General features: G+C 40.2%; 2 protein-coding genes across 2 annotated transcripts; both read left to right on the top strand.

Moving 5' to 3' along the window:
* Positions 1 to 15,532: 15,532 nt before the first annotated feature.
* HSD17B11 (hydroxysteroid 17-beta dehydrogenase 11) lies at positions 15,533 to 64,801 on the top strand. The gene is made up of 7 exons (XM_054683830.2): positions 15,533 to 16,847; positions 25,594 to 25,701; positions 33,023 to 33,154; positions 35,033 to 35,139; positions 50,110 to 50,247; positions 60,809 to 60,925; positions 64,045 to 64,801. Exons 1-7 carry the CDS (start codon positions 16,638 to 16,640, stop codon positions 64,133 to 64,135), a joined length of 903 nt encoding a protein of 300 aa, XP_054539805.1. The 5' UTR covers positions 15,533 to 16,637; the 3' UTR covers positions 64,136 to 64,801.
* Positions 64,802 to 78,227: 13,426 nt separating this feature from the next.
* On the top strand, positions 78,228 to 97,114 carry HSD17B13 (hydroxysteroid 17-beta dehydrogenase 13). Its single transcript, XM_526627.7, has 7 exons — positions 78,228 to 78,526; positions 82,725 to 82,832; positions 83,938 to 84,069; positions 85,560 to 85,666; positions 87,182 to 87,319; positions 90,541 to 90,657; positions 95,596 to 97,114. The coding sequence occupies exons 1-7, from the start codon at positions 78,317 to 78,319 to the stop codon at positions 95,684 to 95,686; spliced, it is 903 nt and encodes a 300-aa protein (XP_526627.1). The 5' UTR covers positions 78,228 to 78,316; the 3' UTR covers positions 95,687 to 97,114.
* The last annotated feature ends 36,504 nt before the right edge of the window (positions 97,115 to 133,618 follow it).

The following is a 133,618-nucleotide window of genomic DNA, read 5'->3' as shown; positions in this document are numbered from 1 at the left end:
ATGGGCGAGAAGATGAATTAGCTACAAAACTTACTGCTCCTGTAGTTGCAACATTAAAATCTGGAGCAATTGGTGATGCTATACAAAATTCTATTCAAAAGGCTAGAGTGGAGGCAGATCTTGAAGCATGGCAATTTCCCATAACTATAATCCAGCAGGAAGGACAGAATATAGCTAATTGGACCACCTTTCCTTTTAAGCTGATAAAGGAATTCAAGCAAGCCATTAGTCAATGTGGGCGAAACTCTCCTTTTGTGCAAACTTTATTAAAAAATGTTTCTCTCAATAATATGTTAATACCGTATGATTGGAAAACTTTAACAAAATCTGTTCTCACTTCATCTCAGTACTTGCAGTTTAAAACCTGGTGGGCTGATGAAGCTCAAACTCAGGCAAGGGAAAATACACAAGCACGACCACCTGTGCCTGTTTCCTTTGAACAGTTAATGGGAGTTGGACCTGATTGGGGTTGATTAGAAAATCAAGCAGTAATGGAGGATGTTGCCATTGTTCAGCTGCGCTCTGTGTGCTTACAGGCATGGGAAAGGATAAATGTTACAGGGGAAAAATATCCTTCTTTCAGTTCTGTCCAACAAAGACCTAAAGAATCATCTATTAATTTTATTGCTTGGCTCCAAGAGGCTGTGTATAAAGCCATAACTGATAAAACAGCTCAAGATGTTGTAATACAGCTTCTTGCATACGACAATGCTAATGCAGAGTGTTAAACTGCTGTTAGACCCCTGAGAGGGAAGCCTCATTTAGCTGAATATATTAAGGCTTGCGATGGCATTGGAGGTAACTTACATAAGGCTACTCTTTTAGCTCAGGCTATGGCTGGATTACGAGTCAGAAAGAATATGCCCCATTTCTCAGGCTCTTGCTCTAATTGTGGGCAATTTAGACACATAAAAAAGGAATGTAGAAAAGGAAATCAAAAGGCAAGAGCTACCAACAGAAAAGTACTTGTGTATGCCCCCGTTGTGAAAAAAGCCATCACTAGGCAAGTCAGTGTCATTCTAAAATTAGCAAAGATTGACAACCTCTCTTGAGAAACAGGAAGAGGGACCTGCCTCGCATCCCTCAACAAACCGAGGCATATCCGGCACAGCCACTGCCCTTACAAATGTACAATTGTCCCCCCACCACAGCAGGTGGTGCTGTTGTAGACCTCTGAAGCAAAATTCCCATCTCCTTACTTCCTGGGGAGCCACCAAAAAAGGTCCCTACAGGAGTTAGGGGACCCTTACCCGCAGGAACAGTTGGTCTATTACTTGGAAAGTCTAGTCTAAATTTGAAAGGTGTCACTATGCACATGGGAATAATTGATTCTGATTATACCAGAGAAATTCAATTAGTTATTAGTTCCTCGACTCTATGGTCTGCTTCCCCAGGAGAAAGAATTGCTCAGTTGTTGCTGTTACCTTACATAAAACTAGGAAGCAGCACAATGAAGACAACAGGAGGCTTTGGTAGAACTAATCCAACAGGAAATGCTGTATATTGGGTTAATCAAGTGTCTGACAAAAGACCTATTTGCACAGTAACTATTCAGGGAAAAGATTTTGAAGGACTAGTAGATACTGGAGCTGATGTCTCTATTATTGCTATAAATCAGTGGCCCCGGGACTGGCCTAAGCAAAAGGCATTCATTGGTATTTTTGGAGTAGGAGCTTCCTCGGAAGTTTTTCAAAGTTCCTTTATTTTGCCACATCAAGGGCCAAATGGTCTGGAAGGGACAACTCAGCCTATCATTACACCTATTCCTCTCAACTTATGGGGTAGAGACTTATTGCAATAATGGGATGCTGAAATATCTATTCCTATGGATCAATATAGCAGTAACAGTAGACAAATGATGATAAATATGGTATATTGCCCAGGAAAATGACTAGGAAAAGATAAAAATAGTCAATCAGAACCTTTAGAATTAAAAGCACAAACGGATTGGACCAGATTGGGGTGTCATTTTTAGAAGCGGCCATTGTTGAGCCTCCGGCTCCCATTCCTCTCGTTTGGCTAACTGCCAAACTGGTTTGGGTGGACCAATGGCTGCTGAAACAGGAAAAACTGGAGGCTTTAAAAGAGCTGGTACAGGAACAATTGCAAAAGGTTCATATAGAACCTACTTTCTGCCCTTGGAATTCTCCTGTATTTGTCATTAAGAAAAAATCAGGGAAATGCAGAATGTTAACAGATTTAAGGGCTGTTAATGCTGTAATTCAACCCATGGGTGCACTACAACTAGGGTTACCCTCCATAACAATGATCGCAAAATACTGGCCTCTCATAGTGATAGATCTAAAAGATTGCTTCTTTTACCATTCCTTTAGCTGCCCAAGATTATGAAAAATTTACTTTTACTATTTCCGCCATAAATAATAAAAGAACCAGTGGACAGATACCATTGGAAAGTACTACCACAAGGCATGCTAAATAGCTTGACTATCTGCCAAACTTATGTCAGGAAAGCTATTAAGCCAGAACAGTTTAAAAAATGTTGTATCATCCATTACATGGATGATATTTTGTGGGCAGCTGAAACTAGGGAAGAATTGATGTTGTGCTACAAACAGTTAGAAAAGGCTGTAAATGCTTCAGTGTTGATTATAGCCCCCAGTAAAATCAAAACTTCTACTCCCTTTCAATATCTAGGAATGAAGGTAGAACAAAGTCCTATTAAGCCTCAAAAGGTTCAAATTCAAAGAGATAATTTAGAAACCTTAAATGATTTCCAAAAATTATTAGGAGACATTAATTGTATTTGTCCAACTTTAGGCATTCCTACCTATGCTATGTCTCACCTCTTTTCTACTTCACGAGGTGATTCTGACCTTAACAGGAAATGCTCCTCGTCCAAACAGGCATTGGAGGAACTTCAATTAATTGAGGAAAAAATTCAGCAAGCACAAGTAGAACGGATTAATCCAATGCAACCATTAAAGTTTTTAGTTTTTCCTATGAAGCATTCACCTACAGGAGTTATAGTTCAACAGGATGATCTGGTTGAATGGCTTTTTCTGCCTCACCATACAACCAAAATGTTCACTCTGTACTTGGATCAAATTGCTGTGCTAGCAGGACAAGCAAAGCTGCGCACAACAAAGCTAATGTGATATGATCAAATCAGATTATAGTTCTGTTAACTAAACAACAAATTCAACAAGCCTATGTTAATTCCCAAGAATGGCAAGTTAATTTGGCAGGTTTTGTTGGCATTCTTGATAATCATTATCCAAAATCTAAGATATTTCAGTTTCTAAAATTAATATCCCGGATATTGCCTTCTATTACTCAAAAAGCCCCTACTAAAAGGGCCCTTACTGTTTTTACTGATGGATCTAGTAATGGAAAAGCCTCATTTGCAGGAGCTCAAAAACAAGTTTTGCAAACTGACTTTGCTTCTGATCAAAGGGCTGAACTTATGGCTGTGATAACAGTGTTAAAAACTTTTAAACAGCCAGTAAACATTGTTTCTGATTCAGCCTATGTAGTGCAAGCCACACAAAATATTGAACGTGCCTTAATTCAAAATGTGACTGATGAACAACTTAATCCTTTATTTCATTCTTTACAGCAAGCACTACAACAAAGGCATTCACCTTTCTATATCACTCATATGAGAGTACATACTAACCTCCCTGGCCCTTTAACTAAACTTAATCAAAGGGTGGATGCATTGGGGTCTGCAGCTTTTGCTGATGCACAGACATTTCATTCTTTAACCCATCTTAATGCTGCAGGCCTTAGGAAAAGATATGGTGTATCATGGAAACAAGCTAAAGAAATTGTGCAACACTCTTCTGCCTGCCAAGTCCTGCATTCGCCACATCAAGGAGCAGGAGTTAACCCTAGAGGTTTATCTCCAAATTCCATCTGGCAGATGGATGTAACACATATTCCTGCTTTTGGAAAATTGTCCTTTGTTCATGTTTCAGTAGATACCTATTCACATTTTATCTGGGCTACAACTCATGTTAAAAGACATGTTTTATCTTGCTTTTCCGTTATGGGAATCCCAGAAAAAATCAAAACTGATAACAGCCCAGGATACTGTAGTAAAGCCATGGCTACATTCTTTCAACAATGGAATATTGCCCATACTATGGGTATTCCATATAACTCACAAGGACAGGCAATAGTGGAAAGAGCTAATTGTACTTTAAAAACTCAAATACAAAAGCAGAAGGCAGGAGACCAGGAATATAAAACATTGCATATGCAATTGCATCTAGCTTTATTAAAATTAAATTTTTTAAATTTACAAAAAGATCAACTCATAGCAGCAGAACAACACCTGACAGGACAGAAGGAAAATAAAAAGGCTGGACAAGATACATGGTGGAGGGATGCACATACAAAGAACTGGGGACAAGGAAAGATAATTACATGGGGAAGAGTATTTGCTTGTGTCTCGCCAGGTGACAATCAGGTGCCTGTGTGGGTGCCTGCCAAACATCTGAAGATCTATCATGGACCACAGCATCTAGTGGACCCACCTGTACAGTGTGAATTGAAAGTCTGAAAAGCCTCAATTTGCTTTCCCTGTGCCTTCTGTTAGAAGAGGCCTATTTCTCATGATCAGTGGCCTCCTGGCTACATCCACAAAAGTTTTTGCTTCTGTTTCAGTATATTTACTAATGTGGGGGTGAGGGTACGCTTGTGTTTTTGCAGGAGATGAATGAACTGTGTGGATGCCCTCAAGATGTGTATGACCATGGAACAGGAGACTGGAGGGACCCATGGACCACAACCATGGACCAGGTTCCCCCAGTATGAGCCATGAGCCAGTTGAATCTGAATGCGAAGATGGAACGAAGACCGACCAGAGTCACGATGCTTAATGAACCAACACTTTCTGACTCAGCTTCTCTCTGCCCTGAATACAAGAGACCCTAATAGTTAGGCAGGAATATCATTGCCCCTATTCAGCATGAAGAAGTTACAGAAGACGGACCTTCATCCTTCTGCAACCCCTAGGATTAAGGGTCCTCTTGTAAAAAGGAAAGGGGAGACATGTGGGATGCATTCAAACCACAGAGACTCCAGTTTGAATAGGGGCTAAGAAAAATGAAGCTGGATCACCAACTGGCAATTAAGCACTGCACAGCCTGCAATTGCCTTGCTCAATTAAAAGAGGCCATGTTTTATGCTAGTAATAATGATAGTAATAATGATACCTTCTCTTTTACAAAAAAGAGAAGGGGCGCATGTTAGGAAAAAGCTGCCTGTTGGGAAAAAAGCTGAGGCAGGGCTTGCATGTATGACATAATGTCCTCTGGAATGTGTCTAGACTTGCTGGCTCCTTGCTTCTAGCCCTCCTTGGCTCCTAGATCAATTGTATTCCCATTATCTCAAGTAGCAGAAGATGTACCATATCAATGCTAAACCATCACAGCTGTAGATCATATGCCTACCCTTTTGACCCCCACATTCTCACGACCTGTTTCTTTGTTGGATTACGAATAAATAGCTTGGGCTCCCAGAGGTTGGGGCCTTCACAGTCTCCCCAAACACGATGGCCCCCTGGTCCCACTTTCCTTTTCAAACTTTTTCTCAATCCTTTGATTCCGCTGGACTTCGTCACCCCACGACCAGGTGTTGGGTCTGATCACCACAACACTGCTGTGGCTGAATACTTCAAAATTATTAACTTTTGTACCTATTTGATCCTCTTTTCTTTGATTCAATTGATATAGTCTTATCACCTTTAAAATACAGGCACTAAATTAGGCTTAATATTCCCAGTCAATGAAAATATACTATGTTTTAAAGAATCTAGGCCAGGAATGGTGGCTCACACCTGGGATTAAAGTGCTGTAATCCCAGCACTTTAGGAGGCCAAGGCAGGCAGTTCACGAGGTCAGGAGATTGAGACCATCCTGACTAACATGGTGAAACCCCGTCTCTACTAAAAATACAAAAAAATTAGCCGGGCATGGTGGTGGGCAACTTTAGTCCCAGCTACTCAGGAGGCTGAGGCAGGAGAATGGTGTGAACCTGGGAGACGGAGCTTGCAGTGAGCTGAGCTCTTGCCACTGCACTCCAGCCTGGGCGACAGAGCAAGACTCTGCCTCAAAAACAACAACAACAACAAAAAAAGAATCTAGAGGCCAGGTGTGGTGGCTCACAGCTGTAATCCCAGCACTTTGGGAGGCCAAGGAGGGTGTATCACCTGAGGTCAGGAGTTGGAGACTAGCCTGGCCAAAATTGCAAAACCCCATCTCTACTAAAAATACAAAAGTTAGCCAGGTGTGGTGGCATGCACCTGTGGTCCCAGCTACTTGGGAGGCAGAGGCAGGAGAATAGCTTGAACCCAGCAGGCAGAGGTTGCAGTGAGCTAAGATCATGCCACTGCACTTCAGCCTGAGTGATAGAGCAAGACTGTCTAAAAAAAAAAAAAAAAAAAAAGAAGAATCTAGGGAATAAAATTTCAATTATCCTCCAAAATACTACTCAAATTGTATTCACTGCCCCATTATTGAGAAATATATTTAAATATCTTTCCTTAATAATTTACACTACAAAATAATTGTATGAAAAAGCTGAAGACTAAAGGAAAAGCATGATCCTGTAATACCCTTCACAGTAGGTATGATTACAAAATAAGGGGATGAATTTTGAACAATCTTGTCAGAAAGTATATGCTTCTTTCAAACAGTTTCCCAGGGAGGAGATGCATTGTATCAGTAATGTTGCTCATACCACAAATGAGGAAACTTCTGAGACCCAGTAAGGCTTGGATAAGTGATTCTCAAATGGGGGTTAAAATGAACCATAGGCAAAACGGAGTCCTCCCTAAGGAGGGATAACCAGGACCTCCAGCACAATGTATAATTTGTAACAAAAGCATATTAAAGATTAATATTCTTAATTATTATTAATATTAATGTCACAGGATCCTTGAGTGTCACTTTCCAGCCACAAACCTCTATGGTCAGTGGTGCCTTTGCCCAAGTTTTGCTCAGGCCCACTGGGTTTGGTAGGCTACACTCAGCTGACACTACCAGCTTGGATATCATGCCTTCTAAGGGCCAGCCAGACATGGAGTGGTGAAGGGTGTATGAGTGAGTGAGTGTGGGGTCCAGCTACCATGCACAAGGCATGCTGGTTACAGTGGGGTGGGCATCTCCAGGTGCCAGCATGGGCACTAGCTTCCTGTGAGGCTTTGGCCGAACCAGGAGTACTGTAAGCAGCTTCCACAGCTGGCACTGGGGAATGCAGTTGCACCCAGAAGCATGGAGATGCCAGGAACCACAGAGCCCCAAAGAAAGAGCCGCAGCCCTGACTCAGGGAGCTGCTAGGTCTGGGCTCTCTGAAGGGCCACAGTTCTTCTCTCCATCTCTCTTCCCTCCTTCTCATCACCTGCAACATAGTGAGCAAGGGATGTGTTTCAGCCCTGCCATTTGGCAGGTCTTGAGTTCTTGTCCCATGTCCAGGAAGAAGGGGGCATGTAGACAAGTGGAGGGTGAGCAAGGTGAAGAGGTGCTTTACTGAGTGACAGAACAGCTCAGAGGAGACCCACAGTGGGTAGCTCCTCTCCACAGGCAACAGGCAGGTTCATCCCAACGTCTGTTCAGCTCTTAGCAGAAAAGAAACCCATGGTGGGTAGCTCCTCTCAGCAGACAGGTTGTCCCAACATCTGCCCAAATCTGGCTGAGTCCAGGGTTTTTATGGGCTTCAGAGGGAGGAGGTGTGTGCTGATTGGTCCATGGATGGCCATGGGTGGGTCCATATAAAGCACTATAAGTTCTCACTCTGGTCCACAGAACTGGCAACCTGGCCCCCAGGCCTCAGGCCATCCGTGGACTGAAGGTAGGGTTTCACCAGCAAACTGCCCCTTTCCAACCAGGAGCCTGTCTGCCTCCTGCCACCATTAACCTGCTGTCCACAATGCCCACAGTGCCCAGGCCGTTCATGCTGAGGGGTACCTACAGGCTAGCACCAAGCTGCCCTCAGCACCTACTCCGCCTCCCTCCCATGCTCATCAGCACCCAAAGTCTGGAGGGAGCCAAGGTGGCAGGGGGCTGGCCTGTCAGTGCTGCCCCGAGCATGTGCACATCTGGCCGGGTTGTGACAGCGCTGGGGCTGGGCCTCAGCTTTGCTCCAAAATCAGAGAAGGTGCCTGTAGCGGGGAGAGTCCAGGCTGCAGGAGCACGCACTTCTGAGTCTGCTGAAGCGTGGGGGCTTCCTGGGCCCCTGAGAGTGCAGAGATGCCCGGGTCCTCAGCTGCAGCTGGATAGCTGCAGTTACAGGGGCTCCTACCTGCTCCTGGCCCCCAAGAGCACAGGGATGCCCAGGTCCAGAGCCATGGGTGGGCAGCCACAGCTGCACTCCAGAGCTCAAGGCTCCAGCCCTGCCAACTCAGAAAGGGGGTGGGGCTTCTGCCTGTTTCAGCTCCTGCCAGCTCCATGAAGCACACAGCCCCAGCCACGCCTCCCTCGCTGCAGCCAGTGTCATGGCAGTGGCCACTCCAGACAGGCCCACACTGCCATTAATATCCAAATACATATTTAAACTAATTAGAATTAATTTTGTTTATTCATTTTAAGTAATAGTAAAGGAAAGCATGAAATTTTTTTAAAAAGCTTAATCAAAATGGCCATGTGTTAAATCTGCTAAATAGTCATTCTAAACCTATATTATTAAAACTCAGTTTTTCTTCAATGGTGTATGCTAATAAACATAATTTAGTAGTATATTATAAGTATTATTTAGGCTAATTTCAATGAAATAATGTAGTATTATAAAGCAGATTGCTAGCTGGGCGTGGTGGCTTATGTCTGTAATCCCAGCACTTTGGGGGGCCGAGGTGGGCAGATCACTTGAGGTCAGGAATTCGAGACCAGCCTGGCCAACATGGTAAAACCCCATAAATACAAAAATTAGCTGGGCACGGTGGCGCCCACCTGTACTCCCGCTACTCCAGAGGCTGAGGCCAGAGAATCACTCAAACCTAGGAGGTGGAGGTTGCAGTGAGCCGAGATCGCACCACTGTACTCCAGCCTGGGCAACAGAGTGAGACTACATCTCAAAAAATAATAATAAAATAAGAAATAAAATAAATGAGATTGCTTACACAAAGGTATGTAACACTTTTTTTTTTCTTTTAGACAGAGTATCACTCTTTTCACCCAGGCTGGAGTGCTGTGTCTCAGTCTCAGCTGACTGCAACATCTACCTCCTGGGTTCAAGTGATTCTCCTGCCTCAGCCTCCCAAGTAGCTGGGATTATAGGCACCCGCCACCACTCCCAGCTAATTTTGTGTTTTTAGTAGAGACCAGGTTGGCCAGGCTGGTCTCGAACTCCTGACCTCAGGTGATCTGACTGCCTTGGCCTCCTAAAGTGCTGGGATTACAGGCATGAGCCTCTGTGCCCAGCCAACACATTTTTTAAACATGTTGAGATGGATAATACTAAAATTGCGGTTCTCGATTGCAGTAATATGTGATAATGTGTAGTTATTTATTTGATAATCTCATCATTAGAGCTGCGAGCATATTACCACTTGTAATAAATAAAAGAAAGTCATTTTTCTCGTTTTAATTTTTTCTTAAAGTGGTATCATAGTTATTAATTTTCTAGGAAGTTATCATTGAAACATATGACATGTAATTTGCAAAAGTTATATCCAAACCCATATTTCAAGAACTTTCTTGTCATATCTTAGATTCAAAATAAAGATCCATTGAAAAGACCTCTTCTCTGTGTGGCTCTTCCTGAATACTTGGACAGCTTCCACAGCTATGGACACTAAAGCAAAAAGTGGGCAACAGCCAGGTCATTTTACATGTTGGATTGATGTGATTTAGAGTGCAGAGAGACTCAGGTGGGAGCAGAGGAGTCCTAAAGAAAACTGCCCATTATCCTAATGATTTATTGGATATTTATCTATTGATCATCTCTGTGGTTTTCTATTTGTTGGTTGGTTGGCTAGTTTTATGTTTGTTTTTTGAGGTTTTTTTTTTTTCTGTTTTCTCCAGATTCTAAGGTCTACTGACAAAAGGAGTGTTTGGCTGAAAGAAGCCAACTAATATCCATTTAAGGTGGATCTTCTCTCTAGTCTTTACAAATCCAAGGACATCTTAGAGGCCAAAAAAAGGTGGTGGGGGAGGGACATTTCAAGAGTATAACCTCAAAGTCAGAGAGACCTAGATTCCCACATTATGAACCATAGAACATTCGACAAATTACAGGCATGCCTCATTTTACAGCACTTCATTTTATTGCGTTTCACAGATATTGTGCTTTTTACAAATTGAAGCTTTATGGTAACCCTTCATTGAGCAAGTCCATTGACACAATTTTCCCAAAAGCTCGCTTCATGTCTCTGTGTCATATTTTGGTAATTCTCACAATATTTCAAATCTTTTCATTATTATTATATCTGTTAAGATGATCTGTGATCAGTGATCTTTGATGTTACTATTGTAATTGTTTTGGGACACCAAAAACCACATATCTATATAAAACAGCAAACTGAATCAATAAGCATCATGTGTTCTGACTGCTCCACCAACAGGTCGTCTCCCTACAGCCCTCTTACCTGCTCCCCATAATCAGGCCTCCTGTTTCCTGAAACCCAGCAATATTCAAGTTAGGCCAATTAATAACCCTACAGTGGTCTCCGAGTGTTCAAGTGAAGAGTCAAATGTGTTTCACTTTAAATCAAAAGCTAGAAGTGATTAAACTTAAGGCATGCTGAAAGGCAAGATAGGCTGAAAGCTAGGCCTCTTGCATCTACAGTTAGCCAAGCTGTGAATGCAAAGGAAGCATTATTGAAATCAATTTAAAGTTCTATGCCAGTGAACCCACAAAGGATAAGAAAGTGAAACAGCCTTATTGTTGATATAAAGAAAGTTTTAGTGGTCTGGATAAATCTAACCAGCCACAATATTCCCTTCAACCAAAGCCTAATCCAGTTCAAGACCCTAACTCTCTTTAATTCTATGAAGGCTGAGAGAGGTGAGGAAGCTCCAGAAGAAAAGTTCGAAGCTAGTGGAAGTTGGTTCCTGAGGTTTAAGGAAAGAAGCCATCTCCATCCCATAAACAAGTGCAAGGCAAATCGGTTTCTTGAGATGGAATCTACTTCTGGTAAAGATGCCGGGAAGATACTGAAATGAAAACAAAGGATTTAGAATATTCCATAAACTTAGTTGATAAAACAGCAGTAGAGTTTGAGAGGATTGACTCTAACTTTGAAAATACTGAGAGGTGACAGCATGCTGGCAGTCCTCAGAGCCCTCGCTTGCTCTCGGCACCTCCCCTGCCTGGGCTCCCACTTTGGCGGCATTTGAGGAGCCCTTCAGTCCCCCACTGCACTGTGGAAGCCCCTTTCTGGGCTGGCCAAGGCTGGAGCCCACTCCCTCAGCTTGCAGGGAGGTGTGGAGGGAGAGGCACGAGCGGGAACAGGGGCTGCGTGCGGCGCTTGCAGGCCAGCTGGAGTTCCGGGTGGGCGTGGGCTTGGTGGGCCCCGCACTCGGAGCAGTCGGCCAGCCCTGCTGGCCCCAGGCAATGAGGGACTTAGCACCCGGGCCAGCAGCTGCGGAGGGTGTACTGGGTCCCCCAGCAGTGCCAGCCCACCGGCACTGCGCTCGATTTCTCACCGAGCCTTAGCTGCCTTCCCACGGGGCAGGGCTCGGGACCTGCAGCCCTCCATGCCTGAGCCTCCCACCCACTCCGTGGGTTCCTGTGCGGCCCGAGCCTCCCCAAGGAGCACCATCCCCTGCTCCACGGCGCCCAGTCCCGTCGACCGCCCAAGGGCTGAGGAATGCGAGCGCACGGGACAGGACTGGCAGGCAGCTCCACCTGCAGCCCCGGTGCGGGATCCACTAGGTGAAGCCAGCTGGGCTCCTGAGTCTGGTGGGGACGTGGAGAGTCTTTATGTCTAGCTCAGGGATTGTAAATACACCAGTCGGCACTCTGTATCTAGCTCAAGGTTTGTAAACACATCAATCAGCACCCTGTGTTTAGCTCAAGGTTTGTGAATGCACCAATCAACACTCTGTATCTAGCTGCTCTGGTGGGGCCTTGGAGAACCTGTGTGTCCAAACTCTGTATCTAACTAATCTGATGGGGAGGTGGAGAACCTTTGTATCTAGCTCAGGGATTGTAAATGCACCAATCAGCACCCTGACAAAACAGGCCACTCGGCTCTACCAATCAGCAGGATGTGGGTGGGGCTAGATAAGAGAATAAAAGCAGGCTGCCCGAGCCAGCATTGGCAACCCACTCGGGTTCCCTTCCATACTGTGGAAGCTTTGTTCTTTCGCTCTTTGCAATAAATCTTGCTACTGCTCACTCTTTGGGTCCGCGCTGCTTTTATGAGCTGTAACACTCACCGCGAAAATCTGCAGCTTCATTCCTGAGCCCAGCGAGACCGCGAGCCCACCGGGAGGAACAAAAAACTCCAGACGCGCTGCCTTAAGAGCTGTAACACTCACCGCGAAGGTCTGCAGCTTCAGTCTTGAGCCAGCGAGACCACGAACCCACGAGAAGGAAGAAACTCCGAACACATCTGAACATCAAAAGGGACAGACTCCAGACACGCCACCTTAAGAGCTGTAACACTCACCGTGGGGGTTCGCTGCTTCATTCTTGAAGTCAGTGAGACCAAGAACCCACCAATTCCGGACACAGTACTACTTTGAATTCATAGATTCATTATTGAAAAAAAAAAAGTGTCATTGCACACAAGCTAATGTCTAAATTTCTCCAGCTCTAAAAATCAGACTTCGGAGGCAAATTGTGAAGTCTTTTATCTCAGGATGACAAGAAAACTAGGGGAAATACCTCTGTTGGTAGGTCTGGCAATCATTTCTGTATATTTTTCCTCAGTATTTATAGTGAAAGTGAGCATTCTTCATTGGCCTGTGTAATTGCTAAGTGTTATGGTGGTCTTTCATTCCTAATCTGCTGGGATACTACAGAGCCAGCCTTGCAAATACAGGCGTCTTACTATAACTGATTAACACATAGTAATGGCTGTCATTCACTAAGTTTGTATGCAAGATGTGCTTTTATATGTATCTCATTTACTCTTGTGCTTTTTACTCTTATGAATGACTGTGCTTTGTATATATGTCATTTACTCTTCACAGCAACCAAGCTGCTATTACATCCATTTTACAGATGAGGTAACTGAGAACTCAGGAGAGGTTAAGTAATTAACCAAATATCACACGGCTCATTAAAAGCTTGGTAGGAATTCGAATGCATTCTTCTAGCAGCTGCAATCTATTCCCTGCTAATTGGATATTTACCTAATTGTATGAAAGGCAAGTGTTATTAATGTTGTGATTCAAAGTCAGGAGTTTTGATCTTTTCGAATTTATCTAATGGTTCAGAACTGGATTCACTTTTCTTTTTTGCGTTAGGGAAGAAGGCAGCTAATTGCTCTGGCTGGGACTCCCAGTTTAAAAAAAAAAAAGCCGGTGATGACAGCCTAGGTTTAAATTTAACTCTACATTTATACTATGATCTCAAGTGGTTTGCTTAGTTTCTCTTAATTCTTTATGTCTTCATTCATATAATAGAGATTTCTATTGAACCTACTGCTTAAGGTTATTGAGAAGATAAAATGAAGTGTGTTATGTGAGGGCTGAGAGAGGTGAGGAAGCTCCGGAAGAAGCATATGCCTGGCCATAGTAAGTGTTCAAGACATTGATGAAAGACCCCTATTCTGGTTCAAGTTAGGGTTTAAAAAAAAAAATTAAAAATACCCCGTTATCCTTATTTTTTTTTTTTTTAAATACTATTTCAACTTCTGGGAAGGCAGCATGTAATTAAGATGCCCCACATAGGCTGGGCGCAGTGGCTCACACTTGTAATCCTAGCACTTTGGGAGGCCAAGGCCGGTGAATTGGTTGAGCCCAGGAGTTCAAGACCAGCCTCTACCAGGGTAGGGACACCCTGCCTCTATCAAAAATACAAAAATTAGCTAGTCTCATAATCCGGTCTCAAAATAAAAACTTTTTTAAAAAACAGATGTCCCAAGTACAAAATATTTTAAACCCTACCAATGAAAGATGTTTTTTAAAACCACAAATACATAAAATCACGTAGTGGTCAGATTAGAAGCTAATCTGTGTTCTAACTGTGAGTGATTTTAATTGTAAACATCTAGTGTGCTGTTCACAAAATCATTCATGTTACAACCATCATTCACAAGACCATTCACATCACTCACATTCTATTGGTGTTAATTATAATTTACATAAAGTTGAATAGTTGATAAAGCAATGTGCTTTCTATTAACTCGTTTGAACTTCACAAGAATCCTGTAGGGTTAGTATTTCAATTTTACAAATTTAGAAACATGTTCAGAGAGATGAAGTCACATACACATAAGGGATTCAGGTACGACTGCGTCCAAATGCTGTGTTCTTTCCCTTAACCAATGAAACCTTGATCAACTGTAGGTTAAAACTACCCAGTTTTTTTTAATTAATAGAATGGAATAAGAAATAGCATAGCCAGACCGTGTGCGATGGTTCACGCCTGTAATCCCAGCACTTGGGAAGACCAAGGTGGGCGGAACAGGAGATCAAGAGATTGAGACCATCCTAGCCAACATGGGGAAACCCTGTCTACTAAAAATACAAAAATTAGCTGGGTGTGGTGGTGCGTGCCTGTAGTCCCAGCTACTTGGGAGGCTGAGGCAGGAGAATCGCTTGAACCTGGGAGGTGAAGGTTGCTGTGAGCCAAGATTTCGCCACTGCACTCCAGCCTGGAGACGGAGACGCCTTATAAAAAAAAAAAAAATAGCATAGCTAGAGCCTCAATATATGAAACTCAACATAGTTGAAACACTTCTTATAGTAGATCACCATGTCAGATGTAATTTATTCCTGTAGGTGTTGGACCAAAAAATTGACAAACACTGACCATATGTGTAGCCCCAGTTACACTTCTACTCACTGTGTAGATTTTAAAGTTGATCTAACAGAGTTATTCATTTACAGTATAGGGGTATAAATATATCCTGACTCTACTTTTCTCTATTTCCTAGGAGGCTTTTGAAAATCAAATGAAATAATATATGTGGAAGAACACTTTGTAAACTTTCTATACAAGTGTTTCGTAAATTTGGATTTGGAGGCTATCCAAAAAAAAGTTGTAGATATTCTGAATTCAAAGAATTCCATAATGGGGTTCACTTTTGTGAGGCTGCCACTATCCCTTCATCCCCTATAACAACGTATGGCTGCTTAAGTAAGAGGGACAATCGAGTTTGAACTATTTGTGAACTTTGATTTTTTGGTGTGATCTTTCTGGCTCTTAAATATGAAAGTTCACTATTGTCACACAACAAAGTCCCTTCCCAAGCACTGGAGTGTCTTGCGCAAAACCCAAATTCAATGTCTGTCAAAAATGAGTTGGAAAAAAATGCAATACCATTATTAAGCTCTTACTAGACACAAGCCCTAGTTAGGTCTTTTCTTCCAGTAACCAATCTCTAGAATTTTTTCAAGTCACTAGTTAACATATACTGAATACCCATTTATATAGGCTACAAAACCAAATGTTACATAGGTAATCTTTAGGCTAAATGATTTGCTGTTTATTCACTTGAATAAAGATAAAATTCCTAAAGTACAACATATATTTTTTATTTTCAAACTCTAATAGGTCAAGTGAAAAATGATTATTCAAATATACTCTACTTTCTGGTGGAAACAATCCCTTTGATACGATAACAATTTTTTCTGGCGCTTGATTGAAGCTGTCCTTGAACAGACAAAATTTCCCGTCTTCCAGAAATCGTGCTTAGTTCAAACTAAAATGTGATGTAGCGCAATTTCTCAGCTGGAAGCAGAACGATTGGTCTTTTCAGGATCCTTTAAGATAGGAATCTACATTTGCATCCTCTATCTAGTTTTTGTTTTTTAGGACAAGGTCTGGCCTTTTCGTCCAGGCTGGAGTGCAGTGGCGCGATCTTCGCTCACTGTAGCCTCCACCTGGACTCAAGCAATTCCCGTGCCTCAGTCTCTCGAGTAGCTGGAACTACAGGCACACGCCACTACGCCTGGCTAATTAAAAAAAAAAATTTAAGAGACCGGGGGTCTCCCTATGTTGTTCAGGCTGATCTCGAACTCCTGGGGTCAAGCGATCCTCCGGCCAGGGCTTCTCAAAGTGCCAGGATCACAGGCGAGAGCCGCCGCGCCCAGCGGCAACCCCTATCTAGTGATAAGCAACCTTCAACTATGAAAGAAGCATCTGGCCTGTGGACACTGTCGGTTATCCTTGGAACTTATCCAATTTAGTAAAACAAGTGAGCAACTAACCCTCCAAGGCCGGCTCACGACACCGGGAGAAAGTGGTGTAAAAGACAATCGCGGCCACACACCGCGTGGGGGCTGCGCAAAGCAGAACTAGGAAGCTTTGCTCCGGTCTGGACTTCGTCCCTCCCAGATCTCTGAGCTAGCAAGCACTGCAGTCCGAGCCAATTGCGAAAGACCAACAAAGCCCAGCCCAGCGGAAGGAACGGTTTCGGAGTTGTTTTTCTTTGATACGGGAGTTCCTCCTTGCTCTCGCCCCTACTCTTTCTGGTGTTAGATCGAGCAACCCTCTAAAAGCAGTTTAGAGTGATTGGTAAAAAAAAAAAAATACACCAAACGCTCGCAGCCACAAAAAGGATGAAATTTCTTCTGGACATCCTCCTGCTTCTCCCGTTACTGATCGTCTGCTCCCTAGAGTCCTTCGTGAAGCTTTTTATTCCTAAGAGGAGAAAATCAGTCACCGGTGAAATCGTGCTGATTACAGGAGCTGGGCATGGAATTGGGAGACTGACTGCCTATGAATTTGCTAAACTTAAAAGCAAGCTGGTTCTCTGGGATATAAATAAGGTAACAGTGTTTACTATGTTTTACTTTCTGGTACCTTTAATTTGTGGATGTGTCTGCATTTTGCTGGCAACCACCCTTTACCTCATCTCTGCAAAGCAGGGAGGAAAAAAAAATTAGTATTGCCATTTTGCAGATGGGAGGGCATGAATTAATATGTTGTATGATCACATGATAAACAGACCTAGAGGTTTTAATAGTCCCAGTTACTGCCCCATTTGTAAATTGATCCCCATTTTTGCCCTAGGGATAACTCATAATTTTTTCCTGAACCTGATTTCATTGATCCCTCTATTTTAAAAATAGGGAAAAAGCAATCGTTTTAGCTATATATTAAAAGCGTAAGAAGCTTGTACCTATTAAGAGAAAGTCCTACTTACTGTTAATGAGAAAAGTGGTTTAAAAGATTATACTCGCCGGTGGCTCACGCCTGTAATCCCAGCACTTTGGGAGTCCAAGGCAGGCGGATCGCGAGGTCAGGAGATCGAGACCATCCTAACACACTGAAACCCCGTCTCTACTAAAAATACAAAAAAAAAAAAAAAAAAAAAAATTAGCCGGGCGTGGTGGCGGGCGTCTGTAGTCCCAGCTACTGGGGAGGCTGAGGCAGGAGAATGGCGGGAACCCCGGGGGGCGGAGGTTGCAGTGAGCCAGGATGGCGCCACTGCACTTCAGCCTGGGCGACAGAGCTAGACTCCGTCTCAAAAAACAAACAAACAAAAGGTTATACTCAACAGAAACCAATGCTACATTGCCATAGTTATTGGCAAGAGTAATTTTAAAAAGCATCTTTTCCGGGAGGCTGAGGTGGGGGGTTGCTTGAGCCTGGGAGGTGGAGACTGCAGTGAGCTGTAAACGCCCCACTGCACTCCAGCCTGGGTGACAGAGTGAGACCCTGTCTCAAATTTTTTTTAAAAACATTTTTTACCACGTTTGACCTTTGATACTGAAGGAGTGGCGGGAAAGCATCTTTTAGTAAAAACAATAAAAGGGAAAAAAACTTTCAGTGTAATTTTTTACCTAGGACAAGTGTAGGTGTGGCTTAGGGAGGAGAAGAGGACCTAGAATCCAACCTTTTATTTGACCTTTGGTAGATGAACAAAGGGGTTTCTAGAAGATACCTGATGGCCTGAAACATTATCCATTACACATTAGTTGACATGCAATGCTGTAAACAATAATTCAAAGGATGTGAAGTTAAATGAGGGTTAACCCAGTGAGTGGCTGATGAAGACAGCAATCAACAAATAATGACTGCTGCTTAGACATTAGGGATAGGGTAACAAACAGAAAATAAGGTTCCATGACCTCAGTCTAGTAGGGAAAATGGACATTAAGTAATTACAAGTGCAGGCTGGATGCGGCGGCTCACACTTGTTATCCCAGCACTTTTGGAGGCCGAGGCGGGCAGATGACCTGAGGTTAGGAGTTCAAGACCAGCCTGGCTAACATGGTGAAACCCCATTTCTACCAAAAATACAAAAAATTAGTTGAGCGTGGTGGCGTGCACTTGTAATCCCAGCTACTCAGGAGGCTGAGGCAGGAGAACCGCTTGAACCTGGGAGGCAGAGGTTGCAGTGAGCCGAGATCATGCCATTGCATTCCAGCTTGGGCAACAAGAGCAAAACTCTGTCTTAAAAATAAATTAGGCCAAGGCGGGCGGATCACGAGGTCAGGAGATCGAGACCATCCTGGCTAACACGGTGAAACCCCGTCTCTACTAAAAATACAAAAAATTAGCCGGGCGTGGTAGCGGGCGCCTGTAGTCCCAGCTACTCGGAAGGCTGAGGCAGGAGAATGGCGTGAACCCGGGAGGCGGAGCTTGCAGTGAGCTGAGATCGCGCCACTGCACTCCAGCCTGGGCGACAGAGCGAGACTCCGTCTCTCAAAAAAAAAAAATAATAATTAATTAATTAAATTAAATTAATAAATAAAAAAGTAATTACAAGTGCAACGAAAAATACAACCCAGGTCCAGCCTGGACCAGCATGGTCAAGGTCTGGCATGGTGATATAGTCAGACACATCTGAGCTTTCGTTTTCTGATTGGGTAACTTACTCAACGTTTCCACAGCTTTAGTTCCTTTTCTGCAAAATGGATAAAATAACAATACCTACCTCAAAAAGCTGTCAGTATGGTATGAGATAATGCATACAAAGCATTTAGCACAGTGTGGTATAAGGTAAACACACTGCGGTGTTCTTATTATTCCTTGACAAAGTGTGGTTTAAGCTAAAATTTAAATATATGTAAGAGTTAGTTAGGTTAATGACTTCCAATGTCCAGTGCTGGTTTGTACAAAATTTTCTCTGATCTTCAGTGACATGCATTTATCCAACAAATATTTATTGAGCACCTATTATCTGTTAGGCACTGTTCTAATGCAGAACTGAGGATATAGCACTGAGGAAGACATGAGCCTCATAAGCTAGGGGCAGTATGCCACATTGTATAATAAAATGTATAATTGTTAGATGGTGTTAAGCATAAAGAAAAAAATAAAAGGTGAAAGTAGATAAAAGACTGTATATGGTGGGGAGGGTAGGAGGGGAGTGTTGACTTTACAGTGGTGGCCAGGAAGGCCCCACTGAGATGGAGATAATTGAATCAAGATCAGAAGAAGCTGAGAGCACAGTGAGTCCTGCAGGGAGGGATCAGCAAATGCAAAGCCTGGCATAGACTGAGGGAAGGGAGAGAAGCACAAGAAAGGTCTAGATCTACTCTGTGCAACACAGTGGTAGGTAGTAGCCCCTAGCCTCTTGTGGCTCTTGAGCCTTTCAAAGTGTGGCCAGTCTGATTTGAGATGCACTGTGAGTGGAAATACACACTGGATTTTGCAGACTTAGTATGAAGAAAAGAATGTAGAATTTTGTGTTAATAATTTTTATATAGTATACATGTTGAAATGATAATTACTTAGATATGTTGGATTAAATAAAATATACCACTAGATTGTTTTTTTTTTTTTGGTGTGACTACTAGAAAGATTAAAATCATATACATGGCTTGCGTTATATTTCTATGAGACAGTACCGGTGTAGAGATTTAAAGGGCTGGAGCTACAGATGATAAAATTTCCTGTATTTTGGCTTTTTACTCTGGGGAGTCAATGAAGGGTTTTGAGGGTAATTCCTATTGAAGAGGATCCTCCAGCTGCTGGGCTTAGGAGAGATGTAAGAGGAGAAAAGATGGAAGGAACAAGTAAAGTAAGAGACTACTGTGATAATCCAGGCATGAGATGAAATGATGGGGACTGTTGAACCGGGTTGGCAGTAGCAGAGATTCGGAGTAATGGTCAGAAAAATTGAGGACAATGTAGTGAGTTTTTATTAGGTTAAATTAGTTTAATTTAAATAATCTATATTTTATTTTGAGATTATATCCTTCCTACTTTTTGTGGGTAAAAAATATATTTGTTAATGAAATTACATGATAACATATGAGGGTCATTTTGTTAGTTTTGAGTGTCCTTATTTGGCCAAAAGTTTGGCAATCCTAGTTCGGTATACACATCCCACTCTATTTTTCTTGCCGTTTTATAGATTTGAAATTATAGAAGGCTGAGAACCACTAAACCTGATTGGGAAAGGCCAGGGTGGGGATTTGGAGCAGTCCAGGTAGCAGAAACTGGAGATGTGAAGCTCTTGGGCTGGTGAATACCTGGAGAATGAGGAAGAAAGTGGAGTGGTGTTTGATTGTTATGAGATCTAGCTGGCAGGGCAGGGAGGGGCCAAACGGAGGGCCCTTTCACCTAGAGTACAAAGACAATCTCTTAGATTCATCCATGTAATGAGGACAGCAGTGTCCACATGTACCATATGTTAATTTAGGGAAGAATTAATGGTGGTGTCAGCTTTGTTGTTCCACTGAGACTGATAATGGGAATTATTCATTCTGCTTTGTGATAATCTATCACTTCTTGACTATTCTCATTCCCATGCTTGGTTAGAATAGTTTGTAGCCAGGCATAGTGGCATGCTTCGGTAGCCCCAGCTACTCAGGAGGCTGAAGCAGCAAGATTGCTTGAGGCCGGGAGTTCTGGACTGTGGTGCGCTCTGCATGTCTTCATAAGTTCAGAATCAATATGGTACCCCCTGGTGGTGGGCGTGAAGGAGACCAAGTTGTCTAAGGAGGGGTGAACCAGCCAGGTTGGAAACGGAGCAGGTCAGAGCTCTGGTGCTGTTCAGTAGTGGGATCATGCCTGTGAATAGCCACTGCACTCAACCTGTGCAGCAGGGAGACCCTTTCTTCTAAAATACTAGTTTGGAAAGAAAAATTTACAGTAAGTGGTGAGCATATAGTATATGCTCAAAGACTATTTGTTGAATGAAAAACTGAATTAATGAATAACTGAAAGAATAATGGGCGTAATTTAAAAAGTTTTTCAATTTTTAGTAATCAAGGTAATGGGTGTAAAGGTCTTAGTTGTAGCAATAGACAAACATATTTGAAAAAAGTTACCAAGGGAAATCTTGAAGAGTTATGAGCAATTGTACTGTGCTGCAAAACATTTTAAAGGAAGAATTCATTTTTTCTTGAAGACCTGCTTATTTTTTATTTCTTACCAACTATCTACAGGGCACTGTCCGGAATTTTTTCTGGAGGAATTTAGAACTTAAATTTGTTGCACCGGCCGGGTGCAGTGGCTCACCCCTGTAATCCCAGCACTTTGGGAGGCCGAGATGGGAGGATCACTTGAGGCCAGGAGTTCAAGGCTAGCCTGGGCAACATGGTGAAACCCAGTTTCTCCTAAAAATATAAAAATTAGATGGGTGTGGTGGCACATGCCTGTAATCCCAGCTACTAGGGAGGCTGAGGCAGGAGAATCACTTGAACCGGGAAGGCAGAGGCTACAGTGAGCTAAGATTGCACCATTGCACTCCAGGCTGGGTGACAGAGCGAGACTCCATCTCAGAAAAAAAAAAAAAAAAGTTTCACAATTCAGAAGGTGTGGAAAGCAGACCAACCTAAATGAGGAAGACCAAGGAAACAGGGCAAAAGTGAGACAGCAGATGTGAAAGAAGGGTATCTTTGCCTCCATATAGTGGAGTGGTGGTTAGTTGCTTGGTGGTTACAGAAAGCCAACCAGTAATAAGCAAATCTCTGAAAACAGAATAAATGGGACATAAATTTTTATTGTAAAATTTGTTCATGTAAGGAAATATATTTGTTCAAAAAAGAGAAGACCCAATCAATACAATATACTTTTTTTTTTTTTTTTTTGAGATAGAGTCTCGCACTGTTGCCCAGGCTGGTGTGCGGTGGCAAAATCTTGGCTTGCTGCAACCTCTGCCTCCCGGATTCAAGTGATTCTCCTGCCTCAGCCTCCCAAGTAGCTAGGATTACAGGTGCCCACCACCACACCCAACTAATTTTTTATATTTTTAGTAGAGGCAGGGTTTCACTATATTGGCCAGGCTATTCCCAGAATCCTGACCTTGTGATCTGCCCACCTCAGCCTCCCAAAGTGCTGGGATTACAGGTGTAAGCCACCACACCTGGCCAATACAATATACTTTTAAAAAACTTTTTAAAATATGGTAAAATATATGACATAACACACCATTTTAACCATTTCTGAGTGTACAGTTTAGTGGCATTAAGTACATTTACCTTATTATGCAGTGATCTCTTCTATTTCTCTCCAGAAATTTTTCATCTTCCCAAGATGAAAATCTGTACCCATTAAAACAATATATCTCCCCAGCCCTCTCTCTCCCCAGGGCCTGGCAACAACCATTCTATCTTCTGTCTCTATGAATATGATACTCTGGGTACTGCATATAAGTACATTCATATGGTATTTGTTTTTTGTGTCTGGCTTATTTCATTTGGCATAATGAAGGTTGTACGTGTAGCATGTGTCAGAAATTCTTTTTAAGGCTGAATAATATTCTATCCTATGTGTATACAACATTAATATACTTAGAAATGCCAAAAGCTGCTGGTTAAGTATAAGAGAGCAAAATAAAGTTTACCTGAGATGTTGATGTCCCTTGAGGAGTAAGAGTTCCTCATGAGAGTATACTACAGTTTGTGAGGGAGATTTCAGTAAAAGAAAAATATTGTGGGAACCTGCCCCCAATATTTCAATGTAGGTTCTTTCTATTTTCCATAAGTGTCAGCCGGCTGAGAAATAAAAAGAGACAGTATAAAGAGAAATTTTACGACTGGGCCGCTGGGGGTGACATCACATATCATGATGCCCCTGAGCCTCAAAACCAGCAAGTTTTTATTAAGAGTTTCAAAAGGGGTTGGGGTGTAAGAACAGGGAGTAGGTACAAAGATCACATGCTTCAAAGGGCAAAAAGCAGAACTACTGATAAGGGTCTATGTTCAGTGGTGCACATATTGTCTTGATAAACATCTTAAACAACAGAAAACAGGGTTCGAGAGCAGAGAACCGGTCTGACCACAGATTTACCAGGGCAAAGTTTTTCCCCACCCTAATAAGCCTGATAGTACTGCAGGAGACCAGGGCGTATCTCAGTCCTTACCTCAACCACATAGGACGGACATTCCCAGAGCAGCCGTTTATAGACCTCCCCGTAGGAATGCATTCCTTTCCCAAGGTATTAATGTTAATATTCCTTGCTAGGAAAAGAATTTAGCAATATCTCTCCTCCTTGCACATCCGTTTATAGGCTGTCTGCAAGAAGAAAAATATGGCTCTTTTTGCCCGACCCCACAGGCAGTCAGACCTTATGGTTGTCTTCCCTTGTTCCCTAAAAATCACTGTTATTCTGTTCTTTTTCAAGGTGCACTGATTTCATATTGTTCAAACACACATGTTTTACAATCAATTTGTACAGTTAACACATTTATCACAGTGGTCCTGAGGTAACATACATCCTCAGCTTATGAAGATAACAGGATTAAGAGATTACAGGCATAAGAAATTATAAAAGTATTATTTGGGCACTGATAAATGTCCATATTAAAATGAAATCTTCACAATTTATGTTCTTTGCCACTGCTCCAGCCGGTCCCTCCATTCGGGGTCCCTGACTTCCCACAGGAGAAAAAGAAATTGTTTCCCTTTATTATCATAACAGTTTCACTATGCAAGCTACTAATTCTCCCCACAGCTGTCCAGACTTGGCCTTTCCAACATTAGTTGCCATTTACAAATGTGTACACTGATTCACCATCCTCTCTGTGGATAAATGTATGAGTCCTCCTAGGGTCTGCCCATTAGTGCATTAGTTGACAATTATTAGGTTGATGCAAAAGTAATTGCAGTTTTTGTCATTAAACTAATGGCAAAAACAGCAATTACTTTTCCACCAACCTAATACTTGGCCTGCAGAGTGCACAGACTAGATCTTCATCTAAAATATCTTTTGAGACGTTCTCTTAAAAGTTAAAAAAAAGGCAAAAATTGGCCAAAAGCAAACAAGCAAAGATAACAACAACAACAAAAAACCCCAATGGTATGATCCTAAACTTAAGTTGACTCAAAATTGACACCCCAAATTGGACTCATAACCCCTTTTCCTCAAATCTGCTGTCATCTCTGTCTGACATGTGGCAGCGTGATCTTGCCACCTACCAAAACTAGAAAGCAAAGATGTCAGATGTGGCTCCTCCCCATCCTTCCTCATCTACTCATCAAGTCTTACTGATTTTACCTTCTAAACATATATTTTAAAGGATATTCTTTCCTCTACATTTTTTCTACTAATGCCACATTTCAAGTTTGTGTCATCTATTACCTGAATCACTTTAACTGCTTCTCAGTTTTTTTCTTCCTCCAGTGTTGACCCCTAAAATCCACCCTCCATACATCAGCCAAAATAATCAATACAACACATAAACCTGACACTATAATCAGTGGCTCCTCATTCATTTTTTGATAAATCTTAATATGACATGTGGGACCTTAATCTGAACTTCTGCTGGCCTTGAACTTTATGATCCATGCAACAACACTAATCCTACTAGTGGTTTCCACAAGACCAATCTCCTATCTGTCATTGCCCACACCCTGCCTGATGTGTCCTTTCACCCTGGGGAAAGCAAGTGAAAGGGCATGGCAAACCACTGCTGGAATTGTATTGTGTGCCCCTCTGTGTTCCCGTAACTCCCTGTATAGAACTCTGCTGTGATACTCATCACAATGTATTAGGTTGAAACTGCCAATATTCAATCCTTTATTATCAAAACAATAACAGTATTATGTGGTCCTACTTAACTATGATACTTACGTTTCTTTCTACTACACAGAGAACTTCTTGGGGTCGGGACTCTACCTCATTCATATTTGTGTCAAGGTTTTTCTAAGCTCAGTGAATATGACCTTCACATTAAAATGCTGAAAGAACAAATGGTTTAATGAACTGTGGTTAACTCATTTCTTTTGCAGACAGTAAACTGACATCCATGAATAGTTTTTAATGACATGGAAAAAAGTTTAATGTTATATTTTTTAAAGCCTGATATGGAATACACAGAGATACCAACATTCACAAAGTATTCAAAGTTCATAAATATAAAAACTAGTATTTTAAGATTTTTATCTTATTTTAAGAAGCTTGCTTTAAATTCAGCTCCAAATAAAAGAAGCTAGTCAAAATACTAAAAGCAAAATGTGCCTATATACCTGCCAAAAATGTGTTGTTAACAATCTTGCCCAATTCAAATGGAAAGAATCTCACTACTTTTTAAAAATTATTTTTAATTATTTTCAGCTGTCGATATAATATGTTCATATCAATTATTACCTTGCCCTCTTTTTTGCTTTTTCTAGCATGGACTGGAGGAAACAGCTGCCAAATGCAAGGGACTGGGTGCCAAGGTTCATACCTTTGTGGTAGACTGCAGCAACCGAGAAGATATTTACAGCTCTGCAAAGAAGGTGAAATGTTGTGTTTAGTTAGAATCATATCATGTTAGAGCTAGGAGGTGTTTTGGAGATGACCCAGTCTGTACATGATATAGATGAAGTACCTGAGAAATGTTGTTATTTGACCAAGGTTATAGAACTAGCTCATAGCAAACCCAAAACTAGAACCGAGAACTGAACCTCTCAAATATTAGTATGTTCTGGAATTTTCCAGGGAGTTGTTAAAAATATATATATATACTCTTGGGCTCCACTTCCAGAGATTTTCTTTCAGTAGGTTGAAGGCAGGGCCTCAAATGCATCCACCCTGCATCCCATGCACCTTCATCTCACCCATGATGCTCATATAGGTAACTATGCCTGGATGACACTTGCAGAATTGCTGACAGGGTCTTCTGAAGCCCATTCATAGAATTGGGTTAGAAAGTTACAATAAAGCTATTCTTTATCAGGTTTTTATTGTAGATAGATCTATTTCTTTTCTTTTCTCTCTCTCTTTTTTTTTTTTTTTTTTTGAGATGGGGGTCTCACTCTGTTACCCAGGTTGGAGTGCAGCGGCATGATCTCGATTCATTGCAACCTCCACCTCCCAGAATCAAGCAATCCTCCCACCTCAGCCTCCCAAGTAGCTGGGACCACAGGTGTGTGCCACCACGCCAGCTAATTTTTTGTATTTTTGGTAGAAAACGGGGTCTCACCATGTTGCCCAGGCTGATCTCGAACTCCTGAGCTCAGGGGATCCACCCACCTCGGCCTCCCAAAGTCCTGGGATTATAGGTGTGAGCCATGCTCCCAGCAGATCTATTTCTATAAAGCATTATTTGCCTCTTCTAGATACAATTGAGATGTGCTGTATATAATGGGGTTTCACTCTGAACGCATTCTCGCTTGTACCTGTTAACTAAATACCTTAATGGCAGCAAGGTCATCAGAATTACCTGGGCAGATTCCTTAAAATACACATTCCTGGACCCTACCCCTGGATATTCTAATTCAGTGCAGTATAAAGAGTGTGATTCAGCAAGACTTGAGAACCTCTTTGTTTATGGAATTTTAGGTTTGAGTTCTTTTTTTTTTTTTTTTTTTGAAATGGAGTCTCACTCTGTCGCCCAGGCTGGAGTGCAGTGACGTGATCTCAGCTCACTGCAAGCTCCGCCTCCCAGGTTCACAAGCAATTCTCCTGCCTCAGCCTCCCGAGTAGCTGTGCTTACAGGTGCGCGCCATCATGCCGGGCTAATTTTTGTGTTTTTGTAGAGATGGGGTTTCACTATGTTGGCCAGGGTGGTCTGGTCTGGAACTCCTGACCTCAAGTGATCCACCCTCCTTGGCCTCCCAAAGTGCTGGGATTACACGCGTGAGCCACCACACCTGGCCTGAGTTCTTTTTTTTTTTTTTTTTTTTTTTTTTTTTGAGATAGAGTCTAGCTCTAGCTTTGTCGCCCAGGCTGGAGTGCAGTGGTGCGATCTCGGCTCACTGCAAGCTCCGCCTTCCGGGTTCACCCCATTCTCCTGCCTCAGCCTCCAGAGTAGCTGGGATTACAGGCGCCCGTCACCACGCTCGGCTAATTTTTTTGTATTTTTAGTAGAGACAGGATTTCACCGTGTTAGCCAGGATGGTCTCTATCTCCTGACCTCGTGATCCGCTCCCTCGGCCTCCAAAAGTTCTGGGATTACAGGCGTGAGCCACCGCGCCTAGCCCATTATCAGATATTTTGAAGTAGCTATTTTGAGGTGGCCATTTTAGTATCAGAACTTTTTTTCTTTTTTTCTTTTCTTTTCTTTTTCTTTTCTTTTTCTTTTCTTTTCTTTTTTTTTTTTTTTTTTTGAGACAGAGTCTTGCTCTGTTGCCCAGGCGCAGTGTAGTGGCGTGATCTTGGCTCACTGCAACCTCCGCCTCCTGGGTTCAAGCAGTTCTCCTGCCTCAGCCTCTCGAGTAGCTGGGATTACAGATGCCCGCCACCACGCATGGCTAATTTTTGTATTTTTAGTAGAGACGGGCTTTCACCATGTTAGCCAGGATGGTCTCGATCTCCTGACCTTGCGATCCGCCTGCCTTGGCCTCCCAAAGTGCTGGGATTTGTATATTTCTTAATAATGAAAGCAAGCTGAGAATCAGATATTTTGAAGTAGCTGTTTTGAGGTGGCCATTTTAGTATCATTTTAGTATCAACTTTTTTTTTTGAGACAGAGTCTTGCTCTGTTACCCAGGCTGGAGTGTAGTGGCGTGATCTTGGCTCACTGCAACCTCCGCCTCCTGGGTTCAAGCAATTTTCCTGCCTCAGCCTCTCGAGTAGCTGGGATTACAGGCAGATACCTGTAATATATATATACAGGCTGATAAATATTATATACTTATATAGTATATATAAATATATAATATATAATATGTATATATGAGATGTGCTGTATATATTATACATATAATACATATAATATACATATACTATTAATACTATAATACTATAGTATTATATTATACTATAATATACGATTAATACTATATTATACTATTATACTATATTATAGTATAATACTAATAATAGTATATACTATTATACTATATTATACTATAGTATAATACTAATAATAGTATATACTATTATTATATACTAATATAATAGTATAGTATACTAATACTATATTATACTATTAATATATAATATACATATAATATACATATAATGTGTAATATAATACATATATGTATATATGAGGTGTGCTGTATATAATGCTGTATATGTATATATGAGATGTATATGTAGATATATATGTATATAATGCTGTATATGTATATATGTACATATTATATATGTATATATAATATATATTATATAATATAAATATAATAATATAAATATTATATATATATCCAGGAATCTTCCCAGGTAATTCTGATGACCTTGTTGCCATTAAGGTAGTTAGTTAGGTACAAGCAAGAATGCGTGCAGAGTGAAACCCCATTATATACAGCACATCTCAATTGTATCTAGAAGAGGCAAATAATGCTTTATAGAAATATATCTGCTGGAGCGTGGCTCATGCCTATAATCCCAGCACTTTGGGAGGTCGAGGTGGGTGGATCCCCTGAGCTCAGGAGTTCGAGATCAGCCTGGGCAACATGGTCACCTGAAGTCAGGAGTTCAAGACCAGCCTGGCCAATATGGTGAAACCCTGTCTCTATAAAAATATAAAAATTAGGGATTACATCCCAGCTACTTGGGAGGTTGAGGTGAGAGAATCACTTGAACCTGGGAGGCGGAGGTTGTAGTGAGCTGAGATCATGCCACTGCACCCCAGCCTGGACAACAGAGCAAGACACCATCTCAAAAAAAAAAAAAAAAAAAAAAAAAAATATATATATATATATATATATATATACACGCAAAACATATTCTCTCTTATTTGAGAGAGCTAAAAATTAAAATAATTGAACTCTTGGAGATAGAGAGTAGAAGGATGGTTACCAGAGGCTGGGAAGGGTAGAGGTGGTGTAGGGAAGAAGTAGGGATGGTTAATGGGTACCAAAAAATAGAACAAATAGGCTACTCTGGTTGCACTGCCTGTGAGTTAGCCCTGCTCTGCAAGGAGCAGCCATAAAGAATTTTTTGTTAGTAAAAATAATTAATAATAATAATTTAATTGTACATTTTAAAATAACTAAAAGTATAATTGGATTGTTTGTAACACAAAGGATAAATGCTTGAGGGGATGGATACCTGATTTACCCTGATGTGATAATTATGCACTGCATGCCTGTATCAAAATGTCTCATGTAACCTTGAATATATACACTACTATGTACCCACAAAAATTTAAAAACAAAATTAATACAAAAAAATACAAAACAGACATTCATATCCTGGGGAGGTAATAGGCAATGATGAAGAAAGGGTCAAGAGTGTCTGGGAAAATCCTTTGGTAATATAAAATAGTATATAGGTATAAATGGTGTTGATCAGGGTCAAAAAACTTAGCTTGACACTTTACTGACGTAAATATAATCTGATGAAATTCAATTCTGACTGAAGAGCCTTCAGCATGGCACATTGATGCCCTACAGGAGTACTGGTAGACTTTTGCTCATGGCCTCCTTTCTGTTTGGGGTGGCTTGTCTTGGGCTCTGAAGTCAGACAGATCTGGGAGAGTCCCAGCTCCATCTTTTAATAGCCATGTGACCTTTGGTATGAAACTCAACCATTCTGTTTCATGTTTTCATCTTTAAAGTGAGCATATAGGAATTGCTGTCTCATTGAGTTACTGTGAGAATTCAATAAGAAAAATAATGAAATCATGTAAATGCATAACAAAGTAAAAGCCCCTCATAGGCTATTTGCCACTTTTCCCTCAGTCCCCCAACACACTGTAGCACTATCTCTAAATAATGATAACTCTGTTAATAGAGCTAGGTTTCATTTGAAACACAGTGTATAACAAAATGCATTAGGACGCTAGGGTCTATCCACCCAAGAATCTTAGTTGCTTATAGAACCATAAAAATCTCATATAAGGTATTTTTGCATTGCTACCCCTTGGAATTATGGTACTCCAATCTTATAAAAAGTAGGGCTTAAGCATCAAGATTCTATGATCTTTCTTAGTTGAAGAGATAGTTATTGATTATATTCGAGTCCAGAAGATATAACAATTATTTTGAAAAAAGTTACATTACCTGTAATCATTCCCTTTTGAGTATAGTCTTTTTTTTTTGAGACAGTCTCGCTCTGTTGCCCAGGCTAGAGCACAGTGGCGCAATCTCAGCTCACTGCAACCTCCGCCTCCCGGGTTCAGGCGATTCTCCTGCCTCAGCCTCCTGAGCAGCTGGGATTACAGGTGCACGTCACCACGCCCAGCTAATTTTTGTACTTTTAGTAGAGACTGGGTTTCGCCATGTTGGTCAGGCTGGTCTTGAACTCCTGACCTCATGATCCGCCTGCCTCAGCCTCCCAAAGTGCTGGGATTACAGGTGTGAGCCACCGTGCCTGGCCTACAAATAGTCTTTTTTTAAAAATATTTTTCTTTCTTTTTGAGACAGAGTCTTGCTCTGTCGCCCAGGCGGGAGTGCAATGGTGCAATCTCAGCTCACTGCAACCTCCACCTCCCAGGTGCAAGCAATCCTCCCAGTTCAACCTTCCGAGTAGCTGGGACTACAGGAACCCACCACCACACCCACCTAATTTTTGTGTTTTCAATAGAGATGCAGTTTCACCATGTCAATCAGGCTGGTCTTGAACTCCCGGCCTCAAGTGATCCACCCACCTTGGCCTCCCAAAGTGCTGGGAATATAGATGTGAGCCACCGTGCCCAGCCTACAAATAGTCTTTACAGTCCAGTGGATGCCTTCTATTGCTCTTAGCAGCTAGCCTTGTTCTTTTGTTTATATTTCCTCAACTGAAATCATTTCACCAATGATAGCTGCAACAACCTTTGAAATCTGGCCATAAGGGTTTACATAAGCCCTTCCACATAACCATTTTAATTTCTCAAATGTTCTTCCTTCTGGATCAATACCAAAATAGAATTTTCAAGAGAAAACACACATACCACGCATATATATTAGAAAAACACACATATGTATTTTAATATTATTTACCTCATATTTATATTTCTATATTTTGGGGTTTTTTTGTTTGTTTTTTGGGTTTTTTTTTTTTTTTTTTTGAGATGAAATCTCGTCTGTCACCCAGGCTGCAGCACAGTGGCACGATCTCAGCTCACTGCAACCTCCGCCTCCTGGGTTCAAGTGATTCTCCTGCCTCAGCCTCTCGAGTAGCTGGGATTACAGGCATACACCACCATGCCCCACTAATTTTTGTATTTTTAGTAGAGATGGGGTTTCACCATGTGGGTCAGGCTGGTCTCCAATTCCTGACCTCAAGTGATCTGCCTGCCTCGGCCTCCCAAATGCTGGGATTAGAGGCGTGAGCCACCTCATTTGGCCAATATTTCTATATTAAGTACCCTCATAGACACCTGAGCAGGTCAAGAAGAGAACCTTAAAACATGTTACTTGTAGACAAGTATAAATGGTTTTGAAATAATTATAATGATAGTAATAGCAGTTTACTGTGTGTACTAGATACAGTGTTAGCTCCTTTACATGCATTATTTCATTTGTTTCCACAACGACTCACAAGGAACTTGTATTAGTATCTCTATTTTGCGGAGGAAGAATTGAAGTTTTAAGAGGTTAAGTAACTTGGTCAAGGTCCAACAGTGACTGGCAGAGCCCAAACTCAAGGTCCAAGGAAACCACTCTTCACCCTTAAGCCTACTGCCACCTAATGGAGAGCGATTGAACAACAGAACAGAAAATAGAAAGAAAGAAATAGAAAATGTGGCCAGCTTAATAGTGTAATCAGTTTTCCACAGTTCTCTGTAGTAGTCCCTGATTTTGCCACATTAGTTTTACTTTTATTTTTTGAGACGGAGTTTCGCTTTTGTTGCCCAGGCCGGAGTGCAATGGCGCGATCTCAGCTCACCGCAACTTCCGCCTCTCGGGTTCAAGCGATTCTCCTGCCTCAGCCTCCTGAGTAGCTGGGATTATAGGCGCCTGCCACCATGTACAGCTAATTTTGTATTTTTAGTAGAGACAGCGTTTCTCCATGTTGGTCATGCTGGTCTCAAACTCCCGACCACAGGGGATCCACCCGCCTTGGCCTCCCAAAATACTGGGATTACAGGCGTGAGCCACCGCACCCAGCCTAATTTAACTTTTTTTGCTTACCTTTTGAAGTAATGTTTTAAAAAAATGCTACTTAGCCAAATGCCTCTTGATCTATAGTCAATAGAACTAAGTCAAGAGACTAAATTGCAAAAGAAAATTTCCACCTGATACACTTGAAGATAGATCTATTTTGGACATAAGTGCATAAAATAAAAAGGATATTTTTCCCCTGTTGACACATGGATTGCAAAATCACTTTTATCCAGATCTAGCAGAAAAACAATAGTCATTGCGTACAAGACGGGAACGGTGACTCATGCCTGTAATCCCAGCACTTTGGGAGGCTGAGGTGGGCAGATCACTTGAGATCAGGAGTTCAAGACTAGCCTAGCTAACATGGTGAAATCCAATCTCTACTAAAAACATAAAAATTAGCCAGGTGTGGCATGGTTGCATGAGCCTTCAGTCCCTGCTACTTGGGAAGCTGAGGCCGGAGAATCTCTTGAACCCGGGAGGTGGAGGTTGCAGTGAGCTAAGATTTCGCCACTGTACTACAGCCTGGGCAACAGAGCAAGAATCCATCTCAAAAAAAAAAAAAAAATAGCCACTGTGTATAAACTTACCTTCATATCTCTTAATGAATTTACTTTTCTTATTTTATTTTTTGAAGGTGAAGGCAGAAATTGGAGATGTTAGTATTTTAGTAAATAATGCTGGTGTAGTCTATACATCAGATTTGTTTGCTACACAAGATCCTCAGATTGAAAAGACTTTTGAAGTTAATGTACTTGCACATTTCTGGGTGAGTATGGCTTCTTTTACAAAAATGTTCCTTTTGAAAATCCCAAAGATTAAAGTGGGGCTTTCAGCAGACATAAGGAAGTATTAAATCAATGCTAAAGTTTTCTCCAGGCACCAGGGATAACATTATACAAAGAGATCATTTTTCATGCTATGACCAAATTCTATCATTCTTCCTCACTGACAATATTAATAATAACAATAATTAATAATAAATGTCAGGTGTTGTATATGTTTTAATTCTAAGCTAGGTTCTCACATTTCTGTGTGATCCTATTTAGAGATAAAGAAAGGAGTTGGGGACCATCTGAGTCATCGTCTGTGATTTTATAAAGGTGAATCCAGTTTGCTTTCAGATTCTCTTTTTTCTTTTTTAGACAGGGTCTCTGTTGCCAAGGCTGGAGTGCAGTGATGCGATCTCATCTCACTGCAGCCCCAACTTCCCAGGCTCAAGTGATCCTCCCACCTCAGCCCCCTCAAGTAGCTGGGACTACAGGCATTAACATGCCCAGCTAATTTTTGTATTTTTAGTAGAGATGGGGTTTCACCATGTTGCCCAGGCTGGTGTTGAACTCCTGGACTCAAGTGATCCGCCTGCCTCAGCCTCCCAAAGTGCTGGGATTACAGGCATGAGCCACTGCCCTGGCTTTCAATTTGCATGAGGCTCAGGCCTCATGTTATTTCCTGGCCCTAAAATTGCAAACCTTATTGTGAACCTCACCATTGAAGGTCTTAAGTTATATATATGTACATATGCCGTGTGTGTTTCTGAAGTCTCCAAATATTGCCCAAATAGCCAGTTCTTAAAAAGGCCCCTCAAAGTTTTCTTGGATGTGAGTTTGGGATGACTAATCTCAAAAGAATATTGGGGTTTATAAAAATGCAGTGTTATTTTATGCTAATATTCCCAAGTTATTGACATATATCTTATGTTTTGTGTTTGTTCAAATATAGGTTACTGTCTCTTTTTTTGTTGTTGTTTGGAGACAGGGTCTCTGTGTTGCCCAGGCTAGAGTGCAGTGACATGATTTTGGCTCACTGCAGCTTCAGCTTCCTGGGCTCAAATGATCTTCCCACCTCGGCCTCCCTAGTAGCAGGGACTACAGGAGTACACCACCATGCCCAGCAAGTTTTTGTATTTTTTGTGGAGATGAGGTTTTGCCATGTTGCACAGGCTGATCTCGAGCTCCTGGGTTCGAGTGATCCTTCTGCCTCAGCCTCCCAAAGTGCTGGGATTACAGGTGTGAGCCACTGCACTTGGCCGGGTATTATCTTACTTGTTTCTTCATCCCAAGCATCAACAACAAGAGGTGGAGGGCTGGGGAACATAAAAATTTAGCAATTTTTTTTTTTTTAAACCGTCTCACTCTGTCACCCAGGCTGGAGCACAGTGGCGTGATCTTGGCTCACTGCAACCTCTGCCTCCCGGGTTCAAGTGATTCTCCTGCCTCAGCCTCCCCAGTAGCTGGGATTACAGGTACCTGCCACCATGACCAGCTAATTTTTGCATTTTTAGTAGAGACGGGGTTTCACCATGTTGGCCAGGCTGGTCTTGAACTCCTGACCTCAAGTGATCTGCCCGAGTTGGCCTCCCAAAGTGCTGGGATTACAGGCATGAGCCACCACACCTGGCTGAATTTAGCAATTTAAATGAGATGGATTCTCAAAGCTTTCAGTAGCCATTGTTTTGCTCAGGTTTTCTAATGTGGGCATCATATCCAGTCACCTTATTGTTGCTGCATTTGTCAGTTAGTTTATGTTTTTTTCATTTATGACAGGATTAATGTTAAAAAATATACTTTTGTTTCAAAATATTCCCAACAGGTCTGTGAGTCTGAAATACAGTATTTTTTTCTCTTTTAATAAAAACTATTTGTAGACTACAAAGGCATTTCTTCCTGCAATGACGAAGAATAACCATGGCCATATTGTCACTGTGGCTTCAGCAGCTGGACATGTTTCGGTCCCCTTCTTACTGGCTTACTGGTATGTGAACATGTGTTTCCTTCATTGGTTCTTATGCCTACCTTGTGTGTGAGATTTCCTACCCTGTCTAATAAGAACTCTCTTTATAATCATAAGAGACTTGAAGTTTTCCAGTCTATTATTGAGAGTTGTCAAAAAATAAGCAGAAAGAATTGCACAAAGTCTCTTGTCTAACAGCATTATCAGTCATTAATCCCCTTCTAGAGGACCCTGCTAGAGGTGGCAGCCGGAAATGTATTCAGTTATGAGCCAACCACTTTTAAAACATTTCTCATCTCTTTTAATAGCAAGAAATTACAAAGCAAGAACAATAATTAGTATTAATTATTAACATTTGTAACAAATTTAATATTTATAATTTTTAATATTAATAAAAATGGGTAAATTTTTGCAGAAATTAAATCAGAGTGAGAGAGAGAGAATATTAGGCATAGGTGGGTGATTTTTTTTTTTTTTTGAGACAGAGTCTGGCTCTGTCACCCAGGCTGGAGTGCAGTGGTGCGATCTCAGCTCACTGCAAGCTCCGCCTCCCGGGTTCACGCCATTCTCCTGCCTCAGTCTCCCAAATAGCTGGGACTACAGGTGCCTGCCACCACGCCTGGCTACTTTTTTTGTATTTTTAGTAGAGACGGGGTTTCACCGTGTCAGCCAGGATGGTCTCGATCTCCTGACCTCGTGATCCGCCCGCCTCGGCCTACCAAAGTGCTGAGATTACAGGTGTGAGCCGCCTCGCCCAGCCGAGAAGTGGCTTTTAAGAAACCACACAAGGGTGCCATTTGGGCTAACATGCAGGGTTGCAACCACACAAGGGGTTTGTACACTTCCAGCTTCGTGACAGAGCTGTGCTTTGCTAGCCCTTAGAGAACTCCTCTTCAGAATCCTCAGCTATCACTGGCCTGAACTACTACAGTCTGTGATCCTTACTGGCCACAGTTATCTTCAACTCAGCCAGCTCTGGTTTTTGCTCAGCATCTAATCAATGATAGGACTTTCACAGAGATGTGCTAAAGATTACTGCCAGCAGAAAGCAGTGTTTATCAGATATTGTTATTAATAATTGGGCAATTAAACTGAGACACTGCTTTTTTAAACCTTTTTTATTGACACGTGACATACATTTATAAGAATGAAGAAGTCGTAAGTGTGCAGCTCAATGAGTTACTACAAAGTGGATATATCCATTTAACTACCATGCAGGTCAAAAAAATAGAACATTACAGGACCCCAGAACCCACTCTTGGAACCCTTCCCAATCACCAGTCTCTCCTTCCTTCCCTAAGGTAACCACTATATTGACTTATAACACCTTAGATTAATTTTGCCTATTTTTGATCTTTATGTCCATGGAATCACACTATATTTGTGAGATTTATCCGTGTTATGGTTAGTAGCTATAGTGTGATCATTTTCATGGCTGCATAGTGTTGTATCATGTGACCAGACAATTTATTTGTCCATTCTATTATTTATGAACATTTGGGTTGTTTCCAGTAAAAGTATTATTTACGAATGACATAATGTCATTTATAATGGCATTATGAATCTTGACTGAATCACTCACCAGCTGTGTGACCTTAGGCAAGTTACTCTACTCTGTGCTTCATTTCCCTCATCCGTAAAATAGGTTAATAATAATATCTAGGCCAGGCACGGAGGCTCACGCCTGTAATCCCAGCACTTCGGGAGGCCGAGGCAAGCGGATCACGAGGTCAAGAGATTGAGACCATCCTGGCCAACATGGTGAAACCCCGTCTCTACTAAAAAATACAAAAAAAATCAGCTGGGTGTGTGGTGCGTGCCTGTAGTCCCAGCTAGTCGGGAGGCTGAAGCAGGGGAATCGCTTGAACCTGGGAGGCAGAGGTTGCAGTGAGCTGAGATTGTGCCACTGCACTCCAGCCTGGCAACAGAGCGAGACTTCGTCTCAAAAAACAATAATAATAATAATAATATCTAACTTATTAGAATGCTTATAAGGTTTAAATCATACAATGTATTGCGCTTAGCATAAAATCTGAAATCCTGCAAGTGTTCAATAACAGGAGGTTGCCTGTTGGCATTACATTTCAATTCCACTTCCTGTTATTCACACAAAACAGGGAGTTCCCACCTCTAATTTTAGCTTCCAGAATGCTTTGCCCCAGTGGAATTCATCATATATGCTCTGACGCCTAGTTTTTGGGATGAAATGAGAGGAAAAATAAGAGTATTGATCCTTTTCCCTGTAATTCAGCCCTCATCTATCATTGTCCTGAGTTACTACAGCCACAGAAAATAATCTATTCTAGCTCTAGTAGCCTATCTTAGGAAAAAAATTTTAATTTCTTTTCAGAGTTTTAGTTCAACAGTTTTAATGATTAATATGAAGAATGCAAGATAAAAGAACTGGATTTATGGTGGAAGGTGAAGTTTTTGATTCTATTCTAAAATGTTTTTTGCTGCTTGCTAAGTAATTTGTTCACAAGTATTTTGATTTTTAAAAGAAAACAATTAGCTAGCTAATATATTCTGTCAACCCAAATAGCCAATTTATAAGCATGAAAAGTTGCCAGTATGGGAACGCTCAGTAAAACTGAGTTCTGAACATTAGCTTGTAATAAAATGTTATTTAAAAGAAAAATCTGGGGCCAGGCATGGTGGCTGACACCTGTAATCCCCCAGGCTTTGGGAGGCCAAGGCAGGAGGATTGCTTGAGCTCAGGAGTTCAAGAATAGCTTGGGTAACATAGCAAGATCTCATCTCTACAAAAAATATTTTAAATTAGCTAAGTGTGGTGGTGCGTGCTTGTAGTCCCAGCTACGCAGGAGGCTGAGGTGGGAGGATTGCTTGAGCCCAGGAATTGAAGGCAGCAGTGAGCCATGATTTCACCACTGCACTCCAGCCTGGGCAACAAAGACAGACCTCAACACAAAAAGAAAAAAAAAAAAAAAGAAGAATTTGGAATAAGAAGTACTAATTCAGACTATTTTTTTCAGCCCTCTAAGACATCTGAATAATTTAGACTATTTCTAATAAGAAGGAATTTGATGTAATGTTACAAAGTGCAGGGGGCAAAAATCTACTCACTTTTAGCTTTCATATATATATATGCCTTTCTATATATAGGTTCATCCTAAAGTTGAAAAATATGTTATTCCTTTTACACACTCAAGATCATTAACTCTGACTTTCAATATATTCTTGCATTTTTGGTCACTTAAGTAAAATCAGAAAATACGGTTTAGTAAAAGAAAAAACTAAATTTATGGATAGTTTCACCATGCAGAAATGTTACTGGAAAGGAGTCCCGATCCAGACCTCAAGAGAGGGTTCTTGGATCTCGTGCAAGAAAGAATTCAGGGTGAGTCCACAGTGGAAAGTGAAAGCAAGTTTATTAAGAAAGTAAAGGAATAAAAGAATGGCTACTCCATAGACAGAGCAGCCCTAAGGGCTGCTGGTTGCCCATTTTTATGGTTATTTCTTGATGATCTGCTAAACAAGCAGTTTGTTATTCATGTCTCCCCTTTTTAGACCATGTAGGGTAACTTCCTGCCGTTGCCATGGCATTTGTAAACTGTCATGCGCTGGTGGGAGTGTAGCAGTGAGGACGACCAGAGGTCACTCTCGTGGCCATTTTGGTTTTAGTGGGTTTTGGCCAGCTCCTTTACTGTAACCTGTTTTATCAGCGAGGTCTTTATGACCTGTATTTTGTGCTGACCTCCTATCTCATCCTGTGACTTAGAATGCGTTAACAGTCTGGGAATGCAGTCCGGTAGGTTTCAGCCTCATTTTACCCAGCTCCTATTCAAGATGGAGTTGTTCTGTTTCACATGCCTCTGACATTTCCCCCTTACTTTTTATAAGAGAACTCTTAATCCTAAGGGTTGCAGACGGATGAAAATCCATCTTTTGTAACTTCTTCAGGCTGAATGGGGCCATGATATTCCTGCCTAACTGTTAGAGTCTCTTGTGTTTGGGGTAGAGAGGAGCTTAGTCAGAAAGCATCAGTATGGCGAGGGCCATTCATGACTCTTGAGTTTTTTGTGTGTGTGTTTTTTGTTTTTTTGAGATGGAGTCTCGCTCTGTCACCCAGGCTGGAGTGCAGTGGTGCAATCTCAGCTCGCTGCAAACTCTGCCTCCGGGTTCATGCCATTCTCCTGCCTCAGCCTCCTGAGTAGCTGGGACTACAGGTGCCCACCACCACACCCGGCTAATTTTTTGTATTTTTAGTAGAGATGGGATTTCACCATGTTAGCCAGGATGGTCTTGATCTCCTGACCCTCGTGATCCGCCCGCCTCGGCCCCTCAAAGTGCTGGGATTACAGGCATGAGCCACCACGCCTGGCCGACTCTTGAGTTTTGACAAGAGGTGATATCTGGGAGATTAATAAGTATTTAGTTTAAGAAAACATTTAGTAAGCCTGTCCTGTGTTCCTACACAAAGGGTATAACAGCAATATATTCCATAAGAGTAAAGCAAAATAAGTAAAGTTATTCCAGGTAAACTAAATTAGAAGGCTTTCCATGAACTAGGCAACTGTTGAGACCAAGCTGATATGGGGTTGCTAGCTGATTGCAATGTGCCTAGAATTTTACATTACCCATCCCTCTTGTTTCTTCTGAGCAGCAGTTAGAGATCCCTGGTTGGTTTACAGGAATAAACAGGGTTAGCCTAAATTGCAGAAACAAACTTAAAAACAACTGAGACTAGAATTTAATAACAAGTATACTGTAGTTCTTGAAATACAATATTCTCTCTCCAGTTTCCCATTTTTATTAAAGACACATTATGGTAAGACTGATTTGCTTTATTATACTTGGCCTGATTATTTGTATAAAGTGCAGCGAGAATAATTATTTTTCACACAGGCTTTTTAATTGGCTTTGATGGAACTCTGTTTTATAAGGAATTTCAGGTAAGACTTTTTTAAAGCTGAGCCCTGCCATGGGTTTGTACCCTTAAATACCTATGAGTTGGGTAAAACACTTTTCTTTTGAGGTCCCAAGTTAACTTGGGCCTCCTGGACCTGTAAGAAAGTGACATTCTTTACTTACCATAGGTCAGAAACCCTGTACAGGGACTGTGTAGGCAAAGTATGAGGCCAGTTTCCCATAGGGCTTTTATTGGCTTTACAAGTCAAGTTTGATTCTTTAAAGGAAAGCACACCATTCCAGTCAAAGCCTTGGTAAAATAACCAATTTCTCCAATAGTGTCCCATTACAAAAGAAAACAGATTTTTGTTGCACTTATACAAACAACTATATTGCCATAAGTTAAGAATACTTACAATTGGTTTCCATTCCGGAGAAATCAGGTAGAGAGAAACAAATATGTTTCAAATTTTGTTCATAGGAGTATATTTTACTTAATTGCTGCAAGCTGTAAATAGCTTAAAAGAAGTTTCCTTTGAAAAATAAAAGATCAGCAATATTTTAAGCAAAGTTAAAAAAAATTACTTCAGTTTTCTATTGGTTCAGTTAATTCAGTTAACTCCTGTTCTACTTGTTATTCATTAACATTCCAGCTTTCTATGAGAGTTTTGAAAGTTGTTTTCTTTATTGTAATGTTACAATTTCTAAGGTTATTAGAAACCTGCATTTAAGAACATCTGCTAGAATTCTATAGTTGATTATAAACCACCTTTTAGAGAAGATTAAAACAAGACAACAACTGTCTGTGGATGATAAAAACTTTAGGACAGCCACTATTAAAGCCACAATTGATAAGGAAATTTGGTTACTTTTGTGGCATACAAAATTTTACATAACAATTATAATTATTAGTAACATACACTAAGTCATATTAGAAATAAAGGAGTTTCTTATAACTTTGGAACACATACCAATAACATATTTATACAAATATAGTCCAAAGAAAGCAAAACACTGTTTCACATTTGAGAATGCTTCCTGGATGATTTTTATACCAAATAAGCGAAATTTCACCTTTACATTAATGTATTATTAATGTTAAACCCAATTTTTAATAAAACCTTAGAGACATATTTACCCAATTTTAATGTTTAATCCTAAGGTAAGATTTTATAAACCTTTATAACCCTTTACATTTTTTTGTGAAAGTGCAGATAAGTCCTCTAAGAAAAACCTGTTGTGCTTTTATTCCAATGTTTAATTTATAGAAAAACTGAATAATACCCCTTTAACTTTAGCCAATATGTTCATACACAGAATCTCTTACAATTAATTTTTATAAACCTTCCACGAAGGCCAGGTGCAGTGGCTCACACCTGTATATCCCAACACTTTGGGAGGCCAACGTGGGTGGATCACCTGAGGTCGGAAGTTCAAGACCAGCCTGATCAACATGGAGAAACCCTGTCTCTACTAAAAATACAAAATTAGCCAGGCGTGGTGGCACATGCCTGTAATCCCAGCTACCTGGGAGGCTGAGACAGAAGAATCGCTTGAACCCGGGAAGCAGAGGTTGCGGTGAGTCAAGATCACACCATTGCACTCCAGCCTGGGCAACAAGAACAAAACTCCATCTAAAAAAAACCTTCCACAACTTCTTTAAATCTTTTTTTTTTTTTTTCACTTAACACAATCCTTTAACACTTTAATCTAGGCAGAAAATAATCCACATTCCCATGCTTCTTCTTACAATTTTTTTTTAACCAAAAACACATTTCACCTTTTTTATACACCTTGCATGTAAAACTGTTTCTTCAGTAGTCTTAATTACACGTTACAATGCTAACTTCTAGCAACTTTTATTTTTGATGAAAATGTTGGTTAAGTAAGGGATTTTAATTATGTACTAGGTGTGGAGACTAGTCTAGGACACACCAGGCAGAAGTGCAGATAAGGGCTGACTCTCCAGCATAGCCAGGGGCATGAGGCCTTATCTAGAATCTGATGGCTTTAAAGTAGGTAAATAGAACAGTTTTCAAAAGTTAAAGAAACAGTTTGTCCTTAAAGCATTTAGCAAATCTGATATCTGACCTTAATTTAGACCAAATGTCTACATTTTTAAGACATTTTATTTTGCTAATAAACTTTAAAACTGTCTTTATTTTCAAAAGATTACTAAAGTCACACAAACAAAAAGGCATTAAAGTTTCTATTTTTCTGAAAAAATATTTTATTTATGCACTTATTTTTCTAAATCAATTAATTAGAGCTTTGTAATATATATAAACATACACTATAAACAGAAGATTCAGCACTTATACAGTTTTTGGTTTGCCAGTTTCTTTTTTTTTTTTGAGACAGAGTTTCGCTCTTGTCACCCAGGCTGGAGTGCAGTGGCATGATCTTGGCTCACTGCAACCTCTGCCTCCCAGGTTCAAGTGATTCTCATGCCTCAGCCTCCCGCGTAGCTGGGATTACAGGCGCCCACCACCACACCCAGCTAATTTTTGTATTTTTATTAGAGACGGGTTTTCCTCATGTTGGCCAGGCTGGTCTTGAACTCCTGACCTCAAGTGATCCGCCCACCTCAGCCTCCCAAAGTGCTGGGATTACAGGCATGAGCCACCTCGCCCCACCATTTGCCAGTTTCTTAATTGGATGACAGGTTTCAGGGTGGAGCCCTTGGAGGAACAGAGCCGGGACAGCATGCGTTTCTAGGGCTAAATAAGTAGCAAATAAGCAGCTGAAGGCAGACAGATCTCCAAAATTAAAGGTGGTATTTTATACTGGATCCTGGATCCCCAAAAGGAGGGAAATACTACGGGAGAAGACAATGCAGTGCTTTTACCGACTGTGCATTTCATTGCAAGGCAACCTAAAGCCAATCAGCCCATTTTGTAATCAGCCCATCCTCATGAGAGTCTCATCTCCCAGTGAGGGGTGAGGATGTTGCCTTATCTTCAGGTGGCCCAGAGCATGCTTCTCTGATCCAAGTGTGCAGAGTCAAGTATCCCTCCATAACTACTATTAGCCACCCCTTAAAGTACATTTCCTACCTAGTTGTTACACACCAAAGCTCTCTCATAATGCAAAGTAATTACTGATAACCCCCTCCCCCAAACTCAAAACCGTCAGATAAGACAATGCAAAACAGAACAGAGCCTTTGATTTTGAGAGGAATCTATCTGCTTTTAATTCTTGGGGTCTCATGAGGAAAACAGAGGGTTTTTTTTTTTTCTTTTTTTTTTTTTTTTCCCAAAACTGGATCTGTGGTGCTGCCTTTGTTTTTCCCAAGTAGTCCCAAGCTACCAGAAGTTATCTACGGGCCTTTCACACGAGCATTAATAGTAACAAGACAAAACAAAACAAAACAAAAAAACAAAAATAATTCAGTTGACTGAGAAGAAAAAACCTTTTTCCAGCAAAACAAGCTTCAAGAAGAGAAAAACATAAAGGCCTTTTAAATATATTTATAGCTTATTCCACTTTTAATTAAGCTGACTTTTAACCATAGTGCTCTTTAAAGAAGAAATCCTTTCAGAGCTCTTATTACCCGACTTTAGCCATGCCAAGCGGCCAATATTTCCAGCTTCTGAACTTTACCAAAGGTAAACTCCTAGGTGCTTAGAAGAAGGAAAATTGAAGACAGTCCATGGAGGAGAAGAGAATAGACACATATATTAAATCAGTAATGACTTATTTCCTAGGTGGGGAATTGAACCTAGACTGCCACTGTGAAAGTGCAAAACCTTAGCTACTGAGCTACAGGTCTGGGCAGTGTCCATTTCTTTTCTCAGAAGTAGTCTAGATTAGTTAATTTTGAGCTTGCAAAGGCTTTTAACTATTTAATATGATTTTCAGAGCTGGCTATGACATGAACTTTAAAATTCTTGTTCCCTGGAAGACAGAGCCCAAGAGAAGGTACTGCCATGCGGTTAAAAGGTCAAGCTCCCAAGCACATAAAACAAGGTGGAGACTTCATCGGGTTTTTTGTTTGTTTCAGGGACCTGCAACCAAGTTTGTTACTGACCAGCTTGCTGGGTAGTCTTGAAAAGCAGGCTTACAGGTGTTCTAAGCCCATGTTTTATCCTGAAGTACCCCTCTACACGGAAAAACGAATTCATAGCACAAAATACACCAGCTTAAGACTAGCCTTAGAATTCTTTTTCACATTAATTCTTTACAGAGGTGATAAACACTGATTTTTTTTTTTCCATTCATTCAACTGTTTGCACAGAGAGAGAGAAGCTAAAAATCTGACTGGTAACAAATTCTTAGCCTTTTGCTGGCATGCCAGGCTTCTGGGTTCCTTTTCCCTGAGCAGCCCTAGTGATCGGGCTTGTGGCACCATCTCCCCGGGGGCCAAGCTGCATCATAAAGGAAATTTTTTTTTTTTTTCATTTTGACCAGAGCAAAATATGCATGATAAAACATAGACATTAGCTACTCTGCTTAGCACCCAATATCAAACTGGCAAGGCTTAAATTTACCCCCAGTTGGGCCCCATTATCTTTAATCCAACCTCTGACTTGGAATTTCAACATGTGGTCTCTGGGCAAGAAGGTCGCCCTGAGTAATAGAAAAGATAAGAAAGGGAAAGGAAAAGTAGAGACGGAAAGTATTGCCTGTGGCAGGGTGGGGAAGGCAAAATGATCAGGGAGGCCAGAGAAAGACCCACCTATTGCAGCGACACTGAAAATTTCAGGCTGCTGCTGTCGGTTGAGCAGGGATCTTTTTCAGCAATCCTGTCAGCTCTCAAGTTTCCCCTTTTAGGCAGGAAAAAGCTCCCCATGTCCCACGATCCTGTGCATGCCTAACCCTGTCACCCATAGCCATCAGCAAAGAGTACAAAGGCAGATTAATCCAAAGAGAACAGCAGTTAACATCCCATAGTGCCGAACCTGTTCTTAGCTGAAAGGGACTTTACTGAGAGGGTCCTCTAACCCCCTAAATCTTATTCATTTTATTTATTATTTTATTATATTTTATTTTTGAGATGGAGTCTCGCTCTGTTGGCCAGGCTGGAGTGCAGCAGCGTAATCTCGGCTCACTGCAACCTCGGCCTCCCGGGTTCAAGCAATTCTCCTGCCTCAGTGTCCTGAGTAGCTGGGATTACAGGCATGCATCACCACGTCTGGCTAATTTTTGTGTTTTTAGTAGAGACCGGGTTTCACCGTGTTGGCCAAGCTGGTCTCGAACTCCTGACCTCAAGTGATCCACCCTCCTTGGCCTCCCACAGTGCTGGGGATTACAGGCGTGAGCCACTGCACCTGGCCTAACCTCCTAAATCTTAGAAGGGGCTCTAATCCTCCTAAGTCAGGCCTCTAACTTGACGTCGGTCAAGTGTCCTTGCCTTTTATTAAGAAGGACCTGTAACCCACTCTGTCTTAGGAGAGACTCTAACTCCCCTAAGTTGGGCCTCTAACCCAATCCCATTCTTTACCCAGGTGTAGGCACCCCACTTACTCAAAGTCAGCCCACTGTTGTGCCCTGATGATTTTCCTTTGGGTCAGGGGTCTCTTCAGTATTGTAACTCTATGGTCTGCCAGAAATATGTTACAGGACCCCAACACTTACCCAAAGGTAGCCATAGGGTCAGGGTTTCTGCACTTTAGTCCCTTCGTGGTTGCCAGAAAGATGTTACCAGAAAGGGGTCCCGATCCAGACCCCAAGAGAGGGTTCTTGGATCTCATGAAAGAAAGAATTCAGGGTGAGTCCACAGTGCAAAGTGAAAGAAAGTTTATTTATTTATTTATTTATTTATTTATTTTTGAGACAGAGTCTCGCTCTGTTGCCCATGATGGAGTGCCGTGGCGCGATCTCAGCTCACTGCAAGCTCCGCCTCCCAGGTTCACGCCATTCTCCTGCCTCAGCCTCCCTAGTAGCTGGGACTACAGGTGCCCGCCACCATGCCCAGCTAATTTTTTGTATTTTTAGTAGAGACGGGGTTTCACTGTGTTAGCCAGGATGGTCTCGATCTCCTGACCTTGTGATCCGCCCGCCTTGGCCTCCCAGAGTGCCAGGATTACAGGCATGAGCCACCATGGCCGGCCGAAAGCAAGTTTATTAAGAAAGTAAAGGAATAAAAGAATGGCTACTCCATAGACAGAGCAGCCCCAAGGGGTGCTGGTTGCCCATTTTTATGATTATTTTTTGATAATATGCTAAACAAGGGGTGGATTATTCATGCTTCCTCTTTTTAGACCATGTAGGGTAACTTCCTGACGTTGCCAGGGCATTTGTGAACAGTTATGGCGCTGGTGGGAGTGTAGCAGTGAAGACGACCAGAGGTCACTTTTGTGGCCATTTTGGTTTTGGTGGGTTTGGTTTTGGTGGCTCCTTTATTGCAAACTGTTTTATTAGCAAGGTCTTTATGACCTATATTTATTTTGTACTGACCTCCTGTGTCATCTTATGACTTAGAATGCCTTAACCATCTGGGAATACAGCCCAGTAGGTTTCAGCCTTATTTTACCCAGCTCCTATTTAAGATGGAGTTGCTCTGGTTTACATGCCTCTGACAAAATAATCATGATATGCATGTTATAATTTTTAAGGATATTTTAAATGCAAACATATAGTTATGCATTGAAAAAATCTATATATAATTTTGGCTCTTAATTTAAAATAATATTATATGTTAATAAATATATATTATGTGCAACATCGTTTTCTATTTCTGCGTGGGATACCACTGCACATACGTGCCACTAGTTATTCAATTTACTCATTATCATTGGTATTTTGTCACTCTTTCAGTTGCAAGGAACAAAAAACCTTAAACTGCCCCAGGCCCAAAGAGGAATTTTTTGGCTCTGCGATTAAAGTCTCAAGCAGGCTGTCTTCCTCTGATGGCCAGATATCTACCAGAAGTTCCAGGGTTAAACCCTTTAAATTCCAAGTCCAGCAGGAAGGGAAAAAAAACATCACTTCAACAGTGGCTTCAAACGTTCTTGTTCTAGAGGTCAGTGACTAGACTAGCCTGGAGCCAATCACTGTATGCGTTTGGTGACAGCGGTATTACCAGAACAAGGGGACACAAATGCTGATGGGAAAAAACAACAGCTGTCCACTACAGACATTTCACATTATTCCCAACTATTTGCTTTAATGAACTGCACTCCAGGGACTATCCTTGAACATTAATCTTTGGAGACATGATTGATTATTACCTTGGGATAAACACTGGATCTGAGAGCGTGGCATACTTTTAATGAATTTGATACCTTTTGCCAAACTGCCTTCCAGAAAAGGCTACCAGTTAACCTGTGCTTTGGAAAATAGAAAGCTGTGGAAAGAAAGTGGTTTTTGTAACTTTTTTGAAAGTTTGACATATATTGAATGAAGCCTTAAAAAGAAAAGATTGCTAGATTCAATTATATGAGGTGAAAAATCTGTACATTGAAAAAAAACTCAGATGAAAATTTCTGTCCTTATAATTACTGCTAGGCAAGAATTCCGTCTTGTTTTACTTTGCTTTTATATGAATTATTCCTAAAGTAAATCATTTTTATATGCCTATATCTACTGGCATTTTTATATTATGATTTTTCCATGAATGCCCTTTAGCCATTTATCTATTAGAGTATTGTCTTACTCCTTTATAAAAGTTGCCATATATTAACCTTATCCTTGTCTTATATGTTGCAAATGCTTTACCAGTTTGTCACTTGCCTCTTAATTTGCTTGGAGTTAATAAAGTTTAGAATATATCATATATAAACCTGGTTTACTACCCACACGTAAAACCTGATTCTTCCACTTTGTTTTGTATCTTCAGGCAAGTTTGATAACCCATCTTTACCTCAGTTTCCTCTTTGGTAAATGAGGATCTTAATATATTTTATAGGGGTATTATGAAGATTAAACAAAATAATTATTTAGAATAGGCCAGGTACTGTGGCTCACACTTATAATCCCAGCGCCGTGAGAGACTGAGGCAAAAGTATGACTTAACCCCAGGAGTTTGAAACCAGCCTATGCAACGTAGCAAGACCCACATCTCTACAATAAAGTAAAATAATTATTCAAGTGTTGTGGCACATGCCTGCAGTCCCAGCTACTTGGGAGGCTGAGGTGATAGGATTGCTTGAGCACAGAAGTTCCTAGGTTGAAGTGAGCTATGATTGCATCACTGCACTCCAGCCTAAGTGACAGATAAAGACTCCCCAAAAAACTCCAAAATGCATCAGAATAACTGAGGGCAATGTCTAGCACTTAGTAATCTATTTTAGATCTGATTTTTATTTATGTTGTTTTTCAGTATACAGAAGCTTTTAATCTTATATAATTTAATCTAACAATCTTTCTTTTAAGCCTTCTGTATTAGTCCCCTCTCACCCTGCTATAAATAACTGCCCAAGACTGGGCAATTTATAAAGGAAAGAGGTTCAATTGACTCACAGTTCTGCGTGGCTGGGGAGGCCTCAGGAAACTTACAATTACAGAGGAAGAGGAAGCAGGCATGTCTTAAATGGCAGCAGGAGAGAGAGAGCGAGAGAAAGTAAGAGCAAGAGACGAACTGCCAAACACCTAAAAAACCATCAGATCTTGTGAGAGCTCCCCCACTATCACGAGAACAGCATGGGGAAAACTGCCCCCATGATCCAGTCACCTCCCACCAGTGCCCTCCCTCAACATGTGGGGATTACAATTCGGATTACAATTGTTGATGAGATTTGGGTGGGGACACAGCCAAACCATATCAGCTTCAATATGTGCCTAAACTTTTTTTTTAAAAGGTAAGAAATTTTTTTTTAATTTTTAAAAAAATTTCCACAGCTTTCTGTCTTCCAAAGCATAGATTAACTGGCCAGAATGTATAGCTACATTGTGTAATTGCTAATTCATACAGATTTAACAGAATAAAAGATTATCTGATAATTATTGCCACTCAATTGCACACTTAAAAATGGTTAAAATGACATGTTTTACATGATATATATTATACCACAACTTTTAAGTTAATTATATATCAAAAACCATTTAATTGTATACATTAAGTGAATGCTTTGTATGACATATGAATTTATATCTCAATAAAGCCCTTTTTAAATTAAAAAAACCTGAGAAAGTAATGTCCATTTAGAATAAGTAATTTCACTACTACTTCCAAATGAAAGAGCTGTTAAAATAAACGCTTTGCATTGTGATTCATTCATTTGACAAATATTCATTGAGCACCTAAGAGCCAAGCACTGTGCTGGGCCCTGGAGATTCACTGGTGACCAAAACAGTCATGGAGCTTATAGGAAAGGTGTGGGAAACAGATGTTTTAAAAAATTTAATCTCAGCTGGGCGTGGTGGCTCACGCCTGTAATGCCAGCGCTTTGGGAGGCCGAGGTGGGCAGATCACGAGGTCAGGAAATCGAGACCATCCTGGCTAACATGGTGAAAACCCGTCTCTACTAAAAGTACAAAAAATTAGCCGAGCATGGTGGCGGGCGCCTGTAGTCCCAGCTACTCCGGAGGCTGAGGCAGTAGAATGGCGGGAACCCGGGAGGCAATGCTTGCAGTGAGCCGAGATCGCGCCACTGCACTCCAGCCTGGGTGACAGAGCAAGACTCTGTCTCAAAAAAAAAAAAAAAAAATTCTCTAATGAATGTTCAGTTACAAATCTGAGATAGATACTATCATAGAAAACTGAAAATTACTATATAATGAGAAAATAATTTAGACTGGGGGTTAGGAAAGGCCTCTTTGAGGAAGTGAAGCTGTGACTTAAAGGAAGAATAGGATTTATCCAGGAAAAGTTTTCAGCAAATTCTATGGACATCTTAAAGTAAATAAGGAACAGCTTATAGTGACACTGAATTTTGTGGAACAACAACAAAAACAAATACTCTACTAATTTTCTTTAAAAGGCTTTTTAAGGAAATGTTCTTATTCCGTAAGTGATGCTAAGATGCAGTAAATCTTCTATGTCAGGGCTTCTTGGACCTTAATGTGCCTACAGATTTACCTGAGAATCTTGTAAGATGTGGGCTCTGATGCAGTAGCTCTGGGCTGGGGCCTGAGACTCAGGGAATGCCCACATTGCTCTGCAGAGGACCATGCTGAACTGAGGAAAACAGGCACACATTTCAGAATTCTTGAATTATTTTGTAAACTCTCTATTTTCAGTTCAAGCAAGTTTGCTGCTGTTGGATTTCATAAAACTTTGACAGATGAACTGGCTGCCTTACAAATAACTGGAGTCAAAACAACATGTCTGTGTCCTAATTTCGTAAACACTGGCTTCATCAAAAATCCAAGTACAAGGTAAGTTGAGAAATTGAGACAAAAGGATTGGTGGTTGCTATGAATACCAGCCATTCTGTGGGTTTTCCTAAATGTTTTAATCCCAAAAACACCTGATAGTTAATGCTCTTAGTTCATTTTAATTTCAGTTTCTGCAGATTGTGGGAAAACAAGTGGAAAGCCAAAAAGAGAGAAAGCAAGGGAGCGTGACTAAAAAAGTAAATATGAATGACATTGGTAAACTTGCTAACTCTTCCTTTTTTCTTCTCCTGAGTAATGATTCACAGGCTTAAATATGCATACATGTCACCAGGTGTGCTTGGGAACTATGTTGGGGCTTCACCCTCAGATATGTTGACTTACTGGGTTTGGTTGGGGTAGGGTAGTGGCAGGGAAGGGAGCCTGGAACTCTACATTTAAAAAAGGTGATTATCATAGGTGATTCTGATAGAGATAACCCAAGACCACATGTGAAAAACACTTCCCTTGGAGGTAATCTAGACATGAGCCTCCGAAAGGAGTACCAGATCATACTCTTTACTTGGTTAAAAAATAAAATTATAAAGGATTAATTTGAAGATAATTTTTAATGTTTTCTCTTTTTAGAAATAGCTTTAATGTCTTTGTAAACATGATGCATACTTATTTGTTTAAATTCCAATGTTAATGAAAAATACAAATCAAAAAGTTTCTTTTTTAATTTCCTTAAAACCCTCTATCGAGTGGAAACCACTCTCAAAATTTTGATAAACATCCTTCTAGACTTCTCTGAATTTTCTATAACTGGCGTATGTTACACATGGGGTCCTGGAAGCAGCAAGTATACTGCATACTTCCCTCAGCATTATGTTACAGACATCTAATAAAGTACAGAGCATTATAATAAATTGTATTGATTATTGGGAGCAATAGCATCTCCTAGTGATGATTTTAGGGTTGTTTTTAGTGTTCTGGATTTTTAACAGCAAATCAGCAATAAGCATCCTCGGGCACACATATTTTCACTTTTGGATAATTATCTCCCTCAGGTAGATTCATAAAGGGGGATTACTGGGCCAAAGGGTATATAACTTGTAAAAATTCCTACATATTGCCAAACTCCTCTCCAGAAATGCTGCACTGATTTGCACTCCTACCCACAGTGCAGGGAGAGCAACTTACTCTCTACTTCTTCATCAGTCTGCCTTCTGTGACTCTTTTAATCACCGCCAATCCAGTACGCGAAGAATCATCTTTATTTTTACTCTGATGACTAGCTACATTCATGTTCGCATATGATTTTTGGACATTGCACTTCCTTTTATGAATTGCCTATTTTCATGGCATCAGCTCACTTTTTGCTATTGAGCTCTAGAGTTGTTTTTGTTTGTTTCTTTGTTTGTTTTTTGTTTTTTTTGAGACAGGGTTTCACTCTGTTGCCCAGGCTGGAGTGCAGTGGCGCAATCTCGGCTCACTGCAACCTCCACCTCCCAGGTTCAAGCGACTCTTGTGCCTCAGCCTCCCGAGTATCTGAGATTACAGGCACGCACAACCACGCCCAACTAATTTCTGTATTTTTAATAGAGATGGGGTTTCGCCACGTTGGCCAGGCTGTTCTCAAACTCCAGGCCTCAAGTGATCCGCCCACCTTGGCCTCCCAAAGTGCTGGGATTACAGGCATGAGCCACCATGCCCAGCTGAGCTCTAGAGATTTTTAATTGATACATAAGAAACAATTCTTCATACATTTGAGAAACCCCTTTATGTATCACATCTGTTGCATATGTTTTTTTTTCCCCAGTTGTTGTTTTTTGTTTGCTTTTAAGCCTATTTTCATTTAGTTTTACATTAAAATTTTCTTAGGGATTTTTTTCTCATGGACTTTAGGTTCTGTGAGGTGTTTAGAAAGGTCTTTCTCATTCCAAGTTTTTGAAAATATTTACCCATATTTTTTCTAGCATATATTTTATGGTTGCATTTTTCATATTTAAATCATTGCCCCACCCAAATTTATTTTGATTTAAGAAGTAAGGTCACAGTATAGTTTGTTTTTTCCAAATAGTTAATGAGTTTTCTGTACTATTTATTAAATAATACATCATTTTCCTCACTGATATTAAATTCATATTATAAGTTCACATGCTTACTTGGATAGACTTTTGGATTCTCAATTTTATTGTAATGATGAGATTCAATTTTGCTTGGTTTTGTTTTGTTTTTGAGACAGGGTCTCATTTAGGCTGAAGTGCAGTGGTGTGATCATGGCTCACTGTAACCTTGAACTGGGCTCAAGCAACCCTCCACCTCAGCCTCCTGAGTAGGACTACAGTGTGTGTGCCATCATGCCCAGCTAATTTTTTTTTTTTTTTTTTTTTTTGAGAGCCAGGATTTTGCTGTTTGCCCAGGCTGGTCTCAAATTGGCCTTGAGCAATTCTCCCACCTCCACCTCACCTCCCAAAGTGCCAAGATTATAAGCATGAGTCATTGCATCCAGCCAAGATTCAATTTTTAAGTTTTATTCTGCCCCCTCAAACTTCCCCATATTTCCCCCAATTCAGCTGCCTTTGTTGAAAATGTATTTAAAATTAATGAAAAATATTCAGTGTGGCCACTTGAAGGGTTAACAGATTCTAATTTTTTTCCTTTTTTTTTTTTTTAATTTTTTTTGAGACAAGGATTCGCTCTGTCACCCAGGCTGGATGCAGTGGCACAATCACAGCTCGCTGCAGCCTTGACCTCCTGGGCTCAACCTATTCTCCCACCTCAGCCTCCCCAGTCCCTGGGACCATACAGGCACGTGTCCCCACACCTGGCTAATTTCTAAATTTTTTGTAGAGACAGGGTCTCCCTATGTTGCACAGGCTGGGCTCAAGGGCCCCTTGAACTCAATTGAACTCCTGGGCTCAAGTCATTCTCCCAACTTCAGCCTCTCAAAGTGCTGGGATTACAGGCATGAGTCACCATGCCTGGCCTAACAGTTCTATTTTATTATTATTATTATTATTTTTTTAGTAGAGACAGTTTCACCATATTGGTCAGGCTGGTCTCGAACTCTTGACAGCTGATCCATGGCCCCCAGGTTCTATTTTAAATACACTTAAGTCATCCCACAGGGAAGCAGAACAGAAAGCCAACGTTAAACAGAAATTTGGGAGCTGTCCAAAGATCTCAAGCCCCCAAGAATCTATCAAATAGGCTTTAAAATCTATTTTTAATACACAATTTTTGTTAGAAAACAAAAGTAAGAGTGTTTATTTTAGAGGTCAATGTTTAAATTTGTCAATATTAAACAAGAGAACCCTAATTGGAGTCTGAAGAGAGAAGAGAAGGGACAGATATGTTTTTCAGGTTGGGAAATGGATCTGAGGAATGAAAGTAGTGAGGATAAGCTTCACTAAAACTGAAAGCAGATGTTGAAGATAAAACTTGCCAGTTTCCTCAATTTCTTTTTCAGTATGTGGATACTAAAATAACATATTTGAGTCAAGTTTTTAAGTCATATTGTCTTTCAGTAGTTAAAAACAGACATCCTATTTTCAAAAGTTATAATTGAATTTTTTAACCTTGCCCCCAACAAGGCCGCACAGAGCTGACCTTAATGTGGGCTCCAGCACCCTCTCCTGACAAAACTTACTAGTGCCATTAAAAAAGAATTAGGAAGCCCACTCTGGAGGAAAAGTGTGAACAGAGGCTAAGATGATTCTAGGCTGAATATAAACCTGGCTAAGGAAGGGCCTAGAAGATTGGTCCTGACATATGAACCTCTTTGAGGCTAAGCTGGTACTAAAGTAGACCCCAAAGATGAAGCTGGTTTTAATATAGAAACTTATTACTTCTAATTAGAAGAGAGAACGTGTTCCTCGTTAAATACCTGTTTACATTTCAGACACCAAATAAAATGTCATTTTCTTAAACCTCACAACAATACTTTTGGGGAGATGTTATTAGTCCCTCTTCAGTAGATGAGAGAGATCTGAGGTTTAGAGAAATTAAATAACTTGCCCATAAGTAAAACCGAGATTCAGATTAAGCTACAGAGGCCTTTCTGAATAAAGAAAATTGAACCAATCTCTAAATGGCTGAATTATAAATATTTTGTTTCATATTAATGTTGGAACTTAAATTCTGTTTGAGAGCACATCTTAGATGTAGTTTATTGGTTCTTATATTTATACAGCTAACACACTGCAAAGAAACTGTTTACTATAAAGGTATAATACAGCATAATCTGGGTTTATTGGAATTAAATGTAAATCAGGTGTTCCAATTATTTTTTTAAGCTCAGTTATTTTTGTTAAATAAACTTGAATTTCAAGAAATAGTTTTTAAAATTTTTAAAAAATATACATTTTTTTTTTTTCATTTAGAGACAAGGTCTTGCTTTGTTCCCCAGGCTGATCTTGCCTCAACGTCCCAAGTAGCTGGGCTATAGGCATGAGCTGCCACACCCAGCTTAGCACACTTTTAATCTTTGCCAGTATGATAGGAAAAAAACAGTACTTCCATGTTATATTAATATGATATTTTTATCATTAAATGGGCAACAATAATATTTTCATTCATTTAATTATTTATGTTTGAGACAGGGTCTCGCTCTGTCGCCCAGGCTAGAGTGCAGTGGCATGATCCAGCTAACTGCAGCCTCCACCTCCCAGATTCAAGCGATTGTCCTGCCTCAGCCTCCCAAGTAGCTGGGAGTACAGGTGTGCACCACCATGCCCAGCTAATTTTTCTATTTTTGGTAGAGACGGGGGTTTTGCCATGTGGGCCAGGCTGATCTCAAACTTCTGACCTCAAGCAATCCGCCTGCCTCGGCCTCCCAAAGTGTTGGAATTACAGTCGTGAGCCACCGCACCTGGCCCATCCTTTTATATTTAATAAATCCTACTATCTTTGCTACTCCATTTTGATTATATAAATCAGACTGCATTACACAAATGCTTATAAAACAGGTTGAAGAAATGCCCTTCTGTTCCTAGTTTGTTGAGTGTTTTTATCACGAAGGAACGTTGTATCATGTCAAATGCGTTTTTGATGCCTACTGAGATGATGGTGTAGGTTTTTTCCCTTCATTTTATTAAAATGGTATATTTCACTGTTTTGTGTATGGTGAGCCACTTTGTATTCCTGGGATAATGGTATGTAGTTCTTTTAATATAATGCTAGATTTAATTTGCCAATCTTTTGTTGAGGATTTTTGCATCTATATTCCTGAGAGATACTGGTCAGTAGTTTTCATGTGATCTCTTACTCTGTTTTTAGTATCGGGGTAATTCGGGACTCAGAGAATGAATTAAGAATTTCCTCCTCTTCTATTTTTTTGGGAGAATTTGAAGGATTGGTGTTAATTCTTTTTTAAACATTGGGTAGAATTCATTATGAAGCCATCTAGTCCTGGGCTCCTCGTTCCTGGAAGTTTCTTGATTGCTGATTCAATCTCTTATTAAAGATCTCAGATTTTCTGTTTTTCCTTGAGTCAGTTTTGGTAGTTTGTGTATTCCTGAGAGTTTGTATATTTCATGTAGGTTTCTAATTTGTTGGCATGCAATTGTCCTAGTATTCTATTATAATCTTATTTATTTCTGTAAGGTCAGCAGGAATGTCCCTGCTTTCATTCCTGGTTTTAGTAGTTTGAGTCTTCTCTCTTTTTGCCTTGGTCAGTGTAGCTAAAGGTTTGCTAATTTTGTTTATCTTTTTAAAGAACCTATTTTAAGTTTCATTGATTTTCTCTGTAGTTTTTCTGTCATCTAATTCATTCGTGCTTCAATCTTTTTTTTCTGCTTGCTTTGGGTTTGTTTTTATTTTTTGTTTCTATAGTTTCTTAATGTGGAATTTCACTTTACTGATTTGAGATCTTCTTCTTTTTTTAATGCAGGCATTTGCAGCTATAAATTTGCCTCTGAGCACTGCTTTCACTGCACCTCATGAGTCTTTATTTATTTATTTATTTATTTTGAGATAGGATCTCACTCTGTCACCCAGGCTGGAGTGCCAGTTGGTGCAGTCATAACTCACTGCAGCCTCTACCTCCCTGGGCTCAAGTGATCCTCCTGCCTCAGCCTCCTGAGTATCTAGGACTACAGGTGCGTGCCACCACACTCAGCTAATTTTTTAAAATTGTTTGTAGAGACAGGGTCTCACTCTGTTGTCCAGGCTGGTCTCAAACTCCTGGGCTCAAGCAATCTTCCTGCCTCAGCCTCCAAAGTGCTGGGATTATGGGCTTGAGCCACTATGCTCACCTCATCCCATAAATCTTGATATGTTGTGTTCTCATTTATGTTCACCTCAAAGTATTTTCTAATTTCTTGTGGTTTCTCATTTGTCTCATTGTTTATTTAGGGGTACTGTTTAATTTCTGTATATTTGTGAGTTTTCCAGTTTTCCTTCTGTTATTTTCTGATTTTACTCCATTGTAGTCAGAGAACATAGTTTGTATAATTTTAATCTTTTAAAACATATTGAGATTTGCTTTGTGGTCTGATGTATGGTCTACCTGGGAGAAAATTTTCCATGTGTTCTTGAGAATAATGTGTATTCTGCTGTTGTTGGGATGGTGTGAGGTATCTGTTAGGTATAGTTGATTTATAGTGTTATTCAAGTCTTCTATTTCTGCTGGTCTTCTGTCTAGTTCTTCAATATGTTGTTGAAAGTGGAAAATAAAGTCCCTGGCTATTATTGTTGAAACTGTCTTATGTCTCCCTCCCTTTAATTCTGACAGGTTTTGCTTCATGTATAATATTTTGGGATCTCTTGTTAGCTACACAAGCAATTTTTAGTTAAATGTTTTTTTCCTGAAATAAATTATCTCTTTCCAACTAATGATAGAAACAATGCCGCATAACCTGAATTTATTAAGTGTAATTGAGTGTTCTGATCATTTTGGGGGCGGCCAAGATTTATTTCTGTTGAACATCGTTTTAAAACATCTAATTTCCCATCTGTAATATATATAACACAATTTATTTTTTCTCTAAAAATTTAGGAGTTTGTATGTGTGTGTCACAGAAAGATATTAGTTTTATTGACTAGTACCATAAAAAGATGTTATATAAGAAAATGCCTCATGTAACATTTGTCTAGTGTAACTGTATAAAGTGCTTGTATGTATACATTTCCATTTAACCGTCACATTCCCAGTGGAGTGCTGGTGCTGGCTTATATAGTAGTACTCATTCAGTGATGTCAGGTAGATAGTTTAAAATTAGTTGTCGTGGGAATATTTACACTGTGGAAATCAACAAATGCTACTAAACTGAGATTTTTGTCTCCTAGAGAGCCAGTGGTTAAACATTTGCCACTGCACCACTGCACTATCCTTATTTTTCAGATTAGGAAATAACAAAAACAAAAACCTGAGATTTAAAGAGTTGAGGCCAGGCACAGTGGCTCACGCCTGTAATCCCAGCACTTTGGGAGGCCAAGACAGGCAGATTACCTGAGATCAGGAGTTCGAGACCAGCCTGGCTAACATGGTGAAACCCCGTCTCTACTAAAAATACAAAAATTAGCCAGGCGTGGTGGCACATGCCTGTAATCCCAGCTACTTGGGAGGCTGAAGCAGGAGAATTGCTTGAGCCTGGGAGGCGGAGGTTGCAGTGAGCTGAGATCGTGCCACTGCACTCCAGCCTGGGCGACAGAGCGAGACTCTGTCTCAAAAAAAAAAAAAAAGAGTTGAAATGTTTTCCCCAAAATTACTCATTACTTAAGTGGTTAAAGTAGGTCATCAAATACAATCCTTCAGACGAAAATACTCTTTCCCCCTCAGTATTTCTCTACCCCAACATGCACCCTCCTTTCCCACCCCAGCAGTTTGGCTTGAAGTGTTTTTGGATAGTTTCTACAAAATCCATTAAGAACATTTGTTTAATGGGATTTGTAACTCTCGTTAACTTTAGCGTATTGGGAAAAAAAATGTTTCCACATACTGACATTTTAATGATTAAGATACTATTTTGCTAAGAAATTGAGTTTTTTCTGAAAGCCTTTTCTTTTGGCTTTTAAAATTATGATATTGAACAGTCATTTATTTCAATAAAAAGTTATCTGACAGGGGCTAAAAACCTTAGGTAAAGAAATCGGGTACACTAGAAAAGTTTGGTGAATGCAGCACCGCTTGATAGGTAGGTTAGCAAGGCCACAGTGTGGATGAGAGAGTGCTCTATTTACACAGGTGTCTATAAGCTTTCATGGAGCTTGAGAATATTGAAGTCTGGTAGCAATGTGCTACAAAATGAATTTCCCTCTAAATGCTTTTCAAGGCATAGCATCCTTCAGTTTCTGGATTCATCCTCCTTGATACCCCTACCTGTTTATGCTGCAAGCTTCCGTTGCCTTTGATTTTTTGCTTCCATTAGGCCAAAAGCCATCGATTTCATTATTACATTTCCTCTCCTATCAAATCTCCAAGATTTTCATATGTAATACTATTGCTTCAAGGTCCCATGGTGAACACAATATTCTAATAAATGAATGAACTGTGCTGAGAATTAAAGCTTATATATTTTTAAGCTCTACTCTCCTTCATGGATCCAATAATCATGCTCACTTTTAAATACAATATTATACTTCTCAATTGTCCCAGTTTTACTTCAAAATATATATTTTTTCTGAATGAATTATTCTTTATTTATTTCTAAAGAATTTCATCCAGTTTTGTTTTTGTTTTTGTTTTTTTGAGACGAGATCTCACCATCTTGCCTAGGCTGGTTTCCAACTCCTGGGCTCAAGTGGTCCTCCCGCCTAACCCTCCCAAATTGCTAAGATTACAGGCGTGAGTCACTCTGCCTGGCACATCCAGTACTTTTTGCCTCACTTCTTTTTTTTTTTTTTTTTGCAGCAAAGTTTCACTTTGTTGCCCAGGCTGGGGTGCAGTGGCACGATCTTGGGTCACTACAATCTCTGCCTCCCGGGTTCTAGTGATTCTCCTGCCTCAGCCTCTCGAGTAGCTGGAATTACAGGTGCCTGCCATCATGCCTGGCTAATTTTGTATTTTTAGTAGAGATGGGGTTTCATCATGTTGGCCAGGCTGGTCTCAAACTCCTGACCTCAAGTGATCTGCTTGCCTCGGCCTCCCAAAGTGCTGGGATTACAGGCATTGAGCACCACGCCTGGTGTCTCACTTCTTTTAACTAGACACACACATTAAAAATAAGCCTCCCCAAAATGTTAGCCACCCAAATAGTTGAGTGGCATGGCAAATTTCATGAGTACATTTAATTATGTATCATTTTTTCTAAGTCATTAATAAAATGTTAAAAAGTCTCAGTACTAACTCTTGTGCAGCTCCTCTCTAAGTGCACTTCTGTAACTGATTTTTTTAAGCCACTTATATATCTATTTATTTATTTAGAGACAGGGTCTAGCTCTGTTGTCCAGGCTGGAATGCAGTGGAACAATCATGGCCCACTGCAGCCTCAGCCTCCCAGGCTCAAAGGATCCTCTAGCCTCAGCCTCCTGAGTAGCTAGCACTACAAGAGTGCACCACCACTCTTGCCTAATTTTCTTTTGTATTTCTTTGTAGAGACAGGATTTTGCCATGATGGCTAGGCTGATCTCGAAGTCCTGGGCTCAAGCACTCCACCCGCCTCAGCCTCCCAAAGTGCTGGGATTATGGGGATACAGGCCTGAACCGTCACACCCAGCCTAAAACCCACTTTTTGGGGGCCACCTGCTAGTCTGTGGTACATATACTTGAGTGATTACACAACAAAGATGTAACATGGAACTAAGTAACAAAGCCAAAACCTAATTGCAGTGGCTCCTGCCTGCAATCCCAGCACTTTGGGAGGCCGAGGCTGGCGGATCACTTGAGTCCAGGAGTTCAAGACCAGCCTGGGCAATATGGTGAAACCCTATCTCTACTAAAAATACAAAAAATAGCCTGGAGTGGTGGCGTACATCTGTAGTCCCAGCTACTTGAGGGGCCAAGGCAGGAAAATCGCTTGAACCCAGTAGGTGGAGGTTGCAGTGAGCCAAGATCTCACCACTGCACTCCAGCCTGGGTGACAGAGTGAGACCCTGCCTCAAAAAAACAAACCAAAAAAAACACCAACAACCAAAAAAACCAAAGACCTAATAAATATAAGCATATCATGTGGAGATGAAGGGCCTAAAGGTGGGCACGTACCTGTCATATTCTAATTCCTCTGATGCTTTAGGAATTGTTCACTAAGGAGACTGAGTATATAATAAAACTTGTATAATAATATCTGATTTTTTTCCCGAGACTGCTTAAAGTTTAAAAGTAAAGTTGTCAGACCTAATCTAGCTCAATTATATTTGAATCTTAGTTACTTCTATAATTCTTATTTGTGGAATAGGAATTATAATATTGCCTTCATAAGGTTATTGTCAAACGTCAATGAAATAACCTATGTAGAAGGTTTAGCACAGTGTGTGGTACACGATAAGCACTAAGTGAATGATTGTTGTTATTATTATCAATGGTAAAGTAGCTACCATTTCTGAGCACCTATACTAGGCTAGACACTACAAATCAGTTATGTTATGGTGTCTGTACCATACTAAAGCTGTTGGTTAGCACCAAACTAAAGCTGAAGCCTCGGTGAAGTATTTTGTTTCTGAAGACTGCCTCTGATTTCAGTTTGGGACCCACTCTGGAACCTGAGGAAGTGGTAAACAGGCTGATGCATGGGATTCTGACTGAGCAGAAGATGATTTTTATTCCATCTTCTATAGCTTTTTTAACAACATTGGAAAGGTAAGTGACAGTTAAGAAACCTTAGAAATGAAAGGTAAAATAACAATTATCTATTGCATTTTTTGCTGACATTTAAATCAGGCAGTTGATAAAGTACAGTTAAATGGAATTGACTTAATAAAAATAACAGGCTCAATAACATTGAGGCAAGATTGATACAGCTCTTGGGTAAATGAACTGAGTAATTTCCACACATTTTTACTTTTTGTAAAGAAAGAAATTTGTATATTTCTGCAAGTCTTGTCTTATAAATGAATGACTCTGAAGAAGGATAGTTTTTAAGCATCTTTACATAATGGAATCATAGAACAATGATATTAAAGGAGACCAGAGTTAAGTTTTAGGTATTTATTTAAAGATACAACAGATAATCATTGAGCTTTTGTTTTGTGCAAAATCATACTGAAGTATATGAATTGCTAAATTTTTTTTTATAATTTTAGAAATCCTTGAGTCTTGCTTCTTCCAATGTGGTTCTTGGACTACACACATTACCTGGAAGTTTGTTAGAAATATAGACTCTCCTGATCTCTTGAGTCAGAATTTGCATTTCAATAAGTTCTAGATGATTTGTACGCATATTAAAATTTGAGAAGCACTTCTTTGGAGCAGTAGCTCTCAACTTTGGTGCACACTGGAATTCACCTGGGAGGTTTAAAAAATGCGCTGCCTGAGACCAACTCCCCCAAATTCTGATTGACTTGGTTTGGAGTGTGGCCTGGGCTTTGAGAGATAAAATAACTTTCTAGGTGATTCAGTTATCCAGCCAAGATTGGAAACCACTAGTTTCACGAATGTCTCATCATAACACACTGCTTCATTCCTCATCTGGGAAAGCTGTGTGGCAATGAGGCTGGCCACATAAGGAGGGGAAAGGGGAGAGGTGCCTTAGGACAGCTGGGAGAAAAAGCCTCTTGCTGCCTGTCCTAGACTGGGCTTCTCCAAGTCAGTGGGATATCAGGATCACTTGGGAAGTCTATTTAAAAATAGATCCCTTGATCTCACTTCTAAAGATTTTAACATGGATGTTTGAGTTGGACCGGAAATCTGTATTTTAATAGGCAACTGCCACAGACAGTGGTCCAGAGATTATATTTTGAGAATTACTGATGCGAAGAGCAAAAAACTCAAGAAATGAAAAGCATGACATATGTTAGGCTTTCTTGCCCCTTCTGCTAAAAACTATGATGAACATGCCTTGGAGGTTTAGATAGTAAAGCTCAGGGATCTCTTTGGTGAGTAGACGAGTTAAAGCCTGTGATGTTTCTGGCATTGTACTTTTCATGTTACGTAAGTATGCACTCAGTGATCGCAGCCCCTTAGAATATAAACCTATAGAAGAAGGAATTTTGCCTAGTTTTCATCACTGTATGCTCTGCATTTTGAAGAGTGACTGACACATTAGAGGCACCAAAATGTTTGTTGATTGAATAAATTAATTCTAGTTTCTAGACCTTTAAACATAAAGACTCAAAGTTTGTGCTCTGGAGTTGAATGAAGCTGTGTTTGTGTGACTTGCTTGCAACATGAACATGGATTAGTTTTTTAACTTATCTGAAGTTCAGTTTCTTTATCTGTAACATGGAGAAAACAATTGGACTTTATAGGGCTGAGACGAATAAAGAAAATAATGCTCTTAAAGTACTCAGGGCTGGGCACGGTGGCTCACACCTGTAATCCCAGCACTTTGAGAGGCTGAGGCAGAAGGATTGCTTGAGGTCAAGAGTTCAAGCCAAGCCTGGGCAACGTAATAAGACCTTGTCTCTACTAGAAATCAAAAACATTAGCCAGGCGTGTTGGAACACACCTGTAGTACCAGCTACTCAGGAGGCTGAAGTGGGAGAATTGCTTGAGCTCAGAAAGTTGAGGCTGCAGCGAGCCATGATCATGCCACTGCACTCCATCTTGAGCAACAGAGCAAGACCGTACCTCAAAAATAAATAAATAAAATAAAAAGTACTCAGTACATTGTAAGTACTCAATAAATGTTATATGCCACTGTTATTATAACTACTACTATTATTATTATCATTGCCCTAATTCTTGTTATGAGGTCACATTGGTGTCATATTTCCAAACCCTCTTTTCATGCCATCTAGGCAGATTTCTGTATATTATTATGTTGATTTACATATTCTGTTTTGTTTTCTCCCAGACCCGCTGGAATGTGACAAGTCCCTAAATATTCTAAGTGTAGTGTCTGGAGAAAAGAGATGAGACCTGCTAGTGTCCGTCACTATTCAAGACATTTTTTGGGGGGTTGCTGTGGGGGACGGAGTCTTGCTGTGTCGCCCAGGCTGGAGCGCAATGGCATGATCTGGGCTCACTGCAACCTCCACCTCCCAGGTTCAAGCAATTCTTCTGCCTTAGCCTCCTGAATAGCTGGGACTACAGGCACCTGCCACCATGCCTGGCTAATTTTTTGTATTTTTAGTAGAGACAGGGTTTCACCGTGTTAGCCAGGATGATCTCGGTCTCCTGACCTCGTGATCCACCCGCCTCTGCCTCCCAAAGTGCTGGGATTACAGGCGTGAGCCACCACGCCAGGCCAAGACATTTTATTTAATATAGTAACACATTGATTCCACAAAAGAACACTGAGGGATAGATGTTAATTTTTCCATTTACATGTGAGGAATTTAAACTGAAAGGTGAAATAATTGGTTCAGCATTATGCTCAAAACCAAAGCGTTGTCTGCATTTTTATTTAGCAGTTCCACTTCGCCAGTCTCTTAGTGGAACATTTTAATAATATTCTGCATTATAAAGTACAAAATTAGTTCCTATTCTCATTTCCTTTTTAATGTCGGGTTTCTTTTTGTAAAGTCTTTAGTATCTCATCTCTTCAGTTCTTATACCTCCTCCCTCAGATCTTTTGTTTCAAAAACTGACTACTTCAGGTTATTCTACTGTAAAAAAGGCTAAGCCTTCTTTTCCATTTGAAAAGGAAATAGATTTAATGGGAAAGAATATATAGTAGTGACTCGGATTTAAGATGCTTAATCTTATTTAACATGAACATGACGATACATGATAACTTAAAAGTATTTCTAAAGAGGGTATTCTACAAATGCACTTAATATTAATTTTCTAATTATTTGCATATATCTTTCTTTTAGGATCCTTCCTGAGCGTTTCCTGGCAGTTTTAAAACGAAAAATCAGTGTTAAGTTTGATGCAGTTATTGGATATAAAATGAAAGCGCAATAAGCACCTAGTTTTCTGAAAACTGATTTACCAGGTTTAGGTTGATGTCATCTGATAGTGCCAGAATTTTAATGTTTGAACTTCTGTTTTTTCTAATTATCCCCATTTCTTCAATATCATTTTTGAGGCTTTGGCAGTCTTCATCTACTACCACTTGTTCTTTAGCCAAAAGCTGATTACATATGATATAAACAGAGAAATACCTTTAGAGGTGACTTTAAGGAAAATGAAGAAAAAGAACCAAAATGACTTTATTAAAATAATTTCCAAGATTATTTATGGCTCACCTGAAGGCTTTGCAAAATTTGTACCATAACCGTTTATTTAACATATATTTTTATTTTTGATTGCACTTAAATTTTGTATAATTTGTGTTTCTTTTTCTGTTCTACATAAAATCAGAAACTTCAAGCTCTCTAAATAAAATGAAGGACTATATCTAGTGGTATTTCACAATGAATATCATGAACTCTCAATGGGTAGGTTTCATCCTACCCATTGCCACTCTGTTTCCTGAGAGATACCTCACATTCCAATGCCAAACATTTCTGCACAGGGAAGCTAGAGGTGGATACACGTGTTGCAAGTATAAAGGCATCACTGGGATTTAAGGAGAATTGAGAGAATGTACCCACAAATGGCAGCAATAATAAATAGATCACACTTAAACTTTTGGTGTTTCCATCTTTTTGTCTTAAACAGAACATGACTTAACCTTCAAATTAAAGGAAAATAAATTGTGCAATCTTTTTTTAAAAACTGGAAATTTCTTGGATGTGAGGCTCATTGAGATGGGACTATAAGATCAGATCTATAAATTTAAAATTTTAGTAGGTTTGTTAGGTTTCTTCTACGAAAGAAAAATATTTTCAAGACTATGTCAAACACGGCTGGTCACAGTGGCTCACGCCTGCAATCCCAGCACTTTGAGAGGTCGAGGTGGGTGGATCACGAGGTCAGGAGTTTGAGACCAGCCTGGCCAACATAGTGAAACCCCATCTCTACTAAAAATACAAAAATTAGCTGGGTGTAGGCCAGGCGCGGTGGCTCATGCCTATAGTCCCAGCACTTTGAGAGGCCGAGGCGGGTGGATGATTTGTATGCATACTAAAATTTGAGAAGCACTTCTTTGGAGCAGTAGCATCCTGGCCAACATGGTGAAACCCCATTTCTACTAAAAATCCACAAACATTAGCTGGGTGTGGTGGCGGGTGCCTGTAGTCCCAGCTACTTGGGAGGCTGAGTCAGGAGAATCACTTGAACCCAGGAGGTTGAGGTTGCAGCGAGCCGAAATGGTGCCACTGTACTCCAGCCCGGAGACAGAGGGAGACTCTGTCTCAAAAAAAAAAAAAAAAAAAAAAAAAATTAGCTGGGTGTGGTGGTGGGCACTTGTAATCTCAGCTACTCAGGAGGTTGGGCCAGGAGAATCATTTGAACCCTGGAGGCGGAGGTTGTAGTGAGCCAAGATTGTGCCACTGCACTCCAGTTTGGGCAATAGAGCAAGACTCCATCTCAAAAATAAATAAAAATAAAAAAGGCTATGTCAAACACATACACATGGAGAACTTTAATCCTTTTATCAGACAGTTCATATTCAGAAAACACATAAGGCAGAATCCTTTAACATCCTGTTAAATGTAGCAAGTGAGCTACGTTTAGGTTCAGAAAATTTTTGGAGAAAGATTTTGATCCAGATTTTAAGCAGAAACTAATATTTATGCAACATATGTCAGTTACTGTCCTAAACACTTAACTTACATCAATTAGCCCATTCAACAAGTTAAGTAATATCATCAGTGTCATCACAAATTATAAGGATCATTTGGTAATATGTTTAAGGAAGGTTATGTTACAGATTCTATAACATATAAGATAATTTCTCAGAAAGCATCATTTCTATGGTAAATTTCTCCCTCTTTCCCATCAATTACCTTCTTCTAATTCAGAGAATCAAAATAGCATTGCTGTTGGACTACAGTTTGCATTTAGTTAGTGTAAATACATATGCGTCAAAAATTCTTGTCTCCCAAACATTATATTTGAATAATATAACTTAGATTCCACTCCATACATCAGCTATACTCTACTAGCACTCTAGGGTTGAATATCCACAGAATTATAGATTAAAACACCTATCCTGGTAACAGAAATGACACTAGAAAGTGGAGAGCCTGTTACACTCAGCTTCTAACTCACTTTGAAATAGATTTAATTGTTTATTCTTTTATTTAAATTATACTTGTTCCAGACTGCTAGCCACCTGCCAGTGAAGTAGACTAGGAGAAAGCCTTTAGCAAACTTTAGTAAGATAATCAAGGCCCAAATATACTGCCAACTTTTCCTAATAAACATATTTTGGCTCCTAGAACACTTGTCATAAATTAACATTTGGATGAACTTTAGCGTTAACCATTATGAGAAATAAGCATTACTTCTTTTGATGTTATGTGGGCAAATCGTAGTGTGCCCCATTTACTGAATGTTAACCATGTGGCAGGCACAGTTTGCCACTTAGTCCTTCAGCAGTCCTGTGCAGAAGGCATTGTTAGAAGGCATTGAACTAGCTGTGAACACAGCAGTAGTAGCAGAAACCCAGAAGAACCTTGGAGTCTATAGCCCTTACTCTGGAGAAAAGATGAATGACTATAGTATCATGGGGATTTTGAATTTTGATAAGAAGAAGAGGAGGAAGGGGAAGGGGAAGAGGAGGAGGAGGGGAAGAGAAGAAGAGGAAGAAGAAAGGAGGAGGAGGAATAGGGAGAAGGAGAAGAAGAAGAAAAGAAGGGAAGAAGAAGAGGAAGAAAAGAAGAAGAAGAAAGAAGCTTTCCAACATTAGTCTCAAAGTCTGAAAGCTTGTCAATGTTATTGGAATGAAGTTTATCCTAACTCTGATTTCACTTCTCAGCAGTTTGGTGGGAAGATTCATCTCGGTCATCAATAGAGCTAATTCTGAGAGACATACTAAAATAAAAGAGCTTTAGGTTGTCTTCAGGTAAATGAGGAATGATTTCTCATTGCCAACTAGTATGATATTCTGTGGTCCTGAACCAGGGGATTCATTGATAGCTGGAACTACAGGTGTACAACACCATACCTGGCTAATTTTTTTTTTTTTATGGTTGAGATGAGGTCTCACCATCTTGCCCAGGCTGGTCTTTTATTTATTTATTTTTATTTTTATTTATTTATTTTTTGAGATGGAGTCTCACTCTGTCACCAGGCTGGAGTGCAGTGGCGCAATCTCAGCTCACTGCAACCTCCACCTCCCAGGTTGAAGGGATTCTCCTCCCTCAGCCTCCTGAGTAGCTGGGACTACAGGTGTGTGCCACCACACCCAGCTAATTTTGTATTTTTAGTAGAGACAGGGTTTCACCATGTTGGCCAGGATGGTCCTATCCCTTGACCTTGTGATCCGCCTGCCTCCACCTCCCAAAGTGCTGGGATTACAGGCATGAGCCACTGTGCCCGGCCCAGGCTGGTATTGAACTCCTAGGTTCAGGTGATCCTCTTGCCTCATCCTCCCAAAGTGCTGAGATTACAGTTGTGAGCCACCATGCCCAGCCTAATCTTTTTCATTTTTGTCTGACTGAGTAACTATCCCCAAGATACATAATCATCCAATTCTCAAAGGTTGAAATGAAAGAAAAAACTTTCCAGGCAGCTAGAGAGAAGGGGCAGGTCACATACAAAGGGAACCTCATCAGGCTAACAATGGACTTTTCAGCAGAAAACTTACAAGCCAGAAGATATTGGGGGCCTATATTCAGCATTCTTAAAGAAATTCCAACGAATAATTTTATACCTAGCCAAACTAAGCTTCATAAGTGAAGGAGAATTAAGATCTTTTTCAGACAAGCAAATGCTAAGGGAATTTATTACCACCAGGCCTGCCTTATAAGAGGTCCTAAAGGGAGTGCTAAATATGGAAAAGATAGATCATTACCATCCACTACAAAATCACACTTAGGTACATAGACCATTGACACTACAAAGCAACTGCACAAGCAAGTCTGCAAAATAACCAGTTAACAACAAAATGACAGGATCAAATCCACACATATCAATATTAAACTTGAATGTAAATGGGCTAAATGCCCTAATTGAAAGGCCTGGAGTGGGAAGTTGGATAAAGAAGCAAGACTCAATGACACAGTGTCTTCAAGAGACCTTTCCCACATGCAGTGACACCCATAGGCTCAAAGTAAAGGGATGGAGAAAAATCTACCAAGCAAATGGAAAACAAACAAAAAAAAATCATGGGTTGCTCTTCTAATTTCAGACAAAACACTTTAAACAAACAAAGACCAAAAAAGACAAAGAAGGGCATTATGTAATGGGAATAAGAAGACCTAACTATCCTAAATATCCTCCCAACACAGGAGCAACATGCAGATTCATTAAACAAGTTTATGGAGACCTATGAAAAGACTTAGGTAACCACAAAATAACAGTGGGAGACGTCAACACCCAACTGACAATATTAGACACATCATTGAGGCAGAAAACTAACAGATTTTTCAGGAGCTGAACTCAACACTGACCATATGGGCCTAAGAGATACCTACAGAACTCTCCACCCACGAACAATAGAATATACATTCTTATTTGCACATGGCACATACTCTAAACCACATAATTGGACATAAAACAATCCTCAGCAAATTAAAAAAAAAAACGAAATCATACCAAGCATATTATTGAACCACAGCACAATTAGTATAGAAATCAATACTAAGAAAATTGTTCAAAACCATACCATTACATGAAAATTGAACAAACTGCTCCTGAATGACTATTTGGTAAACAATCAAATTAAAGCAGAAATCAAGAAATACGTTGAAACTAATGAGAACAGAGATACAAAATACCAGAATCTCTGGGACACAGCTAAAGCAATGTCAAGAGGGAAGCTTATGGTGCAAAATGCCCAATCAAAAAGTTAGAAAGACCTCAAATTAACCACCTAACATCACATGTAGAGGAACTAGAGAAATGAGGGCAAACCAACCCGAAAGCCAGCAGAATACAAGAAATAACCAAAATCAGAGCTGAAAGGAAGGAAATGGAGATGCAAAAAAAAAAAATACAAAAGATCAGCGAATCCAAGAATTGGTTCTTTGAAAGAATAAATGAGATAGATAGACCACATAGCTAGACTAATGAAAAAAGAGAAGATCCAAATAAACACAATCAGCGATGACAAAGGGTAACCACTAACCATACAGAAAAACAAAAAACCCTCAGAGACTACTATGAATACTCCTAGGTACAGAAGTTGTAAAACCTACAAGAAATGGATAAATTCCTGGAAATACAACCTCCCAAGATTGAACCAGGAAGAAATTGAATCCCTGACCAGATCAATAAGGAGTTCCAAAATTGAATCAGTAATAAAAGCCTAACAACAAGAATAAGCCCAGGACCAGACAGAATCACAGCCAAATTCTGCCAGATATATTAAGAGCTGGTACCATTCCTACTGAAACTATTCCAAAAAATTGAGGAGGGGGGACTCCTCCCTAACTCATTCAATGAGGCCAGCATCACCCTGATACCAAAACCTGGCAGAGACACCACAAAAATGAAAACTTCAGGCCAGTACCCTTAATGAACATAGATGTAAAAATCCTCAACAAAATACTAGCAAACTGAACTCAGTAGCACATCAAAAACCTAATCCACCACAATCAAGTAGGCTTTATACCTGGGATATAAGGTTGGTTCAATATATGCAAATCAATAAATATGATTCATCACAGAAACAGAACTAAAAACAAAAACCACATGATCATCTCAATAAATGCAGAAAAGGCTTTCAATAAAATTCAACATCTCTTAAGATTAAAAACTCTCAACACACTAGGCGTTGAAGGAACATACTTCAAAATAATAGAGCCATCTATGAAAAACCCACAGCCAATGTAATACTGAATGGGCAAAAGCTGGAAGCATTCCCCTTGAAAACTGGCACAAAACAAGGTTGCCCTCTCTCACAACTATTCAACACAGTACTGGAAATCCTAGCCAGAGCAACCAGGCAAGAGAAAGAAAGAAAAGGCATCCATATAGGAAAAGAGGAAGTCAAACTCTGCCTGTTTGTAAGTGAGATACAATTCTATATCTAGGAAAATCCCATAATCTCTGCCCAAAAGCTTCTTGATCTGTGATATGGTTAGGCTTTGTGTCCCCACCCAAATCTCATGTTGAATTGTAATACCCACGTGTCAAGGGAGAGACCAGGTGGAGGTAATTGAATAACGGGGGCAGTTTCTCCCATGCTGTTATGATAGTGGGTTCTCATGAGATCTGATGGTTTTATAAGGGGTACTTGCCCCTTCACTGGGCACTTCTCCTTCCTGCTGCCTTGTGAAGAAGGTGCCTTGCTTCCCCTTTGCCTTCTACCATGATTGTAAGTTTCCCCAGGCCTCCCCAGCCATGATGAACTGTGAGTCAACTAAACCTTTTTTCTTTATAAGTTGCCCAGTCTTGGGTGGTTCTTTATAGCAGTATGAAAATGGACTAATACATCTAATAAACAACTTTAGCAATGCTTCAGGATACACAATCAATGTACAAAAGTCAGTAGCATTCATATACATAAACAACATCCAAGCTGAGAGCCAAGTCAAGAAGCAATCCCATTCACAATAGCTGTGAAAAGAATAAAATACCTAAGAATAAAACTAACTAGGAAAGTGAAAGATCTCTACAATGATAATTACAAACACTGCTCAAAGAAATCAGAAATGACACAAACAAATGGAAAAATATTCCATGTTCATGAGTGGGAAGAAATCAATATTGTTAAAATGGCCATACTGCCCAAAGCAATTTATAGACTTAATGCTATTCCTATCGAACTACCAATGACATTCTTCACAAAATTAGAAAAAAAAACTATTTAAAAATTCATATGGAGGACAGGCGCGGTGGCTCACACCTGTAATCCCAGCACTTTGGGAGGCTGAGGCAGGCAAATCACAAGGTCAGGAGTTCGAGACGAGCCTGGTCAACATGGTGAAACCCCATCTCTACTAAATATACAAAAATTATCCAGGCATGGTGGCGAGCACCTGTAATCCCAGCTACTCGAGAAACTGAGGCAGGAGAATCGCTTGATCCCAGGAGGCGGAGTGCAGTGATCCAAGATCAAGCCACTGCACTTAGCCTGAGCAACAGAGGGAGACTCCATCTCAAAAAAACAAAAAAAACAAAACCATGGATGGAGCTGGAGGCCATTAGCCTAAGCAAACTAACACAGGAACAGAAAACCAAATACCACATGTTCTCACTTATACGTAGGAGCTAAACATCAAGTACGTATAGACATAAAGAAGGGAAAAACAGACACAGGGGCCTACTTGAGGGCGGAGGGTGGTAGGAGGGTGAGGATCGAAAAACTACCTATTGGGTATTATGCTTATTACCTGGGTGGCAAAATAATCTGTGCACCAAATCCCCAAGACATGCAATTTACCTATATAACAAACCTGCACATGTACTCCTGAACCTAAAAATAAAAGTTAAAAAAAGATATATGAGATTGTGTCATGCTTCAGGCTCAAAATCCTCCATTAATTTCTCATCTAAAACTTAAAGCTAAAGTACTTACCGTGACTTTACAAGGCGATATGTAATCCAGCCTTTTGTCCCTACAATTACACCACTACCTTACTACCTGTATAAATCAGGGTTCTCCAGAGAAACAGTAGGAGATTGTGTATGCATACATTTATATATACACACAGCACACACACACACACACACACACACACGGAGAGAGAGAGATGTATTTCAAGAAATTGAGGAACTGGCTTAAGTGATTGTGGGAGGCTAGCAGGTCTGAGATCTGTAGGGTAGCCTAGAAAGCTGTAAACTCTTAGGTGGGAACTGATGGTGCAATGTTGAAGCAGAACCTCTTTTGACTCAGGGAAACCTCAGTTTTGCTTTCACAACCTTCCAACTAATTGGTTAAGGCCCATCCACATGATAAAGAATAATTTCCTTTACTTAACTACTACTGAATATAGATGTTAACCGCATGTACAATACCTTCACAACAACACCTAGATTAGTGTTTGATTGGATAACTGGGGACTATAGCCTAGTCATGTTGACCCATAAAACTAACTGTCGCACTATCCTCACCCTCATTCAATTCTCTCCAGCTACATAGGTCCCCTTGATGCTCCCTCAACCCACCAGGCATGTTTCTACTTCAAAGCCTTAGTATATTACTGTTCACTCTCTCTAGATGCTCTTCCTCCAGATATCTACATAGCTAGCCCCTTCTTTCTTTTAAGTCTGTTTGCTTAGGTCTTTCTTTTGAGGTCTTCCTACTCTATACGTAAAACTGCAACCCTACCCCACACAGCCATACCCTACAAGATTCCATTTCTCCCTCTATTCTCTATTTTTTTCCTTGGCATTTATCACTGTAGAGCATTCTATACATTTTGTTTATTTATCTTCTTTATTGTCTACATTGCCCCTAGAGTGTTAGTTTCCCAAGGGAACAGATTTGTTTTCATCTATTTTGTTCACTGGTATTACCCCAATACCTGGAATAGTCTCTGAAACAAACCAAGTGTTTTCTATATATTTAATAAATAAAGGCCTATATATCATATTATTCTGTTTCCTTAATGTCTCATTTGCCACCACCCTCATTCAGGCCACTGTGACTTCTGGGCTACAGGATGATGATGATGATGATGATGATGATTTTGAGACAGGGTCTCACTCCTGGGCCCAGGCCTAGAGTGCAGTGGCGCAATCTCAGCTGACTGCCACCTCCACTTTCTAGGCTCAAGCTATCCTCCCACCTCAGCCTCCTAAGTAGCTGGGACTATAGGCACGTGCCACCATGCCCAACCACTTTTTGTATTTTTTGTAAAGATGGGGGTCTCCCTATGTTTCCCAGGCTGGTCTCGAGCTCCTGAGCTCAAGAGATCCACCCACCTTGGCCTTTCAAATTGCTGAGATTACAGGCGTGAGCCACTGTGCCCAGCCTGGTCTAGACTAATGAAAAGCTTCCTAACTGGTCTCCCTCCATCTATTCTTGTCCTCCCTTCAATGCATTCTCCAAACTGCAGCATTTCTGGGGTGTGCATCTGATGGTATGGGTTCCCTGTTCAACACCTTTCACTAGCCCTTACTGATCCTATGCTCTGAGTGATTGAGCCTCTGCTAAGTTATCTAACTTCTCTCTACCCCACACCCTGTTTCCAAGACAGAACTTCTTTTTTATTTTTGTTGTTTTTTGTTTTTGTTTTTTTGAGACAGGGTCTCACTCTGTCAGGCTGGAGTGCAGTGACACAGTCTCAGCTCACTGCAACCTCCGACTCCCAGATTCAAGTGATTCTTGTGCTTCAGCCTCCTGAGTAGCTGGGACTACAGGCACATACCACCAGGCCTGGCTAATTTTTGTATTTTAGTAGAGACGGGGGTTCCACCGCGTTGCCCAGGCTGGTCTCGAACTCCTGGCCTCAAGTGATCCACCTGCCTCAGTCTCCCAAAGTGCTGGGATTACAGGCCTGAGCCACCGTGCCCAGCCAGAACTTCTTATTCCTTGACCTCACCATGATTCCTCACCTCCTAGTGTTGGCATACCTGGTTTTCTGTATATGGAACACTCTTATCTCCTTCATCACTGGCTTACTCCTGTCATCCTCAGGGCCCCATTTATAGCTCAACTCCCACTTCCATTCTCAGGGCTGGGTAATTTGCCCTTCCTGTGAACTCCTGTTGCTCCTTATATGCAGCTGTCATAGCACTTTGCACCAGGTAGAGAGTAAAACAGGTAAAAGGACAAGAGATTTCTGTTCTCTTAAGGAAAGGGGAAACCAGAAAACAGAGGTAATCACTGTAGACTAATTTGACAGTAAAATATGGAAGACAGGATGATTTTGTTGAATATTTTTATAATGGGAGAGATCTGAAAATATTTGAAAGCAAAAGAGACAACTTTTAGGCAGGAAGAGTTTGGAATAAACAGAGGAAGAAGAATTAGGAGAAAATAAAAGAAAGATTGAGAACCAGACTATAGAGATCGGGACGCTCTCTTTGGTACTACAAGGAGGATTGGTATGGAGTGATGAAGCAAGAGGTTTTGTAATCCAAAACATGCCAAGGCTCTGCATGAAATATGAGTTTGGGGTTTGTGTATTTGGATAGGGGTTTTGGAACCTCAAGGAGAGGTTTATATGTCTTTTAAGAATACCTAATACTGTGTTATCAGTTTGGCAGTATACATGAATAGAACCCTTGGCAATGAACTAATGAAACCCACCAGGAAGGAAAAGAAAAGAGTATGTATTTGAAGAGATTATATTCCCAAACCTCTACGTGTCAGATTACTACACTTAGCCTAAACAAACAGTAGATTAATGGTCATAATTTCCATAACTTCCTCATTTTATGATCTTCAGAGAAATGATGGCTTAGTGTTGACCCTTTGTACAAAGATAATTATTCTTACCTGAATAAAGATAATTACATTTCTAAAACCGGTAGGCAGATGGCTCTCAAAAGGGACATTAATGAAAGAAAAAAAAAGCAGACCAAAATTTAGAAAATGTCTTATTTTAATAAGATTCTAAATGCTATGGATGATTTTAGCTTAGTTGAGAAAATTTTACTGAAAGCATCTCATCCTAAAATGTGAGTGAAAGACAAATTAATGATAAATTTAAGGTACCTTCATTCATATCAGTAGGAAACTGACCTAAAATGTGATCAAAGCAAATTAAACATTTTTACTTGTTATGAAAATTTGTTGAAATGAAGCCAGTGATGTCATAAAGACATACAAACAAAAAGTCTCTAAAACTTAAGGAAAAAAATCAAGGGGGGCCAGGTGCAGTGGCTCACGCCTGTAATCCCACCACTTTGGGAGGCCGAGGTGGGTGAATCACTTGAGGTCAGGAGTTCGAGACCAGCCTGGCCAACATGGTGAAACCCCATCTCTATTAAAAATACAAAAATTAGCCAGGCGTGGTGGCGGGTGCCTGTAATCCCAGCTACTCAGGAGGCTGAGGCACAAGAATCACTTGAACCTGGGAGGCGGAGGTTGCAGCGAGCTGAGATTGTACCACTGCACTCCAGCCTGGGCGATACAGCGAGACTCAGTCTCAAAAACAAACAAAACAAAACAACAACAACAACAACAAAATCAAGGGACAAAGTGTATGTTTCTAGCATTGTTGGGGCAAATATGAACCCTGTAATTGAGGAACATGAACATTCCGTCCCATAGAAAACAAGCAAAAAGAAAAAAAAAGAGAGAGAGCTCACTAGGTTGTCTCATATGAAATAAAATTTCTCAGCAACCAAACTATTTGAGAACAATGTTAAGAAGTGTTGTTCACTGTCTCAAAGATTCTTAATTCTTGCATAATACAAATATCCAGTGGGTAAAATAATCTAGATTCCACTGTAAATTTTAAAACTGCCTTTCAAAACTGCATCAGTACTGTATTGATTTAGATAGCATTGGTCTGGCCCCCTCTGAGCAAGCTGGATATTCAAATATAGACATTCAATCTGAAAACAGATTCCTGCACTGCAGCCCAGCATGAGGTCTGATCTAAAGCACCTATGTCAATATTTAACAGCTCCATATACATGTCACAGCAAACCTGCATGCAGAAAGATATAACCAAGTACTATTTTCTGGCCATAAATTTATCCAAGGTTCAAACTGAAAGAACCAATTACACTGTCTCCAATATAATATAAGTATAGGCCAGGTCTCAACCTTAGTTGAGGCTACTCACATTTGGGCTAAATAATTCTTGGTTTCAATGCACAAGGCTTTCCTATGAATTGTAAAGTATTCAGCAGCTTCCCTGGCCTCTACCTATTAGATAGATGACAGTGGCATGCCTGAATTGTGGCAACAAAGAATGTCTCCAGACATGCCAAAATGTACCCTGTGGAACAAAAGTAATCCTAGTTGAGAACCACTGATCTAAGTAAAAGTTGAGGCTACAGCATCAGGCTTCCTGGGTTTAAATCCTCACTCCACCTCTTGCCAGCTGTTACTTTATGCTTACAAATAAGTTACCTAACTTGCCTGTACATCAGTTTCCACATCTGTACAATGCAGATTTTAATAGCACCTACTTCAAATGTATGTTGTGAAGATTAAACAAGTTGATATGTAAAGCCCTTAAATCAGTCCATGATATATAGTGGTTAACACATTCGAATTCTTACTATAATTAGTATTTGATTTATATAACCATTCACTACTTGCAAAACTATTTCATAAACATATTCTCTTATTTGATCCTTATAGCCACTTTGTGTGTTGGTATATGAGGGAAGGTTGAGGTTGTTATGTGCTCTGAAGATCTATGTTGGGTAATGTGTGCTTTTTAAAAAAATATCTATTTTCTAGTTAAGGAAACTGTAGCATACAGAAAATAAATAGGATTGCTAGAAATCACACACACATAACATACAATTTACCATTTTAACTATTTTGTAATGTACAGATCAGTAGCATTAAGCACATTCACATTGTTGTATAACCATCACCACCATTCACCTGCTGAGCTTTCATCATCCTAACTGAAACTCCATACTCATTAAACAATAACTCCCCATTCCTTTTCTCCTCATCCCCTAGTAACCACCTTACTGCTTTCTGTCTCTCTCTGTGTATTTGACTACTCTAGGTACCTCATATAAATGGAGTCATACAATATTTATACTTTTGCATCTGGCTTATTTCACTTAGCATAATGTCGTTAAGGTTCGTCTATCTAGTAGTATGTGTCAGAATTTCCTTCCTTTCTAAGGCTGAGTAATATTCCATTGTATGTATATATCATATTTTGTTTATCTGTTGATGAACACTGGGGTTGTTCCCACTTCTTGGCTATTGGAAGTTGCTATAGGCTGCATGTGTTCCTTCAAAATTCATATTATGAAATCCTGTCCCCCAGTGTGATGGTTTTAGGAAGTGAGACCTTTGGGAGGTGATTAGGTCATGAGAGCTCTGCCATGGGAATAATTGCCCTTATACAAGAGAACACGGAGGGTTTCCTTCCTCCTTCTGCCACTTGAGGTGACAGTGAAATGACAGCCATCTATAAACCAGGAAGCCAGCTCTTACCAGACAAAGAATATGCCAGCGCCTTGATCTTGGACTTCTTGTGAGAAATAAGTTTTTGGAATTTATAAACCACCTGGTCAATGGTAATTTGTTACAGCAGCAGACAAAGACAGAAGCCACCCCACTTTAAAGTTGAGATTCCCAACTCCTGGTCTAATGCTCTTTCCAGTATTATCACAAAGGGAACTAATGGTTCTATATCCTAAAATCTCCCCCAAACTCAAGAGATTTTCAGGGAAATGGTCATCATGTGTAAAATAATTAGCCAGTTGAAATATTGATGCTGAGCTTTTGTGAATAAATGAATCAAATAGCTAAGCTGGGTTCATTCAGACTTTATCTAAGTTTCTTTAAGCTTATCTCTACATTCTCCTTTTTCCTATTTAAAAAAGGTAACAATTTCCAGAAAGATACCAACAGATCATTAGCTGATGCAGTATCTCCAGAATTATTTTTCTTTTTTTTAGACCAGGCCTTGTTCTGTTGCTTAGGCTGGAGTGCAGTGGCACAATCACAGCTCACTGCACCACGAACTCCTGGACTCAAGCAATCCTCCTGCCTCAGCCTTCTGGGTAGCTGGGACTACAGACACATGCCACCACATCCAGCTAAATTTTTTCTATAGGTTTTTTTTTTTTTTTTTTTTCAGACAGGGTCTTACTATGTTGCCCAGACTGGTCTCGAACTCCTGGGCTCAAGCAATCCTCTGCCTCAGCCTCCCAAAGTGCTGGGATTACAGATGTGAGCCACTGCACCTGGCCCCTAGAATTGTTTCTAGAGGTGAAACTTCAAGGTGAAATATAGTACATAACTGCTTTTCAGATAAACAAGTCCAGAGAGCACATTCTCTTGTGCTTTTGGCATCACTTGGCATCACTTCATATTTGAGGTGTTTCAAACCCATTAGAACACGTGAACAAGGCCTGCTTCCAAAGCTGGCTTCCATCTGGTAGACCCATTAACAACAGGGCACACCCCTTCCCTAGAGCTCTGTGTAGACAGTACCTCCTCCCTAGGACTACACAAGGACTGAACCAGAAGGAAGAGGACAGAGCAAAGCCATGAACATCATCCTAGAAATCCTTCTGCTTCTGATCACCATCATCTACTCCTACTTGGAGTCGTTGGTGAAGTTTTTCATTCCTCAGAGGAGAAAATCTGTGGCTGGGGAGATCGTTCTCATTACTGGAGCTGGGCATGGAATAGGCAGGCAGACTGCTTATGAATTTTCAAAACAACAGAGCATATTGGTTCTGTGGGATATTAATAAGGTAATGTATACATCTTCCAACTTTTTAAAGTCACAGAGTAAGATATGTATTTTAAGAATTATTTGACTTACCATCTACTTATCGTTGTATTTTTGTTTTTCAAAGTTTGATAAATTCCCTGGTCCCTTAGTCTGTATATGTGTCAGGTTAGTTAGATGAAGGGAATGTAATTAAGAACTAAGCAGCGATTTTTATGACATGGTGTGCAGGTTGATAGCAAAGACTCAGGAGCCAGGCTCCTTCCAAGCTGCTAAATGAGGCAAGTCACATATTATCTCTCAGCCTGTTTTCTTGGCTCTGAAGTGGGGATAATAACTTAGGGGATGGGCAAGAACGGGATCCGAAAATTACAGCTACAAACAAAAGTCAAACGAAGAACTTGCAACAGAAACCTTTAGTGCCTCCCCTCATGCACAAGCAACACAGTTCGAAAATATTTAGTATCTGACCCTTTACAGAAAATGTTTGCCAGTCCCTAGTCAAAAGGATTAAATAAGTAATATTTTCAGCACTTAGCACATGATAAACGATACCTGGCACATGATAAACAATAACTGTGTTAAATAAAATATGTGTGCAGTGAGTCAGGCTTTTCCTTGGACATTAGTATTTTTCCTGTGTTCTTACTTGTAAACACTACATTAACAACCCCAAATAAAACTGAAGGAACTGAAATCTTGTATCATTTTCTCTAAACTTGTAAATTCTGGTAAGGCCATGAAAATATACGCAGAAAAGTGTTTACAGGATTTTAGGATTGGAAAAATTGTGAAGTACTTCTTGAGAATCACATTTTCTGCAAATTACAGTGAGGTTTTAATTACCATTATATTATTACTTTCTCATGTTCTTTGCTGTCATGTTTAGTTGAAACCTAAAATGTCTCTTACACTTAGAGAACTAATTCTTTTCTGTTTTTTTTCTGAATAGTGAAGAATACTATACAAAAAAGCTACTACATTTTTATTTAACAGATATGAGCATTTATATAATAGAGGAGTTGGTGTATATAAAAATGATTTGCCATCTGTTTGGTCTTTGAAGAAATTCGAATGAACTTTCTGGAAGATAGCAAGAATTTACAAATAGAGAAAATTGTTGCCTGCTGTTCTCAGGCATTTGTCCAAAAATCTAAATAAGTATAAATCTATGAAAAGGGCTTGATGAAATCTAACCTTCAAATCTCTTTCCAGATGTGTATTTTTGGGGAAAGGGCTATATTTATTAAGTTTTTTTTTTATTTTAAAATTTCCAGAGACAAGAGAAAAGTAAATTAGAAGGAAGTCGTATTAAAAATGACTTAAGGGCGGGCGCAGTGGCTCACACCTGTAATCCCAGCACTTTGGGAGACCGAGGTGGGCAGATTGCTGGAGCCCAGGAGTTCGAGACCAGCCTGGGCAGCACAGCAAAACCCCCAACTCTACAAAAAATACAAAAATTAGCTGGGTGCTGGGGTGCACACCCGTAGTCCCAGCTACTCGGGAGGCTGAGGTGGGAGGATCATTTCAGTTCAGGAAGCCAAGGCTGCAATGAGCTATGATGGCATCATTGCACTCCAAGCTGGGCAATAAAGCCAGGCTCTGTCTCAAAAAAAATAAAAAAAGACTTAAGAAAAATAGGTAACCCAACCTCAAAAATTCTCTTTGAATCATTAAATTTCATGGTTAAACATTTAAGCTACTGAATGATTCACTCTAAGGCTGTAATGTAACTCAGATCTCCTTTAGGCGAGGAAGATGCTGGCTGAGTTTTCATCATAACTGGCTCCTTTTGCCCTGTGAGATGAGAGACACAGTAGCAGTTTGGCTCTTATGCAATCTAAACTGTTGCGTTGGGAATACGGTTCAAAAAACACACTGGAGTTTAAGCTAAAGCAAGTGTTTTGCTAACAAAAAGACAAGGCATCACATTTTGCAATTGTCTAGCTCAGTTATAAAACAGAAGAATAGGCCGGACGCAGTGGCTCACGCCTGTAATCCCAGCACTTTGGGAGGCCGAGACGGGCGGATCACGAGGTCAGGAGATCGAGACCATCCTGGATAACACAGTGAAACCCCGTCTCTACTAAAAATACAAAAAAATTAGCCGGGCGTAGTGGCGGGCGCCTGTAGTCCCAGCTACTCGGGAGGCTGAGGCAGAAGAATGGCGTGAACCCGGGAGGCGGAGCTTGCAGTGAGCCGAGATGACGCCACTGCACTCCAGCCTGGGCGACAGAGCGAGACTCCGTCTCAAAAAAAAAAAAAACAAAAAAAAACCTGAAGAATAATTAATTCTTCAATCAAAACATCTGATGAATGCTCTGGTAACTTATGCTCTCTACTGACCTAGAAACAAATGAGAGAGTATGGTGTGGTTTGTGCAATCCGGCAGTGAGCAAGCTACCAACTAAATCAGTGAAAGACTCTCCTATTCTTTTTTTACTCTTCTGCAATCCCACAAAAGGCTATTTGAGGGGATACTGACTTTGAGACTGGGTCCTAACATCCATGTTTGGGGAGTTCAGGCTGCTGCTCCAGGGTTTAGCCTACAGTAGTGAAATACAAAGGACCCAGAGACCACTCATTCAAGGATTGCCCTAAATAGCAGCAACACCACTGTCATCTCAATACACAAAGAATAGGGCTTTTCAGGTATCCTTGCCTCTTTGTCACAGAGAAGAGTTTACAGATTGTGAGACGGAAAAGTATAATTTTTAAAACCTTATAATATTTTCTATAAAAGTCACCTGAGGTCAAAACTTGAAAAGAATTATAATTTTCCAGAATGTGAGTCAAGAAACATTAGAGCAATTTTATCTTAGGAAAGAGGTCTTTGATTTTAGGCTGAAAGTAAATTGCTCTGTCTCCATGTCCTATGGTTATGGGCAAGTTTGGTACATAAATGAGAAATCCATCCAGTGGCCTTGCCCATCTCACTCCCAAACACCTGAAGAATGTAATGTTATATCTCCTAGAGTAGCAGCATGGTCTCCCTATGAAAGTCCTTCTTCTTTAAGGAGACTTCTTTCCCTTCCCTCCTAGGAAGATGAGTCAGAATCATCAAGAAAAATATGATGGGCAGAGGCATACAGTTTACCATTACCACTAGTTTAGAATTACTACTTAGCACTTTACTGCCTATTACATAGTTGGTGCTCAACAAATGTATGATAAATTAATGGTTGAGTTTTTCTTTCTTCTCCATATTCATCTTCCATGACACCACGAAGAGCAATGTTTTTCAAGAATGTTCTTCAAGGTTTGAAAGTAGCCTGCTTTAGAGAAACTGCCTACTGTACAGCCTCCAACCAAGAGGAAAAGCTGAAAAAAGCATGAAGGGATTTTGTTTTGTTTTGTTTGCTTTGGTTTTAATATGAGCATTCCCTGGCAGAAAAGCCAGGGGTAATCTCACTGCAACTAGGCAATCACTCTCAAGAAATTTTCTAACAAATAAGGAGGCCAATTTTTATTTTATTTTGAGACGAAGTCCCACTCTGTCACCCAGGTTGGAGTGCAATGGAATGATTTCAGCTCACTGCAACCTCCGCCTCCCGGGTTCAAGTGATTCGCCTGTCTAAACTTCCCGAGTAGCTGGGATTACAGGCTCCCACCACCACGCCCAGCTAATTTTTTGTATTTTTAGTAGAGATGGGGTTTCACCATTTTGGCCAGACTGGTCTCAAACTCCTGACCTCAAGTGATCCACCCTCCTAGGCCTCCTAAAGTGCTGGGATTACAGGCGTGAGCCACCACACCTGACCCAGGAGGCCAATTTTTAAAAGGTTAACTAATCTTCATGTCCAAAATGAATGTTAATTGTTCATTTTGGACATGAATGTTCATTTTTTTTTTTTTTTTTTGAGACAGAGTCTCACTCTGTTGCCCAGGCTGGAGTCCTGTGGCACTATCTCCACTCACTGCAACTTCCTCCTCCCAGGTTCAAGCAATTATCCTGCCTCAGCCTCCCAAGTAGCTGGGATTACAGGCCCACACCATCAGGCCTGGCTAATTTTTGTATTTTTAGTAGAGACGGGGTTTCACCATGTTGGCCAGGCTGGTCTTGAACTCCTGACCTCGTGATCCGCCCTCCTCGGCCAACCAAAGTGCTGGGATTACAGGCGTGAGCCACCGCGCCTAGCTGAATGTTAATTGTCTAAAAATTTTTCTTCTCCAATGTCTTCTCCTCCACTTTTTTGGGAATTTGTTTCTTCTAATTACAGCGCGGTGTGGAGGAAACTGCAGCTGAGTGCCGAAAACTAGGCGTCACTGCGCATGCGTATGTGGTAGACTGCAGCAACAGAGAAGAGATCTATCGCTCTCTAAATCAGGTGAGACTGCAGGTTCACAAATTTCTTCAGATTATTTTGTTTCCTAGGACGCTGACGTGGAAAATGAGAAAGGTCTTTATGACTGCCTGATTTAAATTGGATTTTAGCTGCTAACTGAAGTAGTTATGTCACCAAGGAAGGATATATACTTTTTTTCTTGTATGTAATCCACTCAGCTCTGCCCATTATTATTGTTCATATTATTAATCAATTTGATTCTGATCAGAAGTGTGAGCAGTGGCACAGAGTGACTGACACAAGATTTATCATCAGGGAATATGGATCACTTCCTAGTTTTGTTTTAGTCCTATTAACTTTGCAGTAATTCCATCTTCTCTTTAATTATTTCCCTTGTGAGATTTTATTTTGGTGTTAATGTAGTCTTTGTAGAAAATGTAATATTAATAATTATTATCACAATTATTTTAAAAGAGTAAATACCAAATAATCACAATGAACTAAGCACTCTAACAAACTTTACATTTTTTAATTTAATCCCTACAATAACTCTGTAAACTTCATTTTACAGATAAGCAAATTATGACTCAGAGAGGTTAAGCCAGACCCAGGTCATGTAGTTATTAGGTTATGAAACCAGGATTTCTCAACCAGCACTTTAGACCAGGTGCGGTGGTTCACACATGTAATCCCAGCACTTTGTGAGGCCAAGGTGGAAGGATCACATGAGACCAAGAGTTCAAGACCAGCCCGGGCAACATAGTGAGACCCTATCTCTAAAAAAAAAAAAAAAAAAAAAAAAAAAGTTTAAAGAAAAACACATTTTTTAAAAATGAACACTTTAAAAATATTTGATCAGAACTTATATAGGAATTTATCAACATAAATGTTAATTTCACTTTACTGATAAACTTGCAAAACATGATGTGCTGGGTACTGAAATTTAGTACTGTTAAAAGAACAGTTTATCCCACCTTTATGACAGTGTTCCCTTGGCCTCCACGATTTGAGCTCAACAGTCTGTCTTGCCTGAACTCTGAGAGACCTCATACAGTAGAAGAAAGACTCTCATCTCTGGATTATATTGGTCCCAAAACTTTGAGTTTGAATAACACACCCAGTGAAAGTGTTCTTTCAATTTCAAAAGGTGAAGAAAGAAGTGGGTGATGTAACAATCGTGGTGAATAATGCTGGGACAGTATATCCAGCCGATCTTCTCAGCACCAAGGATGAAGAGATTACCAAGACATTTGAGGTCAACATCCTAGGACATTTTTGGGTGAGTGTGAGTCAGAAACATTTCTGATTTGTGCACCTTCTCTTAAGATACATGAAACTTATAACGGAGTTCACATACTTCTGGACAGGAAACTGGCCAGATCTTTGCCTTAATCAAGAATCATTAAATTTGTTTGAGTAGAAGAGCCACAGAGTCTCTGACACAAGGACACAGAATTCAAGTGGACACAACACACCAGAATGTAAGCTACTTGGTCTGTCTTGTCCACCAGTATCTGACACAAAGCTTGGCATGTACCAGGAGCTCAACAAATGTTTGTGGAGGTTTGTTAAGGGTTGTCAGTGTACATCTTTTCAATGCTGTCACTTGTGACTTCATTTTTTTCCCTCCACACCATGATTTTGTAATGTGTCCTCATTTTGTGGAATTTTAGAATGGAAAGGACATCAGAAGTAATTACTTGGATGTATGTAGGATCGAGGACACTTTTGGACGAGACTCTGAGGCAAGTTCTAGATCCATGGGGTGCTGGAACTGAGAAATGCAGCTATACAGACCTCATATAATTGGTTAGTTTTGTGGGAGATGGAAATATCAACTTCAACTGCCTTTGTATAGAAATTTTTATGATTAATCTTCCAGTGCCTCAATATTAGTGTAGAATCTAGGGCAGATCTGGATTCTAGAAGAAAGAAGAAAAAAAAGAGACGTGTCCCCCTTACCTTTACCAGCTCTTCACATATGTGAATTGGCTCCCATGCCCACCAAACTACACGGAGACCTCATACATTAGCTACCTATAGCTGCATAACAAATTATACAAAACTTAGTGGTTTAAAGCAACAATGTATGTTCACTATCCTCTCACAGTTTCTATGGGTTGGGAATTTGGAGGTAGCTTGGGTTGGGAGTTCTAGTTCTATGAATTTGCATAGGATTTATTAAATTCTTATAAAATTTTATTGATGTTTCTCACAAAAGAGGTTTTTGGAAAAAAAGAAAGACTTGTTTTCTGTAACATCAACATATAATATACAATATTACAAATAGGGAGATAGTGAATTCAATCATGATTCATTAGTGTGGTGTAGAACTCTCAGCTTACACTACTCAACTGTCTTAATACAGTTACACAAGATTTCACTCTTTTAATTAGAATGATAAAGCCCCAAACCAAAAAATTACATGACACCAAATTATCATAAGGAATAATTTTAGTTCTGAAAACTCTGAATTTTTCCCTTAATATTGTTTAGATGACATATCCAAAAAAGGATCTATTTGATTCCTTCTGAAGGGAAGGAGGGGGAGTACTGAGATTAGTGTTGGCATGGGGCTTACCATACCAATAAATTTGTATCTTTATTTCTATCATTTGTAAAGAATTAATCATGGAATGCTTGGAAGTATTTTATTTCATTGTATAAGTTCTCTCAAATGCCTTTGTGTCTTAACAAAAATAAAACTACCTGATTTGGAAACCTAACGTCTATGTCATTGTCTTTCTTCTTTCTGCAATGATCCTTAAGATCACAAAAGCACTTCTTCCATCGATGATGGAGAGAAATCATGGCCACATCGTCACAGTGGCTTCAGTGTGCGGCCACGAAGGGATTCCTTACCTCATCCCATATTGGTAAGTATCACATGCCAGCCATGTTATATATTTTTATACTTTGAAGGGAGCATTACACTTCAAATTGTTACCACTGGAGGGTCCTGGTTCTTGGCATCTTGAACAAAGAATTGGACAAAACTCACCAACAAAGCCAGGAAAGAATGAAGCAACAAAAGCAGAGATTTATTGAAAATGAAAGTACGCTTTACAGGGTGGGAGTGGGCCCAAGCACAGGGGCTCAAGAGCCAATTACAGAATTTTCTGGGGTTTAAATACCCCCTAGAGGTTTCCACTGGTTACTTGGTGTACGCCCTATGTAAATGAAGAGGATGAATTAAAGTTACAAAGTCATTTATTCAGTGTACACCCTATGTAAATGGAGAGGATATTTCCTGTCATAGCTGAAGTGTTTCCATTTGATTTAGTTCTAGGAAGTCAGCATGAATCGGCCTTATGTTCCCTGCCTCCAGACCCTGTTCTCCTGCCTCAAGATTACAATGCTGAGAGCAGAGTGATTTGGATTTACAGAATTTAAATTTGTAGTAGTTTAGAATGATTTTTTAAATGACTTTTTCTAAAACAATGAAACCAGGTTGTAATTATATTTAAGATATTTTTAGATTTCTGAAAACTCCTCTGTAGAACAATGAGAGAAAACAGTAATGCCAAGCATGTTTCCATTGTTTCCTGGAATAAGAAACAGAAACCCCACAGACTAAGAAGCAAAACCTACAGAAGCTAAAATGAACACATGTCTATGTCATGGCCTTGGTGCCCAAGATAAGACAATCAGAGTGGTCCCTGGATCAAAACATTTTACAGTGTGCTTGTGCCATGAAAGTGTGTGTGTGTGTGAGAGAGAGAGAGAGAGAGAAAACGACTCTACCTGACTAAAAGTTGCAGATACCACACTCCATGCACCACCAAAGACATAAAGGGAAGGAGGTGAGAGGCGTTAAGGATCTACTGCTGTATTTGCCAAATATCCTTTCCTGTAAACTCTTCTCCAGATCCTCATAATAAAATTAAGAGGCCAAAGTGGCAACCATTGTCAAGAGAAAAACTATCAACCATTGTCAAGAGAATAACTCAGTTATTGAGAGAGAGAGGAGAAATGAGCAGAGTCCTACAGAAGTCTGTCAACACAGATATCAGTTTTGTAGAATTTCTAAATGTATTTTTCCTGATTCATATTTTTCAAAATAAAAGCAGCAATAAAAACTGATTAGAAAACAGTTTGAAGATTCAATGGAAAAACCTTACATGTAGGATGGAAAACTGAACATTAAGCCAATCAATAGAGTTATTTTTGTTCTTTTGTTATTGTTGTTTAAGAAATGAGATACGTTCACAATTCTGCTGAATCATGTAAGAAAATGAAAATGAATTGCCATTTATACTCTCAGAAAAATCACAAGTGGCTGATTTTTGGCTTCCACTTGTTCTTAAGCCAAATGATACCGCCTTCTCACAGAAAGCTGAGGATTGGTTTCACTCTCCCTTAGCTAACAATGCTTAATAATTCTCTTACAGTTCCAGCAAATTTGCCGCTGTTGGCTTTCACAGAGGTCTGACATCAGAACTTCAGGCCTTGGAAAAAACTGGTATCAAAACCTCATGTCTCTGCCCAGTTTTTGTGAATACTGGGTTCACCAAAAATCCAAGCACAAGGTAAGGTCAAAATCAAGTTAGAATGGGTATGTGGTATGATAAATTGATATGAAAACTAATGAGAAATGTTTAGGCAGGCCAACTAATAGAAGAAAATGAAAAAGGAAAAATAATTTTTCTTATTATTATTATTATCTTGAAATTAAAGGAATAAAGGGGAAAAACACATTAGGGACTAGCAGGAATGATTAGCCACCGATGAACTGGGATATTTATTTGTGTCCAGGAGAAAGCACATACATTTGATCACCGTTACCACCCTGTCTTTAAAATGCAAATGTTCCAAGGACCAGCAAATAAATTGAGTATCTAGCTCCTTAGTCAAGGTGAATTTCTGCAAGAACTCTTGTCTCTGGTGAGACAGGATTTGAGACCACAAGAGAAGAAAAATTAGTCCTGAAAGGAGAAGAAAAAAGCAGGAAGGTGTGGATAAGAACCCGAAAATTAAGCCATCTACTTAACAAATTTTTCTAATCCTAGTATATATTCTGCTGCAGGTTAACAAAATATACTAAGCTTAATGATTTGAAACCAATTTTTTACTGGAAGGGAATTAATCCTAAATATATTCATTCAAAAGAACTAAACAATTCTCTGTTGAGTGCCGCCTCATTTGAGGATACTGACTCTTACAGCCTGAGTTAGCTATGTGGTCTCTGCAGCTGGAATCACTCCCTGCCACTGGAGTCCTTCATGGTGTTAGACCATAGGTACTGTTGACTAAAGAAAAAAAAAAGTTTTTGTTTTTATTTTTGTTTTTTTTGAGACAGAGTCTCACTCTGTCACCCAGGCTGGAGTACAGTGGCGCGATCTCAGCTCACCGCAACCTCCTCCTTCTGGGTTCAAGCAATTCTCCTTCCTCAGTCTCCTGAGTATTTGGATTACAGGCGCCCACCACCACGCCTGGCTAATTTTTGTATTTTTAGTAGAGACGGGGTTTCGTCATGTTGGCCAGGCTGGTCTCAAACTCCTGACCTCAGGTGTCCTACCTGCCTTGGCCTCCTAAAATGCTGGGATTACAGGAGTGAGCCACCACGCCCGGCCAAAAAAATAAGTTTTTAAAGAATTAAAGGTGTTAATTTTATTTAGAAGCCTTACTGAAGACTACAGTCGGAGGCCTATAGCCTGAGAGCAGCCCTTTAGAGAGGTTCAGTTGAACTGTTCTGATAGTGGGGGCCATGTGCTCTATCCTATATTGTCTTCAAAGCATCTTTCCAGAGAGCTGCACATTGTCACAGAGTCAGGGACTTTGTGAAATTATGCTGACAAGCAGAAGTGAGTAAACGTGGCTTCTTACATTTGCTACGTTGTCTCACAGTACTTAATAAGTATGCAATATGTAAGTAAATACTACAGTACTATTGCAACTCCTGATTGTTTTCTTAGACAAGGAATTGGGCCCAATAAAAACCCTCTTGGTAGGCATTCAGGCTTCGTGTACCATGAGCTTTCCTAAGGGTATCCTGCCACTCTTGGGGAAGGCATGATAGATGAGGGGAGTAAGGATAATGGAACTCTGGGTACAGGGTTCCTGGGGGCTAACTTAGGGGTAGACACAGGCAATGCTAAATATTTGGGATTGGTTTTATACAGGTTGCTAGATTGTGAATTTCCTTAGTAAGGGCTAAGGCATTGATATGTAATGTCACACTTGGCTCCGAGGCTGGGTTGTTGGATCCATGTAGATGAAATCAGGGAGAGAAAGGGCAGAACGGAGTAATTTAGAAATGTATTGATTTGTATTACTCTCTGTTGGCTTGCTATTCAAGGCAGTGGAGAACTCAATCACATAATAATCTTCAGCAAACCACAGATCATCCCAGGGAATGAAGTTTTAACATTCGCTGGCTCCCTAACTCCTCACCCAGCCTTTACATTCACTGGCTGTTCAGTCCATGCCTGGACATCTTAATTTGAATACAACATTTTAAATCCATTTTTCTGTCATCATCTTGCACTAACAGACAATTCTACACTAAGCCTATGTTTATGAATATTTCTCAAGAATACATGTACACAGCCTTCAGTATAAGGAAAACTGGAAGTATGACATACCTCCAGTTGTCATACTCCTTGGGCCCCTCTTAAATTCTCATTAAACTGCAGGATAGGCAAGTCAGAGGTGAATCTCAAATACGAAATTCTTACCGGAAAGGGGTTCCAATCCAGACCCCAAGAGAGGGTTCTTAGATTTCTCGCAAGAAAGAATTCGGGGCAAGGCCACAGTGCAAAGCAAAAGCAAGTTTATTAGGAAAGTAAAGGAGTAGAGAACAGCTACTCCATGGAGAGGAATGGCTTGAGCTGCTCCACCAGGGTATTTAGAGTTACTTCTTGATTATATGCTAAACAAGGGGTGGATTATTCATGAGTTTTCCGGGAAAGGGGTGAGCAATTCCCAGAACTGAGATTTCCTCCCCTTTTTAGGCCATATAGGGTAACTTCCTGCCATTGCCATGGTATTTGTAAACTGCCATAGTGCTGGTAGAAGTGTCTCTTAGCTTGCTAATGTATTATAGCTAGCTTATAATGAGCAGTGAGGACAACCAGAGGTCACTTTCATCACCATCTTGGTTTTGGTGGGTTTTGGCCGGCTTCTTTACTGCACCCTATTTTATCAACAAGGTCTTTATGACCTGAATCTTGTGCCAACCTCCTATCTCATCCTGTGACAAAGAATGCCTTAACTTCCTGGGAATGCAGCCCAGTAGGTGTCAGCCTTATTTTACCCAGACCCTATTCAAGATGGAGTTGCTCTGATTTAAACGCCTCTGACAAAATGACGACCTCAAAACAATCCAGCTTTATGGAATACCTCCACAAGAAAGAAAGTATACTTAGCTATAGAATTTTCTCCTTGCATCCAACAGGCTTTGAGATGTCAGATGTTTCCTTCCTGTCCCATGATTAATCCTAGCCATTCCTCTTTCTTGTCTGGCTCCTCTACTCCTTACCATCTAATGCCTTGCCACCATTTTGATATTTTGACTAAGTGAGCTATGAAACACATCTACTGGATATGAAAGTATAAGTTTCTGATAACAAAACATCAACATGGGATGTGGAGGAAGTGGGTAGGGTGGCATTAATGCAGCAAATCCTGGAATATTTTAAATCTTCATTCTAAATTTAGTAAAAATATAGGATAATTTTCCTGCCATCATTTACTTATAAAATTAAAATTTTAGAAAATAAAAATAATATTTTCCTCTTTTTAATCACAGATTATGGCCTGTATTGGAGACAGATGAAGTTGTAAGAAGTCTGATAGATGGAATACTTACCAATAAGAAAATGATTTTTGTTCCATCATATACCAATATCTTTCTGAGACTACAGAAGTAAGTACAGCACAGAACACCCAAATACTAAAACACCAATAGAGCTTTTTTTTTTTTTCTTTTTCTTTTTTTTTTAGACAGAGTCTCACTCTGTCACCCTGGCTGGATTGCGGTGGTTGCAGTGGCATGATCTTGGCTCACTGCAACCTCTGCCTCCTGGGTTCAAGCAATTCTCGTGCCTCAGACCCCCAAGTAACTGGGATTATAGGTATGTGCTGCCACACTACACCCAGCTAATTTTTGTATTTTTTGATAGAGACAGGTTTCCCCATGTTGGCCAGGCTGGACTCGAACTCCTGACCTCAAGTTATCCTCCTGTCTCGGCCTCCCAAAGTGCTGGGATTACAGTCATAAGCTACCATGCCTGGCCCAATAGAGCTATTATTATGGAGCATCTTTCAGTTGTGAAAATTGGCATGGAAACTCTCCAACCCTGGGGAGAACAGTTATTTCCTCTGTTATTTTCCTACCCAGTCTATAAAAAGAGAATGATTCATTTTCTCTACCAAATCTACTGTCTCTGCCCAAACTTTGCTGAAGACTATTCTAACTAAAGGAAACACAGTTTAAAAAGAATGCAATATAGTGAAGTAGTTAATAATAAAGACTCCATTTTTAAAAGTCTGCTGGAAGTTTGGTTGGGATTGCACTGAATCTATAGATCAATTGGGGAGAATTGACATATCAACAATATTGAGTTTTCTAATCCAAGAACATAATGTCTATTTTTAAAATCTTCTTCAAAATCTTTAAATCTTTAAATTGTATTTTGTAGTTTTTGGTGTTTAAGTCTTGCACATATTTTGTCAGATTTATTCCAAAGTATTTCACGGGTTCTTTTCTTTTTTTTTTTTTGAGACAGAGTTTCACCCTTGTTGCCCAGGCTGGAGTGCAGTGGCGTGATCTTGGCTCACTGCAACTTCTGCCTCCTGGCTTCAAGTGATTCTCCTGACTCAGCCTCCCAAGTAGCTGGGATTACAGGCACCTGCCCCCTCGCCCAACTAATTTTTTGTATTTGTAGTAGAGACAGGGTTTCACCATGTTGGCCAGGCTGGTCTCGAACTCCTGACCTCATGTGATCCACCTGCCTCAGCCTCCCAAAGTGCTGGGATTACAGGCATGAGCCATCATGCCCAGCCCTATTTGACGGTTTTTGACGCTAATGCAAATGGCATTTTAAAAAATTTTATATTTCCCATTGTTTGTTGTCAGTATATATTGGATTTTTGTAATTTGATCTCATATTTTGCAGTCTTGCTAAATTGCTAAACCTCTTTTTGCTAAACTCGATAAGCTTTTTTTTTTTTTTTTGGTAGATTCCTGGGCCTCTAATTTTCTTTATGGGAAAGTTTTTAATTACAAATTTAATTTCTTTAATAGCTACATGGCTATTCAATTTACTTATTAATTCTTGGTAATGTGTGTCTTTCAAGGAATTTGTCCATTTCATCTAAGTTGTAGAATTTCTTTGGCATAAATTTGTACATAACATTCCCTTATTATCCTTTTAATGTCTTTAGAATGTCTTATTTATTTATTTATTTATTTATTTATTTTTATTTTTATTTTTTTTGAGACAGAGTCTCGCTCTGTTGCCCAGGCTGGAGTGCAGTGGCACAATCTTGGCTCACTGCAAGCTCCGCCTTCTGGGTTCATGCCATTCTCCTGCCTCAGACTCCCTAGTTGCTGGGACTACAGGCGCCTGCCACCATGCCCAGCTTATTTTTTTGTTTTTTTGTTTTTTTAGTAGAGACGGGGTTTCACCCTGTTAGCCAGGATGGTCTCAATCTCCTGACCTGGTGATCCGCCCGCCTCGGCCTCCCAAAGTGCTGGGATTACAGGTGTGAGCCACCAAGCCCAGCCTATTTATTTATTTAGTAGAGACAGTCTCACTTTGTTGCCCAGGCAACAAAGGTTTTGAATGCCTGGCCTCAAGCAGTCCTCCTGCCTTGGCCTCCCAAAGTGCTGGGATTACAGGCATGAGCCACTGCACCTGGCCAAATGAATATGCTGATAATATCTTCTTTATAAGGATGACATAAGAATAAAATAATGTAATACAAACAAAGCCCCTGTCACTGAAAATGTATAGACTTCAAATGTTAAAGTCTTAGAGAACAGAATTTATATGAAATAGCAACAGCAACAATTTCCCAGAGGAAATACTCTCTCAGCTTTCTTCTGAGGAGCAGTTTCTAAATTGAAATTGTGTCAGTGAGAAGATATCTGTACTAACTTCATAAGCCTTGGGCCTTTTTGAAACAAATCCATATAAACTATGAACAAACTTGAAATAGAACAATTTGAGAACAGGGTACAAACTGCATTGGTGTATCAATTTCAGTATTTGGTTTTAGCTTAAATAGACTGACTTGAGATAACATAAGGAGAACCTTGACCCCCAAGCAACATCATCTCGCGAGTTGACTAGGCCGGGTGTGGTGTCTCACGCCTGTAATTCCAGCACTTTGGGAGGCCACAGCAGGCAGATCACTTGAGGTCAGGCATTCGAGACCAGCCTGGCCAACATGGTGAAACCTCAGCTCTACTAAAGATATGAAAATTAGCAGGCATAGTGGCCTGCACCTGTAATACCAGGCACTCGCAGGAGAATCCCTTGAACCCGGAAGGCGGAGATTGCAGTAAACCGTGATTGTGCCACTGCACTCCAGCCTGGGCAACAGGAGACTCTGTCTCGGAAAAATAAATTTTTTAAAAAAATGAAAAAAAGTAAAAGTTGACTAAATTAGTGTCTTGGTACTAAGCACTGTAGGAAGTGAGTTTCATGGAACCCCTACTCTCTTGGGGCCCAAAGCAAGTCATATTAATATTGAAAATTACATGCATATACATGCATATGACCAAGGTGATAAAAACAATTATTCTGCCTGAGTTGGAGAATAGTATCCCAGTAAAATAAACAAGAGTCTCAAAGTCTTTTGTATCCTTTGAAGCTGTCATGGTGGTTTGTAACTAGGCAACAGGTATATATTGTTAATCTTCTTTGCATTTAATTCCTTTTATAGAGAGACACAATTTTACGAGCAGATGCAATTACTAGCATGAAGGTTTCTTTGTGAGGGTAGTTAAAAGGCCCACATGAGCTCTCTTCTTATCCTTGTCCTTCTTTCAGCCAGATCTTCCCTGCCCCTTTGCTCATTCCATCTTTCACCCACCTACCCCCAAAACAAGGAAGTAAATCTTGTATTAGTCAACAATACCCAAGTGATTTTCAATATGACTTTCTCTGCAGAATGTTATTTCTGCCTCTTTACATTCACATACTGTCTTCCTTGTTTGTTTTTTTTTTTTTTTAAAGATTGGGTCTCACTCTGTTGCCCAGGCTGGAGTGCAGTGGCTTGATCTCAGCTCACTGTAACCTCCACCTCCTGAGTTCAAGCAATTCTCCTGCCTCAGCCTCCTGAGTAGCTGGGATTACAGGCATGTTCCACTATGCCTGGCTAATTTTTTTGTATTTTTAGTAGAGACAGGGTTTCACCATGTTGGTCAAGCTGGTCTCGAACTCCTGACTTCATGATCTGACCACCTGTGCCTCTCAAAGTGCTGGGATTACAGGCGTGAGCCACCGGGCCGGCCACTCTCTTCCTTTCAGTTGCCTACTCATCTCTTATGCATTCCTGGACATCAGTTGTCCTTTTGAAGCTTTCCTCCACTATCCCAGCCCATGTGAATCCTCCTTCCAGTTATAGCCCTTAATTCTAGATGGCTGATATTTTTCAATAATTGTTTTAAGATGACCATTTTAGCCTATCAGCTAAACAATATCAAAGACAATAGCTATTTTTCAAGTACTTTAGTTTACCTTGTTATAGAGTGCATAATAGATATTCAGTAAATAGTAAAGGAGAGGTGAAGGCTTGCATAGAATGGATTCTGGTGGTGTCTCTTGGTGAGCTTTAGCATCAAGATTAATCAGCAGTTTCAGCAATGAGCTCAGACCTTCAGTTTTAGATCTTTACTCATATCAGATAAGAGAGTGAGAAGAGTGGTATGTATCAGTGCTTTATTTATATTTGCATCCAATTTGAACTATGAATATTACAAATGTGCACACATAGGTTCAGACAGATTGATTTAAAATGACCAAAGATGACCTGTCGTAAGCAACCTGGGTATCTTAAGATGCACTCCTTGGAGAAGGAATGTTTCTAAAAACATTTTCAGAGGGACAAACTGTATGAAATTCAGTAAAACATAAATCATGAGGAAAACTGATTACTCTCTTTTTGACATGAAATGAGAGTTTTAATGCATGGTTACAATTATTAATGTACTCTGCTGCAAGACATTAATAAAGTTACTGTTTTGCAGGCTAGAATGACTTGATGCTGTAATCAGAACACACTTTTTTCCCTTTCTTCCAGCTTCAAATGCAGATTCATAATTGGGCTGACTTCTAATAACTGCAATGTTTTCTGCCTTGGGCTTGCAGCAGAAGCCTGACAAAATAGTGTTTGTTTAGGCAATAATTTATTTATTTATTTATTTATTTATTTATTTATTTATTGAGATGGAGTTTCATTCTTGTCGCCCAGGCTGGAGTGCAATGGCGTGATCTCGGCTCACTGCAACCTCTGTGTTTAGGCAATAATTTAGACTTTACCTTACTTGTGATTACTATAGCAATTACTATAGCCACAAGGCATAATTTTACTGTCTCATTTCAATTTTATGAATTTGAATGTTTTTACACTTTTCCTAATGAAGTCCACTATGAAGTTATGTCAAAAAAAAAAAAAGAAAAAGAAAGATGCACACGTAAAAGAGAGGTGGTTGCAAGGGAAGAAAAGAACGGAGGAAAATTAAACGCAAACCAGATAACTCTCAGAGTATTCTAAATAAATGACCAAAAAAAGAACTCTGTTGTCAAAGATTTTAAATGGAAAATTTTTCAATTTTTTTTTCTTTTTTGTACAGGTTTCTTCCTGAACGCGCCTCAGCGATTTTAAATCGTATGCAGAATATTCAATTTGAAGCAGTGGTTGGCCACAAAATCAAAATGAAATGAATAAATAAGCTCCAGCCAGAGATGTATGCATGATAATGATATGAATGGTTTAGAATCAATGCTGCAAAGCTTTATTTCACATTTTTTCAGTCCTGATAATATTAAAAACATTGGTTTGGCACTAGCAGCAGTCAAACGAACAAGATTAATTACCTGTCTTCCTGTTTCTCAAGAATATTAACGTAGTTTTTCATAGGTCTGTTTTTCCTTTCATGCCTCTTAAAAACTTCTGTGCTTACATAAACATACTTAAAAGGTTTTCTTTAAGATATTTTATTTTTCCATTTAAAGGTGGACAAAAGCTACCTCCCTAAAAGTAAATACAAAGAGAACTTATTTACACAGGGAAGGTTTAAGACTGTTCAAGTAGCATTCCAATCTGTAGCCATGCCACAGAATATCAACAAGAACACAGAATGAGTGCACAGCTAAGAGATCAAGTTGCAGCAGGTAGCTTTATCTCAACCTGGACATATTTTAAGATTCAGCATTTGAAAGATTTCCCTAGCCTCTTCCTTTTTCATTAGCCCAAAACGGTGCAACTCTATTCTGGACTTTATTACTTGATTCTGTCTTCTGTATAACTCTGAAGTCCACCAAAAGTGGACCCTCTATATTTCCTCCCTTTTTATAGTCTTATAAGATACGTTATGAAAGGTGACCGACTCTATTTTAAATCTGAGAATTTTAAGTTCTAGCCCCATGATAACCTCTTTCTTTGTAATTTATGCTTTCATATATCCTTGGTCCCAGAGATGTTTAGACAATTTTAGGCTCAAAAATTAAAGCTAACACAGGAAAAGGAACTGTACTGGCTATTACATAAGAAACAATGGACCCAAGAGAAGAAAAGGAAGAAAGACAGGTTTTTTGGTTTTTGTTTTGTTTTGTTTTGTTTTTTGTTTTTTTGAGATGGAGTCTCACTCTGTCGCCCAGGCTGGAGTGCAGTGGTATGATCTCAGCTCACTGCAAGCTCCACCTTCCGGGTTCACGCCATTCTCCTGCCTCAGCCTCCTGAGTAGCTGGGACTACAGGCGCCTGCCACCACGCCCGGCTAATTTTTTGTATTTTTTGTAGAGACGGGGTTTCACCATGTTAGCCAAGATGGTCTTGATCTCCTGACCTCGTGATCCACCCGCCTCGGCCTCCCAAAGTGCTGGGATTACGGGTGTGAGCCACCGTGCCCAGCCTTTTTTTTTTTAATAGAAAAAATAATCCAACTCCCACTACATCAAGACTAATCTTGTTTTGTGTGTTTTTCACATGTATTATAGAATGCTTTTGCGTGGACTATCTTCTTGTTTTTATTAAAAACAAATGATTTTTTTAAAAGTCACTAACAAAAACAATTCACTAAAAATAAATATGTCATTGTGCTTTAAAAAAATAACCTCTTGTAGTTATAAAATAAAACGTTTGACTTCTAAACTCTGTCTCTATGAGTGTCCTTCAAGAACCAAGGATGTGGATGGTAACAGCTACATCTGGCAGTTATTAAATGAATCCAGGGGTTTTCTCAACTCTGGTTTCTTTGACAGCAGGAGTGCTGGTTTATCAACTGGAACTTACTGAGCCCTTTCTATGTGTGAGATTAAGCATAGTGCTATTGTTTCTAATTTTTTTCTTAGTCACCGGCAATAATTTTTTTCATAACATTCTTTTAATTTCTTGCCTTATAATCAAGAAATTTATGAGTAAAATGTATTATTTTTAAAGTATGGTTACAAAAATTCAAAAGAGAAACATGGAAAGTAAAAAATAGAAGCTTACCCCCAGCAATCCCATTTCCCAGAGGTCACACTGTCAATGCACAATCTTCCAGTCTCTTACTGATGCATGTTCATGACAAATACATTATATTCTTATTGCATGGGTCATATCAGTAGTTTCATACCATACATTATGTTCTGTAACTTGCTCTTTTAGCTTACCAGCTTATCACAAACAGCTGTTTGTTTCAGTATAGAGAATTCAACTTTTTTTCATGAGTACACAGTACTAAAATGGTACTCTAACCATTCCCTTTTGATAGGCACTTAGGATGTTTCCAATATTTCTTAGTTCATCTATTTAAATATTAATTTAACAAATACTGAGTGCCCTCAAAGTTCTAGGCCCAGGGAAACATCTACGAATAAGGCAAACTCCTTGTCTTAACAGAGCTCACATTCTAGTAGGTGGGACAAACAATAAAGGGACTGCAAATACGAGAGAGAGCATTTAAAGTAGTAGAGTCAGGGAAGAGCATGCTGAGAAAGAACATTTTGCGGACGAACTATTACCATACACAGGCAACTAAAAAATATTTTATTATATACATATTGACAAAATAAAAACCTCTTAAATTCCAGTGTTCAAAGCAGAAAATTTCTTATTTTAATTCCATTTTTGTTTTAATCTTTTATGAATGAAGCTCAGAGAAATGTGCGAGCAAAGTATTCATCCCTCTTTGTCCATTTTTCTGGCATATTTTGAGTGTAGACCTCCTCCTTAAAAGTTCCACCTGCAACCAGGCATGGTGACTCATGCTTGTAATCCTAGCACTTTGGGAGGCCGAGGGGGGCAGATCACCTGAGGTCAGGGGTTCGAGACCATCCTGGCCAACATGACGAAACCCTGTTTCTACTAAATACCCAAAAATTAGCTGGGCATGGTGGTACATGCCTGTAATCCCAGCTACTCAGGAGGCTGAGGCAGGAGAATCACTTGAACCTGGGAGGCGGAGGTTGCAGTGAGCCAAGATCACGCCACCGCACTCCAGCCTAGGCAACAGAGTGAGACTCCGTCTCAAAAAAAAAAAAAAGCTCCACCTGAGCTTCCAAATGTTTTCCTGTGACAATCTTCATCTATAATTCTCTCTAAGAGCCCTCTCTTCCACGAAAATCCCAGTTCCAAGGGCTACTGCTAGGGTGCGCAGATCACCAGACAAATATTTTTTGCAGGGCTTCTGTCTATATAAACACTTTTATTAAAAATGCTTTATAAAATTTATAGGTCCATGTGCATGCAGTATAGTGATTTTTTGATAAAGATTTAGAATAATAGGAAGATTTGTGTATTTATTGTCTGGTCAGTACATGTAAAGATTCTTCTCGGCATCCTGGTACTATCTCTTTGGTCCAGGAATCATTTCTTTTTTATCAAATGAGCCATTCCTAGCTAATTTCATATATTTTACCACAAGAAAGGGTAGCAATGCTGTTATTATTCATAATGCCATGGCTCTTTGTAATATGTTTGTAATAAAATAATATGAATCTTCACCCCTTTCCAATACCCTGCTACCATTTATTTAATCTTGGCTACATTATGCCTTTTGACATTGCATCATCCATTGTGCTACCCATGAATACTGGGTATCACTCAGAGACAATCACTCAAAGATTGTTACTGGTACAACACAGTTCAATACAGTACAATTGTTACTGGTACAATGTTTGATGATAATCACAAATTCAAGTCTTACCCAGGGTATACATACGAGAAAACATGAATGATTCGTTGTTTATTGCTCATTTTAAATTTATCATTTAGAATGTTATAGCATCACATAGAACAACACATCTTTCAACTATGTCTTGTCTTGAACTTTTTAGGCCATCATCATTACATTTCTAGAATTGATCTCTGCCGCTCTTGACTGTACCCTACCTCCCATACACCACCAGCAGCAGAGAGGGGATTGTGGACAGAACAAAATGAACAGCCCCATTTGCACAAGGAATGTCTGTCCCTCCTCTAGGAGAGCTTAACATTGACCAGGGAGAAGAGAACACAGCATCATCACATCAGTCAGAAAGGCCCACTGTTGTGAAGAAGCAATAGTCTTAAAAGCCCTCAGAAGAGATAAGTGCAACCACCCCCCAACCCCCAGCCAAAAGGACTGCCTGACCCATGGCATAGAACCTGCAGAGGGGATAGGATGATTTTCCTGAATGCCATTGGCAAGCGGGGTAAGGACATCTGATGTCACCCTGCAGCTCTTGGATGTTATATAGCAGAAGTGTCATCATACTCAGAACAAAGTGCGAGTGGATGCATGGGTCAACACATGCGGCTTGGGCAGTGGACCTTAGATAGCTTACAACCCTAAATTAGATCTATGCGCAATGTGAGTGAGAATTATCCAAAATCAGCATGTCAGCATCATTCTGGCAGCCAAATTTCATGTAATCCTGCAAAAGAAATACTTTGCCAACCAGAAGTAGCAGTCTGCTCTCCAGGCCACCCTCCTGAAACGAAAGCCTGGAAACAAGACCCCAGGATGATCCTATAGTTACAAGTTGCAGAGCTTCCCAGAACATCTGGTCAACCTTATACACAGGGAGAGAAAGGGAGAGTACCCCAGAGAGAAAAAACAGAGCAGGCATCCGAAGAGGACTTGGAAAATTTCAAAGAGGGCACCCCAAAGAATAAGGCTCTATGAGGCACAGGACTGGGGTAAGGCCCTCACTTGCTCAGATCTGAGGGTGGTATAGGTACAGCCAATCTTCAACTGTATGCAAAGCTTAAAGGAGTAGCAGAGTAAATGTATGGTTGAAGAGAAAATGCTTGGTTAGTTTCTAATCTAAATCTTATATGATCTATATAATAATGTTTCCAAAGATGGAATGAACATCTAACATTGAAGTTCCCCATTTACACAGGCCATGAGCCCCGAAACACCCATCCCAGGATTGCTGATGGGTGTTTCGGGGCTCATGGCCTGTGTAAATGGGGAACTTTAAACATGCCCTTGCAGCATGGCTGCCGCATGAAAGGCATGTTGGAAATACAAACTGTTGCAACCCATCTCAAACTTACAAAATCAGAATCTGCATTTTTAAAAAACTCCTAGGTAATTCATATGTTTTAGAGGCATCTTTTTTTATAACACTAACTTTGAATTTAGTGCAGCATTATGTGAACTGGGCTGTTCTGTACATGTGATAATTACAACAAATTTAACAGTTACCCTTGTGTTTATGTCTTCACAAATTACGTGAGAAACCGTAAGGGGGAAATGCCAATCCCTGTCCTAAGAGTGCTCTCACGCTTTCTACTATTTGCTTCCTCTTGTGTCTAAAAGTTTTCAGACAGCTCATGACCTTTTCTATTCAGCTCTTCAAATCTGCCAAGTGTTTTGCTGAAACCCCTTCTTTATCTGATTGGATGTATTACATCTGATCAAATTTGCCTGTCAGCTGCTTGCAGCAAGGGTGGAATTACAGGAAAGTTAAGTGGGAACTTACTTGTATTTAATGGGAATCTTTTATAGTAAAAGTAATCACAGTGAAATCAAAGCAAGTACATTCTGACTTGCCTAGGGTGCAATCATGTCTCATTCAAACTAACTTCACAAACCCAGTGAGCAGCTAGAGAATATTCATAAATTCACAACAAAACACTTATGAAAAGTGAAGTCATTTACCAATTGCACTCCAGTAATGATCCATTATCTCAATAGAGATCTTCTTACTTTTAAATGTGAGGCTAACTTGTATAAATTAAGACTTAAATATTCCCAAACAACACTGAAAACCAAATTGCCTGTTCCCATACCTAATTCCAATAACTAGGATTTTTCACTTTTTCTTTTTCTTTTTGAGACAGAGTCTCCCTTTGTCACCCAGGCTGGAGTGCAGTGGTGTGATCTTGGCTGACTGCAGCCTCCATTTCCCGGGTTCAAGGGATTCTCCAGCCTCAGCCTCCTGAGTACCTGGGTTTATAGGCATGTACCACTACATCCAGCTAATTTTTGTACTTTTAGTAGAGACAGGGTTTCACTATGTTGGCCAGACTGCTCTCGAACTCCTGGCCTCCAGTGATCAGCCTGCCTCGGCCTCCCAAAGTGCTGAGATTATGGTCGTGAGTCACCGCACCCAGCCCTGGATTTTTTGACTTTCTGTTTCTTTCCTTCTGATGGCTCTTTACTAATTAGCTCAGACTTCGTTCAATTAATTTGATGCATTTAGTTCTCTACTTCTCTTCCATTGTTCTCTTTCTCTTTTCAGCCTTCTCTTTCTAAGCTTCTCCCCACATTCTAATCTAGTCTGGAAACATAGGCTATTTTTCAGTCATCAAAACTATCCTGTATTACCTATGTAGCAGGAAAAAAAAAAGACCACTTGATGTTGAATTCAATATGGAATGATGTGATTTAAATATTTCAAACAATATTGCAGTTCCAGTGTACCTTGTTATCTAACAATATTGCACATTTGAGAGTATTCTTTTCTATGCTGGTGAATTTAATATAGAAATATTCAAGATAAACTACAACAACTCATAGACTTTTTCAAGCCAAAACAAGGCTTTTTCTACAATTCATTCAAGAAAAGATATTCACTCGGCAACTTTGATAGGAAATACATGGTGCTAGAATGTAGAAAAATCAGAGAGGAAGATGTGATCCTTGCTTTAAAGATGTTTACAACAGATCAGCGAATCCAGCCTGTTTGTAAATAACAACTCACTCAAAGAAAAATAGGGTTAGTCCCTTTGAAAAGTTACTAACCAAGTGCTTTGTGAATAGACAGCATGATTAATTTTGGGTGACAGGGAAAATCTTTGCTGAGGAGATGCAATTAAGGATATTAAAGAGGAGGAGGTGCAAGAATATGCCACAGGGAACAAACATGCATGTTGGTACAAAATGTTTTACAAGTTGTGCATTTGTAGCATGGTAAGTCATCCAGGGTCAACATGGATCATGCACCTGGGAATCTGGGGGAATAACAGCTTGGAAAAGATGTTTGGGGCCCAATAGTACAGAGTTTCGAAAAACATGTTGACAGATTTGGATTTTATTGAGGCAAGCCATGCAAGAGTAGAGTACATAAAACCAACGAGATCAGATCTGTGGTTGAGAAAGACAAAACTAGCACTGAAGTGGAGGATAGAGCACAGAAGAAAATAGTAAGTTATAAAATAACCAATTTATAAATAAAGATAAATATATGTATGCTATTAAATTTCACAATACAGGCATATATACAGTCACAATATAAAACCATGCAAAATTTCAAATTGCTATAAGTACATTTATCTGAGCCATGTATTTAATAGTTATGTATAGATTATCTATTATTGACCATGGAAAAAGTGAAGTTAACATATTATAGCTGGTATTTATTGATTACTTTCTACCCACCTTTATTTCAGAAAGGATTTCCAGTGCTTACAAGAGTATCTAAAATTATAAAGTGCACAAGTCTTGAGGCAATAAGAGAGTACAGCATAGTGATGAGTTCTCAGATTTTGAACTAAATATAAGGGGGGCAAGATACAATATTAAAATAACCATTGCATGTAAACAGAATTACCATATGATCCAGCAATTTCACTTCTGGGTATATACCCAAAGGAATTGAAAAGAAAACTCAAATAGATATTGGTACACCCATATTCATAGCAGCATTATTCACAGTAGCCAAAAAGTGGAAGTAACCCAAATATCCATCAATGGATGAATGGATAAACAAAATGTGGCATATACATACAGTAGAATACTACCCAGCTTTAAACAAGAGGAAAATTCTGACACCATGCTACAACATGGATGAACCTTGAGGACTTTATGCTAAGTGAAATGAGCTAGTCACAAAAGTACAAAGTATAAATAGTGTATGATCCCACTCATACGAGGTATCTAGAGTGATCAAATACACAGAGACAGAAAGTAGAATGGTAGTTTCAGGGGCTGAGGGGAATGGAGAATGGGGAGTTATTATTTAATGGGTACAGAGTATCAGTTTAGGAAGATGAAAAAGTTGTAGAGATGGATGGTGGTGATGGCTGCAAAATATGAATGTAGTTGATACTACTGAACTTTACACTTAAAAATAGTTAAAATGGTAAACTTTATATTATGTATATTTCACCATAATTTTTTTTTTCAAGACGCAATCCTTTTCTGTCACCCAGGCTGGATTTCAGTGGCACGATCTTGGCTCACTGCAACTTCTGTCTCAGGGATTCAATGATTCTCTTGCCTCAGCCTCCCGAGTACCTGGGATTACAGGTGCCTGCCACCATGCCTGGCTAATTTTTTTTGTATTTTTAGTAGAGACAGGGTTTCACCATGTTGGCCAGGCTGGTCTCAAGGTCTCAAACTCCTGACATCAGGGGATCCACCCGTCTTGGCCTCCCAAAGTGCTGGGATTGCAGGCATAGTCACCATGCCTGGCCCATAATTTTTAAACGTTTAAATTTTAATTTTTTTTTTTTTTTTTTTTTTTAGATAGGGCCTTGCTCTTTTGCCAGGCTGGAGTGCAGTGGCTACATCACAGCTCACAGCAACCTCAACCTCCTAGGCTCAAGCAGTCCTTGCACCTCAGCCTCTTGAGTAGCTGGGACCACAGGTGCACACCACCAAGACCAGCTAATTTTTTGTATTTTTTTTGTAGAGATGAGATCTTGTCATGTTGCCCAGGCTGGTCTCTAACTCCTGGGCTCAAGCCGTCCTCCCATTGACCATCCAAAGTGCTGGGATTACAGGCCTGAGCCACCAGGCCCTGCCAATGTTTAAATTTTTAAAAAGAACCATACCACCTAAATTATTCTTAATCTTAATGGCTACATATAATTGTATTATATTCATCTATTGCATTATTTATGATTACATAATTGGTTTGTTTCTATCAACCTTTACTAAGCCCCTTGTACATCTCCAGAGCGATGCTAGATGGAAACTGGTGATATAAAAAGAATCTTTAAAGGTCCAATGAGAATAGAAATTATATGCTCCATTAATCAATATGATATAAAAGGGATTTAATCCTTTCAAACATTGGCAAACACATATAGAGGGCTTATTATTCTCTGATACACTTTCCTACAAACCTTACATCCATTTACTCATTTAATCATCACAAAAAATCCTGTGAGGTAGGGATTTCAACTGGCTACAATTTAAAGATAAGCAACTGTAAAGTGTCAATACCTTGTCATCCAAGGCCACACAGCCAAGGAATAAATGGTGGAGTTGTCAGTTCAGCTACAGTATCCATGGTCTTAATCATCAGCTAGAAGGCCTCTCATGTGAGGAGGTTGTATTTTTCAGTTCCTCCCAGTTTTTCTCTGACTTCTTTGGCTGATTTTCTCGGTCTCTTTTTTAGAGCTCTCTTGCTTCTCCTGCTCCTTGGATATCGCTGTCTCTCTGATAACGGTTGTAGTGAAACAATGTGTGGCCAGCAGAATTCTAAGATGGCACCAAGACTACTTTTTCCTGGTGTACATGCCCTGCATAATCCCAATGACTGTGAATAGCATGGATTTTGCCCTGGGATGAGGGTATGTTATATGACACAGTTGACTTTTAAAAAGGGAGATTATCGTGGTGAGCCAAACCAAATCACATGAGTTTTTGAAAGCAGAAAATTTTTCTCAGGTTTGTCCCAGGAGAAATCAGAGAAATGCACTCTGGGAAGGAGAAATTTTCTGTCTGTTGTCCCCACTACCGCCCCTCGCATCTGTGATTCTGAACCCCATGATAAATCCCCTTTGAACCCTCTTCCTCGTTTTGATGCTGATCCCCCTTTATGGGACTCCAGTTGGCATTATGATAATTCTTCTCAGCCCAGGTATGCCCCTCTACCTCTTTGGCATCCCCGGGCACCTTGGATTGCTTCTTTACAGCAGAGAACATCGGGCGTTGCCACCACCGCTCCTCTCCCTCAGTATCAATGTAGATTCAGACATTCTGCTTTGTTTACCTCCAGCCTGACTATTCCTATACAGAGTTGTGTTAAGCCTTCTTACATGCTGTTAGTGGGCAATATCAAAATTTGGACAAACAATCAAACTGTCCAATGCATTGTCATTTATACACTTGTGTTAACCCCCATTTTGACTCCAGGAAAAGTGTAATGTTGCTTTGAGCTCAAGAAGGAATCTGGATACCAGTAACTTTACCCAGACCTTGGGAATCTTCCCCCTCAGTACATGTAATTAATGAAGTGTTAACAACAAATTCTCAAAAGATCTAAGAGATTTGTTTTCACTTTAATCGCTGTGATCATGGGCCTAATTAGTCACTGCACTGGCCACCACTGCCGGAGTGGCATTACACCGATCTATTCAAACGGCTCATTTTGTTAATGATTGGCAAGCCAATTCCACCCAAATGTGGAATGCTCAACAGGGCATTGATCAAAAATTAGCTAATCAAATTAATGATTTAAGACAGTCTTTTATTTGGCTTGGAGATCGGCTAATGAGTCTCAAACATCGCATGCAAATGCAATGCGATTGGAATACTTCTGATTTCTGTATCACACCATATTCCTACGAGATTGATCATTCATGGGAAATGGTCAAAGGACACCTTCTGGGTAGGGAAGATAATTTATCCTTGGACATAACTAAATTAAAGAAACAAATATTTGAAGCCTCTCAAGCTCATTTATCCATTGTGCCTGGAGCTGAGACGTTAGATCAGGTGGCAGAAAGTCTTTATGGACTAAACCCCACAACTTGGATTAAGTCTATTAGGGGCTCCACTGTAGTAACGTTGGAATTATGTTTCTCTGTTTAATTGGCTTGTTTTTAGTGTGCTAGATCAGTCAAAGAATCCTGCATCAAAATGAAGAGAATGAACAAGCCTTCATTGCCATGGCACATTTATATAAAAAGAAAGGGAGAGATGTTGTGGGAAGTCAGGGACCCCGAATGGAAGGACCGGCTGGAGCCATGGCAGAGGAACATAAATTGTGAAGATTTCATTTTAATATGGACATATATCAGTTCCCAAATAATATTTATATAATTTCTTATGCCTGTCTTTAATCTCTTAATCCTGTTATCTTCATAAGCTGAGGATGTATGTCACCTCAGGACCACTGTGATAATTGTGTTAACTGTACAAATTGATTATAAAACATGTGTCTCTGAGCAATATGAAATCAGTGTACCTTGAAAAAGAACAGAATAACAGCGATTTTTATGGAACAAGGGAAGGCAAACATAAGGTCGGGCAAAAAGAGCCATATTTTTCTTCTTGCAGAGAGCCTATAAACGGACATGCAAGTAGGAGAGATGTCGCTAAATTCTTTTCCTAGCAAGGAATATTAATATTAATACCCTGGGAAAGGAATGCATTCCCTGGGGGAGGTCTATAAATGGCCGCTCTGGGAATGTCTGTCCTATGTGGTTGAGATAAGGACTAAGATACACCCTGGTCTCCTGCAGTATCCTCAGGCTTACTAGGGTGGGGAAAAACTCCACCCTGGTAAATTTGTGGTCAGACCAGTTCTCTGCTCTTGAACCCTGTTTTCTGTTGTTTAAGATGTTTATCAAGACAATATGTGCACCAATGAACATAGACCCTTATCGGTAGTTCTGCTTTTGCCCTTTGCCTTGTGATCTTTGTTGGACTCTTACTAGTAGTTCTGCTTTTTGCCTTTTGAATCATGTGTTCTTTGTACCTACTCCCTGTTCTTACACCCCCTCCCCTTTTGAAACCCTTAATAAAAACTTCCTGGTCTAAGACTCAGGCAGGCATCACGGCCCTACCGATATGTGATGTCACCCCCGGCGGCCCAGCTGTAAAATTCCTCTCTTTGTACTATCTCTCTTTATTTCTCAGCCGGCCGACACTTATGGAAAATAGAAAGAACCTATGTTGAAATATTGGCGGTGGGTTCCCCCAATACCTAGGGCATTACTGTACACTACTGTAGACTTTATAAACACTGTACATGTAGGCTACACTAAATTATAAAACTAATTTTTCTTTCTTCAGAAATAAATTAACCTCAGCTTACTCTAACTGTTACCAGGGCAGTCCTGATGAATTAACTGGGAAAGTTCCTTTTTCTTATTGTTTTTCTTTAGTCTATTTATAGACACAACTGCTTAAAGAAATAAGATGGCCTGGGGTGGTGCCAGAGTTTCTTGACCCCTGACCAGATACCAAAGGAAGATCAGAATCCCCCAAACTGGCACAAACTGGAACTGATGACCCCCTAGTTGCCTTTAGGTCATTAACATAACACTGTAACGCTAAAATTCCCTTCTGTAAAAGAAAATGTCCACCATTTTGTGACATGGATTGTATGAAGACATATGCATGAATTGAGCCTGCGTGTCTTGAGGCTGCATGCCTACTTAGTCCTCAAAAAACCCATGCCTCTACTGATCGGGAAAAAGTGGCATTGAGAGTGAGAGCCCCTCCTCCATTCCTGGCCAGGAATAAAACCTGCTTGCCTCTTTTCCAACTGGGTGTTATTTTGGTTGATATAAAATAGGAGAAGAACTCAGTTTACTGGTAATGTAACTTTTTACTTCAGAAACTTTATAATTTTTTTAACTTTTTAACTCTTTTGTAATAACTTTTAGCTTAAAACAAACCCGTTGTACAGCTATACAAAAATATGTTCTTTCTTTATTTTCTTATTCTATAAGCTTTTTCTTTTTTATTTTATTTTTTACTTTTTAAACTTTTGTTAACCACAAAGACACAAGCACACATATCAGCCTAGGCCTACACAGGGTCAGGATCATTGATACCACTGTATTCCCCCTCCGCCGCTTGTCCCCCTGGAAGGTCTGAAGGGGCAGTAATGGGCATGGAGCTGTCACCTCCTATTATAACAGTGCCTTCCTCTGAAAAACCTCTTGACAGACCTGTCTGAGACTGTTTTACAGTTAACTTTTTTTTTATAGTAAAGGAGTACATTTTAATATAATAAAAAAAATAAGTAAAGGAGTACACTTTAAAATAACAATAAAAAGTATAGTGTAGGCCAGCCGTGGTGGCTCATACCTGTAATCCTAGCACTTTGGGAAGCCAAGGCAGGCAGGTCAGGAGTTTGAGACCAGCCTGGCCAACATGGTGAAACCCTGTTTCTACTAAAAATACAAAAATTAGCTGGGTATGGTGGCAGGCACCTGTAATCCCAGCTACTTGGGAGGCTGGGGTAGGAGAATTGCTTGAACCCAGGAGGCAGAGGTTGCAGCGAGCTGAGATCAAGTCACTGCACTCCAGCCTGGGTGACAGAGTGAGACTATCTCAAAAAAAAAAAAAAAAGTATAGTGTAGTAAATAAATAAACCAGTAACCATAATTTATTATTATTATTATTATTAGGTGTTATATACTACACCTAATTGTATGTGCTATACTTTTATACCACTGGCAGTGTAGTAGGTTCCTTACACCAGCATCACCCCAAACACGTGAATAATGCATTACTCTATGACATTTTCATGGCCACAGCATCATTAGGCAATAGGAATTTTTCAGCTCCATTATAATCTTATGGGACCACTGTTGTATATGTGGTCTGTCATTGACTGAAATATCATTATGCAACCTGTAGGGAGACCCCCTGAAACTACTGCTATGGAATAAAAGATGAAATGCTCCTGATTATTGTAAATGCAAAATTGCATGCAGGATTGTATAAAGACAATGCCACACTGGACTGCCAGAATGAGCCAACAGTGCGTGATGTGCTTCCCCCTGCAGAGAGCCTATGAATGGATGTGCAGTTAGGGAGGTTTCACATCACCAAGATTCCTATCCCAGAAAAGCAGATGTTCATAGCTCTGGGAATGGAATGCAACCCTCATGGAAAGCCTACAAACGGATGCATGGGGGGCAACTGTCCATATGGATAAGACAGGGCTATAAACGCCCTCATCTTGCCGCGGCTCTTCTAGGCCTCTTTAGGGTTAAGGCATACTCCCTTCTGAGAATTTCTGGTCTAATCAGTTGTCTAGCTTCACGTCCTGTTTCCATGGATTGTTTGTAACCAGCCTTTGTTGCAATTGTTACTGCTGATTAGTATCTTGCTAATCATAGTTTATGGAAAGATTGTGTTTCTGTTTTAAGGCTCTGTTAGAAATTACTGATGCACAAACTATATTGTAAATTCTTATCTCTGTATACTGTACTTCTACATACAAATGTACTGTACTTCTACATACAAATGTTATGTTAAAGAATTACTTCATCCCCATGTGACCATCTCACCTCATAATCAAATGACCCTAAATCCCTCACTAACCTACCCCCACCCTCACTAAACTTAATAATAAATGCTGGTATATCCAGTGCATTGTTGGCACTGTGGGACCAGAAGGCGGTGACCCCCCTGGACCCAGCTTTCACTATCTTGTGTGTGTTTATTATTTCTCAACCTGCCGATCCACCTAGGAGCAAAGAGAGAGCCCCGTTGCATTGCGGGCTGCTGGCCAGATCCTGCAATAGCAACCCATGACTATATTTAAGAAATAAAAACTGTCAGGTGCGGTGGTTCACGCCTGTAATCCCAACACTTTGGGAGGCCAAGGCGGGTGGATCACCTGAGGTCAGGAGTTCAAGACCAGCCTGGCTAACATGGTGAAACCCCATCTCTACAAAAATACAAAAATTAGCCAGGCATGATGGTGGGTGCCTGTAATCCCAGCTACTTGGGAGGCTGAGACAGGTGAATCACTTGAACCCAGGAGACAGAGGTTGCAATGAGCTTAGATTGTGCCATTGCATTCCAGCCTGGGTGACAGAGCAAGACTCCATCTCAAGGAAAAAAAATTAAATTAAATTAAACAAATTTCTCTTTTGGTGAACATCTTATAAAATATTTGAGCCAGTTGTGTAAAATAAAACCTAAAAATGTACTCTGTTGGAAAACAAAATTTCAACAAATGTAATAAAAAATCTAATGGGCTTTTATTGGCTATTCATAAATTGGGCAGCATCCCATCTAAAAATAAAGAGAGCTTCCTTGGGCATAGCAGAACCATTGGTTTTTGTAAGGTAGCTTGAGCAGGAACAATGAAACAGAATAATACCAAAAAAAGTGACTTGGTTAACATCAGGTTACTTTGCTTATAAGAATTAAAGCAGAAGAAACTTTCTTATCGTGCTCAGGTTGACTGGGCCCTTTCCAATTTGTTGCTGTGAATCTCTTGTTTTTAGAAAAGTTGGTCTATTTAGGGATTTTTCTTCTTACTTTACGTTTTGATTATGTGGCACTTAACACAAGTGACTCCATTTTGGTTTGGTCTGTTGGGGCCTAGTGCAGGAGCTCAGTCAAAAACAATGGCCTCCTGTAAGTTTTATTTAATGATTCATGTGAAATGTAAATTTTGACAGTTACTTGTAACTATGTCAACAACATTAGGGATTAACCCAAAGGAGTCTAATCCTCACCGATTTTGACACTTCAAGTGATTTGAAGGGAAGAGCCAAGAGGCAGCTCAGCCTGATAGGCTCCCTCTCTATTCTGTCCTCAAGCTCTCCACTTAGCACTCCTAGGTCCTGGTTGCTGATGCATGCTGGTTCCTCTTCTTCTGGTGCTGACAGTTGACCTTGAAGACATTAAAGAAATGGATTAGGAAATAGATTGCAGAAAATGTACAGAATAGGTCATTGGGCTTGTTTTGACTTGAGGCCTTCTAGGTTTTATTTGTTTTGAGAAAAGAAGCCTTCCATCTATTTGCATTTCTACTTCAGGATTGGAAGCAAAGCCTCAGCCACTAACAGAATTTTCCCTGCCTGTTCACTGTCTTTTATATGGTGAATAAATGGCTAAATGAATGAAAATTATAAATTGTTATATAATAACTTTAAATACATCATCACAAGTTATTATTATAATTCCATGTAATAAACCATTCTATAATGGGGTTACATTTTATTTAGTAAGAGAATAGAATTTGAATCTGAAATTTGTTTCTGAATTAAGTAATTCAAGAAAAAATGACTCATTGAACTCATTTTATTCAATATCACCTAATGGAATATTTTATGCAAGTATTAGGCTAATTGTGAAAAATAAGCAAGTGAACACAATAAAACTTTAGTTCTTGAAAAATACAAAAGCAAATAAGCTTATATAAAATATACATTAACCTCAACATTTTTAACCAAACTTTTTTTTAATTGGGAGGATAGGTCAATTATTAATAGTAGAACAAATAAAATCTGGTGTTAAGTGGTTATTTTCCTTGGTGAAGATGTGTGTTATTAATTTCAAACTTGAATTACAATAAAACAAAAGTCCTTCAAATTTGTCTTTAAAGAAGAAATGATTGGCTGCAAAGAGTTGTTTGAATAGAATATGTAATTTTAAGAGGCTCAAGATTATAGTATCAGTCTGTTCAAGACACCATATTCTTGAAGCCTGATGAAAATTTTGGCTCCTTCTCTAAGACAAAAAAGATTATGTAGAAACACATAATTTTGCATATGCAATGAGTAATTGCTAATCTATATGTTTATTTTGAATGACACTCTTGATAAACTAGGAGTCACTTTCCATATGATATAAATATAGGCTCTTTTTATCTGACAGCAACAGACACTTTAAAAAACAGTTCATGGGCCAGATGCAGTGGCTTACACCTGTAATCCAAGCACTTTGGGAGGCCAAAGCAGGTGGATCACTTGAGTCCAGGAGTTCGAGACCAGCCTGGCCAACATGGTAAAACTCCGTCTCTATTAAAAACACAAAAATTAGCCAGGCCTGGTGGCATATGCCTGTAGTCCCAGCTACTCAGGAGGCTGAGGCATAAGAATTGCTTGAGCCTGGGAGACAGAGATTGCAATGAGCTAAAATCATGTCACTGCACTCCAGCCTGGGCGACAGAGTGAGACTCTGTCTCAAAAACAACAACAAGGACAACAACAAACAAAAACAAAAAACCCTCACAGTTCATTAAGAAATGTCTGGAAGGATATATATGCAAAGGTTTCCAATGAATGATAGGATTTGAGGTGATTTTTAAATTTCTTTTTACTGTCATCTCTGCTGTTTGGGTATTTCCATAATTTGGGATGAAAAAAGGTTAGTTTTTTTTTTCTTTTATTTTGACAGTTAACATTTAAAATATAGAATTTAGGCCAGGCGCAGTGGCTCATGCCTGTAATCCCAGCACTTTGGGAGGCTGAGGCAGGTGGATCACCTGAGGTCACGAGTTTGAGACCATCCTGGCCAACATGGTAAAACCCTGCCTCTACTAAAAATACAAAAATTAGCCAGGTGTGGAGGTGTGCACCTGTAATCCCAGCTACTCAAGAGGCTGAGGCATGAGAATTGCTTGAACCTGGGAGGCAGAAGTTGCAGTGAGCTGAGATTGCACCACTGCACTCCAGCCTGGACAACAGAGTGAGACTCTGTCTCAAAAGATAAATAAAAAAAATAAAATATAGAATTTTGATAAGAGAAAAGCTATTTTCATTTTGGATAAAGAATGCTGTGTGATTATTAACAATGTTAGGAAAATTTTATCTGGGACATAGAACTTTTGGTGGGTGTATTAGTCCATTCTCACCCTGCTACAAAGACATACCTAAGACTGGGTAATTAATAAAGAAAAGAGACTTAATTGACTCACAGTTCCACAGGTTGTATGAGGCATGGCTGGGGAGGCCTCAGGAAACTTAAATCATGGCAGAAAGGCAAAGGGAGAGCAAGCACCTCTTCATATAGTGGCAGGAGAGACAGAGCAAAGGGGGAAGTGCTACATACTTTTAAATAAAGAGATCTTGTGAGAATTCACTCACTATCACAGAACAGTAAGGGGCAAATCTGCCCCCATGTTCCAATCACCTCCCACCAGACCCCACCTCCAACACTCAGGATCACAATTCAACATGAAATTTGGGTGGAGAACACAGTGCCAACCATATCATTCTGCCCCTGGCCCCTCCCAAATCTCATGTCCTTCTCACATTTCAAAACACAATAATCTCTTCCCAACAGTTCCCCAAAGTCTTAACTCATTCCAGCATTAACTGAAAAGTCCAAGTCCAAAGTTTTATCTGAGACAAGGCAAGTTCCTTCTGCCTAGGAGCCTGTAAAATCAAAAACAAGTCAGTTACTTCCAAGGTACAATGGAGGTACAGGTGCCGGGCAAATGTTCCTCTTCCAAAAGGGAGAAAATGGCCAAAACAAAGGGGCTACAGGCCCCATGCAAGTCCAAAACCCAGCAGGGCAGTCATTAAATCTTAAAGCCCTGAAATAATCTCCTTTGACTCCAGGTCTCACATCCAGGGCACTCTGATGCAAGGGGTTGGCTCCCAAGGCCTTGGGAAGCTCCACCCCTGTGGCTCTCTAGGGCTTAGCTCCCATGGCTGCTCTCAAAGGCTGATGTTGACTGACTGTGGCTTTTCCAGGTGCATGGTGCAAGCTGTTGGTGGATCTTACTATTCTGGGGTCTGGAGGACAATGGGTCTCTTCTCACAGCTCCACTACGCAGTGCTCCAGTGGGGACTCTCTGTGGGGGTCTAACCTCACATCTCCCCTCTGCATTGCTCTAGTAAAGGGTCTATATGAGGGCTCCACCCCTGCCACAGACTTCTGCCTGGACATCCATGCATTTCCATATATCCTCTAGAATCTAGGCAGAGGTGCCCAAACCTCAACTCTTGCCTTCTGTGCACCCACAGGCCCAACATCACATGGAAGCTACCAAGGCTTGGGCCTTGCATCCTTTGAAGCAAAGCTTAAGCTGTACCTTGGCCTCTTTTAGCCACAGCTGGAGCTGAAGCAGCTAGGATGCCAGGCACCATGTCCCAAGGCTGCACAAAGCAGCAGGGCCCTGCATCAATGAAATCATTTTTTCCTCCCAGGCCTCTGGGCTTATGATGGCAGGGGCTGCCACAAAGGTCTCTGAAATGCCTGGTGACATTTTCCCCATTGTCTTGGCTATTAACATTTGGCTTCTCTTGAACTTATGCAAATTTTTGCAGCCAGCTTGAATTTCAACCCATACAATGGGGTTTTCTTTTCTACCACATGGTCAGGCTGCAAATTTTCTGAACTTTTATGCTCTGTTTCCCTTTTAAATATAAGCTCTTTTTGCTTATGCAAATGAATATAGGCTTTTAGAAGCAGCCAGGCCACATCTTGAATGCTTTGCTGCTTAAAAATTTCTTCCACCAGATACCCTAAATCATCTCTCATGTTCAAAGTTCCACAGATCCCTAGAGCAGGGCACAATGCTGCCAGTCTCTTTGCTAAAACATAGCAAGGGTGTCCTTTGCTCCAGTTCCCAACAAGTTCCTCACATCTCTCTGAGACCATCTCACCCTGCACTTTATTGTCTACACCACATCAGAATTTTGGTCAAAACCATTTAACAAATCTCTAGGAAATACCAAACTTTCCTTCATCTTCCTGTCTTCTTCTGAGCCCTCTAAGCTGTTTCAACCTATGCCCATTACCCAGTTCCAAAACTGCTTCCACATTTTCAGGTATCTTTATAGCAATGCCTCACTTCTCCGGTACCAATTTTCTTTTTTAGTCCATTCTCACACTGCTGTAAGGTCATACATGAGACTGGGTAATTTATAAAGAAAAGAGTTTTAATTGACTCACAGTTCCACAGGCTGTACAGGAGGCATGGCTTGGGAAGCCTCAGGAAATTTACAATCCTGGTGGAGGGGCAAAGGAGAAGCAAGCACATCTTCACATGGCAGCAGGAGAGAGAGAGCAAAGGGGAGAGTGCTACACACTTTTAAACAACCAGAAACTCACTCACTATCACAAGAACAGCAAGGGGGAAATCCGCCCCTATGATCCAATCACCTCCCACCAGGCCCCACCTCCAACATTCAGGATCACAATTCAACAGGAGATTTGGGTGTGGACACAGAGCCAAACCATATTGGGGGCTTTGTATTATGACAATTTATAAAATATAAGATAATATATTTGTGTCATATACAGGAGTATGTATAAAATAGTATAATGAACCCCATACACCCATCACCCAGCCTCTCCAGTTGTCAACTCTTGGTCAACTAGTTTGATCTATACTTCCATCCAATTCTCACCTCTTCTATTACTTTTTATTGTGGTAAAAAATACATAACATAAAACTTACCATCTGTATTAGTCCATTTTCATGCTGCTGATAGCGACATACCCAAGACTGGACAATTAAAAAAGAAAGAGGTTTAATGGACTTACAGTTCCACGTGGCTGGGGAAGCCTCACAATCATGGTAGAAGGCAAGGAGGTGCAAATCACATCTTACATGGATGGCGGCAGGCAAAGAGAGAGAACTTGTGCAGGGAAACTCCCCCTTATAGAACCATCAGACCTCATGAGACTTACTCACTATCAGGAGAACAACATGGGAAAGACCCACCCCCATGATTCAGTTACCTCCCATCAGGTCCCTCCCACAACACATGGGAATTCAAGATGAGATTTGTGTGGGGAAACAGCCAAACCATACAATTCCACCCCTGGCCCCTCCCAAATCTCATGTCCTCATGTTTTAAAACCAATCATGCCTTCCAACAGTCCCCCAAAGTCTTAACGCATTTCAGCATTAACTCAAAAGTCCACAGTCCCAAGTCTCATCTGAGACAAGGCAATTCCCTTCTGCCTATGAGCCTGTAAAATCAAAAGCAAGTTAGTTACTTCCTAGATACAATAGGGGTACAGGCACTGGATAAATACAGCCATGACAAACGGAGAAACTAGCCAAAACAAAGGGGCTACAAGCCCCATCCAAGTCCAAAATCCAGTAAGGCAGTCAAATCTTAAAGCTCCAAAATGATCTCTTTTGACTCCATGTCTCACATCCAGGGCACTCAGATGCAAAAGGTAGGCTCCCATGGCCTTGAGCGGCTCCACCCCTGTGGCTTTGCAGGGTATAACCCCCCTCCTAGCTGCTTTCACAGGCTAGAATTAAGTGTCTGCGGCTTTTCTAGGCACACGGTGCAAGCTGTAGGTGGATCTACGATTCTGGGGTCTGGAAGATGGTGGCCCTCTTCTCACAGCTCCATTAGGTAGTGCCCCAGTAGGCACCCTTGTGTGGTGGCTCTGACCCCATCATTTCCCTTCTGCATTGCCCTAACAGAAGTTCTCTATAAGGACCCTGCCCCTACAGCAAACTTCTGCCTGAGTATCCAGGCATTTCCATACATCTTCTGAAATCTAGGCAGAGATTCCCAAACCTCAGTTCTTAACTTCTGTGCACTCACAGGCTCAACACCAAGGCTTGGGGCTTACACCCTCTGAAGCAACAGCCTGAGCTGTACTTTGGCCTCTTTTAGTCACAGCTGGAGTGGCTGGGATGCAGGGCACCAAGTCCCTAAACTGCACACAGCAGAGGGACCCTGGCCCTGGCCCACAAAACCATTTTTTCCTCCTAAACCTTCAGGCCTATGATGAGAGGGGCGGCTGTGAAGACTTCTGACATGCCCTGGAGACATTGTCTTGGGGACTAACATTCAGCTTCTCATTACTTATGCAAATTTCTGCAGCTGGCTCGAATTTCTCCTCAGAAAATGGGATTTTCTTGTCTATCAAATTATCAGGCTGCAAATTTTCCATACTTTTATGCTCTATTTCCCTTTCAAAACTGAATGCCTTTAACAGCACCCATGTCACATCTTGAATTCTTTGCTACTTAGAAATTTCTTCTGCCAGCTACCCTAAATCATCTCTCTCAAGTTCAAAGTTCCAAAAATCTCTAGGAGGAAGGGGCAAAATGCTGCCAGTCTTTTTGCTAAAACATAACAAGGGTCACCTTTGTTCCCATTCCCAACAAATTCCTCATCTCTATCTGAGACCATGTGATGGTTAATACTGAGTGTCAACTTGATTGGGTTGAGGGCTACAAAATATTCAGATATTAAAGATATCTTAATATCTTAAAGATATTATATATTAATATAATATATTATATATATATATTAAAGATATCTTAATATCTTAAAGATTATACCCTGCTAATATAAGTTTTGTCCCTCTAAGAGAACCCTAATACAGACCACCTCAGCCTGGATTTCATTGTCCATATCATTATCAGTATTTTGGTCACAGCCATTCAACAAGTCTCTAGGGAGTTCCAAACTTTCCCACATTTTCCTGTCTTCTTCTGAGCCCTCCAAATTATTCCAACCTTTGCCTGTTACCCAATTCCAAAGCTGCTTCCCATTTTCGGGTATCTTTTCAACAGTGCCCCACTCTACTGGTTCCAATTTACTGTATTAGTCCATTTTCACACTGCTGATAAAGACATATCTGATACTGGGCAATTTACAAAAGAAAAAGGTTTAATGGACTTACAGTTCCATGTGGCTGGGGAAGCCTCATAATCACGGTGGGAGGCAAGGAGGAGCAAATCACGTCTTACATGGATGGTGGCAAGCAAAGAGAGAGAGCTGGTGTAGGGAAACTCCGCCTTATAGAACTATCAGATCTCATGAGACATATCCACCATCAGGAGAACAGCACAGGAAAGACTTATCCTCATGATTCTATGTACCTCCCATTGGATCCCTCCCATAACGTGGGAATTCAAGATGATATTTGGGTGGGGACACAGCCAAACCATATCACCACCAACTTAACTTTTTTTAGGTGTACACTGCAGTAGAATTAACTATAAGCACATTGCTGTTCAACAGGTCCAGAACTTTTCATCTTACAAAACTGAAACTCTACAGCCACTTAATGCTAATTCTGCCTCCCTCTTTCCCCAATCCCTTGGCACCACCTTCTACTTTTTGTTCTGTGATTTTGTGTACTTTGGATACTTCATAAGAGCAGAATCATACAGTGTTTATCCTTTTTTGACTAATGTATTTCACTTAGCATAAAGTCCTCAAGGTTCATTATGTTATAGCATGTGACAGGATTTCCTTCTTTTTAAAGTTGCAGAATATTCCATTTTATATATTCTACCTTTTTTTACATTCATCTATCAATGTATGTTTGGATTGATTCTACCTATTATTATTATTATTATTATTATTATTATTTTGAGATGGAGTCTGGCTTTGTCGCCCAGGTTAGAGTGCAGTGGTGCGATCTCAGCTCACTGTAACCTTCACCTCCTGGGTTCAAGCGATTCTCTTGCCTCAGCCTCCTGAGTAGCTGAGACTACAGGCACGTGCCTCCACGCCTGGCAAATTTTTTGTATTTTTAGTAGAGACAGGATTTCACTGTATTAGCCAGGATTGTCTCAATCTCCTGACCTTGTGATCTGCCCGCCTCAGCCTCCCAAAGTGCTGGGATTACAGGTGTGAGACACTGTGCCTGGCCCTCTACCTCTTATTATTTGTAAGCAAATCCTACATATCATATTATTGGAAATCTCCTTTATTTCATATTAATCCAATCCAAGTTAGGCCATTTTATATTATCAAGACCCAAAAAAAAATTACATATATCAGGGTAATCATTATGCTACATGATATATAACTGGGCAGAGGGCATGTCTTAGTCCATTTTCTGTTGCTGTAACTGAGTACCCCAGACTGGGTAATTTATAAAGAATAAAGGTTTAATTAGTTTACCAATCCAGAGGCTGAGAAGTCCAAGAACATGGTGCCAATGATATGAATGGGCTGGGGGAGGTCCCCAAATGCTGGTGGGACCTTGACTTCAGCCGGTGTCCAGGTTCTTGACCCTGTCACAAGAAAAAATTCAAGGATGAGTCAGAAAATAGTGAAAGATTTACTGCAAAGAGAAAAGTACACATTCAAGAAAGGGGAATTGAGGGTGTACTCAAGAGAGTCAGTAATACAATGAAGTTTGGGGCTTCTACCTTTATGGGGTTCTTTAACCAAGGGCTGGAATATTCATGAAGATTCCTGGAAAAAGATGAAGATTTCTCAGAACTGTGGTGCCACCCATTTTTACCCCAAATATGGGTGTTCCCAGAACTGTCATGGCATCAATGGGTTTGTGAGTGAGTATGTTAATGAGCATATAATGAGGTCCTAGGTGAAATCTAGGTCAAATCCAGTTCCATGTTGGGTCCAGTTGGTCTTAGCCAGCCTGGCCCACACCCTGGGTTTTAGGGTCTTATCAGCCCCTAGCTTCTGCAGCTATTTCAACAGTTTCCTTTTGTTAGTCATGTGAAACTGATGCTTAGAATTTTCTATTCTGTGACCACCCTGTATTTTTCCTGTCTCACCAGCATCTGGTGGGGGCCTTCCTGCTGGATCACAACATGGTGGGAGGCATCACATGGCAAGACAGAGCAAGCGTGTCAGCTCAGGTCTCTTTTCTTCTTATAAAGCCGCCAGTTCCATCATGAGGGCCCCGTCCTGATGATTTTACCTAATCCTAAGTACTTCCCAAAGGCCCCACCTCCAATAAACATATGAATTTGGGGATTGTGTTTCTAACATGTGAAATTTGGAGGACACACTCAAACTATATCAGGGCATACTCAAAGAAGTGACAAGGCTGATTAATGGGTAAAATGTTCAATTTTTTTAAAATCTAGGGATTTGTTTCATTGTTATTGAAATTCACTGTCTTAGTCAACTCAGGCTGCTATAACACAAATAGCATAGACAACTGGGTGGCTTAAACAACCAACATTTATTTCTCACCATTCTGGAGCTGGGAAATCCGAGATCAAGGCACCAGCAGATCTCGTGTCTGGTGAGAGCCCACTTCCTGGTTTGCTGGTGGCTGTTTTCTCCTTGTAGCCTCACATGGCAGAGAGGAGAGATGCAAACTCTCTCATATGTCTTCTTTTAGGGACACTAGTCCCATTCATGTGGGCTCCATTCTTATGTTCTCATTACCCACCACCCCACAAAGTCCCCACCCCCTAATACCATCACGTTAGAGGATAGGGTTTCACCATAAGACTTTGGAAGGAAACACATCCAGTCTATAACACCAGCTCATCTTTCCCAAGTTAAGAGGAAACAAACTCCCCCATTCAAGCACTAAAACTGGATAATCTTAGAGACTGCCTTGATGTGACAACTTCAGATTTTCAGTAGCATCAAAGTGTCTTAGTGTTTGCCCTAAGACTTCAAACAACTCAGATGCTCTGCACATTTTAGGAAAAAAATTTTATATCAAAAACTATATGTTATTAACTACATCTTACTACAAAACTAGTTTGCATATTTTAAAATCAGTGGCACAATTGGCAAATTTGAATAAGGTCTGTAGATTAGTTATAAAATAATAAAAATGTTAGTTTACCAGTTTTAATAATTGTACCATAGTTTCTGTAAGTTATCACCATTTGGAGAAACTGGTGAAGGCTATACTTGTACTATTTTTGCTGCAGTTTTATACATTTGAAATTATTTCAAAATGAAATATTTTTGGATTAAATTTTTTTTTCTGTGAGTGCTAATTTCTCTATATGTAATTGGCATCTTTTGAGTAAAACTTACAACTTTGTCCTTTTAAAATCCTTAATTTGATGGAAATCACATACTATGGGAAGGTAAAAATAAAGAGTGATAATCTCAGTTATTCTATATCTGAGTAAGAATCAGGGAATGCTGGGAACTTCCTGCCCAGAGACCCAGCTAACTTTCTTCTTCTTTTTTTTTTTTTCTTTTTTAGAGATGGGGTCTCACTGTGTCACCCAGATTAATGCAGTGGTGTGATCATAGCTCATTGTCACTTCAAACTCCTGAGCTCAAGCAATCCTCCTAGCTCTCTGCCTCCCTAGTAGCTGCGACTATAGGCATACACCACTCTTGGCTAAAGTGCTGAGATTGCGAGCATGAACCACTATGCCTGGCCTTGACAGTCTTAATAATTTTGAACAAAGGGTCCACATTTTCATTTTGCACAGGGCCCAAATTAGGTAGCTGATCCTGGCTGAAGACACCTTCAGTACCTATAAGGTCTCATCCAGGATAAGATTTTATAGACACTACAGCCTTAAATGCCTAAATCCCTGCCACAGTCCCAGTCCCTTTAAGCTGGAAAGTGAGACTCCAGCCTCAAGGTTGTTTATCATTTACCTAAAAAGTCCTTAGTGAATGTTAGTTCCCATCCATTTCCCTCATTCTTCCTCTCTCTCCTTCCCATTTTCCATCCTTTCTTTCCCTTTTCTTCTCCATCTTATTCTCCTTTCTTCTTCCATTTCTTCCCCTTCTAGTTCTCCCACCACCTAACCTATTTTTCCCGCCTCATTCTGCCTCTCCTCCCCTATTTCTGATGTTTCAAATTCCCAGTCCTTTCTTCCATCCCTCCTTCCCTTTCTATCCTACCCATACCCACCCATATTCCCTGTTCAGGGTGAGGCCTTTGAGAGCTGGTGCCCCAGGAGCTAGTGTGGCCAGAGACAATAAGTCTCGGTGCTTCAACTAATGCCAACTCTAAGATCCCAGAATGACCAAACTTGGGCTACTTTGGTCATGCAGAGATGGAATCAATTACTCTCTCTTGACTTTTCCAATCTACATTTCAAATTTTTATTCCCTACTTTCTGTTCATTTCAGATTGAATCCAAGAAAAATCCACCTTTGGGTGTCTTGAAGAGCAATTTACCTCTTTCAAATGAGCTGAAGGCTGGGTGCAGTGGCTCACACCTGTAATCCCAACATTTTGGGAGGACAAGGGAAGAAGATTGCTTGGGCCCAAGAGATCAAAATTGGCCTGGACAACATAGCAAGACCTTGTCTCTAAAAAAAATTTAAAAATTAGCCAGGTATGGTCATGTGCCACTGTAGTCCAAGCTACTTAGGAAGCCGAGGTGGGAGGATCACTTGAACCTGAGAGGTCAAGGCTGCAGTGACTTATCATGGCGCCATTGCATTCAAATGTGGGCAACAGAGTGAGACCCCTGCCAAAAAAAAAAGAAAAGAGAGAAAAAAATGAAACAAAGAAAGAAAGAAAGAAAAGAAAAGAAAAATAAGAAATGATTTGAAAATAGATCTGAGGGAAAGGAAATAGACTGGAGATCTCTCAAACTCCTGAAGTCTTGCAAATTTGGAGAAGGCAAGGTTACTCTGTAGTCTATCCTGTCAGCATAAGACCTTAAGTGTGCTTATTCATGCTTACATAACGTATCACCAGAGGTGGCTGCATCTCGTTAGGGTCTCCGTGCTCTTCATAGAAGGTGCTGTCCTCTTTTTTCAGAACCTTGCTAAACAGCAGAAAGGTAAGGATTATAAATCTTTGCTGGCAAAGCTCAAACAAAAACAAACAAAACCCATCTGGGGGTGGTGCCAAATCCAATGGCAGCAGCAGCTCTTTATTTGCCCAAGCCCCTGCCCATGTGGGAGTCTGGTGATTTCGGTGTGAAGAACTTTGATCCCTTTCAGTAAAATCAAAACACATTGGACAGAGGTGTCATCTGGGTTCACACAAAGGAATATCTTTTCTTAGTTCAGACAGAGTGGGAAATGAGCTAATCAGAGTAGGTTCTGTAAAAGAAATCATATTATTTTCATGGCAGGATGCATGGGAAAAGGAAAAGGCCCTTCAATATTGTTTGTTTTATTTATTTTTACAGAACAGTGGTTTTCTAGAAGCAGAGAAATTGTTGTGGGATAAAGAGAGAGAATAATCACTTTGTTGGATCAGGTGACCAAAAATGTTTTGCCAAGTTAAGTAAAGGGTGAGTAGCCTATGGGGTACAGTGGATCATGCTTGTACATCCAGCACTTCAAGAGGCTGAGGAAGGGAGATCGCTTGAGCTCAGGAGTTTGAGACCAGCCTGGGCAATATGGACCCTGTCTCTACAATTTTTTTTTTTAATTAGCTGAATGTGGTGGTATGCACCTGTAGCCCCAGCTACTCAGGAGGTTGAGGTAGGAGGATGGCTTGAGCCCAGGAGTTTGAGACCCGAGTGAGCTATGATTGCACCACTACACTCCAGCCTGGGCAATGAAAGGAGATCCTGTCTCAAAAAAAAATTACAAAGTATGAGTAGCCTGACAATTTGTTAGGGTAACATAAACTGCTGTAAGAAATAAATCCAAAATTTCTAATGTTAATTAGCAAAATGAAAGTTTTTTTCTTACTCATATAAAGGACCAGTGCAGGGATGCCTTGTCACTCAGTAGCTTCCGTAATGATTCTGCAGGGCAGGGTCTTTCCTTCTTCTAAATCAACTGCTTTCTAGGGCCGCGGAGTCCTCTGAAGTAAATGGTACAAGAGAGAATGAAGAAGCCTCACTTACTTCTTAAAAACCATCAGCCCGGCCAGGTGCAGTGGCTCATGCCTGTAATCCCAGCACTTTGGGGGGCCAAGGCAGGCAGGTCACTTGAGGCCAGGAGTTTGAGACCAGCCTGGCTAACATGGTAAAACCCTATCTCTTCTAAAATACAAAAATTAGCCAGGTGTGGTGATGCACGCCTGTAATCCCAGCTGCTCAGGAGACTGAAACACGAGAATTGCTTGAACCTGACAGGTAGAGTTGCAGTGAGCAGAGATCACGACACTGCACTCCAGCCTGGGCAACGGAGCGAGACTCTGCCTCAAAACAAACAAATGGCTGGGCGTGGTGGTTCACGCCTGTAATCCCAGCACTTTGGGAGGACAAGGCTGGGGGATCACGAGGTCAGGAGATTGAGACCATCCTGGCTAACATGGTGAAACCCCGTCTCTACTAAAAACACAAAAAATTAGCCGGGTGTGGTAGCACGCACCTGTAGTCACAGCTACTTGAGAGGCCGAGGCAGAAGACTCGCTTGAACCAGGGAGGTAGAAGTTGCAGTGAGCCGAGATTGTGCCACTGTACTCCAACCTGGGTGACAGAGTGAGACTCCATCTCAAAAACAAAAAACAAAACAAAAAACAACAAAACAACAAAAAAACCATCAGCCCAGCCCAAATGTCCATTGATGGATGAGTGATAAATGAAACGTGGTCTATCCACACAATGGAACAAGATGTAGCCTGAAAAAGGAAGGAAATTCTGACACTTGCTGACATGGGTGAACCTTGAAGACATGCTAAGTGAAAGAAGCCAGACACAAAAGGACAAATACAGTATGATTCCATTTACATCAAGTACCTGAGATAGTCACATCTATGGAGACAGAAAATAGAAGAATAGTTACCAAGGCTTGTGGGGAGCAGGGAATGAGAAGCTTTTTTTTTTTTAATTATACTTTAAGTTCTGGGATACATGTGCAAAACGTGCAGGTCTGTTACATAGGTGTACACGTGCCATGCTGGTTTGCTGCACCCATCAACCTGTCATCTACATTAGGTATTTCTCCTAATGCTATCCCTCTCCTAGCCCCCTATCCCCTGACAGGCCCCAGTGTGTGATGTTCCCCTCCCTGTGTCCATGTGTTCTCATTGTTCCACTCCCACTTATGAGTGAAAACATGCAATGTTTGGTTTTCTGTTCCTGTGTTAGTTTGCCGAGATGATGGTTTCCAGCTTCATCCATGTCCCTGCAAAGGACATGAAAGTTTTAAAATGAGTACTGAGTTCCAGTTGGAATGATGACAGAGTTCTAGAGACAGTGGTGATGCTTGCACAACAATGTGCCTGCCTCGGCCTCCCGAAGTGCTGAGATTACAGGCGTGAGCCACCGCACCTGGCCAAAAGATGTACCTTCTGACAAAAAATTTAAAAAATTAGCCATGACCCGGGTGTGGTGGCTTATGCCTGTAATCCCAGCATTTTGGGAGGCGGAGGCAGGTGGATCACTTGAGGTCAGGAGTTTGAGACCAGCCTGGCCAACATGGGGGAACTCTGTCTCTACTAAAAGTACAAAAATTAGCCAGCCATGGTGGCGTGCACCTGTAATCCCAGCTACTCAGGAGGCTGAAGCAGGAGAATCACTTGAACCCAGGAGGCGGAGGTTGCAATGAGCTGAGATCACGCCACCGCACTCCAGCCTGGGTGACATAGTGAGATTCCATCTTAAAAAAAAAAAAAAAGAATGTACTTAATTTTCCTGAACTGAACTGTAAAGTTAAAAAATGGTTAAAAGGTTACATTTTATGTTATGTATATTTTACCGAAAATTTTTGTTTAAAACCCCAAACCCAGAATTAGTGGAGAGGGTCTGGGAATAAACTACCTTTGTCTGGGCAGCAGATTCTCAGTAGTAATTCCATACTGTGCAGCATGAGGTTTTGGTGGACATCTAGCCTTTCTACCACAGCCAGGAATGGTAAGAGGAAGGCACTGAGTGGGGATCCTCACACACCCCTACTCAAATAAAATATATCATGGTCAATATTTGCTTTCAATGTTAATAGCCTATTCTTACCCGTTTAGATAAGTTATTTATATAGCTAATATTTACTGAGCCCTTAAAATGCCCCAACCAGTGCTATAAATGTCCTGTATATATTATTTAACCATATGAGGTAGATACTCTTATTGTCTCTACTTTAAGATAAAAGACCTAAGGCACAGAGAAGTTCTATAACTAGGCCAAGACTGAATGACATAGCCAGGATTAGACAGACCCACAGTCTAATTCTAGAGTCCATATGCTTAACCACAATGCCATATTGCCTTCTGGGAAGCTGTAGTGCATTGTGACTTATTCATGATATATTTGGCTAAGACCGTGGCTCAGCTGTTTTTAATACAAGCTTACACAAAAGAAAAGTTTTAGTTTTCTGTCATTTAGTGTAAGCTATTAGGTGGCCCCAGAGAAGAGGCCAGCACTGCTCTGTGGGATCATTTAGGGACCCAAACTCTTTCTACCTTGTTGCTCCATCTTTCTGTAGGGTGTGCCCCTTGTCCACCAGCACACCCCTTGTTCTAGTCCAAAGGAAGTGGGAAAGAGGAAGTGGAGGGCAAGCAGCTTTCTTCTAAGCACAGGTGACCCTTGAACAACAAGGATTTGAACTGCATGTGTCCACTTAGACCATGAATTTTATTCTGCCTCTACCACCCCTGAGACAGCAAGACTGACCCTTACTCTTCCTCCTCCTCCTCAACCTATTCAACATAAAGATGACTAGGATGAAGACCTTTCAATGATTCACTTCCACTTGAAAAACAGCAAATGTATTTTCTCTTCCTTATTTTCTTAATAACATTTTCTTTTTCCTAGCTTACTTCATTGTAAGAATACAGTATATAACAAATATAATATACAAAATATGTGTTAATTGTTCATGTTATTAGTAAGGCTTCAGTCAACAGTAGGCTATTAGTAGTTAAGTTTGGAGAGAGTCAAAAGCTATATTTAGATTTTAAACTGTGCAGGAGGCTAGTACCCTTAACCCTCTTGTTCAAGGGTCCACTGTACACAACCTGGAATTTGCACACATTTCCACACCAGCCTTAATTTAGTCACATGGTCACACCTAGCTGTGACAAGACCTGGGAATGTAGTATCTAGCTAGGAATCCATGTATACATTTGCAATTCAGGGGAGACTTGATATTAGCAATCTGCCATGCATGGGCATCACAGAAAGATCATGTGTCTAATTGTCAGACCACATGTAGTAGCAGGAAACCAAAGATGGATAGTTATTAAAAAGAATGTGTAGAAAAACAAATTTGGAAAATGTGTAGGTCATTTAGAGAATAAGGTGAAAAATAGCCTGTAGAAATGGGTAAGCACAGCTTGGTAGTGGGATGAGCCCTGATTTTGAATTCCAAAATACTCAGATTCTAAATTTGGCTCTGCCCCTACTAGTGTGTGAGCTTGAGCAATTAACTTCTCTCAACTTCAGTTTCCTCATCTATAAAACAGAATTGACTGCAATACTTATTTTCAGAATGATTTTGGCAAATAATAAGATGAAGCATGTGATGTCTAAAACATATGTCAAGTTTAACATTTCCAAAACCAAACTCTCAATATTCTTTCCCAAACCTGTTTTTCTCATAGTCTTCTTTATCACAGTAGTTGGCAACTCCATCTTTCTGACTTCTCCGACTAAAATCCTTGGAGTAATCATTGACTGTCACTCTTCATCTTCATATCTAAACCATCAGCAAATCCCCTCCACCATTCTTGCAAACTATGACCAGAATTCAATCACTTCCCACTATTGGTCCTGCTACTTGCCTGATCCAAATTATTTTGCTCTGCCTGGAAGGTTGCAATAGCCTAAGTGTTCTCCTGCTTCTTCTTGAGCTTCCTGCGGTATTCCCCACATGGCGGTGTCATCTTTTTAAGTATAAAACTTACCGGCCAGGCACAGTGGCTAATGCCTGTAATACCAGCACATTGAAATACTGGCAGATTGAGAGGCTGAGGCAGGTGGATCACTTGAGCTCAGGACTTTGAGACCAGCCTGGGCAACAAACAGAGTGAGAAGCCTCATCTCTACAAAAAATAAACAAAATTAGCCAGGTGTGGTTGTGCACACCTGAGGTCCTACCTACTCTGGAGGCTGAGGTGGGAGGATCGCTTGAGCCTGGGAGGTAGAGGCTGCAGTGAGCCGAGATTGCACCACCGAAGTTAAGCGTAGGTGACAGAGCAAGACACTGTCTCAAAAAAACAAACAAATGAAAAGACTTATAATGCTTAGGGCCCTTCTCTTTTGTCTCCCTTAGAGTAAAGCCCTTCACAATCTGATCCCTTGTTAACTCTCTGACCTCATCTCTTATTAGTCTCACATTTGTTCAATTCCAGCAGAACCTAGAGATCACAGGTTTTAGAGAAGCAGCTGTGAAATAAGGCTGGGATGCATGTATCATTATAATTCTCTAGCCAAGTGAGACCGAATCCACAGCAGGAAAAGAAGGAAAAAGAAGTCTGAAGCATTTCAGTGTCTGAAAGGATTCTTTTGAAAGGACATAAAGGTGTATAGGGAGTAGCTGGGATTACAGGTGCACCACCACGCCCAGCTAATTTTTGTATTTTTAGTAGAGACGGGGTTTCACCATGTTGGCCAGGCTGGTCTCGAACTCCTGACCTCAAGTGTTCCCCCCCACCTTGGCCTCCTAAAGTGCTGGGATTACAGGCATGAGCCACCGCGCCCAGCCTGTTTACTTATTCTGTGGTTCTCTCCTTTCCATGAGAATGTAAGCTCCAAGAGAACAAGCACCCTCCTATTTACCACTGTATCCACAGCACCTGATACAGTGCCTGCCTGCCATTTGATATGTATTTCTTGAGTAAATGCAGCAAGATAGTTGTGTGGTGTAAGCCACTATGATGTGAATGATAAAATGCTATTCTATTAGTAACACTAATAACTTTAATAGCACTAATCACTGCAACAGGTAACTCCCTAGATCCTGGTGGTTACAGAATAATATTTTATCATTCACATGAAGTCTGAAACCTTCAACATGGCCATTCAGGGAATTATGCTACTTCCCTATGTCCTCTGGATTCAGGTAGCAGAAGGGAAAAAGGAATGGAGGATCACACATGGAGGCTTTTGTGCTAAGCTTAGAAGTATATAACTTCCTCTTGCACTCTTGGGAACTCAGGCACTTCTGATTTTTGTGTACCTAGGAAGATAAGTGTCCTATTCACTATTGTGCTAACTAATCACCCCAAAATTTAGTGGCTTAAAACAATCATTATGATTTGTCTGTCACGGTTTCTGTGGGCCAGGAATTTGGAGATGGCTCAACTGAGCTTTTCTGGCTCATGGTTTCTCACGGATTTGCACAATGACAGAAGCTGCATGGGTCTGGAGCCTGTGGGGACTAGAGCATCTGAGTGCTGCTGGATGGCTCTCCTCATGTAGACTTAGGGGCTTCCCTCCCAGGGGCTAGTTTGACCTTCCTCACAATATAGCACCTCAGGGCAGTCACACTGCTTACGGAGTGACTTAGGAGTCCCGCAAATGTTTCATCAGACAAGATGAAAGTTGTGTCACCTTTTTTTACCTACCCTGGGAAGTCATGTAGCATCATTTCTGCTGTATTCTACGGGCTGAAACTGTCCCCAAAGCCTGCTCACTTTCAAGGGAAGGAGATAGAGCCTCCATCTCTTGATAGATGGAAGCTAAAGCTATATTATAAGAAGAATATGCAGGATGGGTAATGTTCTGGTCTTCTCTGGAAAATACAATCTTCCACAAGGAGGAAAGAGATTAGTGATCAACTAGCTAGCTGCCACACAGAAAGTGCAATAAGTATTTGATGATGCATTTTTTGACCTCATAGAAATGTGGCAAGATTAACAATATGTTTGCAAATTAGTAAAGGTCTCCTTGCTTTAATTCAATTCTACAATATTAAATTGAGTTCTATAGCATCCCAGCCTTCCACTACCATAATACAGAGGAATACCAAAACCAAAACAAACTAAAAAACTAACTACCTTGTAGGAAATTACATTCTATAGAACACTTACCAGCTTACTCCTGAATTTAGCAGATTTGCTGTAAGTTTGATGATATGAAAATTTATATCAAGAGGTATTTTACAGAGCTATTAAGAATTGTGGGAAATTTTGTCCATCAGTTCAAAGAAAAATAAGCAAACGGGGAAAAATGAGGCAATTATTACCTTTAAGAGAAACAGAAACTGTACAATAAACTAGAATTATGATGCATTATCTGCCTCAGTTATAAGCAAAACTTACATAATCATGACAATGAAAACAGTGAACATGGATTTAACCCAAATTGAAATAGAATTATACTGGAGGGAAGAAAAACAGGCAGAGGCTGTGGAAGGAAGCTAAAATCCTTATCTGTCATACTGGACGTGGTGGCAGGCAAGCGAACGCCACCTCTCAGACCTCCAACTGCAGGGAGCAAAATAGACCAACGGGCCCAGTTGCTGCACTCTGAAATTCAGTGCATTCATGCTGCCCGTGGGCTGCTTTCAGCCAATTACTGACAGTGAAACAGATGCTAAGTAAGGCCCAGTCCTGGGGTTGGGGATCCCTCCTATGGGTGACTGTGGTTCGAGGACTTTCTAATGGCCTTGCTGTCCTTTCCTTAGATGGTACTGTAGTCTAAGGTGATTCCCCATACCTTTTCTCCTGTCCCCTCTCTCCTGCACTGGGTAAGACCCACATGGCAGTCTGGGAACTCTCACAGTCTTCCCCCAGTTTCCTCTCCATGATCTCTACAGGCGTTTCTCCTGATACATTTTCCACCTTTGTGTCTGCCTTTTGGAGGATCTGGACTAACACAGAAGTCAACTGATAATATCTAAAATTGATGAATCAAAAGATGGCTGTATATGTGTTTTTTTCCTTGAAATATGCATGTAAATATCCAAAGACATGGCTAAGAGAGGTGAAATGGTGGAGGGCACATATATTTTAAAGTCTTTAGCACTACTTGACTTTTTAATATATATGCACATATTAATTATTTTTAAATAAATTGTTTAAAAAGTGAAAGACCACTGCCTTAGACATTGGCCGCTTTGGTTTATCGAGGGAAATCAAGTTTTATCTAAACTTTATCATCTGTATTCTAGCAGACAATCGGTCTACACAATGACTCCTTTCTTTTTCTTTTTGAGGATCAGTGGCAACAGCCTGATTCATTAAACTCCTTGCAGACAGCTCCTCCCAGAGGGAGCAAAATGATCTGCCATCTAAACACCCACTCAGATGAAAGCATTACTGACAATGCCTTTGAGTTGTTGTTTCTATGTTTAATATACATAGAAGAATAATTTTTAGAGATGCTGTTTTTTCCCTCCTCTTGTTTTCACTTCAGATAGACAAGCCCCTAGTATTACTTTGTCTTGGGAGATTTTTGCAAATGCTGCCATCACAAGTGGTTTAAATTCTCAAAAATTTCACAAGAACTTTCAAACAAAATCTAGGAGGGTACCTTTTCATACTTATAACAAATGTCTTATATGCTAGGACAGCTTACTGAGACATTACATTTTAATATCTTAAAATGAAAATAATACTAATCACCTAGTTCATGATAGTTGAAGAGTATTTTCTATACTGTGCTCATGTCTTTATGAAAAAGCAACCTAATCCTAAATCCTTTGAATTTTTCATTTAAAATGTAGTGGGCAATTCTTGTAAACTGATATATTAAAACATAAACTTACCACCATTCCTCTCATAACTCCTCTAAAATATTAATGAAGCAAACTTTAAAAGGTATAAAGTCATAGGATTGAAAAAAAGGCTATAGCAGAGTGATTGCAGAAGAGCCAGAGAGAAAGAGAGAGAGAGAAGCTGATAGCTTACTTGATACATAGGTATAACTTAAGAAGAGGTTTACCCTGCTATCAAGACTTATGAATGGGCTGGGTGCCATGGCTCTTGCCTGTAATCCCAGCACTTTGGGAGGCCAAGGTGGGAGGATTGAGGCCAGGAGTTTGAGATCAGCCTGGGCAACATAAAGAGACCTCATCTCTACAAAAATTAAAAATTAAAAAATATTAGCCAGGTGTGATGGAATGTACCTGTAGTCCCAGCTACTTGGGATGGTGAGGCAGGAGGATTGCTTGAACCCAGGAGTTAAAGGCTGCAGTGAGCTATGATCATGCCACTGCACTCCAGCCTTGGCAACAGAGAGAGAAAGAAAAGAAAAAAAGAGTTATGAATGAATAAAGAATCAGCAGATCAAAAAGAATAAACTTTTAAAAAGACCATTAACTCGGGGAAAAAATGTACAGAAAAGAAAATATAGGATGATATATGGCTCACTTGTAAATAATGCTTATATAGTCATAAAATGTAAACTGTGAGTGTTTATTAAGTAAAAAAATCCTGTAGCTATATTGGGAGGATAGAGGGTAGAAGATGGCAAGTTTGGAGTGGAGCCTTTGGAAGTGCAAGATGGTTAAGTTACAGGAAGCAATGTGGAATACATAAAATTCAAAAAAATAAGAAATAGTATGAACATGTTATTAGACATTTGGAAATAAATACCTGAAGACCCAGTTGAAGCAAGTAAATGTTTATTCTGAGAAGAATGATGGTGGGGATGAATGTGGCAGGGGATACTGGTTTTCATTAAAAGCCTTGTTAAACATTTATGATTTTTTCATCTGAGTTTATGTATTTCTCTGATAAAAGTTTAAACTATAAAAAGATAGATGGTTAGAAATTGATACTACTTAGTGCACTTGTCAAATATAAAATATAAAGATATAAAAAGAATTGCTCACCACATCTGTTTTATTCAACAAAGACAAAGGAAGAGGAGGGGCAGGAGGGAGGGGGAGAAGGGGACTCTTCTCGTTAGTGCGGGCACCCTTCTCAATCTGAATCTGAAGGAGGAAGAAAGAAATAAGTCACCCATGAAAATAAGTCTAGTCCATGACCCTGGAACAAAAAGAAGTCAGGAAAGGGCCTAAAGCGATTTAGGCGGTGAGTCTACAGTTAATCATTAAATAGGCCGAAAGTTCTGATCTGCCCCCTGTTCGCCATTTCTAACTTTCTTGAAAGTCATGTTTGGAAGGCAACTCTTGAGTCCTGTGGCAGTAGGATCCTAGTCATATTTTTCCTTCCTAGGAAGTAATATAAAATTCAGTGTCAAAGGAAGTAAAAGGAAACAATGTTAAATATTTTTCAAGTATTGAAAACAGAGAGTGTGTGTGTATGTGTGCAAGCACTAAACAGAATGTCTTTGATGTGGTAATTTTTATTATATTATTATATAAACCTTGGGCAAAGGTGAAGTCCCATCTGGGATAGATTTAATACCAGACCAGGAAAATAGTTCAATAAATTCCCTAAGCATTTGGAAGAAAAAAGTATTCCTTAAATCCCTTCATTTAAATCCTCACAAAATTAGTAAAACACAATGATTCTCCAAGAAAGAGAAATAATGGGATAAACAAAAGAACAGAACCTCCTTTGTTGCCCTCAAAGATTGATGATACAATAAAGATGAAAAAAATTTATTACCTTATATTCCATTCTTGGCTGTGCACTCCATTAATGGTTTGTTCTCTTTTCACTTACTAAAATCGTGCTTAATAATGTGTATCAAATGGAAATTTTCTTTCAAAGGACATGCAATGTCCTCTACTGGAACATATGAGACCTTCAGGGCTTCCAACTGCCTTTGTAGCAAAGAAGGAAAAATAGCAACAATGATTAAATAGACTTTCTCCTTCTTCTCCTTCCTCCTCTTCTTCCTTTTCCTCTTCCTTCTCCTTTTCCCTTTCTTCCTCTTCCTTCTTTTCTTTTCTTTTCTTTTCTTTTGTTTTTTTGAGAGACAGGGTCTTGCCTTGTTGTCCAGGCTGGTCTTGAACTCCTGGTCTCAAGCAATCCTCCAGCCCCAGCCTCCCAAAGTGCTAAGATTACAGGCATGAGCCACTGCGCCTGGCCTCCTCTTTCTTTTCAATCTCCTTAAAGGATAAGTAGATAAACAGGAATAAGAAGGAGAAGGGAGATGGAGAGGAAAGAAGCCTGGGAGTATGTCAGCT

This window comes from Pan troglodytes, chromosome 3, assembly GCF_028858775.2.
Source record: "Pan troglodytes isolate AG18354 chromosome 3, NHGRI_mPanTro3-v2.0_pri, whole genome shotgun sequence".
NCBI lineage: Eukaryota > Metazoa > Chordata > Mammalia > Primates > Hominidae > Pan > Pan troglodytes.
The sequence above is the reverse complement of the archived record's forward strand: the minus strand, read 5'-3'. Positions and strand labels throughout refer to the sequence as shown.

Coding starts and splice junctions, on each gene's coding strand:
- HSD17B11 (XM_054683830.2), top strand. CDS start 16,638: ATGAAATTTCTTCTGGACATCCTCCTGCTTCTCCCGTTACTGATCGTC. Junction 16,848..25,593: donor TTCTCTGGGATATAAATAAG/GTAACAGTGTTT, acceptor TGCTTTTTCTAG/CATGGACTGGAGGAAACAGC. Junction 33,155..35,032: donor ATGTACTTGCACATTTCTGG/GTGAGTATGGCT, acceptor AACTATTTGTAG/ACTACAAAGGCATTTCTTCC.
- HSD17B13 (XM_526627.7), top strand. CDS start 78,317: ATGAACATCATCCTAGAAATCCTTCTGCTTCTGATCACCATCATCTAC. Junction 85,667..87,181: donor CCTTACCTCATCCCATATTG/GTAAGTATCACA, acceptor ATTCTCTTACAG/TTCCAGCAAATTTGCCGCTG. Junction 90,658..95,595: donor ATCTTTCTGAGACTACAGAA/GTAAGTACAGCA, acceptor TTTTTTGTACAG/GTTTCTTCCTGAACGCGCCT.